This window comes from Rhinolophus hipposideros, assembly GCF_964194185.1.
Source record: "Rhinolophus hipposideros genome assembly, chromosome: 9".
In the NCBI taxonomy this organism is placed as follows: domain Eukaryota; kingdom Metazoa; phylum Chordata; class Mammalia; order Chiroptera; family Rhinolophidae; genus Rhinolophus; species Rhinolophus hipposideros.
The window spans coordinates 41922862-42067040 of record NC_138055.1 but is presented as its reverse complement, the minus strand read 5'-3'; the positions used below and the strand labels follow the sequence as shown (position 1 = coordinate 42067040).

The window sequence follows — 144179 nt, the reverse complement described above, 5'->3', positions numbered from 1 at the left end:
CACATTAAAATATTTTGTATGCTTTTGTCCTCAACGTCACTGGCATCTCTTAAGCATCTTCTAAATTAACAATATCCTTTGAAAGAGAAAAGACTTAAAATAGTGACAATATGTGAATATTCACAGTAGCAAATGTGAATGAAGTTAGTCATAAGCATACCCTGTTTTCCGGAAAATAAGACCTAGCTGGACAATCAGTTCTAGTGCATCTTTTGTAGCTAAAATTAATATCAGACCCAGTCTTATATAAGACACGGTCTTATAGTAAAATAAGACTGGGTCTGATATTAATTTTTGCTGCAAACGATGCATTAGAGCTGATTGTCTAGCTAGATCTTATTTTCAGGGAAACACGGCATCATTTCGCTCAGAGAACACTTTTATAGCCAAACCACCATTCCAGAGTGGTGTCTTATCGGTTTCTATTGGTTCAACGTGCTATTTTTAAAGCCCCTGTAATGTTGCCCTCACAAAGAGAGGTAATCAAAAAGAAAATCCTAACCTAATAAAAATCAAAATGAGGCTACCTAGCAAATATGACACAATAAAACCTTTATCTCTCCCAGGGGTCTTCCACAGCTGGTTCTTCCAACTTCTCTCCTGCTGAGAAGTTTCATGTCATCTTGATTACATCCAAAGCAAAATTGCCCCGAATTATGTAGTCATCTGTGTACCAGGAATGCACTACATCTGACAAAAATAAAGTGAAAGCAACTGCCTCCGTTTTTTTCCCAGATCTTAATATGCAATTATGTAGACATTTCAAGTAATGCAAATTTATAAAATGGCTATAAATCAAAATATAAAAAATTCAAGTTGTTTCAGTCAGATGAATGATTCAAAGAACAAGAATGAAATTTCATAGCTGGGTACTCGGTCATAGTAAATTCTCATCAGGCCTGAGTAAATGTGCTCTAATGTACATAGTAGTACCTATGTACTAGGTTATAAAACATCTTCAGGTTGAGAGCCACAATTTCTTTCCTAAGAGAACGTTCCACTCTCCCCAACCTTATTCCCTAACCCATTTATATTACAATGGAAAATTATAACTACTTGTATATTTATATTAAATATAAAATTATAGCTATATGGGAACTTACATGGTAACCAGTCCAATCACTCATTTTAAAGATGAGAAATAAACAAAATTCAGTAAAAATAGTCTTTTTGCTTTATAACTTTTTGAAAAAAAACAGTTTAAAATCCTAATCCAGAACATATGCAAAAGCTCTCTTTGCTAGGGCATCTAAAGGAATGCCAACGAACAGGAAATGTGATGCAAAAAGATAGCATTTCTTTCTCCCCCAAGACACTATGAATTCTTCAAACAAGAGTACCATTTCTATTATCTTTGCATCTTTAACAGTACACATAACAGACATTAAATAAGCATGAAAATAATAAACAATCCCACATGTGAGATATATCAAATATTCCTCATCATCATATTTCAAGAAAAATTTATCTGATCTTTCATATAATTTCTCCGTTATGAATTGTGTCAGCAACAGATACCAAATACTACATGTAAATTAAAAGCTATAGAAGTATTTTTAGCAGCACAGACCACTACACATAGACAGTGGTATTAACTAGCTACTGACTTAATTTCTGCCTGTGTGTGTGTAAAGAGAAGATGTGGAAGACAGCAAAGAGTTGAAAATATCCACAGCTGTGTATAAATGCCCAGCTTTGGGTAATACACATAAAATCATTCTCTTTAAAAAGTACATTCTGTAAATGTATGAAATTCTTGGAATATTGTTGTAGTTATGTTATCCCTCATCATGATAAAATCATTATTTCAGTCCTTGCTGCACTAATTATGGAAAACCACCCTATGTTGTAGGCATTGTCTGTTTGCCTATAAATCACACTGTGTCTTGCTAAATTTGGTTTGTTGGGCAAATTGTTGACAGCTTATTGCCATCAGACAAATAATGGCTCCTACCACCTCATTTCAAATGCCCATCCTGAAATGTGACTATTCTTCTGCTAAAAGTTTTTTAAAAAGTTACCCAACTGAGTGACAGATATATATATATACCATGTTTCCCCGAAAATAAGACCTAGCCGGACAATCAACTCTAATGTGTTTTTTGGAGCAAACATTAATATAAGACCTGGTCTTATTTTACTATAATATAAGAGCAGGTATAATATAATATAATAAAATATAACATAATATAATAATACTGGGTCTTATTTTACTATAATATAAGACACGGTCTTATATAATATAATAATATAATATAATATAATACTGGGTATTATATTAATTTTTGCTCCAAAAGACGCATTAGATCTGATTGTCTGGCTAGGTCTTATTTTCAGGAAAACACGGTATGTACATATATATCATAGGATTTATAGAAGTTAGAAATATGCTTATGTTAACAACTAGTTTTCAACTGCTTTCTGAAACTGCCAAAGAATTATTATAAAGATCATTATTTTAATTTAGTTCTTAAAAGGTCAAGAATATCCAAATAGCTTTACAGAGAATAATTGCACTAATCTCTGCAGAATGCCTCTCTGAAAGTTTCTTAAAGGAGTGATATGCCAGCAGACGGCACTGAGGCCGGTGAGAACTCTGAGAGTTGAAGACATGACTGTCCCCATTCTGTGCACACTGTGGGCCTCATATAGTGTCTTTGCAGCTGTCCCGATATGTGAAGGCATACTTCATGTGCAGACTTAGTATCAGCAAAAAGTAGCCACTGAGGAGACTTTGAAGTGTCAATCTTAATTTAGTTCCACCAAGTAAAACTCTAAATATTTTAAAACTTATACAGATACCATTGCCCACTCTCTCTCATATCTCTTCAGACCCCACCCCTGAGTTCCAGTGATTCTCAAGAACAACTTCTGGACACAATGACAGCTTCCCATCTCAAATGCCCTTTCCTATCTGTTTCTCCACCAGCAGGCGCTCTCTGCCCTATGAGAGACTGCTTAGGCCACTTTATTGCACAGATGTCCACATAAAAATCTTAACATGATTCTGCTTCGAATATGCTTTGTATTTCCACACTTTGCTATTATGGTGCAAGGCTCTTTTTATCTTGTGGGCATTCTGGTGCTATGGATTCAACACAAGGAGCAAACCTCAACAATGAGAAAAGGAAATGTATACCCCAATTTCCTTGTCCTCAGGGAGTAACTAAGTTCCTGAGAGCATCTCCACCCCGCCGACTGAACCCCACTGCCTACAGAAGCAACTCACCTCACGTAATGCACCCTCCAGTGGCTTCTCTTCCTTCCCTCTCTAACCTTCTCAACTCCTTTACTCGTGCCTCCTGGGATCCACCCAGATAAACTACCTACACCCAAGTCTTTTTTTATAGGGTCAGCTTTTAAGGGATCACAGCAAAGGCAAAATCTTCTTTCAAACAGAGTTAGTGGTAATGAACAAATCTGCGGTTAGTTGGTGGGCAGGAAAGGAAGGAGGGAAGAAATATCACCTTTTACTTAATAGTTGGAAATGTGTTTCAGTCATAACATTCACTGATGTACCATTATGGTAAGAAAATCTCATAAGGGGCATATTCTTTCTTTTTAAACCATGAATGGTTTCAGGCAGAGTTTCTGGAGCTATATCTCCAACATATTTTCCACAGGATACTTGGTTTTCAAGTCACTAGGTTAGCCTATGGACTTTACCCTTTGTAGTATCTGGTGAAGCTTACAGATTTGCTAGTTATATATCCTTACTGCTTTACCTTTTACTCTCTACCTACTATCAGTCTAGCTTAAAGTAACTGTTCAATAGATGAGTGAATAATGAAGGAAAGGAAGGAGGGAGGGAGGGAGTGAGGGTGGGAAAGAGGAAGGGGAAGAGGGAGGGCGGGAGGAGGGACAGAGGAGGATACAACAGTTTGAACACAGTTGGTGTTAAATCATGCAGTTCATAAGGTCAGGAAGCTTAATCTGTCTGCTGGGGAACAGGGACAGCAGTCCTTCTACATTTCTCAAAATGAAATCAAAGAGGAAAACAATCTTGAAATGCTTGTGATTTTTTTTTTGTTTTCTCTATATCACTTCCACCAAATCATGTTTTTATAAAGGGCCGGGATATGCCAAAAATTTTTTATGAAAATATTCTCTGTAGATTCTATTCCAACCACCTTGCAATGTCTGTGATCATTTCCTTCCTTGCTCAGGAATTAATTTTCTTGGTTTTCTTTCTAAGACAAGCCCGCTTTAGTTCAGAAGAGGAAATACAATAAGTAATTCAGGCTGTAATTTCAAACTGCTGAGCTTCTGGCAACTTGCCCCCCTCCCCCATCACTTCTTTAGATCGTCCTCCCCTCCTCCTCTTCCCCTCCTCACTCCCACACACCCATAGCCCCCCAGGATGCTCCATGGAAGCAACACGGTTGCAAATTGGGATTTGAGGAAGGCTTTGAAGTCACTCAGGCATAATAATTTGCTTTCTATTTTTAAAAACACATCTACTGGTAAAATAAGTCAGTGTCAGGCAAAGTAGTATAATCAAATGTGTTTTGTGCCTCTTTCTGAGGAACTAATACATTTTTCCCTCCGTGGGGATGAAAAATGATTTAGTGATTTGGAATAAAGTTCACCTCTGTCACCAAATTTTTTATCTTGAAATATTGACGGTGTTGATGAGAAATGCAGACGGTCCCCAGCAGGCCAGATGCAGAGAGAGTGCCAGGAGTCTTGCTGTGGCTGCTCAGGGGACAGGGATGGCAGCACCTCTAGGTTCCCTTTCAATGTTCAGGTCAACAACTAGACCCCTCACTCTCTGCATTATATTCACAAGTTACAATATATTAGTCGCCCTTTGCTTCTTCTCTGCCTGATTGGAATGGAGGCATAGGAACTGAGGTGATAAATATCAAAGTACATATCTTTTAAAATCCAAGCTAGCTGCAGAAAACAAAATGCTGCTTTATTATGTATATTTATAAATGTAGACTTACAGCTTCTTATCCCCTATTCCTGTTTGTCTTAGAGATGAGGCCGCACTAATCCTCTTGTAGTCATTTTTCAGAAAGTTGAATGCTGAAGTCAAGCTCTATGCAGCATGACTTAGGGGCATTAAATGCCATTCACAAAGTTATTTAAGCAAAATTCCATGATCTCAGGTATGTCAAGGATGAAGACTCTCATCACTTGTAGTAACAGAGAGTAGAACGGTGGTTACCAGATGCTGGAGGGTGAGGTAAAAGGGAAGATACTGAACAAAGGGAACAAAGTTTCAGTCATAAGAACTTGCCCAAATTCTGGAGACCTAATGTACAGCATGGTAACTATAGTTAATAATAATGTATTGTAAACTTGAAATATGCTGAGACAGTAGGTCTCAAGTATTTTTACCATACACACACACACACACACACACACACACACACACACACACCAGTAACTATGGAGGAGATGGATATGTTAATGAGCTTTATTGCAGTAATCATTTCACAATGTATACATATTCCAAAACATCATGTTGTATACTTTAAATATATACAATTTTTACTTGTCAAAATAAATTTTTTAAAGTAGTAATTTTTACAATTAGAATGGTAATTTTATATATATACATATGTATATATATATATATATATATATAGCTTTCATTTGTAAACTTAATCAAGTATTTGAGTTTATAAATTATCTCTACTTCTTCCTATAACAAATGTGGTTTTATTCAGTTCTTCCACATATTCTTCAGTTTTTAGCTCTATTTCTCACATCATAGTCATTCAAATATTTGTTGAACAAATGAATTAACAGTCAGACCTTCTCTACCTTTTATCTATGGACCTCTTTTTCCTCCTAAGTACAGTAGCTAGTTTTGATTTCCATTGAGCTTATTTAGCACTGATTATTCATAAAATTTTTTAAGATTATTTTTTAAAATTACTTTCATCATCCCAGGGATTTAGCTGCTTCTCAATTTCCCATCTCCAGTCCACCTTCCACCTCTCCTCTGCTCCTAAACTGGAAAGCAAACATTTGTTGGCATATTCTGTTTGTGTGCTTATTTTTAATCATTCATTTATAAATCATATTACAAGAAGTGGATACCTTCTTAAATTCAAGGGATAATTCTGTAAAACTATTTGAAGAATTATTTTGTCAACTTGAAGAATAAATTACTCTGCTCAATCATATCATATGCTTTATTATTCTACATTTTTAAAAATTCCCCAATTAACCAGAGGGGAGAAAAGATTGATTTAGTTGTGAAAATAAATAAATACATTCCCATAATAAAAAACAAAATGTGTTAGATCAGCTCAGATTTTCTACTGTGAGAGTCAAAATGTACTTTGTTCACAGCCTATCGGTAGCCCTGCTTCTTAAATTCAGACTGATCTCTTTGGCTTCTGATGAGTCCCCAACCAAACTGAAAATAAAACATTGCTTATACTTCTCTCCAGAAGGTCTGGTTATCTTTCTTCAGGAAGGAAGATTTCATACATGAAATTTTGTTGTCATTGTTTTATTTATTCTTGCTAATTACTCTCCCTAGATTATCTAAGACTAGAAGGAAAAATAAGCTAACATTTATTAAGTACCTAGGATGTATGAGCTACTTGATATATATTATCTCATTTAATTCTTAAAACATATTATTAAGCAGTTATTATACCCATTTTTAAAGCTAGGGATACTGAAACTTAGAAAAGGTAATAACTTGACCAAGATCTCATAGATAGTAAGTGTTAAATCCAAACTCAGGTCTATCTAACTCCAAAGTTTGTGCTTCTACACCAAAAGCCATCCTTATGAAGTTTTAAATGTTGCTCTCAATCAGAACATTATTACATGGATCTTCCCATAAGTGTTTCTTTTTGAATTTCATATTTCATATTGATCAAATTACACAATGACCATCTTAAATGAAATGAGATTCATCCTTACTTAAAATGTGAATTAGAATGCTAATTACTTTTTTAAAGTAGACTTTGTTTTTGCCTATAGAAATTCTCTGCCCATTGGAAAAAGAGGCAGTAAGAAGTGACTGATGCTCTGTTTTAATTATGTTTATTTGTCTCTGAGATTTTTCTTAGCATTTTAAAATGAGCTAATAGTGCAAACCAATTAACCAAACAAATGAGATTACAGTCAATGAGTGCAAAGCCAAACACCATTCTTGGTAAATACAAATATTAATAATTAGGATTTTAATTTGAATAAACTTTAAACCAAGGAGGTATTAAGATAAACATACCAACCACAAGTCAACATCATAACAAGCAACTATTTTAGCAGAAAATATATAAGTACACAAGTAAGCTCTGTAAAGTCTTATTACCCTCCCCTCAATCTTAGACCCTCCTTTTAAACACCTTTGTTTCCAGTTTTTGAAAACAAATATATCAAAGTTTTTGAACTGAGCCAGACCGGGTTCACACATTACATTTGTAAGCAATGATCACAATCCCTCCAGGTCTTTGCCAACAACCATAACCAAGAGGAAAGAAAAAATAATAAAGGCAAGTGTCTGAAAGTGTTTTCTTCATTCAGAAACATCTTGACTTTTCTCTGGCAAGACCTGGAGCTCATTGCCCTATTTCAGGGAATAACAACAATAACCTTGGAACACTTGGAGAATGCATTCAGACCCTGAAATTTTTAAAAGGTAGAAAGATTGGCTTATGAGCAATGTAAAATAAATCAGACATTCTTAGAAATAGTGTTGATACTTAGAGAATCGTGGGCATAAACGAGTGATGGAGCCCTGTTGTATAAAGTGCAATCACTGAGAAATTAAGGGAGACAAAATATTCTACCGAAGAAGAAGCCTAATAATACTGCAGTAGGAAAGCCACGTTAGCTCTCTTGTCCTTGGTGCTATAATTGACAGGTTTTAAAAATGTATGGGATCAATAGGGCACTGGGGAAGGAAAGTCCATACACTGTAAAACTATGATGCTTTTGAAAACTAATGAGGGAGCTTTTTATGACAGATATAGAAAGATCTCAAAATAATATTAAAAGAAAACATTAGGATACAATACAATGTATAAAATATGTAATCATTTTTGTTAAAAAGAGAGAGAGAGAGAGAGAGAGAGAGAGAGAGAGAGAGAGAAGAAGGAAATACCAAGAATGTATTTGGATTGTATTTACATAAAATATCTCTGAAAAGATAGCGTTGGATACCTGAGAGGAAAACTGATTGGCTAGGGGAAGGGGTAGGACAGAGACTTTTTGGTGTATATTTGTTCACTTTAATAAGCATGTACTTTAACCCAGGAACTCCCTAGCTAGAAATTTCCCCACACATTCCAAAATACAAATGCAGAACAATATTTACCATAGCGATGTTATTAATAGGGGAAAAAAACTTAAGAAACCCTAAAAGTGCATCAGTGATTGATTATTATGTAAATTGTGGTAGATCACCAATCTACTGAGTATATTAACAAGTGGATGAGAATCCATGTAAACTCTGAATAAACTGCCCCTTGGCATCCCAGATGCTGAGTTCCCTGTTTGCTACATTCAGTGAATCCTATGGAGCCTATTTGGTACATAACCAGATGGTCATTTGGGTTTGGAAAGAAAGAAATCCAAGAGAAATACGACACCAGTATGTTAAGAACTGCAAAGGGTCTAATATTTTACCCTACTTGCAAGTTGACAAGCTAGTCTGCCACAGTTTCAAGGATGCTTGCAGACACAGGACTCCAGAAGTACAGGACTTAATTATTCACAGTAATACTAGCCAGAGTCTCAGCACTTTTTTATGCTGGTCCCTGTGCTCCAACTCCAATAGGATGACACAAGACAGGCAGGTGACACCAGTACACATGGTGGATTGTATCACAAGAGAGGAACTTAGAGCTTAGGGAAACTAAATCTCTTAAAATGGACAGTTAGCTTGCCTGCCCTTTCCTCCAGAGGGAGGCTCTTTTCCAAGACTGTAAACAAGTCTGACCTTTGTTCTTGAAGGAGACATTATCTCTGTCTTACAAGACTATTCGCCACACTAACATCCTTGAACAGGTAGTCCAGAGCAAAGGTAATCAGTGTCTCTGTTCACAAGTGCAGAAATACAAGAGACCCCAGGAGAGTTGTCTCCCAAAAATATCTACCTCTCATTTCCACACCATCTTGGCTTCTAGTGAATTTTCCAATTTTACGCTGCCATGTAAGCCACTCTGATTAATCTAACAAACTGAGGCTAGGATCTAATTTACTCAATTTTTCTCATTCAATAATAAATACCCTTAATTAAAGGCGATCACCAAGACTCTAAGCAGCAGAATAAGGCCAACCTGAAGGACTGACCCTAACCACACCCTGCTGCGTACAGGAAATGACCACCTAAACAAATCCCATAAACCATCAAGGTCTACATTAGAAATCCAGGTGGCCTTCACCTTAAGCTTCTGTACTGACTTTTCCACTTGGCTGGAGACATTAATTCAGGTACAGCAAAATATATTAGCAGTTGCTCATTCTGTGCCTCAGCGCCCCCCCAAAAGAAGTCTTCAGCAGTTCTCTTACTCATAAAAATGTTTGTCAGAGAGTTGAGACTAATATGAATGCATTTTTACATGGAGCTGGTACAACTGATCATCTCAGTGAAAGTCAAAGAAATATTTCATATTTATCTAAGTGAATGACCACTTTATCTAATTGAAGGACCCTCCCATGGTCCTCCCATGGAATAGCTATCTACAAAGTGTACATAAATGACAAGTCAGTTATCCTTCAGGGAAGCTGCTCAAAGTAAGCAAGGGTAACTTCAAGTTGGAGGGATTGCTATAGTCTTCTGAGGGCTATTGAATCAAATTCCCAGTTCAGTTCAAATAATTGAATCTGGTTTCTGGTTTTGGAAGGACTACCCAAGGGAAGTAACCCAACCTGTCTTGTTTGTCTAGGCCACCAATCAGGATGGCCCCTGTTCCTGAACCTCACGGAAATCACCTGTCAATCTCTGGATGTCTGCCCCCCTCCCACGGCCATAGCTGTTACTCAGTCATTTCATGGAATGGACAAATGCCACCTGGTTGGCATGTTAAAGAATTTGGACCTCTTTGGTTCTACAGAAAAGCATGGGGAGAAAGAATAATAAACTCTAAGAGCACAGAATATAAAGCTAGGATGTCTGGGTGTAGATCCTGACTCTGCCACACTTTTGTTAATATTACCATTGATCTGATCAGAAAATAAAATCTTTAAGTATTGGGAAGCTGTCAAGGTTACAGGACAATGTACAAATTTCTAAAAATTTGTAAAGTCTGAAAGTTCAAATTTTATCATTGACAACAAATACTGTCAGTTATGTTCCTTAAAGAAACAGGCTCACTTTGTTTATTTTGGGAAAATGTCTGTCAAATAACTAAACCTGAATAACCATACTTTGCCCATCATTTTCCCATGTAGAAGTGTTCCATGAAAAAGCAGTTAGTTCATCTCACAAATCAATCATACAAGGACTTGCTCTCAAGACAACCATCATACTGCAGTCCACAACAGAAGGGCTATACGAAAATTTCCTATTTTACCACACAGAATATCAAAAGATGTGTACTCAAAGGTTGAGATTTAGTCATATTAATAATTTATAAACAAAACCCTAATACATGAAAATTAATTTTCTAATTATTCTTATCTTCCACAACATTGCCTTGATCCAAAAGTCTATTTTCACAATGACCTATTTTTCTTCAAAAAAAAAATTTTATTTAATTATGAATCAGAAAGCAGAGAGATTCCCTTTTCAACAAAAAATAATTTGCTATGTTTTTATTTTATCTTCAAAGACTCCATCTGTGTCTGATCATTAGTGATAACCAAATATCACCAAATAGCCTGACATTTTTAATATCTTTTCCACTCCATGTAACATTAATCTTTGGAAGCTTGAAGTTGTTTCATCATACTTTATGATAGTTAACTTATCCAAAGAATTCCTCTGTTTTACAAAAAATATATTGCATATCTACTGGAAAGATCATTAACCTAATCACAGCTGAAATACAGTATTTTATGTATAATATTGTGTGTAGCTTTAAAGTGACGATTTGTTAAATACATGATTTACTATAAGTTACAAAACCCAAGAAGGTAATTAAATAACTCCAAACACAAAATATATACTCAGTACTTACAAAATTTTGGTTATGTCCCATTATTTAACAGAAATAGGCCATAAATAGAAATTGCCTGTCACTCTCCTCTTCCCCACTAATCTCTAACCGCAGTGGCCATCCTTTTCGCCATCCCTCAAACATGCCAAGCTTGTTCCTGTCCAAAAGATTTTGTACTTATTTCCTTTTGTACTAGTTACATATTTCTGCATAACAAAATACCCCAAAACGTCAGTACTTAGAACAATAAGCATTTATTATCCTACGGTTTCTAGGGGTCAGAATTTCAAAAGAGGTTTAGCTAGGACCTCTCGCTCAAGATTTCTCATGAGTTTGCAGTAAGATACCATCATCTGAAGCTTGAGTGGGGGCTACAGTGTCAACTTCCAAGTGGACATGTGGCTGACAACTTGGTAGGGGCTGTTGGCAGAAGAACTTAGTCCTTCATCGTGTGGCCCCTGTCCCTAGAGTTGCTTGAGCATTCTCATGACATGGCAGCTGGCTTTCCCCAGAAAATGTTGCAGGAGATCAAAGTGGAGATGGCAATGTCTTTTATGTGCTAACCTCAGAATTTGCACACCATCATTTCCACTGTATTCTATTGGTCACATATACCAATCCTGATACAGTGTGAGAGGGGACAACACAAGGGCATAAATACCAGGAAGCAAGGATCTTTTGGAGTCATCTTTGGAAACTGGCTACCACGCTCTTTCAGATCTTTTTACTTTTTCTTAGCTCATGTATCTCAGGTCTCTGCTGAATGTGATCTCCTCAAAAAGATCTTTCTATTTGTCTAAAATAGATTTCTCTTTGTCCTATGGCCTTCTGTTCCCTTATTGTGACATTGCTATGACCGTACATTGCTTTTATGAGTGTAGCACTTACCAATGCCTGAAATTATATTCTTTATTCACTTACATGTTTAATTTCTTTTATCATCTATCCTCCAAGCTTCATGATGGGAGAAACTTTATCTCGTTCACAATGTAGGCCAATCACCAGCATAGCACCTGGCACACAGTAGCTATTCAGTAAATATTTTTTGAATGAATGAATGGTTTTTTAAGCAGTGGTAATGAATTTACACTCAGCTCTTCATTCTCTTTCACACAGTTTTGCAACCCCACACAGAGAGAAATATTAAACCGAAGGATGACAAATCATGAGACTAGAGCGCCATAATATTACCTTTAAGTGAATTACAGTGTTTGTTAGTAATTAGGTTTTTATTATTTAAAAAGAATGGTTTTACCTTTCTAAAGGAAATGTCCAGGATTTATGAAATATTTTATTGTATGTTTTCTAAGAAAAAGTAAATGGTTTTAAATACTCAAGTATCATAAGAAAGAAAGCTATCAGGAGAGAGTACTTGGAAATAAATGTAGATGAATGAGGATGTTAATTTTGGATGGAGTTTAATCTCATTAAATACCATTACTTAAGTGTTTAACACTTCTGATTCTTGTAGCTTTTTATTATTCAGCACTTGACGTACATGTATATTATCTATCACTTTGTCACTGAACTGAGTGAAGAAAGAAGCATGCTTGTTTAAATAGACAAAAGATAGTTCTCTCTACTGACCTTGCTTTCCTACCCACAATTCTTTAGGAGGTAAAACTGCAACTTGCCCCTCCCCTGGTAATAAGAATATAATCAAAGTTAAAACCTAATACTTAAATTTCATCTAAGATGCTGTAGTCTATATTCTGCACCAAAAAAAAGAAGAAAGGATGATCAGAAATGTTCTGTTAAATACTCATTTCTGCAGTCATTTGCACCTATGCAATTAGATTATGATGTAGATAATCTGCTCAGACTAATAGCTCTCATTGAAAATGTAATTAATTCAGCTTTAATCCATTTAATTGAGTAGGAGAGCAGAAATAGGTAGGTCAGTCAGTAAATGAACCTGTAACTCTAAGATCAAAGTAAGCAAAGGTTGTTCACTCTAAAGTGGATTGCTAAATAATTTTTTGGCACAGGGTAATAGAATTAATAAAATGGATAAAATATTGGAAATTATCTAATTGATCCTCCTAGCCAAAGCAAAGATTCCTTCACGACATCCAACCTCTATTTGAACTATAACTGTGATGAGGTCTCCTCCTCTCAAGATATTTTCAGAAAACAAGAGTTCAAGTGTGCTTTTTATGTTGAGCCAAAGTACGTCTCTGTGAAGCTTGCATATTCAAAGCCTAGGTCTATTCTATGAAACATGACAAAATAAGGCTCTTTCTACTACTTGTCCTTTAAATTTGTGGCTTTCACATTTGGGTGCTCATTGAGTTGTCTGGGGAGCTTAACTACTGATGGCTAAATCTCACGAAGAAAATTTTGATTCATCTTGTCTGGGTGTGACTTAGGCATCTGAAGTTTTAAAAGTCCCCATGTAATTCTAACATGTAGACAGGGTTGAAAACAACAGTGTTTGAAAAGAGCTATCTTGTTCCCAACACTTTTAATCTTCTATTCCCAAAACTAATTCTTCCTTTTTCCTTCTACAATCCTTCAGATGACATCATTTCCAGATTCCCTCATCATCTTAGTCCCCTGCAAATGCTCTACTTAATTAAAGTCGATCTTTAAATGCACAATCTAGCAGTTCTCCAGTGGTCTGACCAGTGCAGAATACACTTGTCATTGTGATTTCTTATTCCTTGCAGATAGAATTGCATTGGTGTCTGAATAACTGTGTGACACTGGTAGCATATGGTGATGAGCCTACAGTCAACCAAAGCTCTTTATTCCTTTTCACATAAACTGATGCTAAACCATGCATCCCCAATCCTGAATATAAAAAGTTGATTTTGTGAATTTCCTGATTAACTTTTATCCCAAATAAATTTCATCTTGTTAGTTTACTTTAATTTGTTCTGTTTTATTTATTTTTAAATGTATCATTATTCAGTTATTTAATATATTAGCCCCGGGTCAGGATTAGGGTGGTGCCTCAAAGACAGAATTTAAGAGGCTCCAAACCTCTCAGAAATCAAGACAAATAAATGTATTCATCTTTATTGAGGTATAACTGACAAATAAAATTGTAATACATTTAAACTGTGCACCAGGATGATTTCATAGGTGTATACACTGTGAGGGAATTCCTACAATTGGGTTAATTAACACATCCACCTCACATATTTACATTTTTTCTTTCTCTTGGTGAGAAAATGACCAAGGGTTCTTGGGTTCTACGCTCAACAAATTTTAATTACAATATTGTAATTAAAATACAATGCAATATACAATACTGTATTACCAACTATAGCCACCATGTTACACATTAGATTCTAAGACCTTATTCATCTTATAACTGAAAGTTTGTACCCTTTTATCAGTCTCTCCCTATTTCCCTGACCCTCAGCACTTGGCAACCACCATTTTCTGTTTCTATGAGTTCAATTATTGTTTTTTCAGATTCCACATATAAATGATATACTATGCAGTATTTGTCATAGATACGCACACACACACACACACACGCACACACACGCACACACACATGGTGCCAAAAAACTGTGTACACATTTTAAGAAAGGAAAACTGCATTAATTGTAATACTCCACATAAACCGATGAATACAAGTCACGGTTGACTTCTGCAATTGCAAGAGGTGATCAAAGTGGTTGCCATTAGCATCCAGACATTTCTGATTATGGCAAACTGCTGCTGGAGCATAGATAACATCTCTTAAAATGTGTATACATTTTTCTGGCACCCCTGTTATATACAAATATATATATATATATATATATATACATATATATATGTATATATATATATACACACACACACAAATATGTTTATGTGTGTGTGTGTGGTTGTGTGTGTGTGTATATATATATATATACATATATATATATATATATATCTCACAATTTCTTTATCCATTTATCTATTAATGGACACTTAAATTATTTCCATACCTTGGCTACTATGAATAATACTGCAGTGAACATGGAAGTACAAATACCTCTTCAAAATAGCATAATATTTTATGCAATATTTTTAAAAACAAAAACCTTTGCAGAAAAAATCCATGATATAAAAATTATCAAAATTTTAGTAAAGATGGAATATTTTTGTTTCACCTTGCATTGTTATGCAATGGGAACAGTCACTTCCAAGCATCCTACAGTTCCCAAGCCAGGGGGGCCCATCCCACCACATCCCTCATCAGGTGGGTTTATGAGGGCTGATGATGACATGTGAACCTACTGGCCAAGTTCAAGCTTTATATATACAGCTGTGTTGTTGACTGTAGAGTTGTTATTACCTTTTCCATTTGGTTCACAATATGGGAGGATATGTTGATAAGTGTATAGGGCATACATGTTTCTTTTCATCTTGGGCTCCAACAAGGTGTCCCACAGCACTGCAATAACCATTTGTCCCCATCCCCAGATTTATGTTATCTGTAAACTTCATAAATCTGCTTTTTGAACCTGTGTCTAAGGCACTGATAACTATTTTGATCAGGGGAAATTCAAGTATAAATGTTAGTTCTCTAAGTGAGCTTGTTCCAACTTGAAAATTGTTCAAGCAACTAAAAATTCACTTACCTGTAGTCATTTGTTTCATATTTCTCCACCTTTGTATTTTTATACCTAGGAGACACTCATTATTTGATAAATTGAATTATACTCTTATTAACTTTAATATCTAATAATCTAGAATATCTCATTTCTCATAAAGGCAAAATACCAGAAAACTTACAGTATTTTATTGAAAACATGTCATTTTTATTGCCTTTATACTTTTCATCTACCCAGAAAAAAATCACTAATTCTTTTATTTTATTTACTTGGAACAATTAATGACCTCTACAAATGATTCTTTTCCTTCAGAGAGCCACAAAGAATAAAGGGGTGGAAATTCCAAAGTATCACATTTTTTATGAAGTATAGGAAAGACTTTTCTAACAACTGGAGATATTCAAACTTAAATGTGAGCTAGTGATTTCCTTGTCACTAGAAGTGTTTAAGCAAAAGAGGTACACCACTTTCTGTGAATGTGATAGCAAGGATTCAAATGTGTAAGAGGAGCTTTTGTTTAATTACTCTGGAGATCCTTTTTAACACCAGAACACTATGATAAGATCCCCATAAGATTATCAAGTTGCATCTGAGTAAAACTAGTGGTTCTTTCAGCTTAGTATTACATGTGACTATGAATCAGAAAGACATTTAGAAAAGAAAAATGTAATTATTTTCATGATTTCAAACCTCAGGGCTAAACAGGCATTCTGAATAGCCCCAATCTCCTTCTAAAGAATCTATCACACATCGTTTTTTCTACACCCTGTGGAACCTGTTCTATTTTCTGCCTGCATTGCCATTCTGAACAGCACATTTTGTGGATTTACTACTTACTTGTAAAGTAAAACATCATGTTATTCTATTTGTGCTAAAATTGCCTCGTTTTTACCTCTAAGGGAAAATTAAAAGTCATTTTTATTGTCTCCATACTTCTTTGAACAAACTGAATTTAAAGGTACTAATAAAATCTTGATGATATATCTTATAAAAGTATGTTTACAATGGCCCAAGGAAAGAATAAACTTCGTTTTCCATTAGAGATGAAATATATATATTTGGCTTCTCTACAAGAGTGGTCCTCAACCTGGCTATTCATTAGAATCACCTAGAAAGTCTTTAACATGCTGAGGCCAGGCCCCACCTCAGGCCAATTAAATTAGAATCTCCTAAGGGAAAAGAAGCCAGGGTAAGAGTATTTGTTACAGTTTTCAATTGTTTCCAACTTGCACCAAGATTTGAAAACTGCTATTTCTGTATTGTACTCTCTTTCTCTCCCACAGGTGGTACTTAGAAACAAAAACTGTCAGGGGTTCTCTGCATGTGACTGACTCCACAGCAGTAACTGAGTCACAGATACAGTCAGAACATTTTAAGTGTCCAAAGAGGACAGAGTGGTAATCGTTAACTTCCAAAAGGAGTTTTCTCCCTCCATACAGAAAAGTGAAAGATAAGGAAACACTACTTTTTAAAAAACTAGATGGAAAACATCCTAATTCACAATTTGGGCTTCGTTTTGTTTTGTTTTGCTTTTGCTATAAAACAGTTGAACAATAAGTAAACAATAATTTGGGCCACTCCTAGTGTGTCACAGTGCACTGCCTGACTGATAGTAGGTCATATCATAGCACCAATACTGATTAGTAATAAAAAATATTAATAATAATACTTTTTACATCTCACATGATTTTAATTTTAAGAACTCAGTTATTGTTCAGTCATTCAGATCATTTATTTAAAAGTAAGCATTTGGTCTAATCTATAGAAGAAACAGTCTAAAACCCTGACAGTAGGGGATTGGTTCAACACATCATGGATAAAAGAAATAGAGATATATTAAAGTAGACCAATAATGTGTGTGGAAAAAATCAGGTTTAAAAGTAGTATGATTACTATAATTCCAATTTTTGTCAATACAGAAGGTGCCAAAAAAATGTATACACACTTTAAGAAAGGAAAAAACTGTATTAAAATTGTAATACTCAATACATACCAACAAAAGATGAATACAAGTCATGTGTATACATTTTTTGGTACCCCCAGTATACATACTTATAGACTAACTATATTATCTTTCATATATATAGAATCCACATGTCAAAAATTACATGTGTAATTTTTCCATTTGTGTGCTATTTATCTCTGGGCTTAGAATTACTAGTGATTTTTAAATTTCTGTTTCAATTTTTCTTTTATTTTCATTTTATACTTTTGCATAATCAACAGTGAATTAATTGTGTTATAAAGAAATAATAAAAGATTTTATGAATTCATATGACTTGAAATACCACCCATTTTTCTTATGCTGTTGTTAAGATACATAAACCTATTATAATAGATTTCCTTTAAAGAGACAGAAAATCAAACCTGTCTTAAATCAAATGTCCAAGTTTCTCTTCTACCCTAACTATTTTTTCTGCCTTTTCCTCATTCTTTTTAGGAATGAGAGTATATGCCATTTTTTAGACAAAGCAAATATTTTGTTGGATTATAAGACATGAGAGTGACAATATGGAAATGTCTGGGTTGTATTTAGGCATACTCTGTAATTCTATGCATCATATCTCAAGTCACCACTAAGATGATTGAGAAAAGGGATGTTGGGGGATAGGAGAGAAAAATTCTAAGTTCATAGTCTAACTCAACCTCTCAATATTTTAGTCTATCCTTCGAAACTAGCCCAAATCTCATATACTCTTAAAGCCATGCAGGTAGTCCATTCATCACTCCCTCCTCTGAATTCTTACAGACTTCTGTCTATACAACACATTGAAGTCAATTCAATATCAAGTTATATTGTTAGTTCAGCTTTCATTTGTGTAAAGCTGCCCTTTCCAATGAGAACATAAGCAAACTAAGGATAAGAATGTCCTACATGAGCCCAACACAATCATGTGCACACAACTCTTCAGTACCTACTTTTCACATTCTTGCGAGAAATTCAGGTTTCTGAGATCTCTTAGCACCTCCTGCTAAATCAGTAAATTCTTTCAATTATCTGTCATAAATTATTCCATAGCATGCTTGACAATTCCAATTTGGATATTCCACTGTTGTTTACAATACCTGTCTTCATCTGATCATAACCACATTTCTTAACTAAGCAAGAAATGCTTTGTCTGTTGTTGTCTATAGAGTAGTCAAAACTTTTTACACAGGATGAATTTAGAGCAGATCTTCCCAATGGTTGCTTTGGGGAACATGAATGAGTTTATTAACATACTCTTTAAAAATAAAAAAGAATTTTATAGTGAAATAAGGATGAAAAACGCTGCATATGGGTACTTTATCCAACTCTTGGAAATTCACCCTGTGCATTAATATACTGAGGGTCCTATGAATTCTTGCAGTGATTAAACCCTCTTAATTTGATTTCATCCAGCATTTCTCAGTGAAATCATTTGTTGCATAACATTCAGTAACATCCTGCAGAAAATACTTTGGGAAATGCTGATTTTGAGATTCAGAATTCCATTTCCTCTTTTTTAAAGAGGAAATAACACACTTTATCATCGACTTATCATCATAAAGATTGTTAGGATTAATTAAGAGGAATCTTAACATTGTGAACCTTTGTTGTGTCCAAACTTCTCCTTTAAAAAATCGTCATGCAGAAGATCATCTTTCAGTGTCTGGAGAACCAAATAAACAATCCATATATTTTAAGGTTCTTAGAAACAAGGACAATTGTTTCATTTACCTGTTAATCTCCCCAGTGCACAGGAAGGCTATCAACTTTCTATTCGCTCATATGTTTTCCAAGAGATTTATTCTTTTTCTCTGGTTCAACTGTTAGATAACAAAGATAACACTTCAAAATATTTTATCTAGTAATGAATCTATTAACGCCAATGGAAGTTTTGGATTATGCACAGTGAAACTGCTTGACAAAAATGAACAATGGAAGAGAACATCCACCCTGATAAAGAACAAAACCTCCTAGCTATGCTTAAAATATTAAAATCTGGATTGCAGCAGCTTCTGTTCCTCTGTGAAAACAGAAAGATAGTGAAAGCATAGAGCTGAAATAGGGTTCTGGATGCCATAGTAACGGCATCCTCAGTGATGACATTATGTACCACCCGGTGCTCTCCTGGCTAAATTGCAATATAATGTCTCAGTATTCACCAAGGTGGGACAAAGCCCAGACATAAAACAGAACAATCACATTCAAGCAACAGTTTACCTACAGGTTGGGGTAGGAAGTTCAATCTTTTTTATTTTCCTAATAATGTCCTTTGTGCTACCAGGTGTTAGCACCGTAGCAAGACTTATGAGCAGAGAAAAAATTCAAAGTACTCTAAAAGTAAGACAGAGAACTATAAATTTGTAAATCACAAACCTGCATAGAAGATCCTACTAAAATCGGATTATTTCAGTAAGAAACTCTTGGCAAACTTTTAGTCTATTTAATCCACAGAAGTGCTAAGGCAAAGGCTGAATAACCACTTCAGGCAACATGGAAGAGGGCTGGATAAGACTCTGGACTACATGATACACCATGTTTTCCTGAAACTAAGACCGAGCTGGAACATCAGCTCTAATGCATCTTTTGGAGTAGAACTTAATATAAGACCGGGTCTTATTTTACTATAAGACCCAGTCTTATACAATATAATATTAGACCAGGACTTATATTAACTTTTGCTCCAAAAGATGCATTAGAGTTGACGGTCTAGCTAGGTTTTATTTTCGGGGAAACAGTACTAGGACCTTCCCCACATTCAAATGCAATGCTTCTGTGATACAGGCACAATGTTTCACAACATTAGAATGCAACAACCGACTTGAGTTGGGAAAACTCCGAGTTTTCCACCTGAGTAGGGAAAAAGCCACTTCTCCTCCAATGTGTCTCCTCAACTCTCACACTACTACCAGACTCACAGCACTTCTGACACCCACGGCGGGGAGCTCCCCCACCAAGCAACTCTCTGTGACACCATCTGGGTATCTTATAATTTAACTCTATTCTGATACTATCCACCTGGAGATAACGTCAGATCCCACAGGTTAAGGACTCAGTCCCACAAGACTGTCCCCATCCAACTTCACATGCCAATCACAATTCCACTTGTCACCTGTGCTTCTGACTGACTGGCTATCCATCAGAGGTTCCCAATAGCTCTTCTCAGGTTTGATTAATTTGCTAGAGCAGCTCACAGAACTCAGAAAAACGTACTTATGCTCACTGTTTATTAAAGGATATGATGAAGGATACAAATGAACAACCAGATGAGGAGATACACAGGGCAAAGTTTGGGAGAATCCCAAGTCTAATTATGGCTTCTTTCTGGTGACCAGCAGCCCTCGTCCAGGAGCTACCAGGATCCCACACAGAGTCACCTCATTAGAACAAAAGACATTTCTATCACTCAGGAAATTACAAGGGTTACAGAATTCCTGTGTCAGAAACCAGGGTCAAAGACCAAAGAAAAGGAGTTCCAAGTCCTCTCATCACTTAGGAAATTATAAGGATTTTAAGAGCTCTGTGGCAGCAATCACAGGCAGAGACCAATATAGTTTTCTATTATCTCACACTACTAAGTAAAGGTAATCGGAATTTGCCATCTTCCCATGAAAAAGACATCCTTTATGGTTTTGCAAACCTATTCCAATAGGAAAGCTTTTATCTAACCGTAAGTTCTAATTTATTCTTAGACATGTCAATATTCATTCAACAAGCATCTATTAATTGAGAATTTGTTCCATGTGTGGCATTACAAGGGCTGTGAAGGATATGCTATCGTTATTCTTCATCAAATATTTCTGGCTTTCTGTTTTCAGAAATACATGATGATTGTTTTTCCTGCCCTTCTACAAAGTTAAGAATGGACATATAACTTGTTTTGGCCAATGGCATGCGAATAGAAGGAAAGTTTTACTTCCAAGCAGAAGTTTTAAGAACCAACACATTTGCCATGTTCTCCCCCCACTGCTTCCACAATCCTAGAAGCATGTTTCCAATGAGTCTCCATAACCCTGGGTTAAGTCACTCCCTTGGACAGAGCCTTCCTGCTGATCCAGGTTGGATATGAAATCCAAGATGGAGATAAACATCTATGTTATGTGACTGAGATTCTTTGTTACCACAGTATAATCTAACCTTTCCTATCTAGGAAGAAAAAAGATATTCACTTTTTAGAGCACTCCTTATGTACACAGCACATTACATACATCACATTTAGTCCTCACCACAATTACATGATGAAAGAATCTTTACTTTCTTTTAACAGAGAAGAAAATTATGTATCAGAGGGATTAATTAATTGCCCAAGATCAAACAGCTGGGAAATGGCAGAGACACAAATTAAACCAGATTCTGAATCCATGCTCTTTCTATCACTCATGCAGCCTGCTTTTGCGAAAGTTAAATTCTAATCAGATTAAAATTTTTAAAAGATGAAACACAGTAATTCTGAGACAAAATAATTATGTAGTGTACAAACAAATACTGTAAAAAAAAAGTTTGCAGAAATCAAATTTAAAAAGATCTATTAAGATCATATTTCATTAGTAATAATTAGATAGATGAGCCTTGAGCCAAATCTATAAGATTTAGCAGAATTTTGATGAGTATAAAGAATGGAGATAACAATAGAGGCTAAGGGCACTGTACAGGCAAACGTGGACAGAAAGGAAACATTAGGAAACATGTGTAGTAGAGGATTCTTACAGAAAAGAATGAAAAAGAGGCAATAAGTGGACCATGAATGGTCTTTTTATGGTTTTTTTCTCCTATGGAACTAATTTTAAAATATAGTGGTGAACCATAAAATTTTATCAGCTCTAGAGGAACACATTGAGAAATACATTTAAGATGATTGTAAACTTATTTGAAAATATTACAATGTATTCCAGAACCATTATGTTTTCCCTTAGAATTGGAATTTACCGTTCTGTCACATCTTAAATTTGATTAATTTTCTTCAGTAAACACCACATTATCAAGGGACATGATCATAGACCAACAGATAGGAAAAGGTTACTATTCAGACAGCAAGATCCAAGGAATAACCCCATCCTCCAGTGGGAGCAGGCAGTCACGTTCAGAGCACCCTCTCAGTCAACCCTAATCCCAAAGTTAAAATTTCACAATGTCCATTCAGGGTAAGTAGTATAACACTGAATTATTTGAAACGGAAGAAAAAATAAGTTAGAACATTTGAAGGAAAAAATTAAGTTTATAAGCATGCCTTAATGAATGGTAGGTATTGAATAAATCGACTTCGAGTTATGAGAAACTCCAAAGGTAGGGAGGCAGCAATATCGAGAGCAGGTTTAATTTGCAACAAAGATTACGGGAGGTAAGAGTAGAAGCGAAAGTAGAAAAGTACCTGGCAAATATGTGTTTGTGAAAAAAATCAGCCAAATAACCAATCAACAAATTGATGTTCAGAATTAGAATCTGATCACAAATGGTCTTAGAAGCGGAAGATGTCCCCCTGCTATATGGGAGCACCAGAGGAGTAATACAATTTAATTCGTTCATTTTCATTTATTACACTTGTATAGTGATTTGTTTCTTTTTATATTCCCTAAAGTGCTCGAAATTGGTGAAAGTACTGAGAAACAATTGTTTGGGCATCTTTTATTTTTTAATCCAATGAATACTTTAGACAATGCCAAAATATTTTGAATGGAAATAGTTTTTTATTATACATGTGCGACAGCATTTCCTATTTTAAACTTAGAAAACGTAATTTTTAAAAAGGTCCTATTCATAATAGTAAATAATAATAATAATCATCATGGCTACAAAATACCTCTGATTAAACCTAACAAAAGATATGTAAAATTGAGACAGGTAGGTGAATTTCATCCCAAGGAAGCTTTCCAAAATTAAGTTTCTTGGGGTAACATTGGTTAATAACATTATATAAATTTCAGATGTACAACTTTATAGAACGACATTTGTGTCCTCTGGTGTGTGTTCACCACCTGAAGTCCAGTCTCCTTCTATAGCCATGTATTTAAACCACTCTACCCTCTTCATCCTCCCCCAGCCCCCTTCCCCTCTGATAACCTATGAGTTTAATCTATGAGTCTGTTTTTCAATTTGTGTGTGTGTTTATTTTTCTTGTTCATTTGTTGCTTTTTGTTTTATCCCCCATATGAGTGTAATCATATGGTTCCTGTCCTTTTCAATCTGACTTATTTCACTTAGCGTGATACTCTTAATATCCATCCATGTTGTCCCAGTTGGCAATATTTTAACTTTATTATGGTTGTGTAGTATTCCATGTATATAGGGACGACATCTTCTTTATCTAATCATCTGTTGAAGGATGCTTGGGTTTTTCCATGTCTTGGCTACTGTAAATAAGGCTGCAATGAACATAGGGGTCACATATATCTTTACAAATAAGTATTTTCCAATTTTTCAGGTAAATACTCAGAAGAGGGATTGCTGGTTATACGGTAACTCTATTCTTAATTTTTTGAAGAACAGCCATACTGTTTTCCATAGTGGTTGCACCAATTTATGTTTCCACCAGCAGCATGAGAGGGTTCCCTTTTCTCCACATCCTCTCCAACATTTATTTCTCATTTTATTGGTAATAGTCATTCTAACAGGGATAACAGGTAAGATGTGGTATTTTATTGTGGTTTTGATTTACATTTCCCTTATAGCTAGTGATATTAAGCATCTTTTCATATATCTGTTGGCTTTCTGTACGTCTTCCTTGGAAAATTGTCTATTCAAGTCCTCTCCCTATTTTTTAATCAGATTGTTTGGTTTTGTTGTTGTTGAGTTGAATGAGTTCTTCATATATTTCAGCTATTAACCCCTTATTGAAGGTATCACTTGCAGACATCTTCTACCCCAAGATACAGAGATGTAGAAATAATTAATATAGCGTTTTGATATGTGTCCTTAAAAATGCTTTTAAATAAAATGAAATTATGCATGCTATTATGAAATATGCTTTTTTGGGTTGACATGATTTTAAGACTATTTTTCCAGGTCAATGAGCATTTAAAAATCATATTAATGGTTAAATGGTATTTCTTTATGTGGATATACCATAATTTATAGAATCTATTTCTTAGCTTAATTATAACATTTTCAAGTTTTTTTATGTCAAAAACAATGATGTAAGAATACTGTCAGATTATTTCTATTGGATACAATTCTAGAAGAAAAATTATAGACCCAAAAATACATGTACATGTTTTAATGTATATGCTACTAAAAAAGCTATTTAAATTCTGATAATTTCCCATTACACACCTTTATCTAAATTGAAAATCATCATTTTATATTTTTGCCAAGTGAAAATTGGTATATCTTAAGTGTCATGGTTATCTTAACTTACATATCCTTAATTTCTAATGCATTTCAACAATTTTATACATGTACTCACAATGTGAATTTTTTAAATTGCTTACTCACATCCTTTACCCATTTTGCTATTGATATGTTTGAGTACTTTTGAAAGATAAATCTAGTTGGGATATGCTAAATAGATTGAGGCATGTGTGTTGCCTGAATGCAACTGAAGGGTGAGATTTCAAAACCATAAATCTTCATTTCATTTGTATTGCTATAAAGATGTGACTTGTTTTGTTTCAGCCCAGAGTAATATTGTGGTCAAAAGAACAAGATAGCCAAAGCAATTTCAATTTTTAATCCAATGTAGTTGATAATTATGATCCAAGTAGCCAAAAGCAATTTCAATTTTTAACCAAAGTCCTTTATTTCTATTTCTTGAACACTGTGAAGGAATATGAATAATAGTGCTTAATAATATTTGTTGAAACTTCTCTTATTCCTCTCCCATCCATGCTCCCACTTTAGTGCCTTCTGAGCCTATTTCTCTCTTTGAAGCCATCTGAAAATTTGTCCTAGTCCAGGCAATTTTTGTTCCTGTTCCCTCCCTTTGTCTCACAGCTATTTATCATGTGTTGGGAAATAAAATTAAAAACAAAATTTCCTGTCAACTCAGATAACCTCTCCACAAAGGTAGAAGAGAAAGAAAACAGTTTTATCATCAAATAAGCATGAAACCAGAAAATGACGGATATTACAGGCAATCCACTAAGAAATTGCAGACAGATATCTCAGCCTTTTATATAGCCAAGCAGATTCAACCCATTGCATAATGTCCTCAAAATAAATGGTATTTAGTCCTCAAGTAAGGGGACTTGAGAACACCATTTGTCACACCTAGTCCATCCTATATTCAATTGGTAATTGGGGCTGCCGTCTGTGTCAATCATTAGCTTTCAGAGGAGAAACAAACTTTTCATATCTTTATGGCAGGATGTAATTTTTGAGTGCGGCACCCATGGAAGCTAAGCTCCTACTGTCCCACAGAAACTGAGAGATAGGGACACTTTTTTTTTTAATGATTACATTTCAAAGAGTTGGCTCCCAGGTTCTTAAGAAAGACATCTGTGTTGTAATGCTGGCAAAGAGGCTTATTTAGGTTTTTAAAAGGTTTATATACCTTCCAAGTGGACAATTTCAAGTTTGCTAAAGGAAATGCTCTTTAAGAAAAGACGAATGGGTGGGGGGGGACAAGAGGGAGAGTTTTCTGTTTCTTTTTGTACCAGGGAAAATAAAATATGTAATTTGTTTTTTCTTTTTTGTTGTGTATCTACACTTACATGTGCAAATAGGCTTAACTTCACTCAGCCTGGCAACACCAAACACTTCTACAGAGGGCAGGAAAGACTAGGCCACCGTCCTCTCTAATGAGAGGGCAGAGCCTGGGGAATGAATGCCTCACTGTCCCTGAGGAAATGTCCCTGAGGTGACTGAAACGTTTAGTCAGTACTCTCAAGTTCCAGTCCTACTTCTACACTTAATTTGCTGAGTGCTCTGGAAGCTAAGTAATTTAACTTTTGCAAATCTCAGTTTCCTCATCAAAAAACGGAGAGGATTGTTATTTACATAGCTCCTTCCAACTGTGAAATTTTGGTTTTCGCAAGCCGTGCGTACACAAAAAATAAATGGTAATGGACTACTCAAACAGATGCCCTAGTGAAAGCTGAACTCACAAATTTCCGGAAAATTGAAACATAATTTCAAATAATGCAGAAAAGCTGATGAGAAGGTAGAGAAAAAGAAGCACCAGGAGTCCTCATCAAGAACATTATGTAGCAATTCACACAGAACAGGCCTGAAGCAAAGGGCGCAGGCATTCCTGTGAAATTATTACCAAATCTCTGTACACTGAGTTCTGCTAAATTACATCCCTGACCTTCAGCCATATCCTGAAAACTCATCAATTCAATCACCTTGCATATGACAATAATGACATGTAAATTATAAAATTATTAAATGTCTAAATTTATAATGGTCAAATTATACAGATTAAGGTCTCTTCTGCTCTTTATTTCCTAATTTGTCGATAAATCTAAACAATGTATATGTTGAATAAATGTAAGTAGATGCCTCATTTATCTACTGCACAATAATGCTGCGTAGCAAACAACCACAAAACCTCAGTTACAACAACAGATATTTATTTAGCTCTCAAGTCTGTGGATTTCAGCTGATCTGGCTAAATTTATACATGGGTACCTATGCCACCTAGGATCAGATGATATAGGACTCCTCCGCTGAGACAACTGGGAGGACACAGCTTTGCTCCAGGAGTCTCTCACCATCCAGAGGCTAAGCTGGGCATCTTCCTCAAGATGAGGCAAGAGCAACAAGTGAAGGTTCCTTTGCAGCCTCTGCTTGGTCACTTTGCCAAGTCTTTGGGTGACCAACTTGTCCTGGTTTGCCTGGTCTGTCCCACATCCAGGGCACACCTCAGTTCCAGGCAAACCAGGGTAATTGGTCACCCTACAACATCCCATTGAATAAAGCAAGTAACATGGCCCAGCCCAGAGTCAGAATGGGATGGCCCTACAAAGTTACATGGCAAAGCAGGTGGATAAAGGCAGTCATTAATGCAATCAGTCTAACACACAAGGTTTCAATGTCTTATGACCTCAGTTTCCTATTCTTGGGTTTCCAACAAAACAATCCACAGGGATGGTTTAATGTCCTAGGCCAGTGATTCCACTTCAGTTCCTAGAAAATGTCCTTGACAAACAGCAACTCAGGCTTGACCTCTTAAATGACTAACATGTGGCCTTTGAATTGCAAAATCAAGGAAGTACAAAACTCTTGACTTGATACTATAACTGTTTGACCCAGTAAAATGGTTTCTAACCTATAGGCCTCAAACCTACAGAGATAGAACCTTTGACAGTTCCTCCTACACAACACAGATCAAATGTGTCCTAGGTTAACCTATTAATAATTTTCTCATTAACAAGAAAAGTGTTAGAGCTCTGCAGTACACCTCCAAATTAAAGAACTTCACATTTCATTGGTACAGCCTTTATGGAAAACAGTATGGAGGTTCCTCAAAGAATTATGAATAGAATTACCATATGATCCAGCAATCTGTCTCCTGGCTATCTACCAAGAAAAATCTGAAAACATTTATCCATCAATATATATGTGCTCCGATGTTCATTGCAGTTCTATTTACAATGGCCAAGACATGGAAACAACCAAAGCTTCCTTTGATAGATGACTGGATAAAGAAGATGTGGTATATATACACAATGGAATACTACTCTGCCATAAAAAAGATGAAATACTGCCATTTGTGACAGTAGATGGCTCTTGAGATTATTATGCTAAATGAAATAACTCAGACAGAAAAAGTTGAGAACCATATGACTTAACTCATATGTGGGATATAAAACTTAAGGCAACAAAGGAACAAGACAAATAAAGAAACAAAAACTCATAGACACAGACAACAGTTTAGTGGTTACCAGAGGGTAAGGGGGGAATGGGGATAGTCAAAGAAGGTAAAAGGGATCAAATATATGGTGATGGAAGAACTGACTGGGCGGTGAACACAGAATGCAATATATAGATGATGTATTATAGAATTGTGCACTTGAAACCTATCTTGTTTTTTTGGCCATAGTCACCCCAATAAATTTTAATTTAAAAAAAAATGAGAATTTACATTTGACCTAACCTACAGAACTAGCAAAGGTGTATAAGACCTCCAAAGATAAATAGAAGTTCCTCTTACCATCAAAGCACATGCATTTTCATGCGCAGTGGGTAGCCTTAGGCAAATATTACTTGTTAGTATTGTAGAGAAAAAAAGAACATCTGTATTTCAAAAAAATTTAATACTCATTTTTGATCCATCTTGTTGTTATTTCATCAAATGGAAAGAAGACTAATCAGCTCTGTATTTGAGCCATTTTTTTTATTTTTCATATTTTTGCTAAAGCCTCTGTTGTCCACAAGGATCTCATAGAACTTCCTTTAGAGAAGATAATATCATTAGTCATCTAATTTGGGCTGGGTAACATTTTGTTATTTAATCTTCATAATAACCTCATACAATTTACTATTATCAACCTTTTATTTTTCTATTTCAGAAAGTTGGGAATGAGAGAATTGTGATCTTGTTCCTCAGGGTTATTCTGATCCTGCCTTCAACTGTCCTTAAGTATTTAGTGATTTCTCTAGGAAAGAAGATAATGTGTTCTATGAAATAATTCTCAATGACTATGTTTCTCAAACATAAGCAAGAGCTACCTGAGATATCTGTAAGAGTAGATGAGGAAAATGTGCAAACCTCTACTCAGCTCAGGGATTTTGTCACCTCGTATTCCTTGGTCATCTCCCATAATCCTCAAGCTTTTATAGCAATAAAAACTAGCTCCTCATACATCTGACAATTCATATATTATTGGGACTGAGTATATTGTTCACTTAGTTAACCATCTCCATATTCAATATTGACAATATTTATTAAATATGCTATTCATTTGTTCCAAAGAAAAAAATAATATATTCTATCCTTTCCACAATAAAAAATAAGAAAGAGAAATCAGTAAAATATAATAAAATTATAGAAATAGATTATTTATAGATTATCTATATATTATATATAAAAATATGTACTTTACATATTTTTGTTATGTAAAGTATATAAAAATTACATATTTTTACCATTATCTATATAATTATGCATTGTATCATTATTATTTTATTATAGAGAGGGTGCCAAAAAATGTATACACATTTTAAGAAAAAAAACTGTATTAAAATTGTAATACTCAATATATACCAATAACAAAAGATGAATACGTCATATTTGACTTCTGCAGTTACAAGAGGTGCTCAAAGTGGTTACCATCAGCATAATTTTAATACAGTTTTTTTCCTTTCTTAAAATGTGTATATATTTTTTGGCGCCCTCTGTATATATAATTATATATAAAACTTATGACAAGTATGATACCTCAAATCTGTGGGGAAAGGATAGATAAGTCAGTAAGGGGTATTAGAAAACTAAACTTAGGCAAAAAAATTCTACAACGATTAAAGATTTAAATGTCAATATGAAAACTAAGCAGTACGAGGTAAAAATAGAGGAAAATTTCTGCAAATATCAGTGTGGGGAAGGGTTTAATCATACAAAATCATAACACGGAAACCATATGAGATAGGCAAAATAAAAGCAGCAATGTTGTTTCTAAAATGTTACTGTTAAAAGTAAATGTGACCAAAAATGAAGGAGGACTCTGAAGTTTTTAATCACATTACCCCCCTTGCCTACAGTGGCCTAGCTGTCTGACTGCACTATGAGAGGATGTGTCAGCATAGAAGCACCCATACTTAGGAAATGACTGATAATGTGCTACGAACCATGCCAGGCCCTGGGGATGCTGAGATGTTTCCATTCTACAATGAAAGAACTTAAGAGTCTTGTGACTCAGATAGATTTCTGCTGATAATACGGGGAGCATGGGAGCAACGAGTTCTGGACGAGCAGGCAGACTCAGAAGTTTACCAGTCCTAAAATTGTGTTTTACTTCAGGGAGAAAGACATATATCAGTGGTCCTGGAAATAACAAGAGGCAGAATAATGACCTAAAGATAGATCTGCTTAGATTTTACTCTGCTCTTGTGTGTGCTAGAGATATTCCTGTGATCCTGACAAATGACTTGTTTTCCCTTAACCTCAGCTGCCTCATTTATTAAAAAAAAAAAAAAAGTCTCAAATGAGGTAATCCATAAGGTCACTTTTTGTTGCAACATTATACCAGCCTGGCAAGCAGCTTCCAAATCAGATGTCCCAGCAATAGATCACACTATGTATAAATCATATGGCCAGAACTGCTTCAGTTCTGCTCTGAAAGTTTTTCCTGAACTGAACAGTTTCTAGAATCGACTATATGTATGTCTCAACTTTTGGGGGTCTAGGAACTCATGAAAAATTCTCATAAGGTTTCATGGATCTTTTGTGCTGTCAGTTTTGCATTCTCATAAAGAGATTTACGTTCTTGCATAAGTCCTTAGAAATGTTTCTTTCACAAATTTGTAAGTATACAGCTTCTTGAAGAATCTTGATAAAGAAGACAAGGCAGTTGCTTTCTTAAGTGCACATGCTGTGTAAAATGAAAAGAGTAACGGCCCAAGAGTGAAAAGGGCTTCATCTTATTTCAGCCAAGTCACTAGACGGTATAGCTTAATATCTTATGCAAAGCACACACTCAGTAAATGCCCTTAGAATGGAATCAGAGCTGCTAGACCATTATTGGACGGATTTTGATGCTGTAATACTACCATCTAGTGGGAAGTCTGATCAGAAAAAAAATTCAAAGTATTCCTAAAAGCATTCTTTTGAACACCTCTGAATGAAATATGAGGGTCCATTTTCAAACAGCAGCCAAATGATAAGGCAACATTCCTCGTCGTACAATCATTGGAGTCACAATATATGCTATGAGTGGGTGATACATAAAAAGACATTTGTGGTCAAGTAATTTTGGATAACCCAGAGAAAACCAAAAATAAAAAGCTTTTTTTACTGTGTGGCTTCTCAAGGCATTTATTAATAATATGCTAATTTGCATTTTGACTCTGCAAGAAAAAGAATTTTCAATATATTCTCAATTCAATGGTGCACTTTTATTCACCTTGTAATGTTTTTGGAGTTGAGGATTTGACTTATAATTGATGTGTCTATTTAATGTAGCTATAGACTTTTCTCCAAAAGTTATTAAATCAATGGCAAGACTTGCAATTAACCTATACTTTTGTTGAGGATTTATATAGTAATATGCAGATTTCACTTTGGAATGATTATCATGAGAAATTGGTCTTACCTTGGCACACTTACTATGCAATCACTTTCACCTTTGTGATCTTTTTAGTGGCTTGAAGCTTAGCAATTAGAGCAGCTAGAAAAAGTAAATCTGGCTGAAAATACTAAATTTAGTAGGACCATAGAAATATGTCCTATAGAAGAATGATGAAGCTATAGGGACTCAATATAATTTTTTTAATCTCAAATAGTGCACCAAGGCACCCCAGGCCACTGCAGGAAACTTACAGGGCTACCGCAAGATATTTTAAATTATCAAGCGAAGTGTATCTTGACACCTGCCAGATACTGCATTAACTATTAGCCCAAAGTAGTTCAGTTTCACCATTAGTTTACATTATATTTCTTTCATTAATGTCATCTTTGTGAAGCTGAGTTTTCTATGGTAACTGCCAAAAAAAAAAAACAAGTACTGTTTGTAAATTAATGGAACAAGATTTTTGTGTGTGTGGTTTTTTTTTTTTTTGCCTGTTGTGCCATGAAAAATTTTTGAGACACAAAGAGGACCATGACCTGAGAAAGTTTATGAATCTCTGAAGTAATCCATTTACCAGTTAATAAATATTTGAGAATTTACTAGATACAAGACATTGTTCTGTGTACTGGCAATAACAGCAATAAAAAAAAATAAAGTCCCGTGCTCGCTTCGGCAGCACATATACTAAAAATAAAGTCCCTACTCTTCTGGAACTTACATTTTAGAGAAGAAAGACATACAAAAACAAACAAATATGCATACAATATGATATGAAGAGCAATTTAATGCAGTCCAATTCTGCTTTGATTTTGTTAATCCCATCTAAAAACCTTTAATGGATTCCCACCATCTAACAATTTAAAATCCTTAGTCTGGACTTCAAGTCCCTCCACACGGTATCATCTTCTTATTAGTATATAAACTACTTAAAGGAAGGAACTGAATCTCATTCAATTTTATATTCCTTTCAGGACCAACATAGTTCCTTGTCTATGGAAATCACTCAGTAAATAATTGTTGAATAAGTGAAAGTCACTAGATAATAGCGTTGTACAACAAACAAGACCTCAATTCCCAACCTCACTTCAGGCAGCAGAAATGAACCCGTGGTTTTCAGCAGTCTTGTGTGAAAACAATGTGTAGGTCAGGTCCTCAACTCTCCACTCTTGCTCTTGTGGCCATGTCCTGTGTCACACTGCTCAACACTGACTCACCTTGTGTGGCTCATCTCCACATCCCCATACCCAGAGAAGTGTCTTTGAAATATCTGTTCCTGCTTAAACATTTTATACCAAAGTTAGCATTAGTTATAAATAGTCACTGTAAATAAATTGGAAAATAAATGAAGTGTGACGCTAGACATAATAGTGAAATAACTATCAGAATTGAAAAAAAAATTTTTCAGAGTACTTTAAAACAATACCTCAGTAGAGGTATCTCTACTTCAGAGAGGAAGTAGAGCTCGGATTAAGGACATCTCCCCTGAAAGATGAACAAGCAACGGTTTGTAAGGACAAGTTAAAAGAAACAACTTTCTGTGAAATAGTCTAATCAACGCAGAATTTAAAAAATTACTGGAAACATTCAAGTGACCAACTGTCTTGGTTTGCCTGAGATTAAGGCTTTTCCCAAGTTGTGGGACTTGCAGTACTAACACTGGAACTGTCCAGGGAAAACAGAATGGTTGGTCACCTAAAATAAATCCTTAAAGCTGCTTGAGGAGATAACGTGAGAAATGTTGTTAATATTCTACATGAGAAAGATATTTACCCTCTCTGGGCCTCACTTCACTTGTCTGTAAAATAGGCTTCATAATAGTTCCTACCTCCTATGGTGGTTGCGAAGATTCAACAAACTGATACACACAAGTGCTTAGCACCTGGCAAATCACTCAATAAATTCGAGTTCTTGTCATTATTGTTTTTGCTATGATTTTATGAGGCACTCATGAATGTATGCCTCAGAAAATGTAATGAGACAACTGTAACAAACTCTATGATTTTTGTCCCTATATATATGTGTATACCATATACACCATAATTTTCACTATTCAACACTTAGCTTTCCATCACTTTCCACTGGACGTGGACATTCTTTTAAGAAAATCTCCCGATTGTGATTATTAAAGATAAAATAAAAATCTAACAATTGAAAAATTAAGCACCCTGGTGTCTGTCTACTATCATTTAATATAGGCCCGTATCCCGTACTGGTCTCCACTGCCAGCCTAAAAAATTAAAGAATTAAAAGCCCCAATGATAGTTCATCTTAAGATTAAAATGAGTGGAAAATTAATTGTTCCCAGAAAGAGATTTTGAGCTAGAGAAAAATGACTTGCCTAATAACACATTGGAAACCATCATAAATAAGTCCAGCATTCTGCCTTTGTCTAAAAAAATGGCATTCCTTTTGGTGATTCCTACACAACGATACTATGCATAGAAATCATGACAGATCATGTTTATGTACTGATTGATTATTATATATCTCACTATCAACACTACCACTAGTATATAAGATGTACGTCAGGGGCCTCGTCTGACTTACTCTCTATGGTATTGTAGTGCCTATAATGACGCCTCACCCATAATCACTACTCAGGTAAAGAAGATACCAATGTAAACTTGAATTAACACCAGATTTTTTTTTCCAATGCTGAAATGCACATCAGAAAGAACATAGCCAGACGTAAGACATTAAACAAACTTTTATAACATTTCTACCACAGGAAGCATCTGCCAGGTCTTGCCATGAATTTGTCCTTTTAATAAGCCATTTTAAAAATTAGTGCTTAAATTCCCTAAAGAAAAGTTAAAAATAAGTAATTTTAAATAATTTAAAAAATTACTTTTCAAAGTAATTTTAATTTAAGAAGTACATGTTTGACTTATTCAACAGATAAGATCTTCTTCCTTAATACTTATTACCCCTCCACGCTTATTTATTACCCCTCCATGCTTTTCCAGTGTTTAGATATAAGCACTAGCAGGAATCTGGATTTACATATTATTGGAATTATCCAATACTACTGCTGTGTAATTTTTTCTTTACTCTTATAATGATATGTATTATGAACACCCTTCGGTGTCCATGTTGATCTGTCTTATTTATGACCAAGCATCTTCTGAAAAAGGAGAATGACAGATCATAGACAGATCATGACATCGTTGACTAAAATTTGAGAACTCTGTTCTCAACTACCCTCTTTTTCATGCTCAACAGCGCACCAAAAGGAAAAGGTATAACTCCCCAGAAATGATAAAGATCAGTTTTCCTAGACTCCCATGCTTTCTCAAAGCAGCCATGTGAGACCTTGTATTAGTTTGGTCGGCTACCATAGTAAGTACCACAAATTGTCTGGCGTAAACAATAGAAATTTATTTCCACACAGTTCTGAAGGCTGGAAGTTCAGGATCAAGGTGTTGACAGGGTTGTTTCTTCTGTCATCTCTCTCCTTAGCTTGCAGATGGCCGTCTTCTTCCTGTGTCTACATACACATCATCTTCCCTCTGTGTATGTCTATATCCTAATCTCATCTTCTTATGAAGAAACCAGTGATATTGGATTAGGGTCCACCGTGATGACCTCATTTTACTGCTTTAAAAGTCATATCTTCAAATACAGTCACATTCTGACATAACTGGGGGTAGGATTTCCTGCTTTCTTTTTGCAGTTGATATCCAATTTCAAAGCTTTGTGATCAGAGAATATGCTTGGTATGATTTCAATCTTCTTAAATTTGCTGAGGCTGATTTTGTGTCCCAATATATGGTCTATCCTTGAGAATGGGGTTAGGATTTCAACATATGAATTTTGGGGGACACAGTTCAGCTCATAGTAGACTTATATTTAAGAGTATATTCATGTTTCCATACGATACACATTTATACATTAATTTTAGAATAGGAACTATAGTACTTTATCAAATTTCTTCAGTAAGTGGTACATGAGAGGTAACTACAACTTTGACTAGAGGTTCCAATTATTAGCAGGGATAGAGATGGTTTTGCTAATTAATTGATTACTTTTTCCATTTGGATTTGCTGCTTATCATGCTTTTATTTATCAGAATGGATACTTATTTGGAAATACACTAATCTTCCCTGTGAAATCATTATCAGAAAATAATGGCCACCAATAGCAGTTGAGGAGACAGGAACATCTGGCTTAGTGCACTTGGTAAAAATGAAGTATTTAAAAGGCTTAATATAGTCACTTATCATTTTGTCATCTAGGCATTTCCATTTCCCAGTGAGATCCGACCCTCAATTGCATCTTAAATGTATGCAGTATCTATTACCTATGCCATTTGATGTGGCGCAACCTTTTCACAAAGTACCTGCTGGGGATTAATTTCTTCTTGCATAATTTCCACATTGATTTCCAAGACACCAATGGCCTGAATAAAAAATCAGAGTGCATATTAATCTCCTGCTCCCTTGAATTCTCTTCTTCAGAATTATTTCCATGTGTTAACCTTGGTGTGAACAATTTTCAACACCTAACCTACAAAAGGCAATCATGGAGACAGAGCTCACAGGCAGGTTTGAGCTGGCAGGAACCTCACTCACTTAATTGTCTCCATGGAGTCAATGAGCCACTTGTTTCAGCCTTTTATTGGGAAGTTTATCGGTGAGACACAACAATCTAGTCTATGGTTGTGGTTTTTAATTTCCTGTGTGAATGTGTGATAAACATACCTTAGGCTTAGAGTATGGAATCTAGTCGGAGAAAAAAAATCTGAGAAAATTTCTTTTCAATATCAGAAGCCAAAGACTGCACAAAGAACGTAACTATAACCCTTTTGTTGGTGTTTTGTATTTTTACTTCTGTGATAATCAGTGGTCCCAAGATCACATGAAATTGGAGCCCCAGTTAACATGAAGGAGACAATTATAAACTGTCAGGTGACTTCAGTACTTCAGGTATATTAGCAGGTAAGAAAAAGATTATTTTTAATGTCCCATTCTGTTTAAATAACCAGAAAGTAACTACTGGAGAATAAAAGGTCATGAGCTAAAGACCATGACCTGAACTTTGCCACTATAAATAGCTGGTGCGTATAAAAAGTTCACCAGGACACACTCCACTCTGCAGCTACAGATATTTTCAAAGTACAAAGAGTATAATGGAATGCAACATCATATATATTTCAAGAATTAGTTTATTCATAAGCAAAGCACTTACATGCAGAAAAATACAATCTGTCATTGTGGGTAGGAAGAGGAGGGCAGAGATAGAATTGTATTTATTTTTTCAAAATTATATAAACCCCAAAACTTGTATTAAAACCTGAAAAAATATAAACTTAGATTATTGAGAAATGGCCTCTATTCAACACACACACACACACACACACACACACACACACACACACACACACGCATAGTTTTTGAGTTTACAGATCTTTGCCTTGACATTCCTGAAGCTTGTAGGGAGAGTCGAATCTCAGGCTCTATTTATTACATGATGACAGACTACCACCACCTCTCCTCTCTTCCACACCTAGACAGACAAAGAAGCAGCTGTTAGGTGTGAAGTCCTCCTACTTCTCTCTCCCTCTAAACTAGGAGGGACAGGCTTATGTCTTTTAGCCCAGCCATGATCACAGTAGATCATGTTTTACCTCTCTCTCTCTCTCTCTCTCTCTCTCTCTCTCTCTCTCTCTCTCTCTCTCTCTCTCTCTGTCTCCTCTCAACACTCAACACTTTGCCTGGAAATCCCCTGAACTGAATCTTGTGTTTCTTACATTACCTCAGATGACAGTGTTGCCATACATCCAGTTTCCAAAAACATTTTTATCAATTCCCTTGAAGCCCTCACTGGCAACCTTCTGAAAGGCCATCAGGCTTCTACTAACAGTCTCTTCAGGACACATTAGACTCTCACTTACACTCTCCTCAGAATTCTTCCATCTGCTGCCCACTGCCACGTCCCAAAACCTCTCCCACAGTTTTAAGTTTTGCTCTGACAGCACTCTACTCCTAGGTACCAAAATATTTAATAGTTATCTAATGCTGCATAAGAAATGATTCCAAAACTTAAAACAACAATCAACATTTATTATCTTACACAATTTCCATGGGTCAGAACACTGGACTTGGATTAGCTAGGTGGTCCTGGCTCAGAGTCCAGATAGCAAATGGAGCTACAATCATCTGAAAGCTTGATGAGACTGGAGGATCTACTTCAAAGTGGACTCAATTACATTGCTGACAATTTGGGGATAGTTGGCAAGTGGCCTCAGCTCTTCATCATGTTGGCCTTTTGATACATCTACTTGAGTGTCCTCATGTCCAGAGACTAGATTTACTCTTCTGTCTGAAACAACTGGAAAACAAGATAAAGTACATGAAACAACAGTTTTTAGACACTGGACATCAAACAATGCAACACAGTTATCCCTGAAAGGAGGAAAGCAAACAAACTAAACTCTATAATTGCCCTGCTTCCTCCCTGAAGAGTTTCCAGGCATAACTCAGGGAAAAGGAATCCAGGAGAAGTCTGGGGATCTCCTAGAGTTGAAGAAACAGAGCTGGGAGCCCAGGGAGGCCAAGGCTCCTAGAATTAATGGAGAGAGGGCCAGAAAAGAGGGGCCAGTGGGGTTCAAAATATGCTACTCCAAAATATAACACCTATTGGATATTTTAAACTGAAAGAGTTGGAAAAAACAGCAAAACCAAAAGGTCACTCTGACCTTTCCCTTCTCATTCTCTCCTGAAAAAAACCATAAAACACTTATGTGGGAGGTGCCTTTCTAGACCTGGAGGAAAGAAGCATGCTTATCTCTGAAGACAAAGGGACATAGAAAAGAATCCTAATGAACAAGCCTTGCTAAGTTTCCCCCAGTTTACTACAATTACCTCATACTCCTTAACCTATCTTATTCCTCTACGACTGTTCACCCTTCATCAAACCTAGCAAAAAAGTACATAGTTGCGTTGCTTTGGGTCTTCATTTCCTGATGAAGGCTGCTATGTCATGTAAAACTTATATTAAATAAATGTGTGTACTTTTCTCCTGTTAATCTGTTTTTGTCAGTTTAGTTTCAGACCCAGCCAGCGACCCTAAGAGAGTCAAGGAAAACTTTTTCCTCCCCTACTACAGCCACATAGAGATAGAACTCCAGAGATCTTAAGAAGGACTTCCTCAAGTCTTCAGCTGAGTTCTGTTCAGCACATGCATATGAGAAAACTACTTGAGGTCAGGGAACAAACAACCAGAAAAGATCAGAGGGAATAATCTTCAGAGCTCACACAGGGCTGGAAAATGCTTATGTTTCCACCCAGCAGAGTGCTCAAAAGGCCTCAGTGTGGGGCAAATTAGCTCTAGACTAAGGGGTACTCTCATCCTGCCCAACAAAGGCTGAAAATGAGCCTCAAAATTAAACTGTTCCAAATAACTGTATCCAAGAATAATGTTCAGGAATATTAATAGAAAATACAAAGTACCCAATACTCAACAGTAAAATTCACAATCTCTGGCATCCAATAAAAATTACTAGATATGCAAAGAAGAAGGAAAATAGCACCAATAATACCAATAATAAGGAAATCAATCAGTAGAAAGACTCAGAAAGATACAGGTGATAAAATTAGTAACAAGGACATCAAAATATATATTCTCTATAATATATTCCTTATGTTCAAGGACATAGAGAAAATATTGAGCACATTAAGTAGAAAAATAAAAGATATAAAAAAAAATTTTAAGAGATGAAATATAATGTCTTAAGTAAAAACTATATTGGTTAGGATTTATAGCTGATAAGACACTATCAAAGAAAACATTAGTAAACTTGAGGCATATAGAAATAGAAACTATCCAAAATGAATCACTGAGAAAAAAGACTGGAAAAAAAACTGGAACAGCATATCAATGAGCTGCAGGACAACTTCAAACAACCTAATTTATATGCAATTAAAGTTTCTAAAGAAGGGGGAGACAAAAAATATTATTTAAATAATGGTAAGATTTTTCCAAATATGGTGAAATCTTAAGCTTATACATCCAAGAAGCTCAACAAATCCCAAGAACAAGAAACACGAAGAAAAGTATACCAAGGCACTACATAATGCTTAAAATAAATAGAAAAGCAATCCTAGGACACAGCTCTTATCACTACTTAACACCACATTTCACTTATTTATACAATTAATGGTTTACTATCTCTTTCACCCCCTTGAAAGATGAGCTTTATGACAAAAAGAAATGTATCTTGTTTTTATGTATATATTTCAATATATGCAACATCTAGAACCATGCCTAACATATAGTAGACACTCAATAAATATGTTTATGTACATGTGAGTTTAATTACTTTTTACTTTATCATGCCTAAGGAAACAAAGTTTAGATTGCTCCATCACCTGTACTATTATGCTGTTACTCAGGAGCATATGCATGATACTGGCCACTGGGCTAGCTTTACAGGTGTTCTGCACCAATTCTGTGAAGCCCAGCTACATGACTCAACAGAATTTAAGCATTAACACTAAGCATTTTAAAAAGGACAAGAAACAATAACAACAAAATTAAAAATGGGCAAAGGACTTGAATAGACACTTCTCTAAAGCAGATGTACAAATGGTCAACAAACACATGAAAAGATGTTCAGCATCACTAATCATTAGAGAAATGCTTTCAAAACCACAATGAAAGTCCACCTCACACCGATTAGGATGACTACTGTAAAAAAATACAGCAGAAAATGACAAATGTTGACAAGAATGTAAAAAAATTGGAACTCTTGTGCATTGTTTGTGGGAATATAAAATGGTGCAGCCACTATATAAAACAGCATGTCTGTTCCTCAAAAAATTAAAAATAGAATAACTGTATTATCCAGCAATTCTACTTCTGGGTATAAATACAAAAGAATTGAAAGCAGGGTCTTAAAGAGATATTTGTCCATCCATGTTCACAGCAGCATTATTCACAATCGCCAAAAGGTGAAAGCAAGCCTAGTGTCCATCATTAGGTGATGGATAAGCAAAATGTGGACTATATACACAATGGAATGTTATTGAGTCTTAAAAAGGAAGGAAATTCTGACACATGCTACAACATGGATGAACCGTGAGGACATTATGCTAAATGAAATTAGCCAATCACAAAAAAGACAAATGTTTTTGTGTGATTCCACTTATATGAAGTACCTAGAGTAGTCAAAGACAGAAAGTAAAATGGTGACTGCCAAGGGCTGAGGGGGTGGGGGGTAACGGGAAGTTGTTGTTTAATGGGTATAGAATTTTGGTTTTGCAAGATGAAAAGTGTTCTGGAGATTGGTTGTACAATAATGTGAATATGCTTAATGCCATTGAACAGGTCACTTAAAAAAGGTTACGATGGTAAATTTTATGTTTTTTGTATTTTACCACAATAAAAAGATAAAAAATGAAATTAAAATAACCTAAACATTTGAAAAAATAAAATTAGATTATTTTGAGTGAATTCACAAAAAGGAAAGGAGAGAAATGGCACCCTATCATCAATCCACCATATTCTTCACCCCTGACTCCATGGCTTTGCTCCTCTTATCACTTTGCCTGACCCTACCGCTACCTTTGCATGTCAAATCCTGTCTTTCAAAATCTATCTCAAATATCATTACCTCATGATTTACTGATTTGTCCAAATAAAAATCCTTCCCACTTCTGAATTTCTACAGTCATTTCTCTGTACTTTATTGGTCTTCTACAGTGCATTATCCTTATACTCATGTTTTATCTCCCCCCAAAATTTAGAAATTCTTGAAGTGTATAGGGATTCTGTTTTCCCCCATTGTTAATTACATTTATTAGGGTAACATTGCTTAATAACAGTATATAAGTTTCAGGTGTACAACTTTATAATACAACATTTGTATATTCTATTGTGTGCTCACCACCCAAAGTCTAGTCTTCTTCTGTCACTTATATTTGACCTCCTTTACCCCTTTTATCCTCCGTTTACCTCCCTCTAATGACCACCATTATGTTGTCTGTATCTATGAATTTGTTAGTTTTATTGTTCATTTGTTGCTTGTTGTTTTATATCCCATATATGAAAGGAATCATATGGTTCTTGTCCTTTTCCATCTGACTTATTTCACTTAGCATGAAACTCTCAAGATCTATCCATGTTGTCACAAATGGCAATATTTCATCCTTTTTATATATGAGTAATATTCCATTGTATATATGTACAACATCTTTATCCAATCATCTGTAAAAGACATTTGGGTTGTTTCCACATCTTGGCTATTGTGAATAATACTGCAATAAACACAGGGGTTCATATACCTTCACAAATAAGTGTTTTCAAATTTTTCAGATGGATACCCAGAAGAGGGATTTCTGGACATATGGTAGGTCTAGTCTTAATTTTTTTAGGAATCTCCACATTGTTTCCCACAGAGGCCGTACCAACTTACATTCCCACCAGCAGTGTACAAAGGTTCTCTTTATTCCACATCCGCTCCAACACTTGTTATTTCTTGTCTTATAGATAATAGTAATTCTACCAGTGTGAGGTTTGATTTGCTATTTCCTTCTTTGCAACTATTTTGAAATTTTACTTATCTTAGGAAGTTTTTCCTAAAATAATTATCATATCATATGCTATTGTATATTCCATACATGACTTCTAACTCATTATGGTTTTGATTTGCATCTCCATTATAGCGAGTGAAGTTGAGCATCTTTTCACATATCTGTTGGCCATTTGTATGTCTTTTTGGGAGGTGTCCACTCAGGTCCTCCACCCATTTTTCTAATTGTATTGTTTGTTTTTTATTGTTGATTTGTATGAGTTCTTTACATATTTTGTACATCAGTCCCTTATAAGAGGTATCATTTGCAACTATCTTCTCCCATTCCTGATCTATTTCTTAAAATGCATTTTATCTCACTCTTTATCCTCCTGGCCTTTGACTTCCCTTATTCTTATCATATATGCTAAATTTGACAGTCAGCATTATCCATTATCCAACATTTAATAAGTGTTTATTGTAATCTTGGATGGCAGACATTTGCTAGACTTTGGGGAACTTCTCCATGTCTCTTTACTCTTAGCCCCCAATAATTATTCTTCCTCCAGCTGCACTATTTAAAATATTCCTTAATAAACAACTCCCCTGAATTAACTCTGCTTTGGATCTCACCTTTCTCCTACTTAGCAACCCTGCCCTCATAGTCAGGCCTTCTTCTATCAGGGATTCTGTTAGGATGTTTTCAGATGCAAGTAACCAAAAAAGGAAGGAAAAACTGACTAATGGAGACTTAAACCACAAAGATATGATTTATAGTTAACAAAAATCTAGAGGTAGGTAGTTCCGAGCAGTTTAGAGGCTCAAAGTGCCAGCGCTCCAGGTTAGAGTATCTAAGATTCTCTTGGCCTTTACAGCAAGGACACAAGATAGCTCTCGTAGTTCCAGACAGTACTTCCTCCCAGTGGTGTACTTAGCAAAGAAGTCAAAGGACTTTCAGAAAGTAGCTTCCCACCAAATGTTCCTTCTATGATCAATGTTTGTCACATAGTCTCCGGCAATGTCCCTTATATTCCATTGCCACAATGAGAACCAAGACTACCCTCTCCCCCTGGCAAAGAAGAATGAGATTAATGTGACTGGCTCAGTCAGTTATGGTTTTCCTCTTGCACAAGGAGGAGGGTGGTTCACTTTCCTGAGCCTATTGCTGCTGCCTGTCCAAAATCTCAACAAAGGAAGTTTCAGTTAGCATGGAGGAAGAGAAGCAATGACTGTTGGGTAAATAAATAGCTGTAAGAGCTACAAAGCCACCCAGTCCTCCAGGAGCAGAAAACAGCAGCACGGCAGCCAGAGTTATATCTGCCTCACTTTTTATCCATAACGTCATCACACAGGGTGCTCAGTAATATTTCAAGATAGAATAAAAGGCTTAAAAATGACTTGAGGAGGATGGCAAAAATAAGAACAATATTTTAGTGCATGCGTGTGTGTGCGTGTATGTGTGTGTGTGTGTGTGTGTGTGTGTAGAAATACTAGGGTTGGATATAGGAAATCTGATCTTTCAAATACTGAATTTTAAAAAACTGAACAAAAGCACATAACACATACAAAGGGATATAATAATTACTACATATAACTCTAAAAGTCATGTATAGAATGAATATACAGTAGCATATGATGTGATAATTATTTTGGGAAAGACTTCCTAAGAAAAGTTAATTTTCAAAGTAGTCTGAAAGAAGGAACTAACAAATAAGGAAATGGGTTAGAAGAGCACCCAGGGATGGGACTGAATCAGAATTGGAAATATCCAGTGAAGACTGTATATTTACCTCTTCCTATTTCTTTTCCTTAATGTCATTATCTTCCTCTCCTAGCCACTTCTTATCATTCTCTGCCAAACTTATTTCATAGTCACCTCACACTGCCTCCATCTCATCTCTTAATAATTGCTCAACCCTGGGCAATTTAGCTTTTCCCCTCATCATTCTGCTAGACAAGTGTAGAAAAGGAAATGCTTTTGGATGTTACCTAGTCTAAAACCCATCTCTTCTTCTCATCTACTCCAAAACATGGAGCCTTATTCCAGCGATGAGATACACAGAAGAGCCTTCCTCTGGAAGAAAGAAGATACTGGAAGAAATTCTGAGTTATTCCTCTAAAAAATATAGATGGCCCTTGGTACATCCCATGCTGTCAGTAATGTTCTTCTTCATTCTCCAGTATTAATTTTGCTTATTAGGATTTAGCCCATTAGGCTTTCACATTCCCTAAGTTAAAGTGATTAGTAAAGCATATTAGCTCAGAAGATCTTTATGGAAAAACAATAATAAAGATAGAAGAATATGAGACACAAGCCCGCGACCAAAAGAAATGTAGAGTATTAGATCATGCTCCTAGAGACTGGGCAAATCCCTTAAATTCTTGGATCTCACTTTTTTCATATTTAAAAATGGAAGGCAAAGGGGGAAATTATAAGATATCTCAAGAATTTTTGAGCCAAAAGATTTATAATTTTATGAAATTTTTTTCTCAAAAAAATCTCCAATGACCGTTTTAATTGTTACACATAGTATTCGTTTGTCTTTTCTCATTTTCCTTTGCCTCTGCAGCATTTGGCACTCTTGACCACATATTCTTTTTTCCCTTGATTTATATGAAAGGTTGTGATTTCCTTAAAAGCAACACTTAAAACAACTGCATATGGTTGTGTAGGATGAGTATTGCCCAAACCACCACATCCAAAGGGCACTATTTCAATCAAACACATCATAACTATGTACTTATTATAAAACTGTTCTACTGATGACAGCAAACTATCTTGTCCAAAAAATATCACTATGACAGTTGTTGTGTTTTGTTTTGTTTTTTTAAGATAACCATTTGTGATTCACAAAAAGGATCTCCTAGGCTGGCAGTAGCACTGTAGTCAATGCCAGTGTAGATAGGAACAGAACGGGTTCAGTCTTAACCCAGCTACTAGGACTTGAAATTTTACTGTCATCTTTGACTATTTCCTTTCCTCAACAAATGACTAGGTGTATTCAACTGGCTTTATTTTTTGAGCATTCAATATTTTTAAATTAAGAGAGAGAGAGAAAGAGAGAGAGAGAGAGAGAGAGAGAGAGAGAGAGCCACAGTAGTTCACACAAGCCAACCTCATTAATTCTACCCTCTTTTTCTCCAGCCACAGTAGTTGCCAGTCTCCCTACCTCCACCAATATGTCTTATAGACCACTACCAATTATATGATATGATCATCTCTTTTGTTTTCTTGACAGCATTTTATTTATTGCTGAAGAAAATTAAGAGTCATCATGTTCTGGCCCCAGTCTACTCTTCTGGCTTTATCATCTACTTACTCAGTATTACATACCCCTGGGTTGGAGGGAAATATAGAAACATTTGCCTGCAATATAAATGTTTATGCTATGTCTGTGTCCAATGTTGTTCAATTCATTTTTAACATCTGATTGGGTAAAATAAAAGTGAAAATTCTATCTTCTTATTTGGGGCCTTTAGATAATTTCATAGGGATTTATAAAGTTCCCAATATTTCAATCCAGGCACATTCTGAGTTTAAGGCAAAGCAAAGTATTCTTTCTCATCTTAGAATGATTTATTACTCAGAAGCTAAAGAAAAATACTAATTAATCCCTCCCTATTATTCACATAAGAATGTGACATGCAGAGGGATGCCTCATCACTTAGTCATTCACAAATTTTAGGACATTTAGCTCAAAAATAGATGATAACTCAGACAAGTCCTCTCCCTGTTTTAGTGTTTCTGGTCATTAAATTGTTTACAGCAGCAAGTCCATGACCCACCATATCAGCTTGCTGCTGTTTTTAGTTTTTACATAAATTATCCTTCTGCCTAATTTCTAAATGTATCAGCCTTCTACTTATGACGTAAAATGAGTGAGCTTCAAGGAGTTGAAACTAAGGACCCATTCTTTTCCCCACTTAGAAGACAGCTAAATCTAGAATTTTAAAATGAAACATATTTCCATTTATTTGCAGATGTTAGAAGCGTAGGATAGACATGATGAATAAAAGAAAAAAATAAGAAAGATGACATTTGAAAAACACAAGAAGGAAAATAAAGAGCTCTTCCTGTGAACTGGTGACTTCGTTTTCCAGTTCTCGCACTAGCATAGGTAGGCTGGGATTAGTGGCTAATCTAGCTTCATTGGCATGGCTTTAACCAAATCTTTGGTTCCACATAGAAACTCAAGATCCCTGGCACCAGGATTACAAGAGTAATCCTGTTTCCTCTGTGTTTCTTTCTTTATAATTGAGTGTTCTTCCACTGCCAGTGTTTTGAAGCACCACAGTCCAGAACAACTAAATGTCTACATGCCAAATAATTGCCTAACTTCCTCTTCTTTCTTTTGTTTGTTATTTTGGTGTGTCTCTGTTTAGCAGTTGTATTTTTAAACGGTGTATATCAAATTTTTATAAACTTAGTCATAATATAAATACTGTGAGGTCACTGTTTAAAGGAAATCTATGGTGAATGCTAATAGAAGGTAAAAATCCTGACAGCCACCTCTCAATTTCTAACCTATAAAATTCTGGTTTCCACTTACTAAATTGCATAAAGTGGGATGCATAAATAATCATTTTTGGTCTTTGAAGTAAAAAAGTGTTCCAAATCTACTTTTACTTTGTTGTTGTTGTTGTGTTGTTTAATCAAGACATTTTGAGTGTTGTTATTCTTTGGATACCTAAGTCTTAATTCACTATGGATGGTTATGAAAGGACCTTTGACCTTCATCATAGACTCACTGAGTTTCCTTGGTGTCAGCCTGGAGGATTCTCACTTTAGTCAAGTTCGCAGTGCTCTCTCTCATTTATGAGTCAATTGTTTTAAAACCGCTGACAGTTTCATCAAATGTATCATAGTTTTTGCATGGAGAGTGTAGTTTAGGCTTTCTTTCACTTCACTAAAACCACCTGGCTCTATAAACTAAACAAAGATGCGTTTATATTGGGTAGCACTCAAAGGATCGCATGTCAGGGTCAAATTTTGTTGTTTTGTCATTCTCTTAGCACTTCTGGTGCGTGAGGTATGCAGGAACTAAAGAATACATTCTCAAACTGAGGTGTGGGCAGGGATGGGGGGAACAACACCCTGTTTAATTCATTTAAATATCAAAGTCCCACATGAAAAAGAAAATACCCTGTAACAACCACTTGATGTCACTGCGGTAGCTCATCCCCAGCTTTGGAGAAGAATAGAAATTGTCACCAGAAAAGAAAAATGAGACAAATATAGTTTTAATATTTCTTTATGGACATTTTTCAAAAGGTAATGATTGTTCCTGTTTTAAATTGAATTATTCCACAATGTCATTTTTTGTTTTTGTTTTTTCTTGCTCTATAAAGAGAAGGGAATTACAGGAAGGGGCTAGGCAGATACTACTGTCCTGGACAAAGGTAAATACTTCATTCCCTTGTCTGCAGTTCTCAAATGCAGTGGTGTATCAAAATTTATCTGGGGATCTTTTTAAAACACAGATCACTGGATTCTACCCAAGAACTACAGAATCAGAATCTCTGGGGTGGGGCATAGACATTTATGTTTTTATAAGTTTCTCAAAGTGATTCTGAATATCAGTAAGGTTTGGAAATTTCTGTTCCACTTTGTCCTACACCTCTTGTGATTTATAATATTAGAGAATGTAAGCTGACCTGATATTCTATGTAACTGAATAATTTTACATTTTCACAACCTCAAATGCCACTCAAAATGAACTTTTTGGATGCACTTTTTCTCTCGCTCAACCCTTCTTTCTTTCATCTCCTTTCCTTTGTAGTGCTTCTCTGTTTTTCTCTTCTTTAAATATTGTACAGTATACATTCCCTTAATAGCAATGATTATATATTTTGCTTTATATATATATATATATACATATATATATATTTTTTTTCAACTGAAGAAAAGCTGAGCTTATTCCATCTCCTTTTGCTTAGTCTTCTCTTTTATGAAAAGCACTATCTTAGTTCCAGAATTATGCCTAATAATAAAAACAACTCCCATACTAAATTTACACATTATATGTAAAATATATATATTTTTAAATAACTCCCTTTACTGGCCAATTACTCTCTTAATCCGATATAAGATAGTTCATATACATATGTACATTCTCTCACAAAATCCTATGTAAATAGTACCATTAATGTGTCTTTACAATGAAAAAAGTGAAGCCAAAATATTGCCTCCTCCACCCCCACACCCTAATCTTCAAGTCAGAAATCCTAACACAAATACCTTTTCAGGTTTTTGCTCTTTCCTTTAGATGCTGATTTGTCTTATCAGAAATATGATCACCTTGCTACTGACCAATTTATTAAGTGTCCAGTGTGTGGACTTCAAGGAAAATTAGACTACAAGTTAAATATAAAAAGCCGCACATAATGATATAATATGCAGTCTTCTTGATGAGTCATTATCATTTCTGGTTACCAGGGAAGAGAGAACAATGGCAAACCCCGGAACTGAGAGCCCGCTGCTCTGTCACAATCCTACACACTTAGAATATTTTCCAAAATTCTGCTGAGTGAGGCAGAGAAGAATCTATACCCTGGAAAAAGAACCCAATGAGTGGCGCTACCTTTGGCTGATACATTCAAAATTATAATGTCTTCTTGTGTTCTTTCAATAACACTCGGTGTGTTTCAGCTCTTCTGTAGGAAACGTCAATAATCTCAAGTTTCTTGCTTGCTTTTAGACTTCAAAGGAAATTTGTGACCAAACACAGACTCATCCAACCAATCATTTATGTAAGACATACTGATTTAATTTTAGTATACTGCCTAATTCTGCCTTCTTCCTGACACAACAACTGGCAAGAATATCAAAGCGAAAATTGCATAGCTAAGTCTGATAACAGCCAAAATAATGATTATACTAGCACCAGCTACTTAAAACACTGCCAACAAAAAGAAAACAGATACCACTCATTTTGCTTTCTTGGGTAAAATTGAAAAAGAAATTCTGAATCCACTTTGAGTGCCAAGTCCTGTGTCTAGTGATCATCTAGCTCTGATTTTTTTTAATTAAGGTGAAGTTCACATAACATAAAAGTAATCAATTTAAAGTGGACAATTCATATATTATGTCACTGTTATATAACCACCACCTCTATCTACTTTCAGGTACCCACAAAGCAGTTGCTCCCCATTCCCCTTTCCCCCAACCCCTGGTAACCACCAATCTGCTTTCTGTTTCTGTGAATTGATCTATTCCGGATATTTCATATAGAGGTAACCATGCAATATGTGACCTTTTGTGTCTGGCTTATTTCACTTAAAGTCATGTTTTCAAGGTTCATCCATGTTGTAGTATGTATCAGGACTTCATTCCTCTTTATGACTAATATTTCTTCACGTGTATATATCATGATTTGTTTAATCTCTTCATTTGTTGGTGGACATTTGGGTTATTTTTCTCATTTGAATAGTGTTGCTATGAGCATGTGTATATATATGTATCTGTTTGAGTACCAGTTTTTAAGTCTTTCTGGTGTATACCGAGGAGTGGAATTGCTAAGTAATACAGTAATTTTATGTTGAATTTTTTGAGAAACAGCTGTGATACTTTATGTAGCACATCTCTTGTCATCAGCCTCCAATGAGATTAGGGGGAAAAAAATTATAGGAGTGGAGTAGGTAGAACAACTTCAATTCAACCAGCAGTTCTCAAGCTTTTTGGTCTCTGTAACTCTTTACACTCTCAAACATTTTTTTTTTTTAACATTTTAGCCTTTTTTTTTTTTTAAAAGATTTTATTGGGGAAGGGGAACAGGACTTTATTGGGGAACAGTGTGTACTTCCAGGACTTTTTTCCAACTCAAGTTGTTGTCTTTTCAGTCTTAGTTGTGGAGGGTGCAGCTCAGCTCCAGGTCCAGTTGCTGTTGCTAGTTGCAGGGAGCGCAGCCCACCATCCCTTGCGGGAGTCAAACCAGCAACCTTGTGGTTGAGAGGATGCTCTCCAACTGAGCCATCCGGGAGCTCAGCGGCAGCTCAGCTCAAGGTGTCGTGTTCAATCTTAGTTGCAGGGGCGCTGCCCACCATCCCTTGTGGGACTCGAGGAGTTGAACCAGTAACCTTGTGGTTGAGAGCCCACTTCACTGGCCCATGTGGGAATCGAACCGGCAGCCTTCAGAGTTAGGAGCCTGGAGCTCTAACCATCTGAGCCACCAGTCCGGCCCCCCAAACATTTTTTAAAGAATCCAAAGAGTTTGGAATGTATAGGCCATGTCTATCAATATTTATTAAACTAGAAATTAAAATAGAATTTTTAAAAACAAAGGAGCCATTATATATTAACATAAATATTTCTTGGAAAGGTAACTGTATTTTCCAAAATTAAAATATTTAATAACAATTAGGGTGGAATTTTTGTATATTCGCAACTGATGTAAGACAGCTGGATTCTCATTCCTACTTCTGCATTCAAACTGTTGTGATAAGTTGTTTTACTGAAGTACAGGAAGAAACACCAGCCTCACACAAATATGTAGTTGGGAAAAAGTGGAGTGATTCAATATCCTTTTCAGATATTTATGAGCATTTTCTTTGATACTACATGAAAACTTAAGAAACGGTAGAATCTTAAAGGTTAGTTGTGATGTGGAATCTGAAATTATATTAATGAATTTGTCTTCCTTGGTTACATTAAAATCCATCTGTTTATTAAGCACTTTGAATAGCTCTTTTATCCATGCATGGTTGTAGCATTATAAACGTTGGCTCACCGAGTTCTGTAGCTCCTCCAAATGTTGATACACATCTCATTATACAATAACAAAAATGATCATGTTTATTAATATCACCATCAAGCTCATTAGAAAAACATGAGAAGCTTTCAAGATCAGGATGGTGACAGATACATGTTTTCCAAAATTCTAATTATTATTTAGCTTTTTGAATCTTGTCATTTGCAACAAATACCATGTTTCCCCGAAAAAAGACCGGGTCTTACATTAATTTTTGCTCCAAAAGACGCATTAGGGCTTATGTTCAGGGGATGTCATCCTGAAAAATGATGCTAGGGCTTATTTTCTGGTTAGGTCTTATTTGGAGGGAAACACAGTACTTGTAGTTTGTGTCCTTGAACTGACAGGCTTAGTTCACTCATTTTAAAAACAAACAAACAAACAAAATCTTGCCAATTACCCAAGTCTGAATAATAATATTTTGTCAGTCCTTACAAGTGAAAAATATCTCAGGAAAAAAGGGACTAGTTTCAAACAGCTGCGCAAATGCTTTCCCTCAAAACAACTCTGATTCTTCTGTATGCAGCAGAAGTTTTTTATGTGTGTTTCCAAATGAGTCATACAGAAATTTTGAAAGACAAATACTCGAAGATCAAGCTTTAATAAAATTAATCATTGTAACTGCTCCATCAAGGACATTCCTAAGTGAAAGTGGATTTTCTTTGTTATGCAAGTGTGTGGCAGTAAAGATACAAGGACTGCTGGCGCGATTCAGAACCACAGCCTGGCCAACAGTTTCACCCACCACTGGTTTCCACCATCAGTGTAAATGTCAACACAGTGGAAAGGGCAGGTAAAGTTTCAATAGTATTAATATGAAAACAGTTTTACTTTCCAGAACTCTCTGAAAGGGTCTCCGGGAACCCTAAGGGTCTGCAGAGTATGGTTTAAAAAACACTGCTGTAAATTAAGAAGCTGACCAGAGAAAATTTATACAGGAATAGCTTTTTAAGGACAGGAATATAAGTTTGGGCTTCCCAAACAAATCAGTTAAAAAGTGTCCCAAGGGTTGCTTGTGTTAAGAGCCAAAGGCGACAGAGAAAAGAAAAGCAGCAGTCTTAACCTCCTAAGCAACCAGACTTCTTAGGGGACTTTTTTAACCTCCTATGTAACAAATGCTTCTGTTACCATTTCTTCCTCTGCCTGAGAAAACACATGCTCTAGAGCCCCGAATTCCGCTATGATCCCTATTACTCCTGAACCACCACTGTGGGGTCTTAGTTTTTCAACTCATCTCCTTTTTCCCTTCCATTCCAGAGACTGTAAGTAAGTAGATCAGTATCTGAGATGTATACCTCAGGGCACTGTCACTCCCCCAAAACTTTCTGTGACCCTCCACTGACTGACTGCAGTTTCCTCAAAGGGTCCCCAGAGACATTTTTGCCTTTAAAAATTATCTATATATTACTAAAATTTGATACGTGCTGTTGAATAAAGTACAAAATCGACTGTTAACATTCACACCCTTAGAATTTGGTCCTCAACTGAATTTCTTGCACTATGGCTCATTGATCCTTTTTCCCTGTGGTTCCCAAACCTGGCTGTTCATCAGAATCACAGTGAAAGCATTTTTCAAGCTACAGATTCCAGACAAGGTCCATGAGATCCTGATTTAAATGCTCTGCAATGGAGCCCAAGAATCAGTATAATTTTTAAAGTTTCCTCTTTGATTCTGATATTCAACTGGGTCTGTGGACAGGAGCCGGAATTATTCTAGTCTGACTAGTTTCTTATTAGCCTTCCAACTATCACACTTTTCTTCTACCTCCACATTTCTGCTGCCTACCTTCTTATACCCTCTACCCACTTTTCACCTAATCAAATCCTACCCATCCCAAAGATTGAACTCCATGAATACCCAACCACAGTCTCTACAAATACCCTCCCTGACTGCACCACCAGGATAGTGATGTCTTATTCCTGGGACTTCGGGAATACTGTTCATCTTTCCAATTAACTTGGCATCATCCCATACCACCTACATTACTCTTGCTTTGAATAATTTTTGACATGCTGTTGTCACTTAACTTTGACATATTTTTGTTCTATCCCCCTGTCTACATTCTGCAATGGAAAGGCCTTCGGAGCAAAAATGTGCCTTAATCTTTTGGATACCAAGCTTCTAGCTACTGTCTTGCATATTGCTGGCTTTAAAACAATATGTTACTTTGATGATACATATCTAAAACATGAAAGATAGTATTTAACAGTCACATAGCACTTCATGATTTATGTATGAAAAATTTTCATATCTGTTATTTTACTTGTATTAATCCTATTAAATGTGGTATTATTTGTTACCCCATCTTAAGGCAGAACTAAGGCTTAGGGAAGTCTGACAACCTGAGCAAGGTTAAATAACTATTCAGTGACAGAGTAGGGAAAATCATTCAGGTTCATCTAATTCTAGAGGCTGACCTCTTAATCATTATGCTATATTTCTTTACATATCATGCATTTAGTATTCATTTTTTATATCCTAATTTTTTTAAGTACCTTATATATACAAACAAACATAAAACAGGCATCTATATTCAGGATACTCAGCTAAGCTCCAAAAAAATGTCATCTCATTTAATTATTGCAAGCAAAAGCAAATGATTCTAAGGCATCTGAGGGGTGGGACAAGGAGAAAACCACCAGGACAGATGAAGTTAACCTTGCAAAGGAGAGGAAGTATGAATTGGACCTTAAAAGATGGGTAGAAATAAAGTAGGCAGCCACTGAAAATAAGAGGAAGTAAGCACCAACAATTTAGGGGCTGATAAAAATTTTAGCCTGGCTACTTCTAAATGTGTGTGCTGGAGAGTTCCACATGGTGAGATCAAGTCATCTTGGTAGGGTAAGGCTGATGGGGAAGATGTTAGAAGCCAGGATAATTAATGCTGTCTTGATCCCTTAGACACTCATTGTTACCAAGGTCATTTCCTCACTTAAGTACTTTCCTGAATAGCATATTTGAAATCTGATTTATTGAGTCAGTAAGTGCCTTGTTATTCATGGCCTGAAAGCTAAATATTTCTGCTCAAATCTAGAACATCTAAATATTAGCAGGGTCAATGAAAATACCCCACAAATTATTCTGAACCATTTTCTTAGAAGCTTTTGCCACAACCACAACTTCAGAGGGACTTCTTTCTTACCTCCTCTACTTTATCAAAGAGCCATCACTAGGATTCCTATTTGACTTTGGTTCTATGGCCAGGATAGTTCTTCAAAAGGTTCCTGCTATTTGAGTTATAAGACTTTAAGCTCAAAAAGGGCAAACCCGAACATGTTCTAAATTTGAAATTGTTTAGTTCAATGCAATAGTGATATTCAGGAATTTGTTACTGCAAGAAAACTTGGGCTGTAAAGATAATACAGGTGGGCTCAGGGATGCAGAAGTATGTGTCCTGTCTAGACCTGTCCCTGAAACCATGACAATCCAGGGCTTACCAAATGGCCTTTGCTGATTGGAGGTTTAGAGAGTGGCTCTGGGATATTTGCCAGAACTCAGCAGTAAGCTCTGAGTTTGAGGTTCCAGGATCTACAACAAATTTTGAAAACAGGCAATTGTTTAAGCTTACCTTCAATTAACATATTGTTACTCAGAGCATTAAGTTTAAAAATAATAATAATGAAACAAAATAAGTAAATCAGTCTCAGAATCCCATCTTTTATTATAAACCACGTACTCGTAAATAAACACTAAAGATTTGTCCCCACATTTAAACTCTATTAAAGAAGAGAGAAGAACTAAAATTAAAATACATTTCCATCACACATTTATTTAACAAGCTCTGTGAGCTTACTATATGTATGGATTCTAAGAACTACAGATGAATTGGTGAACAAGTTTCTGCTTGCATGTATCATACATTCTAGCAGAGAAGTAACACATATGAACATATATACCTCTATAAATAAGAAAACTATCAGGTCACAGTAAGTACTTTGCGGAAAGTGACAGGTTTGCTACTTCAGACTGGTTAGCCACGGAAATTCTTTCTGATGAAGAGATATTTAAACAAGTCTGAGGGGCAGCCGGTTAGCTCAGTTGGTTAGAGTGTGGTGCTCTTAACAACAAGGTTTCTGGGTCGATTCCCACATGGGCCACTGTGCGTTGCACCCTCCACAACTAGATTGAAACAACTACTTGACTTGGAGCTGATGGGTCCTGGAAAAACACACTTAAACAAATCTGAATGACAGGAAAATGCCAGTCCCATGAAGGTGTAGAGAAACCATCTTCCAGGAAGAGAAAAGAATGAATGCACAGGTATATTTCATTAAAAAAAAGAAAAAAGATACCACCCAACCTCACCTGGACAATTTTTAAATTGGGGTCCATGCTGCAAACCTAATAAAAGAGAACAGAACGTAATTGCTATGGTCTGAATGTTTGTATCCCCTCAAAATTCACATGTTGAATCCTAATGTCCACTGTGATAGTATTAAGAGGTGGGGGCCTTTGGGAGGTACTTAGGTCATGGGAGGAGAGCCCTCATGAATGAGTACAGTAGTGGTTTATAAAAGAGACTTCAGACAGATCCCTCTCCATCTGCCTTGTGGGGACACAGCAGAAAGATGCCTTCTGTGACCCAGGAAGTAGGTCCTCACCAGACACTGAATCTGCTGATTTCGGTCTCCAGAACTTATTAAAATTAATGTTTGTTGTTATTAAGCCACCCAGTTGGTGGTATTTTGTATAGCAGCCTGAACAGACTAAAACAAAAATGGAATAACAATGTAAAATAATGGGGTTGGACTAACAATTGTCTACCCTTCCTGATTCACATCCTTTCTTGGCAATTGATTTTCTTTTGGACTATAGCAACCATATTCCAAGTGAATAGCATATTTTCATTTTTACTATTGGAAAGGTATCATGTGTTTTTCTCTTATAAGTAGGAATGCCACAATAAAATTAAATTATACTTTTTAAGGTTTAATTGTGCATTTTTATTAATTTTTTAAATTACTAATGAGTATACTCTGAATAAAATCCAAGATGATATTTGTTTCAGCACCAGTGACCTCATCGAGCTGAACAAACTGGAACTCCAGGAAAGGACCGACAGGGAATCCTTCACATCCAGTGAAACAGGTCTGAGTTAACTGCACTTAATTTCTAAAGATATCCATTCTAAAGATATCCATTAAACTAAAGATGAATAGAGTTTAAACTTCACTGATATAACAATCTTCTAGAAATTATGTTATAGGTTTGATTAATAGGGACATTAATATTTTTTTCATTGTTGATCTTAACTAATTAAGATCAAAATTTGGAGGCAGGGAATTGTATGTTCTACTCTCTATTGTCAGAATCTGAGCAGGTGAACTGACTTTTAAATCTCTGTATCTAGAGTGAGTGGGCAACTCCAATAGAATCTGTATAATTTGTGCTTTCTTTGCTGTATTATGATAGGTGTGTGTTACTGATAAGCTGTGTAAATTTTGTTATCATAAATAGATTATACTTCACACGTATCAGGGAGTCTTTTATTTAAAGCATTCATGGATAAATTCTTTCTTAAAGTTAAGATGCCACATCTTGTTATAGAAAATGAATACAATTTTCTATAGGCAAAGAGCTACAGGCAAAGAGCTACAAGTATCCACTAATTCTGGGTAAATCAAGATTGCTTTCCTTTGGCTTAATTCCTCTTGCCATCAAAAGGTAGAAACAATCCTGCCAACACCCGAGAGATATGTAAATTCTAGATGATAATAATAATAATAATAATAATAATAATGATAATAACAATAGCAGCTACCATTGATTGAGCATTAAGGATATCAGAGAGTTTGCAAAGATGGTCACAGTATCTCCTCCCATTCCTGCATGCATACCCCTTGTAATAAAACTTTATGGTTTTTCCTTTAAGAAGTTGCATCTCTTGCCCCACCCTTTGAATCTGGGCTGGTTTTGTGACTGGCTTTAACCAATAGAATGTGATCAAAGTGACATTGAGCAAATGTCAAACCCTAGACCCATTGCTTCTGCTCTTGCTCTCTTTGAACACTGCTCCAGATCACCCTGTTAAGAAGACCAACTAGATGAGGGCACAGGAAAGAGAGGCTTCTCCATTCTAGCTGTTCTAGCCAGCCATACCACTGAAAGCCGCCGACAGATGAGATGGCTGTCTATCTCAGACCATCCAGTCCCAGCCAAGCCACCAGTTGACCTCAGTCATACAAATGAACCCAAGCCAGAGCCATAGAAGAACTGTGGACCTAACCATAACATCGTGAGAAAGAAATCATTGTTGTTTTAAGCCCTTAAATGTTGGGATGGAGTTTTTCTGCAATTACAGATAATTGATACACTGAGTGCTTTATATTTAGGATCTAAATGAATCTTCTTAACAATCCTGTGAGCGCAATGCTATTGATGACACCACATTACATTACAAATAAAGAACTTGAAGCTCAGGGAATGTAAGTAACTTGCCCAAGGTCACACAGTAAAGCAATAAATCAAACCCAGCTCTGGCGTCAAGCACACATTTATATCACTCTACCATTCTATGATGACGTTTGTGAAGGAAATAAAGGGGTGGATGGTGGCTTTTAAAATCCGAATCAGATTATTATTATTTTTCAATATGGAATGTAATAGTTCCATTTCAAGAAATTCAAGGAAATGATAGTATGTATTAAAAAAGGAGATAAATTAAAAATTTAGATAATTTATTTGTGAAGGAATATATACATGTATCAATCAATATCTTGTATTCAAATAATGTTCAAACAATATAAAAAGTATATAGTGCAATAAGTTAAAAAATTTAAACAATACATGACACTGAGGTGCGAGATCCTCTCCAAAGTTATAAAAAAAATTCTACTGAATTTGTCTACTACCTTCATAACATTAAAAATCACCAAACATTATGCTCCCCTAGACACTCAAGTCACTTCAGAGATTTTGTTTCAGGCCAGGCCACCTCCTTCCAGATCCTTTTGTTCAACTGCACCTGGGCCCACTCAGAGGCAAACAAATTATTCAAAACGCAGATAGGTGAGAGGTTATACTCAATTAACTATTTATTGAGCACCTGCTAGTTATCTCATTGCTAGGTTCTTGGCAGAGACAAAGAAGAGAGGACCATGGTCTCTAATGAAAATAGGAATGCATGGTAGAAATTGACCAAGTTGTCCCCTCCCTTCAGAAGCCTCTCTGGCCATCTGTAGCAGCTGTGATCACCCATCCAGAAGGTAACGATTTTAACTGATGTACTGAGCTCACACATGCCCATGAACTATGCTTATTGCCTTGAAAGCCTCAGCAACCATGAACAAATTGCTCATTGCCAGCCCTCATGGTGGCTCACCTGGTTTCCACTTCTTACAGCATATTTGGGATCTTTTAAAAAGAATAATTTTCAGACCTACAGACTCACAATATATCCAAAATGGCAGACAAAAAGAATGTCTGCATTCAAGGTAAACACATTAATCCACACTGCTGTTGAAAGTCACTGTTGAAGAGTGGTGTTCAGCGCCTCCGTATTCAGAGCTTCCTTTGCAGTCCTGATCCACTTTCGTTATATGTGGCTAATGATAAAACTGCTACCCATTGCCTTGGCAACACATCCATTTGCTAAAAAAGGAAATAAAACCTGAGGGTTATTTTAAAGTTTCTATCTTCCAGGTCTCTTACACTAATTTAGGAAATACTTTTTTTTTTAACAGCAATAGATAATAGCATACAAATAGTAACAGGAAATATTTAATGAGAGAAGACACTCATGAAAATGGTAGAGTTTATGTTTTAAATATAAATCAAAAAGTTTTGGTGCCATTAATGTTCTTTACTGTTCTCCATTGAATTATTATATCTGCCCTAAAATTTATACTGTATTTAATCTTCTAGTACCTTCTTCAATTGTTTGCATGTTGAAATTTCCCATATTGGAATTTATTTATGGTCAGAGGAAATAAAATTAGTCTCAGGAAGCCCTAACTATAGATTTGAAAAGTATAAAAGATTAGTGCTTTAGAGGTATAGTGTGTAAATCAGATAAAAATGCAAGCATAACACTCAAGAATTTCTGAATCCTTATTGTGAGTTCCCAGCAGAAGGAACTGTAGCCTCATAATTTGGTTATCTGTTATTTACATTCTACTTCTACATTCCTGTGGTTCTACTATTGTTTTTCTTTTATCAGATCCTGTTGGTAAATTAAAATAAAAGGAAGAGATTTTCAAAACTGGGCCTAAACATTTAAAAGTAGCAGATTGTAGTACAGCCAAACACCACAAAAGCATTCATAGCATTTTATTTCTTCAATTTGTTGGCTAGAAGCTACCTTTATCAGTTCTCTCAGGGCTTGCTCACCATTTAGGAAGTCGACTAGGCAGCTTTCCCAGGAAACATGGCAGGGCATGCACTCTGTTGGAATAGAAGCACATCTAGACTATGTTTTGGGGCACAATGCCAAAGTCTGCATACTACTTCACTCTGTAATTAACTAATGCTATTACAACAGGATTCTCACCTCCAAGGGTACCCTTTTAATGAGTTTATGTTTATCTTACTTTCAAAGGAATTGTTCTCCTGAATCATTGAATTCTGCAAGTACTCAAAAATTATCTGTTTAGTTTGTTTTTGTATTTATAGGGAAAATTACGTAGCTAATTTGTAGAATATCTAGAATATATAATGATATCTACCTGACTTTTTAAAAGATGCTAAGTTCCCCAAAGTGTGAAAACCTAAATAATTATTATTCACAGTGGTTGAGCACTCATTATATGCTGTGCAATATATTAAGTGCTTTTATGCATCATTCATTTATTCAACATATACCTATTTTCTACTATGTGTACTATTTTAGAACCTGGAGAACAGCAATAAATAAAACAGAATCCCTCCTTTTATGGAGCTTATGCTCCAGTACGGAAACGATCAACAATTAAACAAGTAAAGCATAAAGCATGTGTAATGAAAATAAGTGCTACGGAGAAAAATTAAGCAGAGACAGGAGGTAGTGACTGTGTGTGTGTGTGTGTGTGCACGTGTGTGTGTCCATAAGTATCTATTGAAATATGTTGAGATGAGCAGAGACCTGCAGGAGGTGAGAAAATCCAAAATTGGAACTCAGGGGAAAGTTTGTTAAAGAGCATTGAACAATTATTTTGTTGAATATTTCTTATAACCACTTCCCATATATCCTCACAGCACCTCATGGTAGGTACTTTTGTTGCTCCCATTTTACAGGTAAGAGTATTGAGGCTTAAAAATATAAAGAAACTTGCTTAAAGCCACACTACTTATGAGGCAAGCTAAGATTTAACCCTGATCTGCCTCACTCACAAACTATGCTTTTACCATCTACCTCCTGTCAAATCACCCAACTACCCAATAACAAGATTTCTACATGCTCAATATTGGTACCTACTTAATAGGATAATCAATTAAAACATCACACTTAAAAAGAAAAAAAAATCAATTTCAGAGTAAAAAAGTAAATGAAGTTTGACTCAATCCAATAAACAAATGAGAAAAATGCCTCTCCACTCCCCTAAAGAGGGATCTAGATGGAGGCAGAGCAGACTTTGTAAGTTATGACTCTCCAGGCACAAAAAACAAAGGGTGCCCTAGCTGACCCAGTGGGGGCTGGTACGGAAATCATCTTTCAAAGCAGCACTCTCAGGGCTGCCCAAAGAGGAGGGGGAGAGAGGAAGAAGGAGGAAACAAGAACTTCCCCTTCTGCTCACCCCTCTCTTTTCAATTGAATTTCAGCATCAGGGTTGGATGTTTTCACCTGGCTACCTAATCGAGCTCTTCACAAAGTATGATCTACCTCAAGGCTGGTCCTGCTGGATGGAATGGGAGGAATTGCTTCCAAGACTGACCATCCACTATATTAAGTACTATATTCCATAAGGACTTGTCCATGTGGCTGGCTGAGAAAGGGTGGCAGAACTATCACCTCTTCCTTGTCCAGGGGTGGGGCCCCTTGATTTCCTCTTTGTTCCCTGGAAGCTCATTGACCTGTGCATTGTGTGCATAAAGAAAGAAGGGTGTGCCTAGAAAAATGGGGTAGCAGAAAGCTGTGTTCTCCAACCACTCCAGACCTGAATAAGTGGAGTTTTGCAGTAATTGAGTGATTGAAGGAAAGTGAACATACAAACCAGAGCAATCAAAAGGAAGATTATCTTCCTTAATACCAGGGACACATGTTTTTCTTTCTGCCTCTCAAGCCGAGGAAAATCAGGACAAGTGGCTTATGTTGTAAATTTTAAGGTCAAGGATCCTTTCTATTGAGCATAGCTATCAAGTTCTCAGTAGTCAATTACAAGCGAAACATAATTGACAGCGCGATAAATGTAAGTTGTGGAAGATGCGATTGAAAGTCAGAGGCCCCTTCCGTAGGCCCCCTACAGCCTGTCATAACGAGGACTTATTCAAACCCGTTAGCAGGACTATTAAAAAGTATCACATATTAACAGTGCTCTTCCCTAGCACCTCTTACTGGAGTTTCTCTACGTGGGTGTGTTTGTAAGAGAGGAGTCGGTGAGCACTGGGTACAAAGTGTATTTGTAAGAGAAAACAAACTCTCAATGAGGAAGACCATATGTTTCTGAGACTACATCTGTGCAAAAAAATACATAGTCCCTGAAGTTGTACCAAGAAAAAAAAAAAACCTATCGTATTTTAAAAAGTCTTATTTCCCATATGTCATCTTCTTGGCATATTTCCCTTTACTGCTTTTTCCGCCTGACCAAAGAGTTCCTTCTCACCCTCAGGTCCAGGAAAATCACGAAATGTTTCGAACAGTCTGACAGAGCCTGACTAACCAGATATATGACTCACTCGGGGATCCCAGAGGCAAACCTCAGCCTAGGAAGATAAGTTGACTCTTCAGGGCGCACCTGCCCGGAGGGCGGCCCCTCCTCAATCAAATGGAAATCACACCGTTTCCGAGGGCTGGGCAGAGGCCGAGCAAGGCAACTAAAGTCGGGCGCCGCCCTGGCAGGCAGTATCCTCGATGACTCCAGAGGGTGCTCGACCCGGGCGGACCGCGCCTTCCCCACCTACCCGGGGGCGGGTCCGACCGGCCAGGTGTCCGCGCTAGCGGCGGCCTGCTCCGGCCCCGCTCCCAGGCACAGTGCGCCTGCCTGGCTGGAGCCGCGCCTCCTCCCCCGGGGAGGCCGGACTCAGGGGCTCCGCGGGCCGCGCTCCCCGGGGCTCAAGCCTCTCACCCGCGCGGGGGGCGGGGCCGCAGGCGGGGCCGGGACGGCGGGGCGGGGCGGGGATCGCACCAGTGCCCCCGGCTCCGCCGCAGCTTTGCCTGCAGGTCTCGGGGCTGGCAAGCGGCTCGGTCGCCTTCTCCGGTCCCATGGCAGCCCCGGGCTCCCCCGCTGAGTGCGGCTACATCCGGACGGTCCTGGGCCAGCAGATTCTGGGGCATCTGGACAGCTCCAGCCTGGCTCTGCCCTCCGAGGCCACGCTGAAGCTGGCGGGGAGCAGCGGCCGCAGCGGCCAGGCGGCCAAGAGCCTGCGGATCCAAGAGCAGGTGCAGCAGACCCTGGCCCGGAAGGGCCGCAGTTTCTTGGCCAACGGTGAGTGGAGCCCCGCCGCCCCCCTGCACCACCGCGATCCCCCCCCTTACTCCTTCGCTACCCCTCCCTCACCCGCAGAGCCCGGTGGCTTCGATTCGCTGCTTCCTGTGGGTGCTGGACCTGGTGTTCAGCCCACCTGTTGCTCGTCGTCCCTTTGTATGAGCCGCCGCGCCTCCAGACTCAGACCCGCTTACTTGGGGAAAGCACTTTTCTAAAATAACCTCTTACTCAGCTCTGTCATATATGTATCCGTGTATATTAAATGTACCTATATATCTAAGTGAAAGAATTCAGTCCAAGATTTTCACCCCTTCCTAAACTTGCTCTCTTCGGCCCCCTTGTCGCGTCCCCCCTTCGACCTCCTTACAGGGGTCTTAATCTGGAGACTCCGGGAATGTATAAACACTTTGAAATTTTATGCGGAAATTCTGTATGATCATTTTTCTAGATGAAAACGCCCCTACCTTTTATTAGATTTTTTAGTCTGTGACCCCAATAAATATTTTTTTGGGGAAAAAACAAACCTGAAAGTACTGGCCCTCCTACGAACTGTATATTGGGATTGTGATGCCTCGCCCAGGTACTTTGGGAGGTTCCACACCGTGTACCAAGCGAGCGGCTGATCTAGGAAGTGAAAAAATTGGGTAGGAGGCTTTGGGCCTGGGAATAGTCACACCACCCCGCCGAGGAAAAGGGGAAGGAGGAAGGGTATTTTGGCCCCGCCGGCTGCAACATCCACTCCGCAAAGCTGCGCCCTCGGTCGCACTCGTGGGCATAGCTCTGGTCTCTCCAAAAAATTAAACATGGAGGTGAAAGAGGTTTTAAGAAAAAGGGGGTTTAAAAACACACTATAGCAGTAACCGATAGCCAGGGGAGGTGGAAGGGGAAGATGGCAAATCAGTGCTGAAAATTAGAAAACATAATATGTTATTTTCTCCCCTGCTAAGTCAGATGATCAGAGCCACACCGTGCCTCTTATTAATTTATTTTTTCATTACAAAAGTATGATAGGCTATTATAGAAAAGAGAAGAGGAAAGAAATTGAACAATTAATTTAGTTGGGATATCAGTTTGTTTTCTGCAATGTTGAACTGTTTCTCTAGGAAGTAATTGGACAACAGCCTATGGAGAACCCATGACGAAAAAGAAAAAAAGACCAGATTAGAGATTGAAAACAGCAGAACTGGGAGGGAGGCTTTATTGTTCTCAACTTGTGTAAAAGAATCCTAAAGGATCAGGCAGTCAATGTTTATATACTTGAAAAGTAAAGAGGTGTTTAATGATTATAGTTAATTAATGTAATTGAGCGCCTACTATGTGCCAAGAATTGTGGTTTGCGTCCATTATGTTATTTATGTTTCCAAAAACACTTGTGAGGTAAGTCTTTTTATCCCCATTTTACAGATGAGGAAACTAAGCAGTTATGTAACATTCAAGTTCCCACATATAGTAAGGAGCAGAACTGATATTTAAAGTCCCAAGCCTGAATTTTTAAACCACCTATCAGTTATATATTGTTAAGCTTCTTGGTTACTAGTACAAAGTAGGATTTTTATTGGAACCTAAGCCTCTTTATGGCCCCATTCTATTTTCCTCTAAATAAAATTGAGGTGGTTCTGAGTGAGTGGGAGGGCTAGATAACACAGAACTACCACAATGCATGGAGAAAAAGGAATCCAAATTTACTGTTTAGGAATCTGATGACCCCAGAACAAGTGTGGCCACTTTTTCACCAGTGGAGTCATTCCATCTCTATTCTGTACAGGCCAGGTGCTAAACTGAAACCAAACTAGATTCTTCTGCTTGGGGGATGCAAGGAATACACATTAGATATTCTTTCTTAACCCCTGAGAATGGCTAGCTAGAAACAGCAACCAGCCATTCATTCAACAGCAACTTGAATGAACAGAAGGAAAGGGAGTATTGTTGAACATCTATTATGCACCTAACACTGTTCAAGAATATGTTTGCATTTTGTTATATCTTAAAACAATCACATGAGATAGATACAAAGATCCATTTCACACATGAAGAATGTGTTGGTCTCAGCATTTATTGGACACTTAGTCCCAAACCTACCCGTGATTTATCCTTTCTATATTATGGTGAATTTATGTTGCTTGGTGAATTCAAGGACTATCAAATGAGTCGGTGTGTGCAGGGCACTGTAGGTGCTGAATTAAACATAGACTGCTTGCTTTAAAACAAGAAGTTTAAAGTCTGAAGAAGGCCTCCCTCTAAAAGACTCATTATCAAACACAAACTGGTAAGCGACCCAAAAGAACAGCTAACACATTGTGGTGTTTAGGAGGATGAGTTAGACCACTAGCTGAGGAGAATTTTGAAAAGCTTCTTGGAAAAATTGGGATTTTAGAGCCCCCAAATCTAATAGGATTGGACATAGGGAAGTGGTTGGAGGAAGACCGTTCTAGGAGGGAATAACAGGAATATTTCATAGTTCACAGAATTGATATTAGAGCACAGGGCATTGTCATGGTGCTTCTGCTAAAATGTTTAGGGCAACTGGTTGAGTGGCTCTTCCAACTAAAGAACAAAGTGCTTGAAATATTTTGATTACAACAGTAGCTTCCCAGCAAGCTGAAATGCATTCAGCAGCCTACACAGAAGTGCAAGTCAGGCAGAGAGATAAGGCAGCAAACAACACCTACTTACTTTAAAGCCTCAGATTTCTGAGACTCAAAAAACTAATCTGCTTCAAAGGAATGTAACATTAACACTCCATGGAACAATTACCAGGGGCAGTTGGTTTATGCTGTTTAATTAAAGTTCTTTGAAAAGGTCTGGGGGCTCTTGATGGTTGTGAGCATTGTTTTTATTATTTCTGTATTACTATCATGTCTCTAAAGTTGAAACAGACAAACAATTGTTGAAACAGTGCTGGCCTGGAAAGAATCCTGTATCAACACAAGAAATTGTGGGAAGAAACTACCCTGGTGTTAACTGCTGTTAGCTCCAGGGCCCTGGAGAATTCTGAATTGTTGACATACCTGTAAGATTAAGACAGCAGATAGTCTGCTGAAAACAGAGATGAGATAAATGGCATTGATTTGTTGAGAAATACTCTGCAAGGATCTTTAACCTGTCAATTTCTTTCTAATGCCTTAATATAGGTTGGTGGTTTTTATTGTAAATCACTCTCTTATTTTAAACTGTGCTGACCGTTTTAAAGTTGGCTGTAACTCCTGAGTGTGGGGCCAGGGGGTCAGAAGTGTATATCAGCATCCTGAAATGAGTCTGTATTGTAGGGAATTTTAAAAATTCTTTCATAAAAGTCACAGAGAAGACATCTAAAAATTAGCAAGTATTAGCAAAGGGAAAAATTTTGAGTGTCCACATCCTCGTTATTACAGTTCCTTTGAAAGTACTACTACTTTACTTACTACACTGTGCTCCAACCCCAGGTGCCTGCGTAGGAAGAAAGTCATGTTGTAAATTGTTGTATGTAATACTCGTAAAACACAATGAACAATATCCTAATAAAATTTGCCAACTTCCTTGGAAAGCCACCATAAAAACTTGAGGCATGCCATTTACTTAGATGATTTCCCTGGCCAAGATGTTTTGAATTTTGTGATCAGAGGGGAGTCTAGAGAAAAGACTGAAAAGGTTGCAAAAAAGGGCAATTAATAGTTGTTACGGGGGGAGGGGAGAGGAGTTAGTTGTTCAAATCCTGTATGAAATCTGTTTGCCAAAGAGGAATTCTGGGAATGAAGCAATTCTGGAAGCTAGGTGACTAGTCATTCAGAAAGTACAGAAACTAGGAGGGATCAAGAGACGAGGGAGAAAAGAGTTCCCTGGTGGGGTGGCAGGTACGTGGTCATGGTGGTCTGAATATAATGTGTCAGTAGGGCCACCTAATTTAATGTACCTCCTTGTACGCCTAATATAGTCCATAGACCATTTTTTGTCCAGTGTCTAACAGATTGATTGCAGTGAGTACAAAAAAAAAGTGTCTTTTTTTAGAAATTCTTCTGATTATAATTAGTCAAAGGAAATAGAATTTTAACACAATGGTGATTACAAAAAATAAACTCCCAAGCCTTAGAAATGGTGAGAATACATAATTTATGGATAAGGTCTTGAGGGAGGGCATGGTAGGTATACATCAGAATCAGTGAACAGTAACAGTGTGTGATTATGAAAGTTCTTTGCTCTATGTGTCACAGATAAGATACAGGAAATTACCTTAAAGAGAAGAAGTCTGTTCACTTAGACTTTTTAGAGGGCTCCATTAATGTTATCTATGCCCTGTGTTGGTGATCCTAATCACGGGAACAGGGTAGCTCAGTTGAATTAGATATTCTAGGTATTTGTCATTCACATTGGCTCATTCTCCTACAATGTTGTTTTGGATATCAGCTTTAAATTGTTTCCCATGTATTAAAATAAGACGATAGATATTTACATTATTTTATCTTCAAGTACTTAACATTGATTTTATATTCAAATTAAATTTCTGGTCTGATCGATAAAACTTATTAAAAGCTTTGCTTTTTGTTTTATGAGAAAACAAACATATTATTGGCAACCTATCTATGATAGTAATGAAATATAATAACAAATATGTTGCTGAAACCTGTGGAATTTAAAAATCAGACTTGATTAATATTGCCTACAATAAGATCATTGGGTTCCATCTCAAATGACAGTCAAGAATTTTAAATAATAGAATTCTGAGATAAATGTTTTTCCAGCTATTTTATACATATCCACAAATGTATGAGGACATAACACTATACTTCTCTTGGGGAAGTAAATGGTAAAAGGCGGTGTTGCGAGTAGGAATAGAGAAAATTAGGAGAAAATGTAATCTGTGTGTTAGAGGGAGCCATCTTACTCCCCTGACTTATTTGGGTAAGAAACATAACAGAATTTCAGGTCCTCTTACAATAGAAATATTAAGGAATCTATTGTGTATCTTTGTAATACTGTTAATGATGATTGGATATTGGACATAAGAACAGTTGTTAGGTTCTTAAGTTCTTAAAAGATGAGCTAGGGAACCCAATATGTAGACTTAGATGAAAATGTGTATTTCGAAAAAAGAAAATACAATTGTCATTACCATTGAAAGAATCCACATATTTATGTTCTTGGAATAATGAGCTTTAGGCTTAACCATATTAATTGGCCAAATCGTCATAACCAAATTTCTGCAATTCCTTGATTTCTAAAAAAGAATGTTGCTCATTAGAAGCTTAATAAATTATTCCCACTAAATCTTAAATCTCACAATACAAGGATCACATCAGAATTATTGTATCTTGATTACCTTTTATTCTTTGAAGGAGGAAAATGGGAACTTTTCTTCACAGATCATCGGAATTTAGTATAGGCCACCAAAATATTTCAGATAAATACACAAGCCATACAGATAAGAGAATGACAGTAAATATATATTATCCAGATGTAGAATCAACCTTGCAAAATGAACATAGTCAGCTTTTCTAATCACTCAGAAAGAAAGCCTACCTACGTTTGGGGGAGGGAAATTTTCTTCCTCTCTTTACTCCCGGAGTGACAGAGAAGCTGTAGAAAAGATTTGAGTATCTTCCATTCCAAGACAACTGCCGCCAGTTCCACACATACAACGCCGCCCTCACATTTTGGCTCCACTGTGGCGACTACAGGATAGATGTCGGCCGGAAGGATTAAGTGCAAACTGAATTTGTGTAACTAGGATATTTTGAATATACAAGGAAATATGACTAATCAACAATTAACTTGTCAAGTGCTGATGCATGACTGTGCTAGACATGGTAGTAAAGGATGTGATTCTTTATGTCAAGGAGGTAAAATTTTACTGGAAGATAAGACAGCCTCTTCCTGCTTTAATCTGGCCTCGCTCCAATCTATCCTCCACATAACTACGAGAGTTAACTTTCTGAAATCTCATCAAATCATTTTCCAATTTATTTTCATTCAGTTTCTTGCTGTTAGCTACGGGAATAAAATCCTCATTCAACATGGCATTCCAAGTTCTTTGTGATCTAATGCCTGCAACTCCTCAGACTTCATCCTATCACCACTGCTCCCACGTCCCACCAAACGTGTGATTTATCTTGTTTGGTATCCTTACTGCTACCCCTACCGCCTGCATGTCTCCCTCCCTTCTGTTGACCTGGTTAACTCTTACAAGTCCCTCAAAACTCAGTTCAGTTGTGCCCTCAAATAGGCAGCCTTCCCTGACCCCTCCTCCAGCTTATATTGTAGAGGGAGATCTTAAGTGCACGTAAAAGATTTGCTAATTGTGAGTCACAGAATATGTTTCAGCAGGGAGAAACATGAAAAATGCAGGGGTTTTCTGAAACTGCATGTAGCAGATGTGGTGGATTTAAAGAGGAAGGGACAGCAGTTATGAATCAGTTGGGAGGAAAGAGGTTAGCCCTGGCAAGGGAGGTTGTGAAAATACAAAAGACCCATTACAAAAACCTGGAGTGAGTTTTTTAAGGAAAAAAAATGAAATGAAATTTCTGAGTTCCATGTGATTTCTTTGACTATTAGTTGCATCATTGTGGGTATAATGTGATATTAGTCATTGCAGTTCTAAAGTAATCATTATGGAATATGTGAGCAAATGAATTGGGAGGAGTGCCAAAGGACACAAATTATAGGAATTAAGAGATTTAGAAACTTCCAGAATGTATCAATTCAGTACTTCGCCAGTGTGTAAAGTTACCGGTTATAATCACAAATTCTGTAATCACATATTCTGCCAACTTAAAATATCTGATATAGTCACCAGCAATATGAAAGGGCCTTTTAAATATGTATTTTTGTGGTTATCTAGAGCAGTAATTCGAAGATTGCCCCCAAAATGCCATAAACTGATATATCAGAGCATAACATCAAACTGCTTAGGGAGCTCCTGAAAAACAAGGACTTCTGGTTGCTGGTTGGTATATTGACTAGTCACACAGTGGCACTTGGAGCATGTGGCCCATTCTCAGAGGAGAGCTGGTCTGTCCCTGGAATAGTCAACTTTATTGGACAGCAGCTGTACTCACCACTGTACCACCAACACCTACCCCGGGCATGTTCAACTTTGTAGGAACTCATAGCCGGTACTGCCCAGCCGTACACTAGGTCCACTGACTTGTTTCTTAGGGTTGATTATGTAAGCTGTGTGAACTGGTCACAACAAATATTACTGCATTTGTTCACCATAGTTTTTTTAAACCAACACATTCTCCTCATTTTCCAGCCTTAGCAAGTGCTGATCTGAGTTGAATGGTATGCAAGGTGTGAAATTGTGGTTTCCATAAATATCTGGTCATTTTTCTTAGAAAGTACAAATAGAAGAAGATGTTGTTTTTTAATGGACGTCCAGGCAAATGAATCAATCCTATGTTGTATGCCTGTACAGACAATCAAAAACGCTTCACCAACACGGAGTCCTGATGAGTGGTTCTGGATGTGTCCTGGCATATTTTGTGTTTTAAGTTCCTACTTTTGTTAACTGCCTTTAAAGATCCATTTAAATATGAATTGCTATACAGATTCCTTCTAATAACTTGAAGATGTCACCTCTCACTTGTAATAGCATGCCCCCAATTTTACTCTAATAGAAGAAGTTAAATCTCTGTAAGGTAGGTGGAGAAAAAGGTGGTGTTATCTAGAGGTTGCTGTAGAAAGGCCAAATACCAGAAGGTAATAGCTTTTAGACTTTCAAGCTTTCTTTCCACCAAAAAGACCATTGTGAATCCACACTGTGAAAACAACTGCTTGTGAGCACAGTTAAATTAAGTGGAGCATTTAGAGCAATACCAGCAGTGAATGCCTACTGATTTCTGTGCATACATTTAACTATACCTGTTTTCATGGGAATTTCTTATACCTCTGTCTCTACAAATTCTCCTTTTGGAGCTCAGTGTGAACCAAATCAGTTTTTTACCACTCTCAGAGAGTGCTAGATGCTTGAAAGAAAAGATGCTTTGCTGAATGAGAATACCACTCTTCTCTCCAATAGAGGCAGGTTATGTAAAGGTTTTGTTTCTTTATTTAACAATTCTCTCTCATACTTACATAAAGGAAGTTGTAGTTGATTTTTCAGATGTGCCCAGCTATAAGTAATCATGTCAAAATAGAGGCATGTTGATTCGATTTCATAAATATATTAAATTTAACAAATTAGGTAATAAAGCTGCCCACAAAAACCTACAAAGAAAACACTGATTATGGAAATCAACTTATTGTTTTTAACCCTACCTAATATCCATTATTTTTGGATAATATTTGCATAGATGACCAGAAACCATGATATTTCCCCCCAAACTGCTGCTTAGGGATCCTACAGTTCAGACTAACTAATTCAGACCAGGAAAGGGAGAAAATTACATTATCTTGTGAGGTCTACACCTTTGCCATCTTCTGAGCAATTTGGAATCCTTTCATCAAAACCAACCCCCCCTTGCCTTCACCCCACCAGCCCCACCCCACCCCGACAATTGCTTTGACCCAAATTGCTTCTTATTTGAGGAGGGTGGGGTTTAAAGTTTTTCTGTAACTACTTCCTTCAGTTCCCTTAAAGCGGGCTCCATAAAATGTCCATGGTGTTCTTAGAAGAAAAGGTTTGGATAATGTCGCCTGAGTTAACAGTCATTTGAAATATTCCCTATAAATCATCACCTTCTTTAGGAAACACCAAAAGCACATAATGCACAGTGCAAGTGAAATGAATGGCAAAAAAAAAAAAAATCACAATATGATTCCCAGTGGCTGGGTCGTTCAAAAATAACCAGAAAAGGTCAAATTCAATACCACTGGTAAATTTACCAGAATAAAAACTCTGAGATAAAACGCAGTGTAAATTAAAGCTTGCACACTAGTTTCTTTCCTTCTAGAATAGATTAATTGAAGAAAAAGTGCAAAAACAAACTTTTGTGATCCAAATTCTGTTTTAAAAACTATATCTCATTTTTGCATGTTGCTTTACAAATGTAAAAGCATTTGAACCTGAGTATGCTTTCTCAGGTAAACCTCTCTCTCAGCAACTCTGTTAGTAGCTGGAATTAAGGGAAACTGAGGCATCTAAGTGATTTCTCCAGACACCCAGAAAACAGTAAAATGGAGGTTCCAGACCAACTCCACAAATTTCTTCACTTTAAGGAAGGTACCTACCTCCTTTTGTGAAGTAAACAAATTCTTTGAAATAAACCCCACCCTTATTTTCCATGTTAGAAAATGTGGATTTTCATGTTCCATTTATTTAAAGCAGCATGTATGTATGTGTTTTTCTTTCCTTTCTTTTTTCTGTTTTTGGAGAAGAATAATTCATGGCTGAACTATTTTATGTTCAATAGTCATTATTATGTATACATATAATATTTTATTCTCTGAACAGAAGATAATGACTTGCCTTAAAGAGATGTTTTCATTCTGATTAGTATTTACCTTTTAAGAAAAAACTCCCCCTAGTTCACTTTGAATACAGCTGCTAATTCACTTTTAACCTACTATACTGATCTCAAACATGATGGCCCAGACAAATTAATCTGCATTATTTATTGTTTATTTGCGTTTATTTGGCCTTTGAACCAGAGAAACTGTCTATTGTGCCAGCCTGCCGGTTGAATATCAAGAGTCACAACCTTTCTTGCAAAGGAAGAGAGTCCATGGTTTAAAGATCTAATCTTATTTTATTCTCTGTTAACAACCACGTTATAGCTATTTTGGGAACCAGTAAACTGGTCTCAGTTCATTCATCTAAAAACTGAAGGAGAAGCTTCCTTTTAAGGACTTAATGTCAGCAGGTAAAGAACTAGTATTTATAGAGTATTTGGAGTTGCCCAGGCAAAAGTTCTAGAGGAAAGAGAATGATTGTTTAGGGTCCTCATATCAAAAACTATGATGACAGTCCCTCTAGGGCATTGATAAATGGCAATTTCAAAAGCCACCATTGCAGTCAACAGCAGAGACCAGTGGAAAGGAGGCACCCAGATTTCAAATCTGATATTAAATCTCTTTGCAATTTAAAGCAAGTAATTTAACTTTACCTATTTATAAAGAAAAATGATAATAGCTGGCTCTGCATTACAGAATATTGAAAAGAAACAAAATAACTTGAGCTCCTGAAAGAAAATATTGAAATGTAAGCAGTTCATGTAAGATGCTTTAAAAAGCCTTACAACCCCCAGCAACAATGTGAAGTGAACATTTTACTTCATTCAACAGGCCTGATTACAAAACTCAATGATTAGCTATTTTGATAGGATACACTTTTTGGGGGTCCTGTCCAAAGATTCTTACACATTTTTATAATCCTTGCAGAAATCTCAGTTTCAAGATGGCAGTATTAACTGTTCTTCATTGTCTACCTGCTCCTGGAAGTAGGGTAAGGATAGCAGTGCAGGTGATGATGGACTGGAGGGGCCCATTGAAACAAGTTTCTGGATTCCTAAAATTGCACCCTTTCATCACCTGCCATTTTATTATAGAGTAACAGGAATCAATACATATGCCATATATGTATTTTTTTTCCTGTTCTAGATTGTCCCTGACTTTCATATATTCGGTTACAATCTAAACTTTTCGAACATGGATACCCTTAAAGTACTTCTTTTAAAGATAATAAATTTTGTTTCTTACACATGAACTAACCAATAATTTTCTGCCTGGCCACTACCTTTGTAGAAAAGTCTTCTGTTTATTGGAGAAGGGCACAGTTTAAGCATTTTCCTGCCTCTCCCCCTACATCCCCAGTGCTGAGGGCACCCTGGTCCCTAGACCTTTCCTAATTAGAGCCAGGGTGTTCCCCGGACTTGCCCAGCTAGCCTACTTTCCCACACCAGCAGGATCCTTGCATCCCTGCCCCTCTGAGAGCCTGAGCTGGGTGGGGGATGGGGACAAGAGAAGGAACAGTGAGGGTGGAGTTTGGGGCTATGTATTGTGCATGGGCAGGATCCTCATGTAGACATTCAGAGTTGAGCCTTCACTCTAGGGTCCTACAGAAGAGTCCTTTCCCTCATGCGGTGTCCAGGTTCCAGGAATTCTCTGTCACTGAAGTTAAAAATTAAGGGGCTGCCTGACCTTTGCCATCCCTTGCAGAGAAACAGGAGAGGCCTGGCCTCCCTCATCTTCCCTGGTCTTTAGAGTGACACAAACCTGCAGCTGTCTCCAGCACAACCCCTTGAGGTCTGAAATTTGTTTATCAGCCAGATTGTTTGGCTCCAGGAAATAAGACACATGTACAAACATATTTGGGAATGGATTCATTCTTTTTAACTCTGTAGCAACAACAGTCTCCATTCCCCCTCCGTCTCAAAATAACTTGTGAATCTATTGATAGTGTTTGAAATTTTGACTTTACAGCAATTTAATGGAAAAGTGTGTTCCAATTATATTGGAAAGAGACTGCCTGTGTTGTTTTATTCTCGGTATCTTTCACAAGTCTCTGAAGCCTAGAAGAGTTAATTGAATATTTTTTCCTCTGATTTCTAAAATAATGCTACATGACAGCAAAAAGTTGGCTAAAATTAGGGAACTTGAAATTACCTAGGTTTTAGAGATCTTTGATTATTCTGGTAAGGTTTTTTTTGTGGGTTTTTTTTTTTTTTTTGGTTTTTTTTTTGGTAAGGCAGTGGGAGATCATACAAAAAGAACAAATGAAAAGCTGGGAGAATGACAAAGTAATGTCTTCTACCACCCCCTCATCAGAGGAGTGTTTTAAGAGACGTGCATCAGTTAAGAGTCCCTGTAGGCCCCACAGAGCGAAGCAGGAAGGCCTGTGTCCTCCTCAGTGTGTGCAGGAGAGTGGGCTGGCTGTTAGACGACCAAACTAAGAACGAGCCAACCAGGGTGACTGTACAGGTGCACTCATTTGTAGGGCAGAGGTCGATTTCTCTCCTTCCTCATTCTCACGAGGCCAGAAACCTCAATCCCAGGCTTGGTCTTTTTAAGCAGGTCCTTGTTTTCTTTGACGACACTGAACCACCTTGTTTATCAAGGCTATCTAATCTAGTAGTGTTGAGTCACTCTTATGTTCATTACCCACACCTACAGACCTCTCAGGAAGCTTCCAAGTTCCTGCACTAGGAATAGAGTTCTCCTCTGACTTAACAAACGGAACTTTTATAGTACGGACCACCTAAGCCGATAAGTGATTTCCAAATTCCTCAGCATTATAACAAACATTTTTGGATTTTTGTGAAAAAAATCTCTTCTCCCCTTTCTTTCCTTTCCTAAAAAATTAATGAAATATATATACATATTTTATTTTTAACTCAACTTTTATTTTGAAAAGCTTGTAGAGGATATTGTGATCACCTTTAGTCATTTGCCACATCCAAGGGTGATGTTAAACCAGCACTTAAAAACACCAATATAAATCTAATACTTGATGAAGACCTCAATTGCTTAAGTTTACAATATACTGTTATACAATCTTCAACTACTGACTGGGCCACTTATATTATTTCAATATATGCTTGATTGCAGGAACTCTTCACCGAACTAGCAGCGTTCCTGAGTATGTCTACAATCTACACTTGGTTGAAAATGATTTTGCTGGCGGGCGTTCCCCTGTTACTAAAACCCATGACATGCTAAAGGTAGGATACCGAAGAATATAACCCAGTTATTGGACTACCATGGAAACATTTTTAAACGTCCATAGATTATTTTTTAAGGTTACCTTTCCCAAATACTATTATTTTCTAAATGAATTATGAGAAGAGTGATTTTGTACGGACACCATAGCAAACTGGGGACTTTAAACAGTATCAACTCCTAATGCAAATAACTAGTCAACCAAGTTAACCCAGTTAATCTGGTTAAAAACAGATTTTACCCAGAAAGGGGCCAAATTCTCCATGTGGTTCAGAGAAATGGACACCTTTTGTAAGAATGCTGGAATAGTCTTCACCAAAGATGAAAATTGATTTATGCCTCATTTAACTTGATTTCTCTCTCGTGCAGTCTGGCATAACCACCGCTTATGAAGGTCGTTGGGGGAGAGGAACTGCGCAGTACAGCTCACAGAAGTCAGTGGAGGAAAGATCCTTGAGGCAGCCTCTGAGGAGACTTGAGATTTCTCCAGACAGCAGCCCGGAGAGGGTTCATTACTCACACAGCGATCACCAGTACAGCCAGAGAAGTCAAGCCAGGCACGCTTTGCCGCACCAAGAGAGCAGGAGATCCACCCTCCTTATTCCCCCAAGATATGCTCGCTCAGAAATTGTTGGCTTCACCTCCGGGCCCGTGAGCAGACAGCGCTACTATAACACTTACCACAGACAGTTCCAGTATGGGTCTGTTAACGACAGTGTTTTTGACGGTGCCCCTGTCAACTCAGTGGTGCTCACGTACCCCAGGCCTGGGACCAGTCACAGCATGGGCAACCTCTTGGAGAAAGAGAACTACCTGACTTCAGGGCCTGCCCCAAGGCAGGGCAGGCCTCTGGTGCCCCTGCAGGCCGTTACTCAGAACAGGGCCGCTCGGTCCTCCTGGCATCAGAGCTCCTTCCACAGCACCCGCACGATGAGGGAAGCCGGGCCCAGTGTCACTGTGGATTCAGGTGGGAGGAGGACGCACATGACCATTGGCCAAGTGGCAGCAGGAGGAAGTGGGAACATGCTCACGGAGAGAACCACTTTCACCGACTCCCAGCTTGGGTGAGTCCCCTTCTCAATCTGCAGGGCTGTCAGTGCCAGCACATTCTGTTCCCACAGCCCTTACAGCGTGAGCTGGCACTTCTTGGGCTGCAGAAAAAGGTTTCCAGAGATAAGTGATTAAAATAATGACTTTTCAGGCAGCTGCCTAATTGACAGATTAACCTATTTACCTCAGGGACCGAGGCCAGGTTACCTGCTCATATGGCAGTTTTGCAGGGAAATCTAATGATTAGTCCATCTGTTATTCCAAATTAGATGCTGACTGAAAGGATGGTTACCTCTTGGCTGTGTGAAAATCTGCTCGGAAGGAGAGTTAATTCCAAAGCAGACCAAAAAATGGATAATTGCATGCATTTTCTTGAAATAAAGGAAGGAAAAAAGACAGAAATGCTTATTTCTGGCTTATTCCAAGTGGACCTCAAAGGCTATGTTGATAGTCACTATCATAAAAAGACAGAACTAAGCAAAGGCAGCTAATTTTTAGATGACTTTTTCCTTCCTTTTATACCTGATACTTTTACTTTTTGATTTTAGTATCAGTGATTTGAGGGTACTTTTTGGCAATACCGAATAATTTTAAAAAATAAATTTTTAAAGTCATTCCTTTGCCTCCTATTTACTTCAGGGCTTGTCTAATCTGGTCTTTGGAATATAACCCTTATTCAAGTTTAATGCTAGAACACAAATTTCATAAACGGGGGAGAAAGTTAGAAAGAGAAAGGTTGAGAAATGGATGGATGATTAAATCACTAACTCCTGAAATAATGATGTAGTATCATTATGGTCAAAGATTAAATACGTGATTTTTGTTTGATTTCTAATGTTGCTTAATGGAAGTTGTTACTTTTAATCATCGCTTTAAGTGAAATTTTGCAGTATACTCATTGACTATGCGGGTACTGCTGATAAAACATCTTAGGGCTAATCTAAACTTGAAGCAGGAAATATATTTTATAAAGCAAAATTGTACATGAGACTTCAAACATTTCTGTAGAAATCAGATCTTTGTCAATATGGACACACTAATAAAGAAGTAAATGCATGAGGTAATTATTTGTGGAGGAAAAATCTGATCTCAGCTTTTAAATGGATAATTCGAACTGTATTGAATGCCTGCCTTATTCTAGGATTTGTGCTAGGCCCAATTTTAACAGAATGATTTTAACAATAACAAAACTATCATGCCAACACTGGCATTCTTCTCTTCCTTCATCTCTGCCCCCAAACTTCTTAAAACACCCTGTCACTTCCCAGTCTCTCTTCAGCCCACTGCAATATGGTGTTAGTCCCCACCATTTGACTGAAACAATCTCCCCATAATGTACCAGTGACTATCGTGTTGCTACATCTGAAGCAGACACATATTCAGTCCTTATAATCCTCAACCTATGGGCAGTATTTGACAGCACTGTCTGTGAAACTCTCTCTTCCTTCATTTTTCAGGGCACCAATCTCTCCTGGTTTTCCAGTTGTCTATTCAGACATTTCTTCTTAGTCTTCTCTGAAAAAACTTTTCTGCGCACCCAAAGAAGTCATTTTTGCTAATCCTTCTCTTTCAAGTGTTGGTGCTCTTCCAGAGTGTTCCTATGTACTACACTTGTATCGTGTGATTCCCAGAGTTTTATCTTCAGCTCTGTCCTCTATCCTGAACTCTAGATGTGTATGTATTTCTAACAACCTCCTGGGCATTCCGTACTCAGTATATCCAAAACTAAATTTATCAGCTCCTCCCTGCCTTCTACTCCTAACCATCTCCTCCTACTAAATTCCTACCATTTAATACATGGAAGTCATTCTTTTCTTCTCCCTTCACAATCATATCACCAAGCCATATTTGTATCTCTCTAATGGTTCTTACGTTTTTACTCTTCTTTCCAACTCCATTGCATGAGTCTCTCTGTCTCTGGTCCCGTTCGCTCAGAACCCTTCTCTAGGACTCTTAGTGACCTTCCGAGATCTGATGATTTCTCTCCCTAGTTTATAACCTTTCTGTGATTGCACCAAGTTTTCCTGCTTTTTAGCATGGCACACCAGACCCGTGTTTATCACCCCTGTTTATCACTCTAGTCGCATCACTTTCTAATCTCTACCCTTCATCACCACCATTCCCAAACACACCCCTGCATAAACACTCAAACCACTTGGGACCTCTTTTATGTCCCTTAATGGAAGATACTCATATATTTCCTTCCTTTTTCCCATCCATCCATCCATCCATCTCTTTTCCCCTAATAGCTCTGGTTTTGCTGAGTTTAGCTCAGATACTGCCATTTCTTTGACCACTCCCCTCTCAATCTAGTTTGGGTGCCCCAGTTAGCTGTACTGTGTGGGTGTACCAAAATAATATGTTGTAGTTATTCATTTACTTTTCTGCTCTCCCTCTAGACTTTGTGCTTCTTTTAAGTGTGTCTATCATCTTTATAGTCTCGGCAACCTAAACAGAGGTAGGTCCATAAAAGTCACTATATAAATGTGTGGTAAAAGCGTGAAGGAATTAAAGAAGGAAGAAATGAAATATAAACTCTTTATGTTTTACCATCTAGGTTCTTTTGTTTCTGAAATTCTAGAAGTATTAACCGTACTATTTCAGGTTATTGTTTTAATGGATAGGGTAAATTGTATTAGAATAATTATATTCTAATTATATTCTATAGAAAGGACACTCAGGGTCAAGAAATTTTAAATAAATGGCAAGAAATCTATTCTTGATAACTCCTAAAGTTGCCATCCTAGAGATCAAAAATCATAGAAATGAACTCTTCCTGAAAATTTTGCTATGAAAAGGAAAGGCAGAGGTGTTTCCTACAATGAGGAAAATAAATGATCAAGGTGGCATCTGTGCCTGACTTCCTTCCTTTGCTGTGCCCCGTGGCTCATTTCATTCCCTCAGGCTGTCCCCTGGGAGCCCTGCATCTGAGACTGCTCTCCTTTCCCTCGTGTTGTCTCACATTTCAGATCTATCCAGCCCATGTTTTTGGAATGTATTTTTTTCTGGCTAGTGAAAGTCCCACCTGTAAAGTGTTCTTTCACATTTGTGGAACATTCCTGTAGAGTAGCTAGATAAAACTATAAACCTATGTAATGACATAAGGTTTTAAACAATGGATCTTTCTTTCCAAAAGAAGAATGGCTGATCAGACAGTCAGTAATGCAGCAGTAAACCAAGACATGGGAGTAAAAGAGATACAGTAAACACCTGTTCTCCATCAGACTGATGAAAAAGGGGATTTCTTGAAATCACTAAATAAAAGAATTCTAGATCAGTTTTTCTGAAAATATGATTTCCGTGCCTATGGGGGGAATGGGAACTGGTGGTTAGATTCCTCCAGTGTACCCAGCACTGCAGTGAGCAACATAAGAGAGAAAAATTGAGTAGCATATATGAAGGTCTAGACAGGATCAGTGAAAAAAAAAAGTAAGACACATCATCAAGTGTTAGGTTGTGCAGTACACTCTCTAGTGTATATAGGAATTCAGAGAATAAGAAATCAGTGTGCTGAGATTAAGGAGAGAGACTGGATTTCTGAGGGATCACCAGTTAAGTTTGTGACAGAGCGTCACGGAGTAGACAGAATGTTATAGTAACTTCCCTGCACACCCTCTTAATTACCAACTTCTTTAGTTCCTTGATCCTTAAGTCTCTTTCAACTATATCTTTCCATTTTCATTTTTAGCAGCCCAGTTCACGGCTTTATTGCTTCTAAGACTCTCATAGTGCCCTCAAAACTGTCTCTAGAAACACACATCCACTCCAAAGTCATCTTTCCAAAGTAGTGCTCTCATCATACTTAAACTCTTTGTGAGGCAGAGGAATTTACATTTCCTACGCATCTGTGACAACATGCAGGAGCTTTCCATTCATCATCTCACCTTCCCTTGGCCTTGGAAGATGTGGCTGTATTCTAATAATCGGGGAACCAGAGTGCCTGAGGCAGGGCTGTGTTGTTAGCTGGCAGCAGTGCTCGTTGAGGGATCGGACACCTAAAGCACCGTTTGTTATTTATTGCTATAATATCTCATTCTGACGAAGGCTGTTTTACCCTGCTTCCTCTTATATTTTTTCATTTATATGAGCATCATTTTAACATATTAAGTAAAGTTGTTGAAAAGACTCACTTCTGGAGAGTATGTTCAGGGGATAATGGAGCCCAGGCACAACTGCTCTTCCTGATGTCCGTCCTCCCCCAACCCTCTTCCCAAGCCACATTTTGGCAGGCTTCAAGAAGCATTTTATGAGTGAGTGGGAAGGAGGGAAAAAGAGAGATGGATGGAGAGGAGGAGTGTTGTAGGAGAGTAGAGAAAGAAAGGAATAGCTCTAGCTGGGGGAGGGGCACAGGAAAGATGTTACAGAAGTGAAGATATTTAAATTGAGTCTTGACAAACACGTAAGAATTAGGTAGAAGGATGGGCTTTCTAGAAAACTACAAGAATGGCTTGCGAAGAGGCACACAGTGTTTAGAGAAGAATTAAAAGTCCGGGTGACTAGAGGATGGGGTAGTCATCAGAGGTGGGGCAACGGGATTGATGATGGCAGGAGATGGAGCCAGATGGGGATGAGAATATACATTGTGTTGGAGAGTTGGATCTCACAAACAGAAGCAAAACAAAAATCGGCGCCTTGAATAGCTGTAGCAAACTTTCTGTTGAGGAAGTCTTCGTTTAGCTTGGGAATTGTTTTTAACGATAAAGTAAAATGGCATTGGATTGGCTAAGAGTGAATGCAGGACTTCTTTGTGAATCATGTTCAGGAAAATAAAGGATTCAAGTAATGGAATTATTTGGGGATGTTAGAGACTTGGAAAATTCAGAGTTCCCTAAGTCATTTATGACTTACGAAGTGGATTAATGACTGAATATAAAAAAATAATAATAAAAAGCTGCATTAAACAGAAGGCTCTTCTTATGAGTGATCTTCCATCAGTGAAAAACCTGCAGTGGTGGATGGTAAAGACTTAAAATTGCCATTGAGATCGAGACTGTTAAGAGTTTTGATTTCTCTGTAAAGACATTGGAGTCCCTTCATGTAAACTATTTCCATCTCTTCTAAAAGGTGTGTTTGTATTAAAAATTACTCAGATTCTGGTTTTAATAGAAGTAGCCTGCTCTTTTCACCAATTAAATTGACTCCTGAGGCACAACATTTTAAAATATAAGGTCATCATCTATTTCTTGGTATCAATGCCAGACTGTTTTCTGCTTCGTTTGTAATACCTTTATACTCATGAGGTAACACTTCTGTGTTTGAACATGTGTTTCAGATGCAGTGGATACTAGCTTTTAGTCATTTATCCCCTCGCCTGTGCCACACTCACCCATATACAAACACACAATTCACAATACTAGACATCCATCTGTACACATGTGCTTGTATTGTGGGTTAGCCTGATATAAGAGAGCACGTACTCACTGTGCTTGCCAGCAGATACTGGAAAACACACTCCTAGGATGTCTTTGGAGTCTCTGTTACCTGGAATGAATCAATCATAACCCTCTCTGAAGCCAAAAAAGGGTCCTAGGTTACCTTCAAGGCATGTCTTTAGCCACAATTCTGAGATGTCAGCATCCTGAGTATAGTTTCTCTGAGGCAATGCTTAAGGAAGCAGAAACCACACTGATAATAGACTTCCTAACCTAGTCACCTTCCGGACAGAGATAAAAGGGGAGAAAAAGATACGGTTCTTTGAGGCATTTGGGAGTTACCTTTTTTTTACAAGTGGCAATTTTAGTTGACCTCTGGAAATTATCCTCTCTGCATGAAACTGCATAAGACTTCGTCACCACTATAAATGCCTGCAATTAGTAAAGGACAGAAATATGCTATGAGCTAGACATAAACTCAATGTCATTACATTGGCAAAGTAAATAATCATAGAATGTGTATACATTTTTTTACAGAAAAAGCATATTTATAATTGCATGTAATCATTACCTTTCCTGATGGATTTTGTCAAACCAGTACGACTTACTTTAACAAAACAAACTCATTTTTCCTGGCTTTTACTGTATGCATACTGTTATATTCACTAAATAAGAACATTTTTAGAATGCTTTTTTTTTTTTTTTAACTAAGTTTTAGGAGAAATAACAGATTCTGAGTAGCTTTGAGAAAAATCTGATGATTTTTGAGGGAGGGTATTTTTTCTACAGGTGTGATAGCAATAATTTTTTTTTCAATTTCTGTGGCCAGATTTCTTTTAAATTCCATGTAAAGTCTTACCATGCCTTTAAAGTCACTTTTTAAGATGTAATTATCTTAAACAGAGTTCACTTTCTTTCTTTGGTACGTGTTCTGATTCTGCTCAGTTCAATGACTTCTAATGCTAATCTGACCAGAGCTGGATGGAGTATTTCTGCCACTAGCTTCCTTTACCTTCTGATCTCGGTGCTGATTTTTCTCTTGGCTGAAGAAGAGCCAAGGCTCAGATGGTCTCCTTGCCTCCTGACTTTAGCTGAGTCATCTCTGGAGGATCAGGTTGGTAGGCAGGAGGGAGCAGGTTTGGAATTTTGCTGAATCCGTGACTGTTTGTCTAGGAATGTCGACATGGAGATGACTCTGGAGCGGGCAGTGAGTATGCTTGAGGCAGACCACACGCCGCCAGCCAGGATTTCTGCTGCAGCTACTTTCATACAGCACGAGTGCTTCCAGAAATCTGAAGCGCGGAAAAGGGTGAGTAGCGTCTTAAGTCTGGTGCTAACCAGTACACTCTCACATCTAGTATGGTGGTGGCCCTGCAAACCGAAACCAAAAATTAACTTAAATTTTTAAACATCTTCCTTGAGTTACATGGCAGTTATAGCTCAATAAAATAAAAATACATATCTTTATTGAGACCTTTTAATTTAAAAGGAAATACACACTCATTGCCAAAAAAAATTTCTTGCAATTCAGAAACTTAGAAAGTAAGTCAGTGTACACACCTCGCCCTTCTTTGTTTGTCTCCCTAACCTCCCCCTTTACAACTGTCTGGAGACAATTGTCAACAGTCTGTGTACTTTCAGATTTTTCTGAGAGGGCGTGTGTGGGGGTGGGGGAGGGAGAGTAGAGGTGGTAGAAAGAGAGGGAGGGAGGGAAGGGAGAATGAGAATCAATGTGCATTTTAGGCTATTGTTTTCTATATTAGATATAGGCAATGTTTTCCAACTTTTGTTTGCATTAAACAATTTCATTAACATACCAATGGTTCAATGGACACCTTTGTACATAGATCTTTTGGCATTTCCACAAGTGTTCCTGTAGGACCAATCCCTCCAAATGGAGTCAATTTTATGATTGTTTTTAAAAGTGGTGCATTAGTGGGGGGAAAAATCATATTTCGAAAAGGTATGCAGTGAAAAGTGAGTTTCTCTCCCACTCCAAACCCCAGCCAAACCCCATCTCTTTTTCTCTCACTCTTGCGTTTTCTCTCTTTCTCTCTCCCTCTTTTCTTCTCTCTGTCTCTCTCTCATCAATTTTTGGGTATCTTTGCAGATACTCTCTGCATGTATAAACAGTTATTGGATGGGTTGGTTTAGTATTCTTTTTTGTTTAAAACAAAATCACAAATGGTAGCAGATTACTTGCAGTACTCTGTATTTTGTTTTCATTTAATATAATATCTTGGAAATCTTCAATATATATTAGCCCTACTTCATTCTTTAAACTGCTGCATAGATTTCTGTTGTATAAATGCACCAGTTTTGTTTGTTCATTTTGTTAACAGTTTTATTAAGTAAGGGACAATTTGATAAAGTTTTGACATATGTTTTGACACGGTGAAACCATCGGCACAATCAAGATAATGAGCATCTCAATTAATCTCCAAAGTTTCCTTGTGCCCCTTTGTAATCCATACTTCCCACCCTTCCCAACCCAGTTCCAGACCCAAGGCAATCAGTGATCTGTTTTCTGTTACTATAGATTATTTTGGATTATCAAGAATTTTATATAAATGGAATCATAGAGCATGTAATACTTTTTTTGTCTGGATTCTTTCATTCGCCTAAATCCTTTTAAATTTATCCATGTTGTATGTATCAAAAGTGTGTGTGCATGTGTGTGTGTGTGTAACTGAGTAGTACTTCATTTTATGTATACACCGTAATTTGTTTATCCATCTACCTGTTGATGCACATTTGAGTTTTGGCTAATACTCGTACAAATAAAGCTGCTATGAACATGTGCAAACACATGTTTTCATTTTTCTTGGGTAAATACCTAGGAATGGAATGCGTGGATGATATGGTAGATGTATGTTTGACTTTTTAAGAAATTGTCCAACTGTTTTACGAAGTAGCTGTGCCATTTTACATTTCCCTGGGCAATGTTTGAGAGTTCTAGTTCCTCCACATCCTAACAGTTGATAACGGTCAGACTTAATTTTACCCTGTAAGTTTGTAGTGGTGACTCATTTTGGTTTTAATTTGCATTTCCCTAATGACTAATGGTGTTGAACATCATTTTAACGTGCTTATTTGCCATTGTATATCTTCTTTGGTGAAATGTATGTTCAAATCTTTCCCCATTTTTAATTTGAGTTTTTGTTTTCTCACTGAATTTTGATAGTTTTTTATATATTCTGGGTATGCCATTTTTAAGATATGTGATATGGAAATATTTTCTCCAGTTGTGTTTTGTCTTGTCATTCTCTTAACAGTTTGTAATTTTGATTGAGTTCAATTTACCTCTTTTTTCCTTTATGGATCATGTTTTTCATGGTGTATCCAAGAAATCTTTCTGTAGTCCAAGGTCACAAAGATAATCTCCTGTATTTTCTCCTATAAATTTTATAAATGTTAGATTTTATAGTTGGTCTATGGTACATTAGGGTTAATTTTTGTATATATTGGGAGATGTGGATTGAAGTTCCTTTTAAAACAATGTATATACATGCAATTGTTCAGGCACCATTTGCTGAAAAGACTATCCTTTCAGTATGAATTGTTCTTGCACCTTTGTTGAAAAGAAATTGATCACATATGTGTGAGTCTATTTCTGGAACATATATTCTATCCCATTGATTGTTTTGTCTGTCTTTATGCAAATAACACACTGTCTTGATTACTATAGTTTTATATTGTCTACAGTCATTAAATTCACTTTTTATTTGCAGATGGCATGATCTTCAATGTAAAAAATCTGATGGATCCACAAATAAAGATAGTCTTGTTTCTTCTTTTCCAATCTGGATGGCTTACATTTCATTATTCCTTTTTTCTTTTTGTACTGGGTATACTCTCCAGTACAATGTTAAAAAGAAGTGAGAGTGGACATGTCCTCTTCCTGATCTTAAGGGAAAAGCATTCAGTCTTTCACTATTAAGTATGATGCTACCTCTAGGTTTGTTTATATATTTATTTTTGAGGGATTTAACCTAAAAGAATTTTGTGGGGAGCCTTTTTTTGAAGAAAGGAAATTTTTTATATTTTAGTGTCTTTTAACACCATTTTTCCTTTTTTTTTGTTTCTTTAATTGAGATATAATTGAAATATAACATTAGTTTCGAGTATAAAGCATAATAATATTGTATATGTATATATATCATATATACATATGATATATCATTGCAGTGGGTTTACCTACCACCCGTCACCATACATAATTACAATTTTTTTTCACTGTGATGAGAACTTTTAAAATCTACTCTTAGCAACTTTCAAATATACAATGCAGTATTATTAACTGTAGTCACATACTGTACATTACATCCCCATGGCTTACTATTTTATAACTGGAAGTGACTACCTTCACCCATTTCACTCAACTCTCAACCCCACCTCTGGCAATCACCAATCCCTTCTCTGTATCTAGGATTTTGGTTTTGTTTGTTTGGTTTGGTTTGTTTTTTAGGTTCCACATAAGTGAGATCATACAGTATTTGTCTTTCTCTGGTAGACTTATTTCACTTAGCATAATGGCCCTAGGGTCCATCCATTTTGTCACAAATGGCAGGATTTTCTTCTTTTTCAATTGCTAAATAATATTCCATTGTGCATATATACAACATTTTCTTTCTTTATTCATCAGTGAACACTTAGGTTGTTTCTATGTCTTGACTGTTGTAAATAATGCTGCAATGAAATAGGGGTGCAGCTATCTTCTCAAGTTAATGTTTTTGTTTTCTTCAGGTAAATACCCAGAATTAGAATTGGTGGATCAGATGCTAGTTCTATCTTTTATTTTTAAAGAACCTCCATACTGCTTTCCATAGTGACTGCACCAATTTACATTCCCACCAACAGTGCACAAGGGTTTTTTGGTGGTGTTTTGTTTGTTTTTTTGTCACATTCAATTGCTTGTCTTTTTGGAAATAGCATCTTAGCAGGTATGAGGTGATATCTCATTGTGGTTTTGATTTGCATTTCCCTGATGATTAGTGATGTTGAACATCTTTTCATATACCTGTTGTCCATTTACATACATATTTTCTTTGGAATAATGTTTATTCAGATCTTCTGCCCATTTTTTATCATTTGTTTGATTTTTTGCTAATTATATGAGTTTTTTTATATATATCTTGTATATTAACCCGTTATCAGAAATATAATTTGTAAATATTTTTCCCATTCCATAGGTTGCCTTTTCCTCTTGTGATCGTTTCCTTTGCTGCTGCACAGAGGCTTTCCATTTGGTGTCTCCCCACCTGTTTAAAATTTTTGCTTCTATTGCCCTTGCTCTTGGTGTCAAATCCAAAAAAATCATCATCAAGACCAATGTCCAAGAGCTTACCTCCCATATTTTCTTCTAGGAATTTGATAATTTCAGGTTTTTAATCCAATTTTCAATTGATTTTTTTGAATGGTGTGAAATAATGGTCCGCTTTCACTATTTTGCATGTGGCTGTCCAATTTTCCCAGCATCATTTATTGAAGAGACTTTCAGCATTGTATATTCTTCTTTTGTAAATTAATTGACCATATATGTGTAGGTTTATTTCTTGGTTCCCGATTCCATTCAATTGATCTATGTGTCTGTTTTCGTGTCAATACGATACTGTTGATTATTATAGCATTTTAATATAGTTTGAAATCAGGAAGCATGACGCTATAGCTTTGGCCTTCTTTCTCAAGATTTCTCTGGCTATACAGGGTCTTTGTGGTTCCATACAAATTTTAGGATTGTTCTATTTCTGTGAAAAATGCATTGGAATTTTAGTAGGGGTTACATTGAATCTATAGATTGCTTTGGGTAGTATGGACATTTTAACAATAATAATTCTTACTATCCATGAGCATGGAATATCTTTCCATTTATTTTCGTCTTCCTCAACTTCCTTCGTCAATGTCTTATTATTTTCAGTGTACATGTTTTTCACCTCCTTGGCAAATTTATTCTTATGTACTTTATGCTTTTTGATGCAATTGCAAATGGGATTGTTTTCTTAATTTCTGATCATTCAGAAATTCAAAAATATAGAAACAATAGATCTTTGTATATTGATTTTTTTAATCCTATAACTTTACTGAATTCATTAATTAATTCTAACAGTTTTTTGGAGGAATCTCTAGGGTTTTCATGTTATCTGCAAACAACGATAGTTTTACTTATTCCTTTCCAATTTGGATTCCTCTTTTTATTTTTTATTTTTTCTAGACTTGTTGCCTGGCTTAGGTAACTGACTTCCAGTATTCTGTTGAATAAAAGTGGCAAGATTAGGGATCCTTGTCCTGTTTCTAATCTTAGAGGAAAAACTAAAAGCTTTTCACCATTGGGTGTGATGTTTTCTGTGGGCATAAGTTTTTCATAAATCCCCATTTCAAGTTAAAGAACTTCCCTTTTATCCCTAATTTAATGGAGGTTTTTTTGTTTGTTTTTTGTTTTGTTTTGTTTTTACTAAGGAATGGCTATTGGATTTTTATCAGATCTTTTTTATGCATCTGTTGAAATATTTCCATGGTTCTTATTTTAATTTTGCTAATATGGTAAATTACTTTCAGCGATTTTTAAATGTTATCCCATTTCTGGGATTAACCCCACTGATGTCTGTCACTTTTTATTTTTTAAATTAGATTTGCTAAAATTTTGTTAAGAAATTATACAGCAACATTTATAGAGAATATTAATCAGTAATTTTCTTTTCTTGTAATGTCTTGTCCGGTTTTGTATTGAGGATAATACCAGCCTCATAGGATAAATTAAGAGGTGGTCTCTTCAGTTTTCTGAAAGAGTTTGATTGCAGCTGGTATTGTTTCTTCCCTAAATGTTTGGTATAATTTACCAGTGAAGCTATTTGGTCCTGAAATTTTCTTTGTGAGAAGTTTTTTAACTACAAATTCTGTTTCTTGAATTGACACAGGACCCTTTGGGGGATACGGGTTTCTTCCTAGTGAGCTTGGGTAGTTTGTGTCTTTCAAAGACTTTGTCTATTTCATCTAAGTTGTTCTAGTGCTCTTCACTTCTTTGTGTAGATGTCATCTGTTATCATTTCCCCTTTGCCTGAAGAATTTTCTTTAACATTTATTTTAGTGCAGATCTCCTGGTGATTAATTATTTCAGCATTTGAATTTCAGAAAGAGTTTCATCTTTGCTTTTGAGATGTAGTTTTACTACCAATAGATTCCTAGGTTGACGGTATTTTAATTACAGTACTTGAAAGTTGTTGTTCCACTGCCTTCTTACTTACAGTGTTTCAGATAAGAAATCTCCTGTCATGGTGCTGGCAGAATTGGATAGCTACATGCAAAAGAATGAAACTGGACTGCTATCTGTCACCATGTACCAAAATTAATTCAAAATGGATCAAAGACTTAAGCATAAGACCTGACACAATAAACTGCATTGAAGAAAACATAGGTACTAAACTTATGGACCTTGGGTTCAAAGAGCATTTTATGAATTTGACTCCAAAGGCAATGGAAGTAAAAACTAAAATAAACAAATGGGATTATATGAAACTGAAAAGCTTCTGCACAGCAAAAGAAACCATCGACAAAATAATGAGGCAACCAACTGAATGGGAGAAGATTTTCGCAAACAGTTCCTCTGATAAGGGGCTAATATCCAAAATATACAAGGAACTCATGAAACTCAACAACAAAAAAACAAACAACCCCATTGAAAAATGGACAGAGGACCTGAAGAGACATTTCTCCAAAGAGGATATATAAATGGCAAATAGACATATGAAAAAATGCTCAACATCGCTAATCATCAGAGAAATGCAAATGAAAACCACAATGAGATATCACCTCACCCCAGTCAGAATGGCTTTCATCAACAAAACAAATAGTAACAAGTGTTGGAGAGGCTGTGGAGAAAAAGGAACTCTCATACACTGTTGGTGGGAATGCAGACTGGTGCAGCCGCTATGGAAGGCAGTGTGGAGGTTCCTCAAGAAATTACGAATAGAATTACCATATGACCCAGCAATCGCTCTCCTGGGTATCTACCCCAAAAATATAAAAGCATTTCTCTATAGAGACACGTGTACGCCAATGTTCATTGCAGCTTTGTTTACGGTGGCCAAGACATGGAAACAACCAAAATGTCCTTCGATAGATGAATGGATAAAGAAGTTGAGGTACATATACACAATGGAATACTATTCGGCGTTAAGGAAAGATGATATAGGAGCATTTGTGACAACATGGATGGATCTCGAGAGAATAATGCTAAGTGAAATAAGTCAGACAGAAAAAGCAGAGAACCCTATGATTTCACTGATATGTGGTATATAAACCAAAAAGAACAAGACAAACAAATGAGAAACAAAAACTCATAGACACAGACAATAATTTAGTGGTTACCAGAGGGTAAGGGGGTGGGGGGTGGGTGATGAGGGTAAAGGGGATCAAATATATGGTGATGGAAGGAAAAAAAAAAAGAAATCTCCTGTCGTCCTTATTGTTCTTCTGTACATACTGTGTCTACCCGCTACTCACCCAACCTGCTTTTAAGGTTTTCTGTTTACATCACTGGTGTTGAGCAATTTGGTCACAATATGCCTTGGTGTAGTTCCCTTAGGTTTCTTGTGCTTGGGAGTTTTGAGCTTTTAAATATGTGGATTTCTACTTTTCATCAAATTTTGGTGTTTTGTATGGAAATTTTCAACCATTAGTTCTTTACATATGTTTTCTTTTCCTCCTTTGGGATCTCTAGTTACATGCATATCAGGCGGCTTGAAATGCCATACATCTCATCCATATGCTATTCTTTTTCTTCAGTTTTCCCCTCATGTGTTTCCTTTTGAATATGTTCAGTTATACTTTAAATTCATAAGTCTTTTCTCCTGTAGTGTTTAATATGCTGTTAATCTCATTCAGTATGATTTTTTTATTTTATAAATTTGTAGTTTTTATCTCAAGAGGTAAAAAGTGAGTCTTTTTTATACCTTCTGTGTCCCTATCTAACATGTCCCTTTGCTCAAGATTTCTGATCATATGGAAGACGGTTAAAACAACTGCTTGAGAGACCTTGTCTGCTAATTCTAACATCTGTGTCCATTTTTGGTGGGTTTCAGTTGATTGGTTTTTCTCCTCAATATGGGTCATATTTTTCTTCTTTGAATGCCTGGAAAGTTTTTATTGAATGCCAGGTATTAAGAATTTTATCTTATTGGATGCTGGATGTTTTTATTTTTCTGTAAATATTCTTGAGCTTTATTCTAGAATGCAGTTAATTTACTTGGAAACAATTTGATCCTTTCAAACCCTGCTTTTAAGATTTGTTAGGTGGGACCAGAGCAGCATGTTTTTCTAGAACTAATTAGTCCCCATTTCTTAGGGCAAGATACTTCTGAGAACTCTACCTAATGCACCATGAATCATGAAGTTTTCTGGTTGGCTAGTGAAAATAGGCAGGGTTCATAGGCCTGTGTGAGCATGAAGAGCTATTCCTTTAAACCCTTTCAGGTGGTTATTTCCCTGGCTTCAGGCAATTTCCTCACACACAGGCACTAATTAATACTCTACTGAATACTAGCGGGGGACCCTCTGCAGATCTCAAGAGTTCTCATTCTGTGCAGCCTTTTTCTCTCTGCTACTCTTCCCTGCAGACACTAGCCTGCTTGTTCTTCTCCGATTCTGCACTCAGTCTCCTCAGCTCTGCTTATTGAATTCCACTAAGGTTTTCCCTCACTGAACCCACAGCCTGGGAACGCTTGCTTGTTTTCCACCTCTTAAGGATCCCTATCCATTATTGCTTCATGTCCAGTCATTGAAATCATTGTGTGTTTTGCCTGCTGTTTAAAATTGTTTCGGGAAGTAGGTAAATTTAGTCCTTTTTATTATGGAGTCATTTTAAATGTTGGTGAATAACTCCCTAAAAATCCTTCCCCAAATTGTACAAATTTACACTCCCATCAATATTGTATCAAAGTACCCATTTACATGCACCATTACTTCCACAGATATTATTCTTTTTTGTTGGATGTTGTTAATCTAATAAACACAAAAAATCACTTTGTAGTAGAAAATTTTCTCTTTTGTGAAATCTAGACTAATAGTTGGTCAGTTAATCAAAGAGTTACAGAGAAATATTTTTAAAAATTACGCACACACACACACACACACACACACACAAAGTGTCGTCATCGTTCATACGTAATCTATGCCCTTTGTGTATCATATGCCAATTTTAGTTCCTTTAAAGTGAAATGAAAACTTAATGGTACCAATTCATCTAAGTTCAAATCCTTTCAGATTTTTACATTTTCTCTAGTCTTTTACATTAATTTTGTCCACAAATAATTAGAGTTTTTTTTAAGCTCTTCACCTTTATCTAGTCTTTCCAAAGCATTTAGATTAATTCTCAGGGAGACAGAACTCTTTTCATATTTATATTTCATTCATTTTTAGAACAGGTAAATAAATTACATAATATAAGAACAAGTACTGTTGACAAATACATTGGGAAAGAAACCTAAGTTATTCTTGGTAAACATGTAACTCAACTGGTAGAAACAGGAATGCAAAGCGCAACACAGGGTACCAGTTTTCAATAGTACTTGGGGATTCAGCAGATTTCACAGAAGGAAAGAAAAGAATGAGTTAATCCTACAGATCAGGTAAGCAGAGTCAGACAAAAGAGCTTCTAATTTTTTCACTTGCATTTCTTTCATCATAAAGTTGAGCGCTTTTTTTATTTTTTATTTTTATTGGGGAATATCGGGGAACACGGTGTTTTTCCAGGACCCGTTAGTTCCAAGTCAACTCGCTTTTTTTTCAATCTAGTTGTGGAGGGCGCAGCTCAGCTCCAAGTCAAGCTATTGTTTAAATTCTAGTTGTGGAGGGTGCAGCTCACTGGCCCATGTGGGAATCGAACCGGCTACGTTGGTGTTATGAGCACTGCTCTAACCATTGAGTCATCCGGCCGCCCTACGTTGAGTACCTTTTGATGTATTTTTTTGACCTTGTATTTCTTCAGTTGATTGTCAGCTTTTTATCAAATTTTCTACTAAGATGTGTATCTCCTTAATGATTTGTAGGTATTCTTTACCTATGATACATAATCCAGTGTTACGTGTCTTGTGGTATATTTCATCATGCAGGATTTAAAAATTCTTATGACGTCAAATTTGTCGATATTTATTCATAGCATCTGCAGTTTAGATATTGCTTTTAAAAACCTATCCCCACATCTAGATTATTTTTAGTTTTAAAAATTATTTAATTATTGGGTATTTCTCACTGACCTTTGCCTATGTGTTTGTTCCATAGAAAAAATAAGTAAGAATTTTTAAAAATAACATGTTTAGCTAGTAATGAACCTGCTGTGTAAGTGAAGAGAATTGGGCTAAAATTAGTCCTTTTACAGTTAAGTCAGATAAATGTTTAAATCTTTTATTCCCGATCTTTAAAAACTGGGCATTATTATGCATGCTTTCATTTTATATTACGGAATTACTTGAATTTTTCTTTTGTTACCCAGGTTGGACTAGATTTCCATTATCTTTTAAATTATTAATTTCATTACAATTATCATTTTGCTTACATATAAAATTTAGGCTGTACTTGCCTTCTTAATTCTTATTCAGTGATAAAGCTAGAACAAAGACTGGGTTTGAGAATACTGAAACATGAAAACTATATTGAAAACTAAAAACATATATGCATTGTAGAAGAATCTAAGTATTGTGATGTTATGTAACCCAAGAAAATTAACAAAATCCTTCTAATATTAAGCATGACACTATAGTTTTTAATTTATGTATAAAAGACAATTACAGTTTGGACATAAAGATCAAAATTTTAAGTCATATCTTTTAAAACCAGTGGCAACTTTTCAGTTATTTTATATGATTGGGACTCTTCAGCATTTAACACCGTCCATCCCTCTGTCCTTTCTCAAACTTTCTTCTTTTGGTCCAGAGTCTCCTGGTTCTCTTTCCATCTCTCTGGCTCCTCCAGGTTTCCTCTGTGAAAAATGTATCCTTGACGTGTCCTTTAAATATTCCTTAAATGCTTCCCTGGGACTTTTCTTATTCAACACCATTTCCTGACCTGCCTCGTCGACTTCTATGGTTTCCAATAATGTATGACCTAGATGCGATGACCCATAGCATCTCCACCCCAAACCTCTTTCCTGGTTTCTAAACCACACGTCCATCTATTTCCTAGACTTCCCACTAAACTCAGCATCAACTTACCAAGAAATGAACACATTATCTTCTTTTGCTATTCTTCTCCACTAGCCAACCCTCCTTCTAAACTTGTTCTTCCTCCTGGGTTGGGAGGTGTAACTATTGCCTCTCAGGAGTCACACAGAGATAGGTTTGAGTCCCAGCACCCTAATTACCTGAGTGATCTCGAGCAAGATATTTTGCCTCTCTAAGCCTCAGCTTTCCTACCTATAAAGTGGAAATAATAGTCCTACTACACAGAGATGTTGTGAGAATGCAATCCGATAATGGTACAAGACCTGCCCCAAGATAATAACTCAGAGAATATTATTTCCGCTGTAAGTAAGTAGTACCTCCCCCGGTTAGTATGACAGTTGGTCCCTGTCACCAACATCGCTGTTAATCCAGCTGCCTCCTAATTAGTCTCCCTTCCTCCATTCTTATCCATTCCTAAACCAGTTTCCTCACAGCACCCAGCTGCCAATAGATGCCCCAATTGCCTGCAGGATAAAGGACAGATTCTTAATTTGCAAGACCATTCTTAAACGGGTTTTATTTTTATGCCTGCTTCAGATCTCATCACCAAAGCAGTGACTGCCATAACTGTTTTGTAAAATCTTATTATATTGTACATAATGAAACTCATATAAATTCCTTATAAGAAATTTGAGAACTTAAGAAAAAAATATATACCCATGGTCCCTCTATTGTTATCATTTTGGTTTTCTCTGATTTTTTTAACACATATATGTACATAGCTGGAATCAAATATGTAGCTTTGTCGGTAGGGATCTTTTTGTTTTGATTTTTAAAAGCAAGCACAAATATGTTTTTGTTTGTTGTTTGTTTGTTTAAATACAAACCAGCAAGCCTCATTCACAACTTAACATCCCCACCATTTCTCCCAAACCCCCTAATCATTCCCTTCTTTATGTTTATGTTTATGAGTGGAAATGTGTATTTTACTCAGCTTTTCTCAATAACATTGTATCATAAGCATTTTCTCATAACATTAATAGTTTGTAAACATTTTATGGTGGCGTAGCAGTAGCTATCATGTGCTGAGTAATTACTATGTGTCTAGCACACAATTGCCAATATTACACAATCCCCATTTGACTGATAAGGGAACTGTATGACTAATAAAATACCTGTCAGTTCAAACATTGCTGTACCTGTCCCCGGGATATCTCAACATGTGGGTATGTGACAATTAATCATTAGCCAGTCTTCCCCCATTGTTGGACATGTATGGTTTCATATTTTTCACTATTATAAAAAATGTAGTTACCATTCATTATTCTGTGTTAGAGTGTCCACATTTCAAATTATGTCCTAATGAAGGTTTCTGGAAGTGAATATTTTTAGTTTTTAACACAAATTGCCAATTGCCTTCCTGAAACTTTATACCAATTTACAGGGAGTGATTAATTCAATGGGAGGCAAAGGAGAGAAAGGGAGTGACATTTCAAGGAGGAGGTGACGTTTGAGCTGGTTCATGCAGGGTGAGTAGGGCTTTGCCAGAAGAGAGGCAGAGTGGGGAGGACATCCCTAACAGGAAAGGAAGTGAGCGCAAAGGAACTGCACGGACATGAGAGAGCCCTTACCCTCAATAGTCAGTCTGTTCCCTCTGCTTATTTGCCAGCAGAAATCCTCATCATTTAATAATTTCAGAGTTGGAAGGGAAGAGAATCAGAAGAGAGTCAAAGAGAAAATTAAAACTCTAATATGCGACCCTGCCTTTTCATATATTTAGAAATCATCTCAAATGAAATCTCTTTTGAAGTTCTGAGACATTCATATTAGTCTGTTTCTTTTTTCCTTTTTCCAAAGAGAGAACAAATCCCCTGAGGATTTAGTATAACTGGGAAACACATGTAACCTATGGTGTAACACATGTGGTGCCAGCTGCTGCCCCGAATTTAAAAAGGCAAGAGCAGCACATGTGGCATTGGTCCTAATGTATACAGGATTTATCACCAGTGCCCTTCTAGTTATATGCAGTGAGGAGAATCGCAGCTTCCTGCATTTGATATGATTTGTATCCATTTGCTTGATATAATGGGTAAAAGTAACTCAAATCTATTTTTAAATGTGAGGTAAGTGCCACACACCAGAGAGTCAAATTCTGTAGTAAGTAGAGCTTTCGTCGGATTTCAGCATTTATCTGAGCACGGTGTGTCTGCAGTTCCTTCTTTCCGGGCTGGAGCAAGTGCTGAAAGCCAAGGGTATAAAAGGTGGCCGGGTGAGAGAACGGGTCAGAGGGCTGGTAAACAAAACTCTGTCATCCACACTCCCTGCTCAGTACAAAGGAGGTTTCCACATGTCTCTTCTCACTAATGCTGTCATCATACCTGGAAATGCAACGTGGCCAGTAAGCTTCTTCTCATTAGATTTTGAAGAAGGCAAAGTAATAAATTATAAATTAAGTAATACAATATTTCTGAAGCTGCCAGAGTACCTTCAGGCCAAACAGGATTTTCTTTTTGCAACTGATGTTTATGCTGCTACTGTGAAGATTTAATTGAGCTGGCATTTGAAGTTTATAGAGTGGATTTAACCACCTTAAAACCCAGCTATGAAATAGAAATCGACAGAATTAGGGAAATGTGAGTTATAGGCTGTTTTAAAATACATTGTGTGTTTCTGCTTTTAAGGAAATGTAGTGGAATAGATGAAATGATCAAATAGATGATCTGTTGGACCAGATTTAATTGATAGCTAAGAAATGTTTATCATTAGCCATGTCCTACAGACATATTAGAATGGCTCTAGACATAGCCCATGAAAATTGCTGTGGCCTGTCTCCCAACTGTCTCCTGTTCTGCAAATGTCTCCTCTCAAGGGAGCCACTAAGTGGAATTATTGTGCCTCATTACCAGCAGTGAACCCTTAAAGGAACCAAAAGAGTGCTTTCTTCTCAAGGTTCTTGGCAAGCTATTAATTAGATAATATATATATAAAATTCTTAACACTATGCCGACACTTCCTAATGATAGAAGTGGGAGGAGGGCTTGTTATTTTTATTTTATTGTGATTATTGTGGTTATTATTTTTATTGTTTTGATTATTTTACAACCTTGACTTTCATTCCTGCTTTGCTGGTCTTCTCCCCTGTCCTAACAAAGGAAGATGTAAGATTGGAAGACTGGGTCTTACGTACTATTTATTTGTCTATGAAAGGGAAGCTAAAATTATGAAAATGTGCCACTGGTGCAACTCTTCCCTGCGCATAAACTGTGTAATTAGAGCATCATTCATAAGTGATGAACTTCATCTAAAACGGGGACTCACGTTCATTCACAACAACTTAATTTCCTAAAAATGTCTGCATTAAGATGGTGAAAATGACGGAGATCTTTACCAAAGTTCTTAGCAACTTAAAAATATTTTAATCGGATGTGAATGGAAACCTATGAGAAAGAAAGCCTTCAGTCTCCAACTTAACATTTCTCTCCAGCCACCTTGTGTCCAGCTTTGGATTTCTTTAGATAATATTTGCAGCCTAAAACACAAAATCACCTTGCTCAGACTGCCATTACTTGGCCTCTTCTCAAACCGGCATAGGTTTCAGTATCTAAACCATCTACTATTGTTCTTTTTATTCCTAGTTCTGGTCCTTTTTCTTATAGACAGCATGCTCTTTCTTGCATATTTGGATAGAAGAAATATTTTTTTTAATTGCACATTAAAAAGCGTAAAGTTGTGTTGTTTACTTAAAGTGCTTGACTAATAAATCTTTTAAATACTCAAAGCAATTGATCATAAAAATAGCTTACGTTTAAAGTTAGTTTGCATTGTTACTATGGTTGTCATGGTAAACGAATTTTTAATTCTACCGTTGATGAAGATAATTTCTGTTCAGTTTATATGGACTGTAAAGTTCTGTCCTAGAAAAAAAAAATGCTCGTGTAATATGGTATTCTTCCATGAAACATTCCTTATTCCTCTAATTCTCAGTTCTTCTTGATAATGCTTAAGACTTTTATCACTTAACTCTTTCTGTCCACTTCAGTATCATTTATCCACCCTTTATCACTTAACTTTCCTTCAATTTTTTTCTTGGGGTTTTGGTTTAACGTTCCAAACTTACTGGAAGCTCCTCGGTGAAAGATACCTTGTAGCAGGAGTATATTGTACACCGTGAGTCTCAGGTTATGCCACATGTACTTGCTGATTGCTGGGAGTTATAATCAACATCAGTAACCTTCATCTGTTCATTCATATCACACTGAATGTCTTTAATGCCACATTGGAATTAATAAACACCGGAAATAATGTATCCACTTCTTCCGCAGGTTAATCAGCTTCACGGCATCCCTAAGCTTCTGCAGCTCCTAAAAGTTCAGAATGAAGATGTTCAGCGAGCCGTGTGCGGGGCTTTGAGAAACTTGGTGTTTGAAGACAATGACAACAAGTTAGAGGTGGCTGAACTCAACGGGGTCCCTCGGCTGCTCCAGGTGCTGAAGCAAACCAGAGACTTGGAGACTAAAAAGCAAATAACAGGTAGGGATTACTGAATATTAAAGGGTATATGCAGTGCACCCCAGCCAGCTGGCTTATGTCATCTGTTTTTCTCCTTCCCTGGAACAAATGATTGATGGGGTCATTATTTGAGAGATGCTTTCAAGGAACATTGCCACCTGCTGGTGTAGACCCCAGATTCAAAGCAAATTTTTATTCCTTTTTTTCTGAAGGGTAAATTGTTCCGAGGCTTTGGCTTACTTAATATTTTTAATTAGAAGCTCTATGCACCTTTTACTACAACTTTAAAACAGCTTCTTGACAAGACTCACTGCATGAAAAATTTTGCATAAATTCACTGAGAGCCAACTGTGTAGTTTGAGAATGTGTGGGGTTTCCGTATTGTCAGAGGTGTCCAAAACATTCTGAAGAGACCCAAAAAACAACTCCCACTTCTTTTTATTATTCACTAAACAATCTACTTCCTAAATCGATACGAAGAAAGTGAATTGGGAAGGCAAATAACGTCCTAATAAAGAGGATCAATTTAATCAAACTAGTCAAAAATACCAGAAACTACATTTTCCAATCCTTCCATCACCTAAACCCCTCAAAATGCCAGTTCCCTAGACCACCAACCCCCACGCCAAAAAAGAGAAAAAGAAAAGATGTCTGGATGTGTTTTTTAGTTCTCTACTTCATACTTCTGTTCAAATACTGATTTGAACAAATAAAAATTTCCTTTCTGCCCAATGGATTAGACAGATGAACTAATAAGATAGAATTAAAGCAACAGTTTTAGTAAACTTTGAAGCATGGAGAAGCATAGTTTCATTTAAATGCAAAGTGCACATGGTGGAGGAGGAAGTGGTTCATTGGCGTTCCAGCCCTCCCTCTTGCCATCACCATCAGCTCTCTGCTGATGCTCCCTATGCTCCTTACAAAGAGTACAAGAAGCGTTACTGAGTGCAGTCAATCATCAGTAGTACATATGGCCTTGGGGACACTTTAATTATCTTCAATGTCTCCGGTGATACACACACATTTTAAAATGTAATTGTAACAAAACGTTGGGTTTTTGAGGTATTTTTTTAGGTATTATTGGATATTAAATCTCAATTTAACAGATGAGGAAGCTAAGGCCCAAAGAAGTTAACACGTTTTAGTATATCATATAAAACGTTTTTTAATGGTAACAGTTGACAATGTTTACTTATTTAAAAAGGAGGTACTTCACAAGTATTGTTTTGAATTGAACATATTTTGCGGTTCTGCCATCCTCCCTTTATTATACAACTATTTTCTTTTTCTATAAGAATATTGTTGTATCTCTCTACCCATTTGTATCTTAAAATATCACGGTTTTTTCTGTCTCGATACATTTTAATTTTATACAAGTATATGAAGGATTGTACCATGCTACTTTTCTGCTTGCATGCTATCATATCCCATGGGAAAGTTCCTTTCATATTTGAGTTGTATTAAAATACCTATTGAAGTCAAATGATCTCACTCATTCATTCATTCATTCATTTAGCCAAAATTTACAGGGTAGCCTTCAAGTGACAGGCAGTGAAAATCACAGTCTAGACAGGTTGCGGATTTTATTTTCCAGCCACTAAAACATGAACAAGTATGTAATGGTTGGCATTTAAAAAACAACAACAAAGAACCCTCACATTTAGAACCTAACATTTTCTTCATTAAAATATCGTAATGAACCACAGCAAGAATCAGTCTATCCTGCTTTACAGTCAAAAAAAGACTTCATGAAGGAAGTATATTTCACTATGGATTTTAAAAGAAGGATAGGCTTTGGACGGATGTTTTGAGGGAGAATGCAAGTTATTCCCAGCAAAGTGAACATCACTAGCAAAGCAAAAATGCAGGAAGAAGCTGCTAGTCATTTAGAGGAAGCTTGGGTAATAGAGTAATTGAGGTTAGGGTGCATGGTAGCTAGAAAGCTTGGGAGGATGTGGGTATGTGTGAAGGAAGTAATCCATTGAACCATGCTTCCTCTTCTTTTATATAGGCAATAGGAAACTAAGGTCAGAGAACATTCTGTGATATTGATGCCAAAGAAACCATTCAGTCCTCTTTAGATAATCTACAGAGCTGATAAATGGATGTTGATTATACAAGTCCCAGGATTTCTAGTAAAGTCAAACGTCCCTACCAGAGAGTGTTCATTACCTGTTAATTGAATTGAGTGGATACTTGAATGTTTGATACAAATCCTTCTAAATAACTTCCTTAACTCTATTAATGGAAGAACTAAATAAGTGCTTTCTGGGACTCATAAATTGTTGACTTAAGTAGACATGTTTATATCTTTGTTTAAAAACACAAAGCAGGTAACCATATATGTGGATTTCTTCTTATCTATTCTGTAGACATCTTCCTGAGCCCCCATTATGAGCTAGTCACTCAGCTCGGGCTTTTCATTTTTCATCTCTGTTCCTCCTGACACCTCCATAAAGGCTTTATTGACAATTTACATGTGATCAGTGTAAGGGTTCAGGGTGGTTAGTTGTCTAAGGTTATACAGCTAGTAGAGAACAAAGCCCGGATTTGAACCCAGTTTCATTTGGGTGTTTTCCTATCTCAGGATGGCTCCCACCTACTGCTTAAGGACAGACGGTGACTCGATTTTACACATTTTTGAGAAGACACTGGTCTTTGAGAATCTCAGATCAGAGAATTCTTCCCTCACTCCTCTTTGACCCTTCCTCTCTCCTCCTGCTCTTGTTATTGCCTGGGTACAAGCCATCTTCCTCTCTCTGGGGTGCTCTTTCAGTAGCCTCGTACCTGGCCCTCCGATTCACTATTGCACATTCCCAATCTATCTACTACAATGCTAGTGATTTCTGTCTAAAACGAAAATATTATCCCATTATGCTCCCCATTACCTGTGAGATAAAGTCTGTACTCTGTCCATGGCACACAAAGATTTTACGATGTGAGCCTAGTGACCCTTAACAGCAGTGTTTCCTCATAACCTTCCATCCCCAAGTTCTGAAATCCTAAAGTTATCTATCTGCTGGCCGGTTCCATGTCTCCGTTCTGTCTCAATGTCTTTGCCACTGTTGTCTTGGACTGGAGTCCTTTTTCACACCTAGAGAGCCCTCTTATCCTTCAGTAGCTGTCTCAAATATCACTTCTGCTCTGAAACAAATGCCATCCTTCTGTTCTTTAGTTTCAGCATGCCCTCTCTGAGTTTTGAAGGAAGGGGCTTCTCTGAACTACCTCTGCCTCCTTTAATACTAGGTTGCCACTTATTTCATGTCTGTGTATTTATGGCAATAACCACTGTGGTGCTTGTGTAAGTTTCTCAGCAACTGTGGATGTCTGACCAAATATTTTTTAAAAAGAGACTTGTGGCCTGGGAATGTCTAGGTTACACAGAGATAAAAGAATCAAGTGTGTTTTCAGATAAGACCTTGATTTTCCTGAGCAAGATAATAAAAAATGAACCATCTGGTTCTATACATGCCTAAGTTCAGCATCAGAGCTTTGTTCCCTGGGAGAGAATGTCAACTCACTGACCTTTCTGACATTTTCTGTACCAGCCTAGGAGAGAAACTCTTCCTCTTCCAACGAAAAGACTGCAGGATCAAAGATTTCCCCCCAATGAGATTGTCCCCCCTCCCTTACCAAGTGAGTGTGGTAGCATTCTTTGATTGAAATGAGAACAGTACCTACTAGTCTCAGAGGTTCGTTTTCAAGGTCACTGAGTAATAAGCACTGACTACAGTGTGTAGAGCCCTGCCTTGGGTTAAAACAGACAGGTGATGATAAGAATGAAGCATGGGATTCTGGATCCTCTTCTGCATATCGCGTAAGGAAGAGTCGGGATGACTGTCAGTGAAATTTGTTGAAAATTCATATTTGACCTCTGCATCTTTCATGGAAATATTTAATTGGATTGCTTTATTTTCACAAAATTATCAAAAACACTGCTATAAAATACTCAGTATGTACTTTCTTTAAATAATTATATATTATTTTATTCTTCATTTGTAATGTTCAACAACCCAAGACACCTTGGGTTTATTTATAACTTGGAATAAATGCCCATTGTGATAATGTGATATTCTGGATAAACTTTACAAAATTTAGGTGAAAAGACTATATCCACGCAAAGGAAATTATAAAAAAAATAAATAAATAAAAATCCTCCTGCTCTGTGATCTCTTTGAAAAGCAAAGTTAAAAAAACCAGTGCTCCTTCTCCTCTTCTGTACTGAAGATAAGGATTCATTTAATCATAAAATTTGCACGTTTTATTAACCTAAGGGTCATGCAGACTTAGTTAAATAACTATACTTCCAGTCCTAGAGGGTTTTATTAATATTGGCGTTTTAATATCTTAATTAGCTATTTTTTGCAAATGTCACAGTTGGCATTACATTTTTGGATAAAGCAGTTACATTATTGTTAATTATTCAAAGTATATCCCTTACTAGAATCCAGTTCCCTTTGTTTTTGGCTAGAATGGGAGCTTAGTGATAGAAAATTACAGGCAGATCAGCTACAAGTAACTATAATGACTGAAATTTAAGCACTGTGAATAAATTGACCCAGAAGTTAAAGGTGAGACAAATGAAAACCTAAACCCTAAGTACTATATTACGGAATCTAGAATCAGATCATTGAAAGAGACATCTATTTAGGATCATCTAGTTCATTAGTTTCCCAAAGCCAGAAATGGGAGTCATTTTTAAAATATAAATTCCTGGAATTCATCTTGAGATTGTGGCTTAGTAGATTTGGGGTGTGGCCCAGGAATATGTGATTCTGATTTGCCACTAGGCTAATTTGAAAACGGCTAGTCTAGTCTAAAACTCTAGTTTTGGGAGAAAACCTTTTTGTGGCTACTTAGGTAAAGGATGAGCTCATTTTTATCTGCACCGGGTGATACAGCTGGATCTTACAAGCAGATCTGTTTTCTTCAAAGCTCTCTTAAAAGTTTATGCTTTCAGTGAGCCAAAATCTCCTTCCATGAGAATTTCCACTCATTGGTTCTGGTTTCGCCTCCTGTGGTCACAGAAAATGATATCTAGCTGTTAAATTTGCATTTCTTTAGTTACCACCGTGTTTCCCCGAAAATAAGACCTAACTGGAAAATAAGCCCTAGCATGATTTTTCAGGATGACATCCCCTGAACATAAACCCTAATGTGTCTTTTGGAGCAAAACTTAGTATAAGACCTGGTCTTATTTTCGGGGAAACAGGATAGAGAGCATGCATTCCTATGTATATTAGACTCTAATATCTTTTAGCTTTGGGTTAATTTTTCTATTAGTCATTGAATTTTTAATGACATAAAAATTTAAAGAACTCTCTATATTAAGGGTATTAACTCTTTGTCTCATATTATCCTACCTATTTCCCCAGCTTGTAATTGATCATTTATTGATTTTGTGTCTATATGTGTGAGGGTGTGTGTATAAGTATGTATAATTTCAAATCTCTAGTGAACATTTAAGTTCCTTCCTAGCTTCGTGCCATAGAGAAATTGGGAAGGCATGACATTTCTATACAATATCCTATGGTAAAAATTCAAAAATACTCAAACGCCCAAACCATATATTTGTGTAGAAATAATATTGCCTACCAAGCTATAAAAGACACGTACTGTTGAAGGAAAATTCCACTCCCTTTGTTCAAATTAATCCTGTCTGGTTTTTATTGTCAGGTGTGCTTTTCCTTTGAGTGCCCTGTGTGGTCCTTTTTAAAAAGAGGAAATGTCCTTAGGCTTCACACTTTTAAGTCTCTGGCAGGCAGAGACTCTTAATTTGTTTGCTTATTTAGAACAGGATGCATTTTTTTTCCCCTTTTCTCTCTTTTCTTTTTAACTTTCTTTTGTAGCTTAGTAACCAACACAGCCTCAGACCCGCCATTAATTGTCTTCCACCACCTTCGGAGTTTTATTCTGTCTCTCCCCCAGTCCAGGGCCTCTTAAGATGAAGTGGGAGGAATGAAGTCATTGTGTTGCAAAATCTGTGGCTGAGGGACACTGCTGATGACTAACCCCAAATGCCGGTCTGATCAGGAAAAGACCTTGTCTGCCAAAATTCTAGTTCTTACAAGACACAAGACCCAGTGTCGCTGTACCTACGGGAAGCTGAGTGTAGGCTGCAGTGGATATTTGGTTATTGTTTTAGGAATCAGTTACTTGTGCATAGCCAAAATAAACTGTTTAAACACAAAAGACTGCATTGGCCTAGAGTGTTCTAATTGATGGGCCAAATACAAGTATGGTTGAATAATTACCAAGCTTTAATTGTACAGGCTATTATTTCAGTCATTAAAATTAGGGGAGATGATATCACCACATAAGCCAGCCAAGGTTGCCATGTTTGCTTTTCTCATAAAGTAGATGGTCCTGTGTACCTGTGCTTCCTCTTTCCTTTGTACAGACAAAGCAGTAAATTTAACAAGTAGGAGTTATAGACTGGGCAATAGGGGCATGGATAGGGAAGCAAATGAAAATCCCTTCTCTTTCTGTCCCTTCTCTCTTTGTCCTTTGACACTAGTGAGTTAGAGTAACTTAACTGAGGTGTGAAAGATTGTAAGACAACTTTATACGTGCTGAGAGTCATGGGAATAGAGAACAATAGGTGTATAGTTCTTTCACTGAATCAGAAGTATTTGAGCACCGAATTTCTAAGACAAACAAGTCCTAAATGTATATGCCATTTTGTATTCTTTCTCAGCACCCAGCTTCAGTCTCTGTCCCACAAATGCCCTGGAAAATACAGTGTCCTATTATCTTGATTTTCCCTGAGTTGGGATGGGTTCTCTTGGATGGGAGTAGGGTGTAGGGGGAATTCAAGAGGAAAGAGAAAGTTAAATGAGTAAATGTGGTACCAGTCTTAGACCAATGCTTAGGCCATACAAGTTGGCAAATAGATAAAATACTCTGGTCTCACATTTACTGCCAAACTTTAATATAAGAAATATGTCAGGTAGCCAGCTTAAATTCCAGGAGGACATAAAATCTATTATTGGGTAGGAGTCAAAAACTACTAATTGGTGATGTTGATCAGCCTACTGTCAGCTAGTGAAAGGCTTTCTGCAGGCCCTTCCTGCTATTGGGAGGCAAATGTCAGGTGGAAGTTACAGGTAGTGGGGAGCAGGAGGCAGAGGGAGGTACCATAATTTGCTGTGTGCAATGCGCTCCCATGTATAATGCACACACAACGTTTTTTGGCCCAAACTTTCAGGGGAAAAAAATCTTTGGTTTTAATTTTTTAATTCAAATTTTTATTTGCTTACATTTAGATACTTGTTTTTTTGTGTATTATAAAGGAATGTTAGCATTTGTTATTTAACATATTATGGTACAAGAAATGTTGTGTAACAAATAATTACAAAACACAAGAATAGATATGTATGAGAAATTTTATATACTGGTAACAAATTTCTGATATTTACACATCATAGAAGGCCGAGAACTCTTCGTCATCATTGCAAGTTCATCAGAAATTCAACAAAATCAATGATCATATTCTAGGGTATTATTTTGCATATGGATATCGTTAATGATAACTCGAGTTACACTTTTAAGTCATAAGCATAAATAAAAGAATTAAAAACATCTGTATAGATACGGAATTAATACTACCCATGTATAATGTGCATCCTTATTTTTTTCTTCACAAATTTGGGCAAAACTGTGTGAATTATACTAGCAAAATATGGTATTCTCTTTATGCATCTAAGAGAGAAAAAAATATGACCCTTTAAAAATGTTGAAGTCTTAGTTACAATAGGATCATTGCAAGCCTCCCTGTTGTTGAGCCCTGAATTTATCATCTCAGTGAACTCAGCTTTATGGTAGAGTCTTTTAAGAGAAACAGCAGTAAATATTTAAAGATTTCTGGCTTTCATTCACATGCCTGATTAAACCTGCATGTATTTTTAATTGTTCTTGTAGATCACCTTCCATTGCCATCTAATGAGCTCTAAACAGATTCTTTCAATGGGCAAGGGGCTCTGTCCCCGACTTCTTATTCTTTATAACTAACCGTAGCCGTAGGGGTAGTGGCCTTAACTGACCTTTGCGGCAGTCATTTTGACCCAGTCCTGCACTGTTTTGATTCTAGGTTTGCTGTGGAATTTGTCCTCTAATGACAAACTCAAGAATCTCATGATAACAGAAGCCTTGCTTATCCTGACTGAGACTATCATCATCCCATTTTCGGGGTGGCCAGAGGGAGACTACCCGAAAGCGAATGGTTTGCTCGATTTTGATATATTCTACAACGTCACAGGATGCCTAAGGTAATGCCACTTTGCACACCCCCACTTTTATCTCTATGCACTTTAAACACTGCATTCAAGTCTGTCTAAAACTCTACCTCATTACCTAGAGATGCTATGAGAATTCTAAAAATCACTCTAATTCCTAGAACTACAACGTAGAGACAATGAGAAAGGTTCCAGTATCAACAGAATGTTGTTTCCAGGCGTGTTTGATTCCATAAACTACCCACAGTTGCTCATAAGAGAGAGAATGTCAGTTCCACTAGATAAACTAGAGATCTGATCTGAATACCTGGAATTCCATGCAGACTGGCCTTCCCTGTCTCACGGGCTTTAAGTCAGGCTTCATGCTATTTTTCATTCATGAAAATCTAATTTAATGGCGTGATTGAAAAAATAATTTTGAATCTGGTGTTTTTATTTTATTTTTTATTGAGATATAATTGACGTACAACATTAGTTTCAGGTATATAACAATGATTCGTTATGGTCTAGATTGTGAAATGATCACCACAGTAAGTGTAGTTAACATTATCAATGCACATAGTTACAGAATATTTTTTCTTGTGATGAGAACTTTTAAGATTCACTATCTTAACAACTTTCAAATATGCAATGCAGTGCTATTAACTATAGTCACTATTCTGTACATTACATCCTCGGGACTTCTTTTATAACTGAAAGTTTGTATTTGTACCTTTTGATTCCCTGCAATTATTTTGCCAACTCTGTTCCCCCACCCCCCTACCTCTGCTCTGCCACTGGCAACCACCAAACTTTTCTCTGTATCTTTGATTTTGGTTTTGTTTGGTTTTTTTTAGATTCCACATATAAGTGAGATCCTACAGTATTTGTCTTTCTCTGCTTATTTCACTTAGCATAGTGCCCTCAAGGTCCATCCATGTTGTCACAAAAAAGCAGAATTTCCTTCTTTTTTATGGCTGAATAATAAATTGTGTGTGTGTGTGACTTTTTTTATCCATTTATCACTTAGGTTGTTTCCATTTCTTGGCTATTGTGAATAATGTTACAGTAAACATTGGATTCATATATCTTTTTGAATAAGTGTTTTCGTTTTCTTCAGATAAATGCCCAGAAGTGGAATTCTGGATCATATGATAGTTCTATTTATAATTTTCTGTGGAACCTCCATACTGTTTTCCACAGTAGCTGCGCCAATTTGCACTCCTACTAGCAGGGCACAAGGGTTCCCTTTTCTCCACATCCTTGCAACACTTATTATCTCTTATCTTTTTAATAATAGCCATTCTAACAGGTGTGAGGTGGTATCTGGTGGTTTTGATTTGCATTTCCCTGATGATTAGTGACATTGAGCATCTTTTCCTGTACCTGTTGGCCATCTACATGTCTTCTTTAGAAAAATGTTTATTCAGATCTTCTGCCCATTTTTTAATTGGATTGTTTGTTTTTTTGCTATTAAGTTGTATGAGTTCTTTCCCATTCAGTACGTTGCCTTTTCATTTTGTTGATGGTTTGCTGTGCAGAAGCTTTTTAGTTGGATATAGCCCCATGTTTTAAATTTTTATTTTGTTGCCCTTTCTTTTGGTGTCAAATCCAAAAAATCACCATTAAGACCAATGTCAGAGCCTACCACCTATGTTTTCCCTTAGGAGTGTTATGGTTTCAAGTCTTTAATTCATTTTGAATTAATTGTTGTGTATGGTATAAAATAGTGGTCTATTTTCATTCTTTTGCATGTGGCTTTTCAGTTTTCCCAGCACTACCTGTTGAAGACTTTCTTTTCCCTATTGTATATTCTTGACTCTTTGTTGTAAATTAATTGACCATATATGTGTGAGTTTATTTCTGGGCTCTCTATTCTGTTCCATTGATCTATGTGTCTGTTTTTATGCCAGTAATCATAATGTTGTTGTTTTCCCAATACCATACTGTTGATTAATATAGCTTTATTATTATACATAATTTGAAATCAGGAAGCGTCATGCTTCCAGCTTTGTTCTTGTTTTTTAAGATTGCTTTGGTTCTTGGGGGTCTTTTGTGGTTCCATACAAATTGTAAAATTGTTTCATTTATTTCTGTGAAACATGCCATTGGTATTTTGATAGGGATTGCACTGAACCTGTATAGATTGCTTTGGGTAGTACGGGCATTTTAACAATGTTAATTGTCCCAATCCACAAGCACGGAATATCTCTCTGTTTATTTGTGTCTTCCATGTCTTATAGTTTTCAGAGCACAGATCTTTCACCTCCTTGTTTAAATTTGTTCTTAAGTGTTTTTTAATAGCTATAAGGCAACAAAGTCTAAAAGGACAGAATATCTTGCCATAAGAATAACTACAAAGAAGTTAAATATTAGGATGAAAAACGTTTCAAATGTTTTCTCCCCTGGGCTGTCAGATGCCAACTAAAATCAAGAGGAAATAGAAACACATGCAGGAGGAAGAAAAATGCTAGCCTTAACTTCTCTAGGGTCATGTGCATCAAGCTTTCTTATATTTGAAAATAATCATTGTCCTGTATGCCCAAAGATTAAAAAAAATCCATCAGAAGATATAATCAAAATTACATAGCCCCAAAGTAGCCAGGATATATTATGCCTTTCGATCTTTTCTCTAGTTGCATAGTTCATTTCTTGAGGGAATTTATTACGGGAAAATGTTTATCTTCTCTCCACAGTTATTTGATAGTGCATATCAAGTACCAATTTTGTATAAAGCATTATGTTAGTTTCTGAGAGTTTTACAAAGATGAATAAGAAAATCCTTCAGGAATTTTTAATCTGGCAGGGGACGCTGATGAGCCAACAATCTAGACTATGGCTACCACGACGTGTGTTGGAGAGGTGCTTCTCAACATGTGGCTCCTGGAGCAGGTCCATCTATATCACCTGGAACTTTCTGAATTCTTGGGTCCCACCCCAGAACTACTGAATCAGAAACTCCCAGGGTGGGACCCAGCAATCTACTCTAACAAGCCCTCCAGGTGATTCTGATGCACTGCTGGTGTCAGAGGTACAGGGGACTGCTGCAGGAAGGCAGAACAAAGGACCGTTCGTGCCGCTGAGTGAGATCAGAAAGACACTAAATGAGCTGGGCTTTTGGTGGACTGTTTCTGTAGTCAGAAATTCTGTAAGGATGAAGGACTAAATTCTTGAACAGCATAGGAGGTGCCTAAATGGTCTCCCTTGAATCCGTCTTTCATAGAGTCCGCTGGAACTGCTTTTTGAATAGACTTTCGATCCATTAAAACATTTTGATCCATTTAAAAACACTTTGCATCTTAAAACTTCTCTGGTGCTCCTATAGCTTTACCACGTGCATCAGAGTTCTTAATGCGGTTGATGTATCAGTCAGGACTCTTTCAATTGAAAATGGCAGATGCCCAACTCAAACCTGCCAACGCCAAGTAGGGATTCATTGGCTCAGGTGCCTGAGGTGTTGACAGTCACTTGAGGTGAAGGAAGTGCACCGGGAACCATGGCCTCGAGGACTGGCATAGAAATTCATCATCCCTGGGACTCACTCTTTTTTAAATTTGTATCTCATCTCTGCTTGCTCTTTTGCATGTTGGGCTCATTCTCTGCACATGCAAACAAGCGTGTGCATTTTTTAAAATCTTTAATCCCTAACACTTAGCAAAGTTTCTGGCATATAGTAAGCAAGTATAAAGTATATGAATGAAAAGAATAAATGAATGAGTGAACATATGCAAATGCATGATGAATTAGGTGAATAATCAAGTCTGACAAAATCATGTTAAGGAGTTCATTATTTTCTTCCATAAGCAACATTAGTTAGTGTGGGGAGGATAGGAATATGATAAGTTCTGTGTGAAGAAAAATAGTTATGTCAACAGGAAAAGTGTTTTGAGAAGGTGAAAATCTAAAGAGAAAGTTGTTAGTTCAAAATATCTTCCTATGAATGAGGAATAAAAGAATTGCATGGTTTGGTTGAAGCAGTGCCCTGGTCAGCATGCGTTTTCCAGATGTAATAGCTGAATACACTCCCATCAGAATGACACCATTTTAAACAGTGTTTGCAAAATCAATCCAAACTACTGAGTTGCACTACTTTCAGAAGCAGAATGTAGCAAAACAAATCTGCGCAATCGAGCATCATAATAAGCTTACAAAAATATCCGTTCTTATTTCATCTGTAAATCTACTTCATAATAATAATAGCTTATATTTATTGTGATTATGTCTTAGAAATTGTTCCAAATGCTTGATGAGGATTTTCTCGGTTTATTCTCACAGCAGCCCTTGTAAAGTAGTTTTCCCCCATTTTATAGATGAGGAAACGGGGGCTCAGAGAATTTAAGTGATTTTTCCCAATGCCATACAGCTAGTAAGAGACAAAGCTGGAATTTAAAACCAAAGCTTATGGTTAGTGTGCTGGATACTTTAATGTTAGTCGCATGTCTACAGACTGATGGTGTGGATAAAACCCTCTGCCCTTCACAGTCTTGCGACCTCACAGGGTCAGGTAGACCAATCACGGTCATATTCAGGTCTCATGATGGACATGTGTCTGTGTTTCAGTGTTTTTGCTGTAGAAGTTCCATGCAGGTGAAACTCGGTACTACTTGCCTTTCATATAAACAGAGAAGATACAAAGCATGAAGCATTTGAAGGACATCTTTCCAAGAGAAGAAGTGATGGCCCTGGAGAAAACTTCAGAGTAGATGTTGTCACAATGAGTGTAAAAGCCACTAGGAGATAGGAGTCGGAACGTAAGAAAAGATCTAGAGGGGAATCCGCAAATATTCTGCTTCCATGACAATTGAGGCGTCTACTCAATAGTTGCTTATTTATGGCCTCAGCTTACTTTAAAAAGATTTTAAAACAAGTCTTGGCTGGTTCTAGGAAGAGTGAATCTTAGCTGCATAAAAAGGTCATAAACGTTAGGTAGCAAATCTCTGAATTGCTACAAGTTCACTCAAGGTATTCTCCCCCGCAATGGGTATAGAGCCAACAATGAATTGGCAACATTAAAAGTGTTTTTGGCATTATGGTTGGCTTAGGTTAGTGTCGCTAGCTAAATCCCTTCAATCTACTTTAGAGAAAAACTGCTGCATACATCAGTGACTTTCTTTAATGACTGAGATCATTCTGAGAGGGACTTCCCAGATCTGCATATAACAGTGGTGCAGAGGGAATGTGCTCTGCAGGTACAATGTGTGCTTTGTTAATGAACTTGTGGCAGTGACTCTGGTTCTGCCCACTTGGAGTTGCTGCAGTGAGATTGCATCCAGATAGGAGAACATGCACAGTTTTTCTTTCGAAAAAGCTACACTACCTTTGTCAGGTATCAAATCATTTACTGACAGGATTAGCATCTGCCTGCAGCAGCATTTACCATGGGCCTTGGTGCTTTCTTTCAGTCCATTTGGAATTACATATTTTTCCTGGCTGAAGTTACTCACTGAAAGATGACACAGGTTTTACAATAGGGAAAATAATGTTCATTCAAGTTTCTGTTTTCCTTCTTAAACAATGTTACACTAGCATGAGTCGTAAAATCCAAGTTAGAGGAAAAATAAATCGGTACACTCCCATTTGTGCTTGTGCCAGCACGAGTGATTGTCAGCATCTCGTCATAACTCCACATGCGTGACATCACGTCAGGAGCTTGAAATCAGCCATGGTGGGACTATTTATACCACAGAAATTGGCAAACGCTGCACATCAGAGATTTCCCTGCTCCCAGAAAGGTGTTTGTTAAATATTTACCAACACACTACTGGCGTGGAATTTCCTTAGTTGATTACTTTAACATCAAATATATATATAGTGCCACAGGGATACTAGACGAATGTGGGGGATCGCTGTATAAATTATATGTGTCTAACCACTGTACTGTACATTTGAAACTAATAATATTGAATGGCAAATATAACTGAAAAAAATATTTTTTCAAAAGAAAGAGTGAGGTTGACCAGATCATTATATTATAGAAATAAATCATATTTTCTATTTAAAAAAATAAGTATCACTGACTCTTCCACAATTATAAAAATTTGAGAAAGGCAATTAGTCCTAACTTCCTGGGATATTTCCCAGGTGGTCTGTCTTTCCTCTTGCTCTTATCCAACCCTGTCATTCCTTGAGTGCTTGCTGTGTCCAAATTGTGTCCTGCTTTGTAAATTTCTGAAATTTGAAAGGGGAATGGAACCTACCTTTGTTTTGGAGATACTCCAGGGTTAGTGGAAGAGATAGACACCTGAAGACATAATCATAATACATTTGAAAAGATGTATAAAAGAGGTATGAAAAGATTGTTGCAGAGGCTTTGAGTTGCTTAACTGAAGTTGCCTGGGGGCTGGAAAAAACTGTTGACTGGAGAGTCATGTTTAAAGAGCGATTAAAGAGTGAGTATGTGTTTAAAAGTCCTCAATCTTTAGCTCCTCCTTCTATCACTAGTTCATCTCTTGTCGTTTTTCACATTGAGAAAGGATTATAAAATTGTTGCCTTAGTCTTATCTCCATAGTGTGTCTAACAACTGTTTCTGCATTGTAATACCCACCCCAGAATTTACCATTTTCTTTAGGATGCTAGTACAAAATGACAAAATATTACTGTAGCACATTATAAATTGCTTTTTCTTAATTATATTTTGTGCCTCGATATACGAGTTAAAGAGGAAAAACAGTTGGTAATGCATTTCTCCTACAAGTGACGTAAACTTCACGTTCCCCATATGTCATGGTGTAGTAAAGGTTTTTTGATGAATGTACAATATGTACGTACTACAATTTTTAACTGTCTTAAACTTCCATTGTCACTTATCACTGTAAATCTAGCTGACGTGGGGAGTGGTCAGAGGAAGCAAACCACCTTTAGAAAGAAAAGATAAAACTATCAGTCTAGTTACTAAATTAGCCACAAGGTTAAGGGGAAGATTTTTTTGAAATCAATACTAGCCACTCTGGAAGTGTTGCGGAAAAACAGCGAGGACTGAGAGACTCAGGCAGCACGCAGAGATCAGGGAGAACACAGCTCTATTACGCCGGCGGGCTCAACGGGATTGTTCCCAAAGACTGAGCACTTACTGGGGTCTGGGCTTTGTTTTATAGGGTTAGGCCTCCGGGTTTGGGGGGGTATTCGCGCCATTGCTATTGCGGCGCTAGGGATTGGTTAAATCTGGCCGAGGTGTCCGGGAGGTCCGTCCCTAACAGCTGTGACCGCTCAACACTGTTTTGACGGGAAAGCCTCTAACTGCTGTGTTTGCAGGAAAATTGCTGCGGTAAGATATCGGAGGAGGTGGGGCACGGAAAGCTCCTAAGGCTGTGCCCACAGGAAAAAAAACGTTCCATCAGAAGAAGAATGTCTCTTTGTAAAATTTGAATATAGTCAATTATATCTATCTTCTGCAGCATAAAAAAAAAAAAATCATTGTGTTACTGAATTTCGTTTTTTACACTTATCTGGATATCAAATTTCAGAACTTTACTGAATCTGCATTTCCTTAATTATCTATTTTTATTCTTTTACCTTATTCTGCTTATTCAACCCTTATTCTGAATACTCATGACAGAAAAAGATTTATTTGGTCAAGCCTTGTACATAAACCCAAATAATTATTTAGATAATTAAGAGAATACTTAAATGAGGGTCTAATTTCCCTGATTTTCAAATAATTATTTTTTGTTTGTGTAAGAATATAGCTCTAAAAGCGGGCCAGAATTTACTTTTTAAAGCACTCTAGTTGTGGTTATTTACTTCCAGAAAATAATATTAAGCTAGAAGAATGTTAGCTGAGGCAGTGTACACCTAATAGAAGTAGTCAGATAGTTCAACCTGGAGAGTGACTTTTCCAGAAATATGAAGAAAATTGAATGATCCCCTTCATCCCCAGTTATGGTTAATTATTTAAACTCTCCACATTTGATGTATAAACATAAGCAATATGAAGTCCGTGAATAATGGAATTAGCAGTGATGTTCCATTGCCCATCATAATCACATTTTATGTTAAGTATTTTAGATATAGACACAACGTGGTTTAATGAATTAAATTATTTTATAAATTCTCTAAGTAAATTTAAGAGGTGGAAGTGGTATTGACGTGGGAAAATAAAATCTTGGTTTTAAAAAAATAATTGTTTTTTAAGCTAAATCTCAGGGGTTTTAGGTCATTATTTTTAACTCTCTTAACAAGAATAAAGTTAGTAAAGCAAACAAAACAAATGTGGCCATGCTTGCCTGGTCACCCCCTCTGGTCTTCCTGAACCCATTGTTTCTAAGAGTGTGTGTCGGATTTATCACGCAGCATAGCTACAACCAACCCTCTTGAAAAGTCCCCACTCTTCAGACTAAATTTTCCTGTTCATGTCCTTAGCAGAGGGGTTCAAATTTAAAGGTGTACTTCACAGAAAATATGTGACATTTCCATTTGCCAAAGAAACTCTTTATTCTTACCTATTAGTCTGTAAATATCAACTGCCTAGTTTGGACCCAGCTCTAGGATAATTATTAAAGAAAATACGTGAATAGAGATAATATGGAGGAAGAAGAACCAGCAAAGGAAACAGAAGAACAATTTTTATTATATCAAGAGGACTATCTTGGCTTGTTTTTCTTCATCAGTTAGTTGGAGTTGAATGTTGAACAGAAAAAGAAATTCCCAAGAATGTCTTTGTCAGAGACTTTTAAAAGTGTCCTCATGCTTTTTTCTTTTAAGTCCGTGTATAGCTTAAATTAGAGGTAGTATTTTATTTACTATATCTTATGACATTGAAAGTCTTTAAAAAAAAAAAAACCTGAAGCTATCATCATAGTCAAAACTACTGGTAAATTTTTGTTTTTAACATTTTATTGGGCAAGGGGAACAGGACTTTATTGGGGAACAGTGTGTACTTCCAGGTCTTTTTCCGAGTCAAGTTGTTCTTTGAATCTTAGTTGTGGAGGGCACAGCTCAATTCCAGGTCCAGCCACCGTTGTTAGTTGCACGGGGCACAGCCCACCATCCCTTGTGGGAGTTAAACCATCAACCTTGTGGTTGGGAGCCCACTGGCCCATGTGGGAATCGAACTGGCAGCCTTCGTCATTAGCAGCATGGAGTTCTATCCACCTGAGCCACCAGGCTGGCCCTAAATTTGTTTTTTAATTCATCATTATTTTAAAAAATGAGTGAGTTGATATGTTTGGGTAAAAACTTTCTTTTTCTCCTATGGTTAAAATCTGCCCCCATCTTGGAGGTACAAGCTATCTGAGCATTATGTTATTCTACTCTAGGTCTTGAGAATCTTTATCAATTCTAGTCTGGCATCCTAGACCTCTCCTTTGGATGTCAAGTATGTCTACTCAAGTTCCAGTGGCTCTTCGTCGTATTTTAGAAATTCGTTTGCTGTTTATAATTGATTTTCAATGGAATTTGGCACGCCACCTTGAACAGCCTGGTAAATCAAGAGGAAATGACTGTTGCCTACCAACCAGATGATTACTGGCTGCATCACCTTATTTGGAATATTTTTGGAAGACCCAAAAAATGCAGCAAAGCAGAATTAAAGGATTTTAAGGATAGATTTTCTCCTCCTCCCCCTTCTGGTTTCTTGATGTGTAATAGAGGCTGACATATCTTTGTTCAGTTAATGTTCCTCGTCCTGGAAGGAACAGGACATGTAGGTTGTAGAGCTTTGTTCTGTCTCCCAATGTTGCTTCTGTTTGCAGATAAAACAGTTGACTTTGGCTGATGTTTGCAGATACCTTCAGGATCTGATGCTGACTTCAGAGTAACAGACAAACTCTTCTTTAGGCAGAGACTCTTTAAAACAGTGCAAGTTCACGTGAGGCTTCCCTTTTGTTCTGTGCACCTACAAACTGCCTCTGCTGCTTTCTCTGGGTTAATCACAGACAAGGCCCAACTGTTTGATACGTATCAGCTGAGGGTTAAACAAAAGCCCAGACCTAAATCTCAAATAACAAGAGGAGGAAGGATGCTTCCTAATCGGCCAGTGTCTTACCAACCAATTGGCTCTTAGAATGGACTCTGACGAAGCACTTAATTGACTGGTACCACTTAAGGCCTTACTGCACAATTTACGACACACGGCATTAGGAAGACTGTAATTGTTGGTGGACACAATTATTTAAACACCATTGAGGTGATCACTGTCTCAGAGTGCTGGTTAGAACTTTAGTCTTAAGACTGGTCCCAGAGGCAGCAGGTCTTGCATAGGACGCACGTGTAAACTGGGTGGTTGTAGGCAACCGTGCCTATTATCAGTGGAAATAGCCCCACTTAAAAAAAAAAAAAATCTGCCTCTTAGAATTACTTGTTTTGCTGGCAAAGTTATCTTGAAAAGATTCATTCCAATTCTATTACTGTCTGTCCTAGAAATAATTATACTCTTTTACTTTGAACATGTCTCATCAGTACATCTTTTCCCCAAGTCAGTTGACCATTCACCAAGCTTGGACATTCTGTGTTGTAACAAACTTCCTTTCAGTGCTGGCACACAAGATATTTGACAGCACACTGGCACATAGACACACACACACACACACACACACACGCAGCCCTTTTATGGAAGGGCCAGTAGAAATCCTGTCAGAAGAATTTTAAACTCTGATTTTAAACAAAGAGTCACAGGTCGCGATTCTGAATGAGATTTTAGTGAAACTTAATTTCAGGAATTTTGTGAAAATTACAGATCATGATATTTGTAAAGTACCTGCTATAATGTCTAGCACACACTAAATTGCAGCTGCTTTTATCATTTAACATTGTCCATTCCTTGGTTTGCTATATGAATTTAAAGTTTAGTCACACTGTCGTTAATCTTAACAAAGACATACCATTCTTCTTTTTAATTCTAGCAAGGCCAAGAGGGTGTTTAATTTTCTTTTCTCTTTTTCATTGTGACACTCAGGAATGTGTCAGATTAGTGGTCCTGGAGAGAGTCATGAATCACTGATTTGCTTTCAGATAAAACACCTGAATTCTCCTAAATATGTGATGTTTTGTTTACAGACATACGGAGTTCAGATTCTTTTTTTCCTAACCCTTACAAATCATTACCAGAAAAATTCTTCTTAATATCAAACACAAGCTACAGTTCAGGCTGGTGTCCTCCCATTCAGGCCCAGTGGAGGTGAAGAGCTCCTAAACAATCCTGCCTATCTCCTCCCTGAGACCCCCTTGCCTCCAGACCCCAGTCTAAGGACCTGGTTTTTAAATTTCAGTATACAGTAGTATACAGTTTTAGTTTCCTAAAATGTACTCACGCGGGTATTTACTCAGACTTCTGTTAGATTATACCAGATTGGGGGGGGGGGGAAGCCTCATTGTTTAATCAAATTCTAACAATAGACACTAAATTATACATTTCCAATATATTCATTGATAACTCTGATAATTGGTTTTTATTAGCTACTGTGTTTGTATGCATATTCTCTTTTACTTTTCAACAAGATAATTGTTTTGATATCTTAAACTTCTATTGGGCTACATATAGGAAACAGTTATAGGTAAATAGTTCTCAGGATTCAGGAGCTACATTGTAAAAGGATCGATTCTGCCTAAACTTAGTCATGTTAATTCTCTGATTCCCACAAACTGAAGTATTAGCTGTTGAAAAAATACTTCAAGGTAAATTTATTATTTTCTAATAATTAATTGGGTATTGCAATAACAAATCCCTTTCTGACTAGAGACTTCTATTCCTGGATGTAGTGCTGTAAAATCATGCACCCTTATCATTTATATTTCTGGGTAGTTGAGTAAGGTAAGAACTATTTTTGATATGCAGGAGCAAATATTGAAGCAGTAGGATTCCATGCACTTTCTGTCAGCAAAGGGATCAACTGCCAGAAGCCCCTGATAAGCCCCATTTCAAGCAAGCAAGAGTCTGGATAATACCAAACTACAGGACAACCATTAGTACATGTGAACTGGCAGTACTGCCAAACTGGATTACCATTCTTACCCAAAATAAACACCCCCAAAGTTAAACAAAGTCATCCATCTGCAAGGTATGTAGTAGGTTGAGCTAGTGAAAAAGATAGACCTTTTGATTTGCCAAAACAATTTTAAACTACTGCCATTTTCCTAAGCCAGAGGTTGAAAAGGTCAAAGGGAAGCTTTAAAACATGATAACATTGTCTTGGAGTTGGGGACATATGGTATTTTCTAAACAAATGGCAGACCGCATGAGTGTCAGATGAGCTTTGCTCCCACTCTGGAACCGCCCTGAGCATAAGCATGCCTCTCCTATCCTGACTTTACCACTCATTTGCTGTCACCAGGAAAAGTAGCTTAAACTCTCTGAACATCAGTTTCTCCATGTGTAAACTAATGAGACTGGTTCAGAGAGCAGATAGAGTATCTTGGTTCAAATGATCATTTCTCGAGGGGGGAGAAAAAGTATAGTAAAAATTTTATTAACAGTTTATGAGCCCATTCATTATCTTTTCTTAGTGGACAAAGTGTCAAATTTTTCAGGTACAGTCATAATTAGGTAAGGAAGTGAATCTTTAATAAGAAACGTCAAATGAGAACCAAAGTCACAGAAAGGATTTTGTTAAAATCAAAAGTTCGTTGTATCAATTCAGCAGCCATTAAATCGTTAGTATATCCTTAGAGTTTTAGGTGTGTTGGTCGCATCTCCTCAACTCTTAGGTTGAATCATGAAGTTGCATTTTGTGGGTTAGAAACAGTCAAGTATCATCAGTTTCAGCCTGTAGATATGTTCTCCATGGGAGCAACGTACAGTGCTCTGTGCTCCTCCCTCGTTCCCTTTAGCCCTTGGTAAAATGCTGGGCACATTTGTTCTTTGATAATATGTATTGAGAGTATTTTGAAGCAGAAAGTCTTTTTTTTGAAATCACTGAGCGCAATGTATTATTTTAAAAATGGGGAAACTAAGACACAAAGTTTTCAGAATTGTCATTTTGATGTTAAGAATGACTCTAGTGAGACATTATAAACAGCACGTCTTTAATATGCTTTGAATATTCTGCCTACTGGTAAAAGGAACTAGAGTAGTTCTTAACAATTGAAGTTAGCGAAAGGAAGTAAGTGTGGTTCTCAAAATTCCTAAAACCTAAAAGCGTATTCTTCTTTTGCCATTCTTGTTGAGAAAGATGTTAACATTTTGGGGGGAAAAATCTTTTTAAAGGGTTAATGCTAACAAAAAAAACTTAATCCATAGGGACCTGGCAACAATAATACCGGAATATAAACATCTGTGTCTGAAACATGTGTCTGATCTGTGTCTGAAACATGATCCCCAAATGTATTACTTTGCTGTATTTGATAAGCTTCAGTCCTCTAAAAGGAAGCAACCTCCACTTGTAGATTTAGTTACTGTTTATAGAAAGGTGTCGTGGCTTAGCAAAATTAGAAATAGACTAAGTGGAAAGATATTTATAGGTCATGCTTTTGACTTAGGTCTTAAACACTGTGAAACCCTCCATTTTTAGTGAAATGTCTGCCATTTTAATGACAGAATCATCACATTTTTGACCATCTGGTTTAACATTTGTCAATAACAGCTTATATTGAAACCTACAAAACCTTCAGTAATACAGTACAGCATCCTGTCTTTATAAATGATGAAACTGAGGCCAATGAATTTAAGCCCAATGAATTTAACTTATATGTCATGGAAACAAGTTGGGACTTGGCTGTCTAGTACACTCTTTTGCCTATTTTTATCATTTGTTCTCCTTTTAATTGCAAAATCTTTGCCTCGTGTGTATACCTTTTCAAAAATGGGGTAAAGATTAAGTAAATAACGCTATGACCTTAGTGCTTGGAATGAAGTAGAAGATTTTTATTGACATGATGACATGTTATGTGAATATGTTTAGAAGTTGTGTCCAGATTTGATGACCGTTGAGCAGTTGATACAGATCCCAGGACAAGTCTGTCGCACTTGTACAAATTTGCCAGTTTTCCGATTGGAAAGAAGATCAAGAAAAGCTTCACCGCAAAGGCCTGTTGGATAAATGGCCTGAGTCTTACAGTTTTGTTTTGTTTTTCCCCTGATAGAAACATGAGTTCAGCTGGTCCTGATGGGAGGAAATTGATGAGAAGGTGTGATGGACTGATTGACTCCCTGGTCCATTACGTCAGAGGGACTATTGCAGATTACCAGCCAGATGACAAGGTGATGCAAGAGCTAAATATCTTACATGTTGAATTACTTATGTTGTCTAAGATTCTTCAGAGTATTCTTTCTTAATTTATTTAAGTATAATTGGTAGTACAACAGAGTAGTCTTGAAGTAACGGCCTGAGTTTAGCTTTATTCAACTCATTTGCTAAGCTTAAGATTCCCACACATGCTTAGATATATTGAAATCTGTCTAGCCCCATTTTTCTTTCGACTTTCCAGACCCAAATTTCCAGCTGTTTATTTAACAACTTTGTAGATACTCGAAAGGAGCCCAAATGCTACATGTTCAGCAATGAGCTTAAATTCATCTCTTTCCTCATTCCTAAACTTGCTCCTTCTCTGTATGATCCTTCTTAATAATTATCACCGTCACCAAATAAAAATAGAAACCTGAGTAATCTCAAACTGTCAACCTTTCTCTCACATCCCACACCCACTGAACAACTAATCATGTCCCTTCTACCCCTGAAATGCCCTTTGGTTTATCCACTCCTCTCGAGTGCTACTTCTGCTGCCCTAGTTTGTGCAACTTTCATACTGACTGGTCCCTACAAACATCTCCTCCCATTTTACAACTCCACATGGCTACTAAGTTATGTATCTAAAATACAGAATCTATCTGAACATACTCTTTAAAAAGTAAACTAGAAAGGCTCTCTAGTGTTTTAAAAAATTCAGCCTTTCCTTAGCATTGTGCTCGTAACCATTTATGATCTAGCCTTAGTCTTTCTAGCCAGACTCTTTCCACTCCCCCAGGCTCCCAGATGTCCAAACATCCAGTCAACCTTGTAAGATCTAGAGCCGAATGAGTCCTGTGATATCACACCTGCAAAAGGCATGCCTATATGTATATTATCAATATTTATGTTTTGTTGTCTCAGGCCACAGAGAATTGTGTGTGCATTCTTCATAACCTCTCCTACCAGCTGGAGGCAGAGCTCCCAGAGAAATATTCCCAGAGTATCTATATTCAAAACCGGAATATCCAGACAGACAACAACAAAAGTATTGGGTGTTTTGGCAGTCGAAGCAGGAAAGTAAAAGAGGTATATCGGGCGCACTTTGAAAAATAAGTGTGTGTGTGTGTATATTTCTGAGGACTTAGTATATGTCAGGCACCATTTTATGTTTTTAATCCTTACACCACACCTGCAAGGGTGTGTATTATTTACTCTCATTTACTGATGAGGAAACAGGTACAGGAAGGTGAATCAGTTTTCCCAGACCAATTCAGCAGATTAGTGGAGGGGATGGAATTCTATTCCAGGCAATCTGGCCCCAGCTTTACATGGTTAGCCTTTAAATCATACTGCTTTGTGCCCTATAGCTTAGGAAATAGGCACCATGCAACATGGCCAATGGTATGTAAATGTTTAACATTAAAAGCAGCCCTGATGTTTGCATTTGGACATTCTGAAAACAAACTTTGGACATCCTAAAGGCAAACCCATAAGAAGGAGTACTGTCCATGCTGGCATTTCATGAAAACTGAAAGAATGTGACCTCTCTTACTCCTCAATGTACAATGGTGTTTGTGAACTTGGGTAACAACTGGTAAATTTAGAATCCTGATGTGATCCCAGACCTCTTCACTAGACTCTGAGAGAAGAGGCTTGTTTTGCTTATCTTCAGAGTGGTTGTGACTAATTTAGCTTTTAGTTTAACAGCAGCCTGAAAACTATTCTGGAACAGCCTATGCTTAATTCTCTGAGTTCTTTCTCACTGTGAAATGTAAAGTTGGGGTGTACGGGACGTTGCTAGGGAGAAATCATCATGGGCTAAAAGTTAAGTGATTGGAAATCATACATATTTGCTTTTCCAGTTCCATTTCAAGGGCTTCTTCTTATGCAAATTATTACTCTCTCTAGACTAGATAGTATTTCTGGTCTCTTGGTTTGGGTATGGAATTGTAGAAAACACTTACAGGCGTTAATTCTGGATTTCATCATATGTGTGGTTAGCAATACCAGGACATGCCTATGCCAGAGGAAAAAAGCAATCCCAAAGGCGTGGAGTGGCTGTGGCACTCCATCGTGATACGGATGTATCTGTCCTTGATCGCCAAGAGTGTCCGAAACTACACCCAGGAAGCATCTTTAGGAGCGCTCCAGAATCTCACGGCAGGAAGTGGACCAGTGAGTATCATGCCTGTTTTTCTACTTTTTAAAATAATGACATTGTAGACACACCTACATTAGGTTCAGAGATGACACAGTGAGCTAAAAGCAAAAGTTTTCAGTCAAGACAGTTTATAGGAATCGCCAGAGAGTTGGAGCTTTCCAGGACTTTCAGCCTCAACTACTGTCAAGCCAAGTCACTGCAAGTAAAAGACTCATAAAAACTGATACCAGTCAGAGCTCTTTCAGTTGCAAGTCTCAGAATACTACCTAAACGGGCTTAGGCAAAAAAAGAGGAATTCCTTGGCTCGTATAACTGAAAAGCCCAGGATGGGTCTTCTTTCTGTCATGACGTGACCCAGGATGGGTCTTCTTTCTGTCATGGCGCAACGTAAGTGCCCCAGGAATTGTAATTGTGTCTCTCTATCTTGAGGCTCCGTTTTCCTCTGTTGGTTTCATTCTCAAAGGCTCTCCTCACATTGTAGCAAAGATAGCCATGAGTGATTTCAGGCTTAGATTTTATCCAACCCAATGTCCCCCAAGAGAAGAAGCGACTCTTTTCCCAGTAGCTCCATTAAGAGCTCAGAGAATGAGTCTCACTTACCCATTTCTGAACCAGTACCTGTGCTTGGAGCCTGTGATGTTCTGATTGGCTGGGTCTGGGTAACATGCCCACATGTGACTTTCAGGGGCATGGGTTTGAGTGGCCAAGAGTCACTTACACTTGTACCACTGAAATGGTAAAGGAGTAGCTCCCTAATGGAAAATCAAAATGTTATTACCAAAAGGAAGAATGAATGCTGGGCAGGCGAACACAACAGATGTTCACTGCAGTATGGAGTTGGAAAGGACATCTGTGCTTTTGGGTCCCAGAAATTCAACTACAAAATACATAGCTGATTCTCTTTACAGATGTACTTACTTTAAACTAGCAAAGTCAAAATATATCAAACAGTAAAAGCTTATTCCCTTCCTCATGTATTTCACACCTTGCTACATAGTTAGCAATTCTATAAATACTTAATTATTTGAACTAAGCTTATATTCCTTGCCTTGATCATAAAATGATTAAAATAAACTCCCCCCAAATAGTTCGTTATATGGCCAGTTTCCAAGTATCCATCCTTAATAGGGAAAAGCACTCCTGTACATAACAAAAATATTATTTATTCTTTACTTGAGAAACCATATTCATTCTTTCACGTGTTTACACAGAGGCTTGCTCTGTTTTTGCATAAAACTGAAATATTAAAAACAACATTTCTCTTATCTTAGCACTGTGGTTAAGAATACGACCAAACTTTTAATCTCTTTGCTTTTCTGCAAAATGTACCTGTGCACAAAGAGAAAGAAACGAGGAACTACCAGGGAGCTCTGAATGACACAGGGACATTATCATTTTACCTTCCATTTCCTTTGCTAGGTTTCCCAAAACCATTTCTTTTCACTTTCCCAGACTACAGAAGCCCTCTTATTAGCTACCAGCCAACTTACAAGAAAATGCCAGAAATTAAATTGCTGTGTGTTTATATTTAAGCTTTCTGTGCTCTGAATATGGTTCAGTATGAGTGATCCCTTTAAGCTTGGATTTTAGTCTCTTCCATTCCAAGATCTCTCATGGAATCCAAACAGTCCAGAGATATAATTTATTCCCTAGATCCAAAGTTTCTTCAATCATGTATTAAACAAACATTTTTTAGCACCTACTACGCAACAAGAGCTAACCTACTGCTAAGTATACAGTGGTGAATAAGATGAAATCTCTGTGTTTCATAATAACCTAGCTTGGACAAACAGATAAACAGAAATCTAAAGTACTGGGAAATTCCACATTTTAAAAGGGATCCAAGCAATGGAGATATCTTCATAACTGTCCTAATTGTGTCAAGGCATTGAAAATCATCACTAACCTTAGACCAGTCCAGTCCCCTGAAGGGAGGCCTACACTTTAGAGTTGAACTTTATAGGAGAAATCATCAGCAACATGGGACAAGGATATAAGGAACCTTTGTTCTTATAAGTCATGAGATGTTTATTATTAAAATTTTGACTTCTATGTATAACTTTTCTAATTAAGACTTTTCCTAATTTTGTTGTGCTTAGGTGGTGTGATAAAAAAAATACTTGGTTTTGTAATTTCTAAAAGGAATCATTGAATAGAAAAACATGATAAGCAAGCCATTACACATAATTCTAGAAAATATCCAGTCCATAAACCTTGTGTACATAACTGAGCAGTTGATGGCCATGTGCCTTCAGTGACAAAGAACCTAAGCTGAAGTGAATAGCTTCCTGAAAGATAATTTAAGTGTCAAATTATGACATATCTTCTAGTCAATAAAACTACATTAATATAAACTTTTAATAGTTCAGCTATAATGGTCATTTTAATAATAAGTAAGGAAAGGGGATGGATCAATAAAACTTACCCATTTAGCAAACTAAGTACAGTGTAGGGTATAAATTTACACGTACAGTATAAATTAAAAGTGTAATATAAATTAAAAGATTAAGGCATAAACTTTCAGTTGTAAGATAAATAAGTCCCGGCAATAAAATGTACAGCATGATGACTAGAGTTAACAATACTGTATTCTGTATTTCAAAGTTGTTAAGAGAGTAGATCTTAAAAGGTCTCATCACAAAAAGGAAAAAGAAAATATGTTAACTGTGTGTGGTGATAGATGTTCACTATAATATGTGTATATTTCATAATATATACATATATCAAATCATTATATTGTATACCTAAAACTAATACACTGTTATATGTCAGTTATATCTCAATAAAGTAAATAAATACATAGATTAAACATCACATGTTAAAAGTCATTGAAATAAACAGTTTTCAAGTTTCTAAAACATTTTAAAAGTGCTTAATTTGATACTCGTTGGGAAAAAAAAACCTATTCCCTATCTTAAAACTTACTGAAAATCAGTTCCAACAGCAATGAGAATTCAATGTGAAAGGCAGAACAATAAAGCTTCTAAGTGGTAATATAGAAGAATATCTTCATGATCTGGAATAGGGAAAGATTTCCTAAAAGTGGACACAAAAAGCACTAACCATAAAGTAAATATTTTATAAATTGACTACATTAAAATTAATAGTTTATGTTATTATGCCATCAAAAGACAATGTTAAGAAAGGAAAAAGGCAAATTACAGAGTAAGAAAAGATTTTTTTTTAACATACGTAAGTAACAAATGTTGGTATCTAGAAAAAAGGAAAACTTCAAGTTAACAATGAGAAGATAGACAATCCAATAGAAAAATGGACAAGAGACTTGAACAGGTGTTTCAAAAAGGCCAATACTCCCTTGAAAAGGTGTTCAACCTCATTAGTCATCAGGACAGTATGAACTGGAAGTGCTATTTGCAAACAGTTGACCAACTAATTAGCAGTCATTCTCACGTATCCTTTAAAGCTGGAATATAAAATCTCTATTAGACAAGTCTGATTGTTTATTTTCCTTATTGAGCCAATTCTAAAGAATTTACTGCATTCTTCTGCAGACTTACTTATTTCCCTCCATGACTCAGAATTAATAAGACTATGCTATGTGTTTCTTTAGCTGGGCAAACATTTGAGGATCCGGACTTCATCTAGACTTGCATGTTTCCAGTGGTTATTTTTATGTACAGTCATCAAAGGTCTTTATTATATATAAGAATATAGCATTGAATGGTATAGTATGCTCGAGCTACATAGAACACAAGAGTTTAATTTTAAAAGGAAACATTTTAAGAAATAAGTGTCTTGTGACTTTTTAATCTGTCTTGATTCTCATCAAGCACCTTCTGAGGTGATAGTAAAAATTCTGAAAAACTTGATGGCATATTTATTCATAGAGTTCACATCAATAAATGTTTACATAGCACCTATCATGTTCTAGGCACCATGGCAGGCACTGAGGGGGAGAAAAGGCAGATAAGATATATTTCCTCCTTTCAAGAAGCTTATGTTCTAATAGGAGAGATACACAGTTTTGTACAGTGGTAACCTAAAAAATTTGGGAGTAATGGTAAGGAAAGAGAGGAAAGAAGATGGCAGGCTATGAAGGCCTGTATGTGCCATGCTAACATTTCAACATTATTCTGAAGGCAATCGGGAATGATTACAGGGTTTAAACATGAGGTGGAACATAATCAGATTACATTTTAGAAGGATCATTCTGGTGTAAAGCTTAGAAATCCCCACGGGTGTTGAAGAAACAGCAAGTTGACTAGCAACATTTGATTCCTAGTGGAGATTAATAGAGACCAAATATTTGCAGAAGTAGCAACCTGCAAATGCACTATTTAGCGATATTTGGTGACCAAGTATAAAATAAGTTTCACAGTTGTAGTGGGTGGGTGGACAATAAACTATGATGCTAAGGGTATTGAAAAGATAGCATTTGATGTGATGGTTCATGTACCCTAATCTAACTAAGAAAGAAAGTTAAAGCAAGAGAGAATTGATAACTTGAGGTGTGGGGAGTAAAGCTTGAGATAAAGGGACTGGAGTTCTTGATGAGGCTAAAGAAGATATATGGTAGGAGTAAGGAGGAGAGAGCCAGGTGAACAGGAAGTTGTGTTCAGAGTTAATGCTGGAGTTTATGTTTTCAAAGTCAAGGTATTTTTGAGTGAATACAGGTTCTGTGTGATCACGGAAGTGAATGGCTGATGTACGAAAGAGATGGAGGCAGTGACTTTTAGGAAGTCTGAGAAATGTGAAGTAATTAATATGGTCATCCACAACGGAATCAAGGCAGAAAAGATTCTGAGCCTCCAGTGGATGTTGCAAAAGGACCAATGATATGCCTTGAAATGACAAAGTGGGATGGGAGTGATAGAGCTGGATGGCAGTGACTCAGAAGAGCAGAGTTTTGCATAGGAGGGCAGACATAAACATCTAGACGGGCCCTTGGGAAGAGAGAGGAATGCTAAACTACATCGCTGCCCAAGACTCAGGACTTGTGCAGAATAAATAGCCGCTTCTCTGGATGGCGTACAGGTTATCAATTCTTCTAAGAAGAGAGCAAATAGTCAAGTGGTATGTTTTGCAAATTAGTGAAAGGCAAAGTGTAACTGTTTACAATAAAACAAACATTCTAAAATAGTGGTTATTCACTAAAAGTTATGGGCCCTATCTCTGAGAAAGTTTATTATAAACACACAAACGTAGTTTTACAGACTTCCTGTCCCTTCCGTGAAACCTATCCTGGACCATATAATGAGAGCCCCTGCTCTGAAAGGTTCAGTGGAGAATGGAAGAAGGGGGGGAACAACCTGCAGGAGGGAGGAGGAAACAAGCAGTGTTTCAATAAGATAAACACAGGAGATAAGCACCCTGAAGAATGGTCGTGAATTACAGGATTTTCTGGCATGGTGGCCTCAAATTAGCTTCAAATAGAAATCTATAAAGTTACCAACACAAACTAAGGCCCCCAGTATTGTTGGAGGTTTGTTGATGCTAGGAAGGGTCTAGTTGGAACGCAGACCCCCCGAAAGTAGGTGAGCAGCCTAATTCCAATAAGCTTTGTGTCTAGCGAACCTGGGCCTGGACCTAGACCAGCAGCTTGTGCATGCAGCCTCTGATACAGAGCACAGAATTACAAATGACCTAACTAGCCTTCCAGTCTTTTCTTTAAAAGCCCAGTATTTCTGTCAGAATAAACAGGCTTTTTGGAAATGAATAAATAAGTTTATGAAAACATGTAAAATGCCAAAATTTGAACAAGAAGAAACAGAAAAAAATGAATAAGCCATTGAAATAATAATCAAAGACATCTCACTTTAGAGTTTTTCTCAGCTCAGTTGGCTTTCCAGTGAAATTCTACCAGAAGCACAAAGTTGAGATTATTCTTTTATTATACAAATAGTTCAAGAAAATAGCAAAAGGGAAAACATTACCCAACTCATTTTTTGACGTTAGTGTAACTGATTCTAAAACATTTTTCTTATATTCTTTACACAGTGATAAACTGAAAATGTGAATGAAGAACAGACTGACCAATAGAAAGGAAAGGAAAAGACAGGCTCATTTTATTTATAAACAGATGCAAAACATACAGTAGCTAACCAGATCCAGTGTTGTATTTAAAAATACTGCATAAACTGTTTGTATCCAGTAATTAAATCGAAAACCTAATAAGAACTTGAGGAAAACACCTTTAGACTGATTTCATCACAGCATTCGTTTTTAAAACATCTTGCTCAATCTCTAGTAATCGTACAGAAATGATATAACCCTGAAGTCAATGCGAATGTATTTATAGGATGTGTCTCACAAAACAGATGCCCATGTCAGTAGCTCAAACAGTTGTCCAGAAGGAAAATGGCCTTCAGCACACCCGGAACATGCTGCATATTGGGGACCCAAGTGTGAAAAAGACGGCAGTCTCCCTGCTGAGGAATTTGTCTCGCAATCTTTCTCTGCGCAGTGACATTGGTGAGTCCATACAGGTGTCTAGCTGTACATATTGAAAATACAAATGCAACAAAACATTGTCCTTATCACATTCTTTTTACAATGATAAACTGGAAATGTGAATAAAGAGCAAAATGTGATAATAAACCTGGCTTATGTGCACCCACCCAAACATCAAGGGTAGGCTTTCTCACTATGTCTCAAACAGAATTTTTTTAGTATCCAGCATTTTGTTTTGTTTTCATTACTACAGAAGAGAAATTCTAGACCATCCTAATAATTAGCAAGCCCCCAGCTGTGCCTGCCATCCAGTGAAGTCTTAAATCCATGTAGCTGTCTCTCAGAAGGTTCTCTGCCTGGCCTGCTTAAGCACCACTCTTCTAAAACATTAAACGCGCGCACACAAACAGTATCGTGTTTCCCCAAAAATAAGACCTGGTCTTATATTAAGTTTTGTTTCAAAAGATGAATTAGGGCTTATGTTCAGAGGATGTCATCCTGAAAAATGCTAGGGCATATTTTCTGGTTAGGTCTTATTTTCGGGGAAACATGGTAGTTGTTCACTTTAGAAGTGTGGCCATTGTGGACTAGAAACATGTGGACAGACACATAATCATTTAAAAAAAAGAAAGAAGCAGTCACTGAATATAGCAGACTCAGCATAGATCATTTTAGAATAAATGCGATGAAACACATGTACTCCTTTTTTGGAGAGTGTATTATTACTCTATCAGATAACAATTTTCATTTATTTACTGTATACCTAGAAATGTCTGATGTTTGTGGATCAAGTCAAAAACTACAAAATGAGACAATAGGAAGATGATGGTAACATTAATCATGCTTCCTAACACTCCGCAGTCACTTCTGACAACTTGAAATTCAGTTTTTCACAAAATTTCACTGAAATTATAAACAGATTTTTGTTTCTTTGTGTTTTTTTAATGGATTGGATTATTCTGAAATTACACACACAGCAGCCGCAGCAGACATATTGAAGCCTGTGGTTATGTTTTAATAATGTCATTTCTAAAGACAGCCAACCACACAACACTGGACAGGTGGTTTCATGCCTATTATAAGCATAAAGACCTGGAAATTTTTCAGTGACTCTGAAAGAAACCTTGCCATAGGCACTGTCATAATTATGAAAGTGTTTCTCTCCATTGTTTGTGCACTTTTGTGCTGCACTTCCATCAGGTGAATTATCCTTTGACTTTTTTTTATCTTTTCCCAAATGAAATGTTGACTCCAATTTTTAAAACAGTGACAATGAAAATAACTGCACTCTGCACATTCTGCATGTGCCGTCAGGGCAGAAATGCTGTCGGTCTCAGGGTCTACAGCCCTATAACTGTTGGGAAGATAAAGCTGGAGCTCCACAGGTTATGTAAGATGATTTCACTGGTAAACCTCCCATCCTTTGAAGGACAATAGTGAGAAGAGGCTTTAGCAAAATAAATGCAGTTTTTATATATGTCAAAAATATAATTTGAGTATAAGGACCCATCTTGATTTAGCATATTAACAACCAGGAATAAGTGAAAATCGCTGTGAAATATATGCTTTGTGCTTCTCTTGAGATTTCTCGGCCAAAACTTTCCACATGATGACCTAGAATGAAGTTAACATGTTTTACTTAAATTTATAGTAATAAATTTAAAACTTACATTTTCTTAAAAATTTGAAGATAGGCAACTGAATATGATGACAGAATAATGGATCTCATGCAGAAGACATGGGTCTGCATCCTACAATGCTACGTGGCCACCCATGTCACTTTGATGAGCCATTTAACTGCTCTAAACAGAACGAGATTAATAATCACTACCTAACAGTGTTTGCCCCGGGATCAAATGACATAATGTACAGTATTTGCAGGTAGCAGGAAGTATTTGGATACATGTCTAGAATCTCAGTTCGAGAGATGAATAAACTACATTTTTTCATTGTTACAGATGTTTTCAGACGTCCACCTAATATCTTGGCATTTTAAGGCATTGAGTGTAGGCATTAAATACAATCTCCCTCAACAACATGACATTGAGCTATAACACTCCAATATCATGATAAGGCCTTTAATTTTATATTTCACTATAAAGATTCAATTTTAATTGTCCCAAAGTGAATGTATTTATGAAGGCCCACAGTGTATGTGTGTGTCTATGTGTGTGTGTGTCTGTGGGTGTGCACACAGTGCCAGAAAAATGTATATACATATTAAGAAAGGAAAAATCTATATTAAAATTGTAGTACTCAGTAATACCGAAAACAAAAGATGAATACAGGGCACGTTTGACTTCTACAATTACAAGAGATAGAAGTGGTAGAAGAGGTAAAAGAGGAAGAGTGGTTACCATCAGTGTAATTTTAATTTCCTTTCTTAAAATGTGTATACATTTTTTGCACCCTCTCTGTAAATGTGTGTGTGTGTGTGTATATATGTCTTATATATATAATATATATACACAGAGAAAAGAAAGAGAAGCTATATTCTAGTATTAAGCTTTGTTGATGTAAACAGTTATACTACTTTTCTAAGAAAAACAAAAATGACACAAAATGTTAAAGACTCTCTCTTCTCTAATTCTCACTCCTCCTTACACATGACCCTACATTTCCACCTTAATATTGATCTACAGAATGGACATTCCTCCTGGTTGTAAGGAGGAGAGGTGGGGCTCTTTCATCAGAAGTCATTCTCAGTGTGTATTACCACACCCTGCAGACAGAGATTGATTGGACATTTTCTGTTGTGATTGTCCCAGACTTATTTCTGTGTCGTTGACCTAAATTCAGGGCAAGGGAAACTCGTGTTCTCAAGGCCTTTAATTCTGTGGTTTAACTATAACTCATATCTATTGAGAGCTTATTAGTGCAGGGTCTATGATACAGTTAACGTGTATTAACCTGTTTAATCCCTGAAAACAACCCTTTGAGGTAGATACTTTTATTACCCCATTTTACAAATTAGGAAAATGCAGCATAGAGAGATTACATAGGTTGGCCAGACCACAGAGCCATTAAATGGCAAAGACAGGACTGAACCTAAAGAAATGTGGCTTCAGAAATTGGGATCTGAGCTCTTAACACTATGCTGTGAGGCTTAAACAACAGTGAAAAAAAAGTGCTCTGGCCTCTGAGCAGAAGGTATGTCTTTCCTGTCAGGTGCAAGGATTATCACAGGATGACATATTGTTGAGTGTCCTTTAAAGAGTACTCTGTTTTAGGCATAGTGGTCAATGCTGGAAATCCAGAAATGCATTCACTAAGTGTCCTCAAAGGAACCCATTGGAATACAGACAGGCACATAACTAATTACAATCAGTATTACAGAGAGAGAAGTGCAATTCCAGGTGCCACATAAACTCATGTGAAGAAATTAAATTAAGCTGAAGTTTATATGACAATAACCACAACACTGTATTAAAGAGCAGTGAGGAGCAACAAAAACAAGAAAAGGGGGCCAGCCTGGTGGCTCAGGTGGTTAGAGCTCCATGCTCCTAACTCCAAAGGCTGCCGGTTCGATTCCCACATGGGCCAGTGGGCTCTCAACCACAAGGTTGCCAGTTCAATTCCTCGACTCTCGCAAGGGATGGTGGGCTGCTCCCCCTGCAACTAGCAACAGCAACTGGACCTGGAGCTGAGCTGCGCCCTCTGAAAGGACAACAACTTGAGTTGGAAAAAAAAAAAGTCCTGGAAGTACACACTGTTCCCCAATAAAATCTTGTTCCCCTTCCCCAGTAAAATCTTTAAAAAAAAAAAAAAGCGGGGGGGGGCAGAAGAAGAGCAAAGCATGCTCTCTGTCTTTTAAGGAGAGTTCGAGGAAAAGTCGTTCAAGGAAAAGAAGAAAATGTATGTGAAAAGAATTATTGCAAAGAATCAAGTACAAATTCATATCGCCCAAAATATATACCGTAGGACAAGTTATGATGAAATTGTCAGTTATTAATACTGCTCTTGTTACTACAAAAGAAAACCAAACTAAAACCGTATCACCAAGAACTTACATAGTGAAAAAAAATTAATTTAAAGTAGTCTCTCTTTTTTTGATAATGGTATTTGTGCATTAAAAAAACTTTGGACAGTACAGATAACTTTTTAAAAATATTTTTGGGTCACCATCAATACTGTTGTAGAAAAACAACTTCTATTAATATTTTAGTGTATTTCTTCTAATGTATCTTACGTATTTTCTTCCCTAATTGTATATTCTTTATATAAATAAGTATACAGGTTTTTCATATAGAATAGTAACAAATATTTTTTTATTTATATGCTTCATAGATATGTTTTAGGATGCATAATATTCTTTGCAGATGTATTTTAGTTAATTATATTCTATTATTGGGATACTTAAGCTTTTTATAAATATAATTTTTCATTTATATGTAATACTATAATAAAGATATCTGCATAAAGCTTTTTTCCATTTTTAAAGTGATGTCTTTAGGATGAATTCCCACAAGTATGAATGTTTTTAATATTCTTGACATTTCTGTCAAATTGCTTTCTGAAAAGACTTCCAATGTGCTGAGCACAGGGTATCATCTTTTAAAAATTCCTTTTAAATTTTGAGTATTAGAGAGGTTACATCTTTCCGTATACTTGTTAACCAGTTGCATGGCCTTTCTAAGATGTTCTTTACCCAAAATGTATAGGGATCTTGAGATTAAGAAACAATCTTTTTAATCGAGTGTTCTTTTTTGTTTCATTTTTTAGCCAAAGAAACTCTACCTGATTTGGTTTCCATAATTCCCAACACCGTTCCAAGTACTGACCTTCTCATTGAAACTACAGCCTCTGCCTGTTACACGTTGAACAATATAATCCAAAATAGTTACCAGAATGCCCGGGATCTTCTAAACACTGGGGGCCTGCAGAAAATTATGAGCATCAGCGCAGGCGATGCGTAAGTCCTTTAGTATCTGCCCATCAGCTGTCTCCCTTTTCCCCACCACCACCTCCATATGTAAATCTAGTTGTGATGATTCGGTCATTGGGCAACAGGGCCAAAAGCAAGATTGTAAAGCTGGGCCAGATCATCTGCTCCAGGCCTTGGTGATCAAGCAAGTTTGAAAAACTGAATCCTCCAAGTCAAATAGTTGCCCGTTCTCTTCTAAAATATTCAAAGATAGTTGAACTCCATAGCTTCCCTGGGTAGTGCATTCCAGCATTTTATTGACCTGATGAATTAATTTTTTCCCAGAACTATAGCTGTGATTTAAGAGCAGCAGAATGTAGAAAGAGTAGGAGTCCTATGGACAGGGAATGCCCTTTCCCTCACTTGGATCGGTGGAGCCAATGTCACCCAAGGTGGCTTAGAAGAAGCAGTGAATACACAGGAAGTGTTATCACTTGCTTTCTTAATTTCCTCTATCACATCTCTTATTGTTCCCTTTTGAGAATGTAAGGTTTCGTGCGTATGCATCATCCTAAATCCCTGTATCTGTCTTTAAATTTTTCCCATTAAAAAAGAAAAATAGGTGAGGAAGAGAATGAAAAACTTTGTATAATCAAATTACTATTCGTTAATTTATAGAGTGATGGGATCCAAAAGGAGCATAAAACTTACTATTTTTTTTTCTCTTTATACAATTCCGAATTGTTTAACTTGTTAAATATAAGTTACTTTTGTAAATAACCAAAAAAGAAAAGAAATGTTATAGCCCACTTCTAATGAGTTACAAAGCAAACGGATTTCACCTGTAGTCGATAGACACTTGTTTGGGCACACAGATGAGATTAGGAGTCTGTAGTATCCTGGAATGAACACACATGCCCTCTACCACTGACCCACCTGGTATAGACCCCTTGTGTTCTGCAGCCTTCCATCTGGCAAAGCCCACGCGAAGGGAAGATCACATTCAGAGTCACATGATTAAAAGGAGCACTGGTTAGAATGTCAGTTCTCCAAGAACAAGTAAGATTCCCTATCCCAAAGCATGGCAGATAGCAGTTCCTCAGTCTTTGTGGAAAGAAAGAATTATTGCTGTAAAACAGAAATGACTATTCCAAGTAGTTATCTAACCTTCTACACAATTCTCCATAAGACCATAGGATTTTAATTATTAGCGTATTCAGGCATAACAAGCACATGGGAATACACCATCACTTTTGGAAACTTCTATAGCTTAGCAACGTACAGGATGGGCTGCTCGGTTACTTCTTTGTTGCCCTGACTGTCCATTTGTGAGCCAGTCTTCACACGCCCTGTCTAAAATAAAGGTAAAAAATAAATAAATAAGTTAACAAGGAGCTCCTACCAGTTCTGTGTGCTGCTCCTTCCTTTCTAGAATGTTGTATAGCTGACCTGTAATTTATGGTGTCAACCTAAAGACAGAGAGAAAATGAGACAAGCTCAAATTATCAAAATTTGAGTTCATTCTGGAATAGCAGAGGAATTGCAATTTGGAAACACATGCTGTAACAAGTTACTGGGGAATCTGCTGAAGGTTTGGGGTGGGCTGTATTTATGGGCAAAGAGTGCAAAGAAGAAGAAGCCCGTCCAGAGTCCAAGCAGTAACTTCATTGGCTTGGGGATATGGAGGGATTCTTGGAGGATGTTCACTGGTCAGGAGATAAGTCTAGGTCTTGTCTAGTCTTGTCTAGTCTACTAGATAAGTCTTGTCTTCTGTAAATCGGGCATTTACAGGAAATCTGGTCTCTCAGTTCTGAAGGTCCATTCTTTTCAGGGGGCACGCATGGCATTCTCCATTTCATATCCGCCGGTTCCATTTTAGATTGAAATCCTTTCATATGGGATGGCCTGGGAACCAGTTATCATGTACAACATTTTTTCTGTGAATAAATGAGTTCCCAGTATCAAAAAAAACTACTTATAAGTAAACTTTATGAAAATGACAGTTTTGTGAAGGGGAGGAAAAATAATTTTCTTTCTACCCATCTAGGTTCGTGGCTGAGACACCCCTGTTATAAAAAAGACAGATTAACAGGAGAAACTCCAGTTTAATAACATGTATACCTCCTGTATACATACGAGAGACACAGGAAAATGGAGCTCCTCAAAATGACCCAAGCTTCCACCTTAAATAACTCCATCTAAAGACCAAAGATGTTGGGGTTGGGGAAGTAGCCAGTTATGGGAGGTTACCAGGAAAAACAGAGCGAACTAGGGAATGGTTGTTATGCACATTTAAGTCCTTACCTTCTCCCTTGATTAGAGTTTCTAAAAATTGGGAATCATCCTTCACTTCCTGCTACAGAGGGGGAGATACTTTTTACAAATGGGGATTTCCCTCATAAGTGTAAATGTTTCTTACCAAAGGGTAACTTTTTGGGTTTTCAGAGCTTTTCCTATGTCTGCTTCTTCTTTAAAATAATCAGCCTAAAATAGTTTTTATGCCAAAGAGGCATATTTTGGGTTGGTACATTCTGCTGCCCTTCACTTGGGCCATTTAAGAACTTATTCCAATTTTAAATATTAGAGACCCATAGATTTATTAATACTTCGGTTATAAGCCAGCTACTCTGACAAGTCCTTGAGGTACTAAAAAAAAAATCTGGAAAGTGCTGATTTGACTTACCCTCCCTGCTAGGGTGGTATGGAAGAGAAAGAACCCAGCATGAGCTTCTCCATACAGTTTTGCATTCTTTGTTCTTGGTTACATGTTTAAAAACTCTTATGATAGGAAAAATAAAAGATTTGTTTCTTTATTAAAAGAAAAAATTCAGCCATGTGGTAGTTCAGGTGATAGAAGAGAAAAAGATCAAAGAAAACATTCTCTCCTCAGCCAGAAACAGGAAATTTAGGACAAATTTAAAAGCAGAACATCAAAAACTAAATACAGTGTCAAATTCAGTGGTAACTTGGATTTAAAACAGGGATATATTCTCCATTTGCTCTATACAAAAAAAAAATTTTGAAACTATTTTAATAAATGCTCCAACAAGAATCTATTGAATTAACTTGAAAAAATTACTCCTACCTTCGTAGATTCACTAAGTCTAAGAGGTAAATACATATTTTCAGTCATACTTTCCTGCATTTTCATTCTATATATATTATAAACATACAAATATATTTCTATTCCATAATAGACGGTGTAAATATACAAATGAAAATTGTATTCTATAAATAAATCCAAGGATTACTAACATGTCTAAGGATATATTCCTTGTAAATATCAGGAATTTGCTGTATTAACTGTTAGCACTATGCTCGTAGTGTAAAAAGATTTTTTTTAATAATTTTTTTAAAAAGTGGTCCCTGGCCTATTTAAGGTCCCATTTTATTCTCTTATCATTGTGAGTGGCCAGACTTAATGGATGGCTACTGAGCAACAGCAATTAAAGAAGATTGAGGGGACATGCAAAGGCCACATCCAGAAGGCTCACATGTTCTCACTGATCTGGGAATGTCCTTTTCTTCGTTTCAGCTATGCCTCCAACAAAGCAAGTAAAGCTGCTTCTGTTCTCCTGTATTCTCTGTGGATGCACACGGAACTCCATAATGCTTACAAGAAGGTAAGAGTGCTTAAAAGGCATGTGTCATGGTTAGCAAAGCCAGATCATAATGCCCCTCTGACCGACCCTGATAAGAAGTCACTAAGAACTGTATTTTTGTGTGTGAAAATGTTGATACCTTTCACATCTTTGTTTGCTTATTCCAAAGGCTCAGTTTAAGAAGACAGATTTTGTGAACAGCCGGACTGCCAAAGCCTACCACTCTCTTAAAGACTGAGGAAAGTGACAGAGTACTCTCAAAAATGCCAACCTCATCATTCTCAGCCACAAAAGAAGTCCCAGAGGAACACGCCTATTTTTCTACTTCCCCGTCCAAGAAACTTTTAAAAAAGGGCATGCCTTGTTTATATCCTTTTTTATTTCTGTGGCCCCAAGAATCCAGAACACAAATAATCAGAATATAATTTTATTAGTCTTCCAGAAGATTTTTACAAGTTTGCCACCTGTAGATACTAGCAACAGGCTCGACTTCACCCTCTGCAAATAGCAGCAATCAGAGCTTATAATGTATGGCCTCTTGGAACCAAAATGTGAACTCGTGGAATGGACTCAGAATAAATGAGGAAATACTACTGTTGTAGTATTGCTAGGATTTCAAAAGTTTGATTTACATTCATATTTTCTGATTTCCATGTTTTGTCACTCATATGCACATTGCTTCACCATTGAGCCATGAGTATATTGTTCTGCAGTGTTGAAACATAATGGAAATGAGAAATATTTGTGTGCTTTTTTTTACTTTATGCTTATTTTTAGCCTCTTGAATTTTTTTCTCTGATTTTAAATGAACTTAAGAAATTTAGATCACAGAGCATGCATGACTGTAAGAAGAAGAAAATGAAAGGTAGAGATCATAGCAGATTTAAAATCTTTTCCCCAGAGAAAGGCAACTGTGGTTATAAAGTTCAGTGTTTCCTCTAAACACTGCATAAATGAGATTTTTTTGCTCAAGGAAATACCTTACCTATAACAACAGCATTAAATGCAAATCTCTTCTGTATAGTAGCATTCAATGTAATTTATTTCCCGGACTTTTTCAACCACTACAATGGGCTGGTGGAAGAATGGACTCTACATTTAGCTACAAAAGGAACCAAGGCCTCTCCAATCGTTGGACCAGCCCAGGGCTCTGAAAACACAGATCATTCTAATGAATTACATTATCAACCATCCCAACTTTGCCCAGCATTTAAAAACTAGTACAGAGCCACTAAATCTCATGTGATCTTTCTCAAGCCATTATGTTAAGTCAAGGAAACTCTAGAGAAGAAAAATGAAACTATGAAACTATGACGGCCACTCAGAAGTGCTGTGAGAAATACTAATTTTTAAAAGTTGACATCATCAATTGAAGCAAATCTATATTAAGTGTTATTTTAACTGGATTGTGGTTATTACCATTCATATAGAATTAGTCTTCTCAACTGCACTTCTGTTATTTTTTGCTTTAAAAAAAAACAAACAAAAAAACCCTGACATTTGTTATAAGAAGGAAAAAGATGTTCATCTCCTTGGCCAGAAAAGTGTAATAGGAAATAAATCCCCATTTTCAATTTGAATGTGTATGTAAGTCTTTATTATATTTAGAACTTGAAATTTTTTCAATTTTAGAAGCTCAATGAAGAAGACTTAAGTTACTAACATAGTTCAAACTGAAATTCTTTAGATACCAATTTTTAAAATACTGAAAAGAAAAATTTTTTTCAGAGTTTTGAAAATAAACATTTGGAGTATATTTATTTCTCCAGATAAATGATGTAAAAGAAGTTTCTGTGTTTCTCAAGGCTTTAGTAGAGCCTTCAATAATATTAAACAAAATGAGGCAAAAACAACGTTGCCTGCATTGGTATCTGTGTATATCTGATTTATTTGTGTATCTTGGTATATGTGGTATAATTGACCTGACATTTGAGGATTCCAACCATATAAACTTCATCTTTAATTACTGAGCTGGGCCTTTCCGTTTATTTGTGCTAAGAATTCCAAAGGCCTGCCTGCTGCTTCCATGTCAGGAATTCTTAAAAGTCTTCTGGAACATAGGATATTGCTGCCCTGAATTTCTATAACTGGAAACATTTGTTTATATCTATCTGATGGAAATAACTAAAGGATTATCTAACACAATAGAGAGGAGATTAACATATCAAATGGGAAAATAAGTAGTGCGAGTAGATAAACCCTTTAAAAACAATGTAATCACCCTCTAAAGAAGCAATCTCCTAGAAGAAAAGGGAAATGGGAAATACATATTTATAATTTATATATACTATAGTTATAAATGAAATTTGCTTTAAATAACATGTATAGTGAACTTCCTGTATTGGAATGAGAAGGACTTCAGTATGTATTATGTACTTTGAGCAAAATTGCAGAAGCCTCGAATCACAGAATCTGAGGAGTAGGAGGGAATTTAGAGGGCATGTGTTCACGTCCTCCACAAAGGACATTCTTGCATCAGACAAGACTCCATTCTTATTTAAGTGACAGAAAAGAAAAATATACAATCATTCATTCAACTAATTCCCAACGTAACAATCTAACCACTGGCCCATCTTAAGACTCAGTAGCTGTTGCATTAATGTATTTGTTGTGCGAAGGAAAATAGATTTTTTGAAAAGGAAACAAATTTTTCAAAATAAAATTCTGCTTTAGGTTTAACATGTTAGTTTATAGTGGTACTGATTATATGTACATCTCTTATGAAATAAAACTTCTACCTTTTAAGGATTATACGAAAAAGGAAAACTTGCTTTTTTATGATATATTCATAGGAAAGAGAGATCAAAATGCCACACACTGGCATAAGAGCTGTTTAAAATATGAGCAGAAGGGACAGCATTCTGAAAGCCTTCATGTGGGAGACACCGTTAAAGAATGCGGCAGCATTTAGCCTGGAGAAGGGTGCTGTGTTACCTGTAAATGTGTGTGTGTGTGTGTGCACGCGCATTTTTTACATTTTATACATGAAAATAACTGAAAGCAGAGAGAGGTTAAGTCACATTCCAGAATCAATAGCTAAATAGTGCAGACCCCAGGTTGGGTGGCGCCTCCCTGGGGTTTTGTGGAAACTCAGAGTGACTGACTCATGTCTCCATGGTAGGAAAATGTGGGGATCTCTGGCTTGCCTCTCTTTGGAGAATTAAGAGGGCTGTCTAACAAGGGTTAAGAAGACTGGTTCTAGAACCAGCCAGCCTGAGCTCAAATTGTGACTCCTCTACTTACAAGCTGGGGTAAGTTTCTTACTCTCTCTGAGCCTCAGCTTGCCTTATCTGTTGTTATATGTGAATGATAGCAGTAGTTACCTCACTGGGTTGTTTTGAGAATGAAATGTTTTTATAATTATAAAGCACTTAAAATAGTGCCTGATAGTGTGTAAATACTAACTAAATTTTTTGGAGTTCCCTGGCTTGGGGGGATCTTTGCTTTTCTTTTTTAAATCCATCTCTTAAATTTCTGTTTTCAGTATGGTTGGTTAAGTTAAAAGCTCCATCCTTCTCCTCACCCTCCGATTTTACACACACACACACACACACACACACACACACACACACACACACACACACCTTGGAAGGCCAGGCAGAAATGAGAAAAATAAATGTGGCCCAGACAAGTGATTCTGAACGTCTGTTCCTCAGAACACAAGTCCTTTGGGGTATTTATAAGTGCTATGTGAAAAGGAACATCTCATACTGAAGTAAATTTGAGAAGAGCTGAGTTATACAAAGATCGAAAAGATCTTGACTGTTAGAGCATTTGAGATCCTGCTCCCCAGCATATGTTGTCAGTATCGCTCAATTAAATTCTTCTAAAAATTTAAAAAAGGGAAAGAGAAGGGAAGAGAAGGTAAGGTCTTCACTGTTAAGACTTCTCCTGAAGTGGGTTTCATCTTGATGTCAATATGGCTACACCGTTTTCTCCGGATACCATTTGCTTGGAGTATCAATTTCCACCCTTTCACTTTCATTCTATATTTGTCCTTGTAGCTGAGATGCGTCTCTTGGAGGCAACATATGGTTGGGTTTTGTTTTTTGATCCAGTCTGCTACTCTGTGCCTTTTTATTGGTGAATTCAGTCCATTTACATTTAGGGTGATTATTGATAGATGAGGATTTCCTATATCCATTTTGTCTTTTGTGGTATCTTGGTGTCTACATTGTTTCTTTTTGTTGCTGTTATTTTAGCATGGTGGTATTCTATGATTTTCCCCTCTGTTTGTTCTTTTTTTATGTTATATGTCTCAGTTCTGGAATTTTTTTGAGTGGTTACCATTAAGTTTATGTAAAAGAAAATTTCATATATCCAGTAGTCCTTTTTTTTCAGCATGCTTCTTATCTCCATTCCCCTTTGCAGATTCAGACCTTTACTCTCTCCCTTTTTATGTTTTTGTTGTCACAAGTTATCCCTGCTTATGCTGTGAGTTGATTTCTGAGTTGCAGTAGCAAGTTGTCTTTTTCTTCTCTTTTTCCTTTTTCTTAATGTTTTTATCTTCTTTACCCTTTATGTTTTATTTAAGTGTATAGTGCCCTATTTTGCGTAGAGGTTGCCATTTCCTGCTTCTGTCTATCTGGTTGTAATATCACTCATGGTTTTGTATTCTTTTGATTTTTTGTTTAAGGTCGAATAGCCTCCTTCAGTATTTCCTATAATGCAGGTCATGTGTTAGAAAATTCCCTCAGCTTCTGTATGTCTGGAAAGATCTTTATTCCTCCTTCATATCTAAAGGATATTTTTGCTGGATATATTATTCTTGGCTCATAATTTCTCTCTTTCACTGTTAAGACTTCTCAGAGTCCATAATATATGATGTGCTTTGTGAAATCCCCAAGAAGGAATACAGTATGCTACATGTCTCAATCCTTTTGTTTGAATCAATAAACCCTTTTTTTCTTAAATGACTCTTGAAGAAGCTAGGCTTCTGTGTTATACATCTTGACCCAACAGTGATCAGAGCCATGGACAAGAGGACAAAAGCTGTTTATCTGGTTCACAGTCTAGTCCAGGGGGGTAGTCACAAACAGTCTTTTAGTAAAACCTGAAAATCAGTGATTTCAGTAGATTGAGGACTAGTTTCTGAACATTTTGTTTCATTCCCACCTGGAGTGCTACTAATCTACAGACAGGGAGATAAGTCAGACGGTTGTCATTAGCCCAGGAGAGCAGGTTGAGACAGTGAAAAATATCCCTACATTCAGCTGATCAGACGACCTTATAAATCTTACATCAAGAAAAAGTTAAATCTCTAAGAAGCCTGGATTTCGCCTGTAAGACAATACATCTGGCAAGGAATGAAAAACAAGTACAAACTGTTGCAGATTTTTAAAACCATAATAGGATGTTCTTCCCAGTGACAACTAATCCTTTGGGTGTTTTCTTGTTCTAGAAAAGGGTTTCCATTTTTACATACATGTACTGAGCTCTTATTGCTGGAGCTGAGGACCGACGAGAGGCACTTTTATGAGGAAATGCCCCTGGATCCTAGTGAAACTGGTATCATTATGACAGACATGGTCACAGTTTAAGGTATACGTTGCTTTACCTGGGAGATGGAAAGGCATCAGCTGTGTGGTGAGGGTTAAGAAGCTCTAGACTCATAAAGATCTTCTGGAATAGGTGTCTCATAAAATAAGAAATGGTTAGAACGAGAAGCAGAGAATGAGAAGCAGAGAATTATTGAGAAGGAAGATACCTTCATTTTCAGCCAGGAGTTGTAAGAATTGACAATTTGTAATAAGAGTGCCTGAAAATTCTAATATTTAGAAAATTGACAAACATTTTTTTTTCCTCAGGGATTTGTTTCTTTTACCCATTGCTCTAGTTGGATATTTTTTTCAGTTCCTAATATAGAAAATAGAAGTAATCTATTTTTGTAATATTGCCTACAGAGCTTTTATAAGAATTATGTGTGAACATCCTAAGTATCATGTTCCCACTTCTTTTGGTGGCTCATACCTAAAGTGACCCAATTCCTCACCTCATGTTCTATTTCTCCTCCTTTTACTTTATCACTTAGGATGCTTCATTTGCATTTGAAAATCAAAAAAGTTTAACTCAGAGTGGTTTAATCAATAAATGTTTTTATTTTAACATAAGACATAAAGATCTTGCAACAGAAAGTTCAGGTGTAGACCCAGGAGTGGTTATTTTAGCAGCTCATTGAAGTCATCCAGAACCCAGATTCCTTCAATCCTTCTGCTCTGCCATCCTCAACATGTTAGTTTTTGACAACTGGTTGATGATTTCATGTTGGCAAAATTGTTGCAGCAGCTCCAAACATCCCATCTTCACAGAGCCATGTTCAGAGGCCAGAAGAGTAAACATTTCCCTTATATCCTTTTTTAATAAGTAAAGAAAATTTTCCCAGAAGCCTCCATCAGACATCTCTCATTTCATATTGCCTGGAATTACATCACATGTCCATTTGTAAATGAATTCCTGGTGAGAAAAATAAAACTACTATTGCTTTAGTAAACCAATCACATTTCACCCAGGGCTGGGCCTACATCCCCTGAGCCTCATGGATGGTTAATACTTGAACAAAGTTAGGATTTTATTGAACAAAGCAAAAGGGCTGCAGAGTAGTCACCAACATTGCCT

The 144179-nt window shown here is 36.9% G+C and overlaps 1 protein-coding gene across 1 annotated transcript; it reads left to right on the top strand.

The window, feature by feature from the left end:
* The first annotated feature begins 62209 nt into the window (after positions 1-62209).
* Positions 62210-140319, top strand: PKP2 (plakophilin 2). Its single transcript, XM_081059476.1, has 13 exons — positions 62210-62563; positions 75020-75132; positions 75500-76194; positions 82726-82861; positions 98027-98234; positions 106303-106480; positions 120441-120558; positions 121448-121612; positions 122528-122701; positions 128966-129119; positions 133821-134010; positions 137498-137585; positions 137734-140319. Exons 1-13 carry the CDS (start codon positions 62341-62343, stop codon positions 137800-137802), a joined length of 2511 nt encoding a protein of 836 aa, XP_080915602.1. The 5' UTR covers positions 62210-62340; the 3' UTR covers positions 137803-140319.
* Positions 140320-144179: the final 3860 nt, after the last annotated feature.

Coding starts and splice junctions, on each gene's coding strand:
- PKP2 (XM_081059476.1), top strand. CDS start 62,341: ATGGCAGCCCCGGGCTCCCCCGCTGAGTGCGGCTACATCCGGACGGTC. Junction 62,564..75,019: donor CCGCAGTTTCTTGGCCAACG/GTGAGTGGAGCC, acceptor GCTTGATTGCAG/GAACTCTTCACCGAACTAGC. Junction 120,559..121,447: donor ATTACCAGCCAGATGACAAG/GTGATGCAAGAG, acceptor TTGTTGTCTCAG/GCCACAGAGAATTGTGTGTG.